The following is a 144,179-nucleotide window of genomic DNA, read 5'->3' on the forward strand; positions in this document are numbered from 1 at the left end:
ATGCACGTATTTTTGTGAAGGTGTGAGCTGACGGCATTGTGTTCCTATTCTTCCCCCCAAATATTTTCTTAGCTAATGCAATGAATCTTATAAAGAAAATTAGGCACCAGGTCAGAGTCACAAACTGCATTTCTTCATGCTTACTTGTGGGTTATCTCTCACAACCAATTCTCAATCCCAGCTGAAGAACAATGGCTTCCAGAGGTGCGGTAAGATGCCGTGATTCTTAGCAATGGAGGGCTGCGTGGATTGGGGAATTAGCTAAAAAGAACCTACTTCTCCTGCCCATAATGCCATAGAGAATAACTCTCTTACTAATGATAGGTCAGGAGATGAATTTATAAATTCATGTTAGGATATTTCTTGTTATTCAAAGTTAACTTTAAAATATATCATTTATTCACACACATGTACATACACTCTTCCATTTGTATACATAAAAACCACTATCAGAAGGTTATAGCTGACAACCTTAAACCACTCCCTTCAGCAAAAATCTGCAAAAAATATTCAGATTCTTTTTGAAGTTTAAAGCAAAATTCATCTTCCATCAAATGCCCCAGGTCTCTTCACCCATTCAGTAAGTTTTGAAGGAAGAGTTCCTTGCCTTGAATATACATTTGTTTGATTTTCTGGAGTGTCCTCTTCCTGCAGAGCCGTTGATGTATAATAAATCCCATTGAATACTGCCAGTGAGCCATTTTAACTTGCACATTTAGTCTGTGTTTCAAGGAATAAATAAGACCCACATAGTGATCTTTCTTATTGAGATCTTCAGCTAGTCAGCTCATTTCTGGAGCCTGATCAACATCAGATAGGGCGTAGTGCCTTCAGTCTTCAATTCACTACAGAAAAGATCAAATAATTATTGATAGAGAGCACATTAAACTTTAGTGATATAATTGGTGTATCACCACCATTTCCATCTCCACCACCGCTATACGACCAAATATGAACTAATTGCTTTAACCTAAGAGATCTGGTGGTTAATTGGTTGACTGACTAATTCCCCATGAGACATGATAGAATCATACTGTGGAAGCATCTAACTTATGTAAATTCAGCTAGTTGTAGAGGGACAAGAGTGAGGAAGAGGGGAAGTGAGAGAGAATTAGAGACTATATCTGCCATTCCATGCAGTGAAGGCATGCATTGGAGTGACCTGGAGACAGGAAACACGAATCAACCCTCCTGCCAGGATGTTTGAGTCCTGTGGGCTTCTCAAGTCTGAACTTCTCCCCTCACTGTGTGATTCCAGTATTTACAATATATATGTATGTATATATGTGTGTATACACACACACACACACACGTTTGTATGTGCATTTTGTTGTTGCTGTTTTTGTCTAAGAACATGACCCTGAATCTCCAGCAAACACCCTTTCTGGTGTTAACTTCTATATGTTTCAATGCTCAAAGACACCACCTTGCTTTTTAGTATTTACTGAGAGATACAGAATTATATTTTGTGGGTAATTAAAGAGATTTGCCTGGATTAATTTTTAAATGCATATGATTTTCCCCCTGAACAGCTACTTTTCTACTCCAATCTCTCACTTGAGTTATAATTCCACTGCATATGGGTGAACCCAGAATTACCACATCATACTACCACTTACGTTCTCAAAGCAGCCAATTGGCCATATTTCATTTTGCAAACATGAGATCTACCAAGTCATAGAAAGAAAAGAAATCTTTAAAACTAAAAGATGTTTAACAATGAATTTACTACAACTAAAGAATTGGCCATAGCAGTCATTCTTTCCAGCACATTCCCTCTGTACGGGCTAGAGTCTCTGCATTCAATACTGGAGTAGTTACAATAAAGAGACAAGCAGTTGATCTCTCCTTCACTCCACTCTGACTACGTTCCCTACAGGGTCAAAACAGCTGATGCCTCACCACCCCAAGGGGACTGGTATCTGGTAAGGGAACAAAAAAAATCAATTGTCTTCCTTTTCCTTGGAAAGTCATGCTTGCTCTTCTGTTCTGGACTCTTCATTTCTTCCCCCACTGAAGTGACTACTTCTCTCACTGCTTCTGAAATGTGGGTATTTCACTTCCTCCTGTAATATTTCTGGGGTTTAATTTCTTTTCTTTATTGGAAGTTTCAGGGCTACTGGCCAAAAAGTGGATAACTTCGCATCAGGGGGACTGACAATTTTAGAAAAATCTATTCAGAATGGCTACATCTCATCTCTCATTACATATATCATTAGCAAAGGGAAGCAAGGCTGCAGGGAGTTCTGCCAAGGGAGATGGACCCACCTGAATTCTTGGACTGATACTCATCACAGCGGGCCTGATTTTCTACCTCAGGCAATGAACAGAAGAGAGTTTCAGAAAACAGGCTTCTGCCCTAGAGGGATTAGACTGGGAAATTCAAAAGCTGCTAGAACAGGAAGTTTTTAATCACTTTTTAAATGATTCATGTAATTACAGACTATGTTTTCTTTTAAGTGATAATTTCATAGAGTATTATGGAAATAAGATTTGAGCCCAGAAGTCTTTTTTTTTCTTTTTTTACAACTTGTCACTTCAGATTCTGTCACCATTAGAAAGTGACTTTGATGGTTTCAACTATCGTTTTGATTGCTGTAGTGGGTCATTATCATTGCTTGATTCAGTCATTATTAGGTAGTTATTGAAGACTCTTGCCCTTAGCAATGCAGGAAATAAAGTGAAATACAAGGAACCATTCCTGCCTTCTTGACATTTACAATCTACCTGGTTTGAGATACAGTCATGGACATTTAAATAAATACAATTTATAATTAAAGTGTTCATCAATGCTACAGAAAACAGGAGTAACAGAAAAACAAGGACAATAGGGAAGATGATGTGTACTGCTTGTAGAAAGAGTTGAAGCAGATACCTGGCTTGTTTTATGGCACAAAGCAAGAAAAGATATCTAAATTTATTCATTCATTTATTCAGTAAGTATTTATATGTTAGGCTTTGAGGATTCAATGCTGAACAAATAACACAGGTCCAGTTCTCAAGAACTAGGAAACAGACAGTAAACAAGTGATTACATAAGTATTAATAGATTGGAATATTTCTCAAGTGGGATAGATGCCAACATTCATGAATGAATGTTCAACAAAGCTGTGAAGGCAGATGGCAGTGGGGGAAGAAAAAACGTACCTTGTAGAGACACCCTTGGATACTGTTGTTCTAGGAGTTTTAGACCAAAGTGCCACCTTGGTTTTTAGTTCTTTATTCTAAAGTGAAAAAAAAAAGATTACATAGGTAGCACATTGATTAGCCACATGCTTAATACTTCTGATCAACCCACCACCTACATCACTCCTTGGCAGTAAGCTTGCTGTTTCAGTCACTCTATTAAAACACAGAATGTAGCCGGTTGAGAGTCACTATTATCTCTGAAATTACAAAAACATCTTGAAGAGTGCATACTTTTCCAAGGGATTAAAATAGAGTATTCTACATTAGCCTCTGAAATTCAACAGCTGAACTATGTTTGATTTTACAGTTTCTTTTATGTAGAAAGAGTTGCAAAGAACTTCACAAAATAACTTTATTAAAGAACCTTGTTAAAGACACCCACAATATTTATTACATGTTTGTCTTTCTTGTGCAATCTCTTGATTATAAGCTCCATGAAAATAAGCACCATCTGTTCTTTACCGTATAGTTCATGGCATTTTTAGCCTCAATTTTCTCACTGAAGCCTCCGTTTCTTGATCTCTATACTAGTGGTAAATAATACATGTCTTGCCTACCATGTTGAAGTCGTTGGAAGAAAAATCTCATATGATCATAATATTTTAAATCTGGAAACGCTCTTATAATTCTGGGAGATAATGCAATGGCTGATAATAAGGAAGGCAACAGTTTCATTTCTCAGGTACAAATCCTAGCACAGCCACTTGATAGCTTTGTGACCTCACTTAGTTTGCCTAACCTCTCTGAGCCCAATGTCCTCATCTGTAAAGTGGAATCATCGTTTTTTTCTTCGCAGGTTCTGAAATGAGATATTCAATATGTACTGTGCCCAGTGTCTGGCACAGATTCTTAAGACAAGATTTTCCAGTCCAAGTACTATTTTTATAACTAAAAACTGAGGTCCAAAGAGCTTAAGTGCCCAACGTCTTGTTCCTGGCAGAACCAGGGTTCAAAGTCATGTCCTTCTGCTGCAGTGCTACTGTCTCCTCTACAGCATAGTCACACCAAGCACATTCATTCGACAGATCTGGAAAATGAGACTTAAAACAGCGAAGCATCATGCTCACGGTTGTCAGTTGGCTTCACTGGCAAGCCAGAGGTGTTTAAAGGATACACCAGTATAGTAGGGTCTGGGACTGAAGGGTGGCTCGGTGGGAGGTTGACAGGGGGTGCTATAGCTTTAAAAGAACAGTACTACACCAGCTCCAATACCTATTAGGAAACTAAGAAGTTAAAGTGTCATATAATTGAAGTTTAAAAGGTATTTCCTAAAAGTCCACCAGACGGTTTGGAGCAAGCCAACACGAAAATGCATGTTTTGGGGAAACATGTTAGAATTTTCATGGAAGCAAGAGGCTTAATAGTTATGCGTGCCTAGCAAATGTCAAGACGTTTTCCAGGTGCTTTCCATATATCTATTCTTTGATAACTTTTATTCTTATGCATATTAAAGAAATAAGGCTGGCAAAACTCAAATTGTTTAGGTAACTTGTTTCTGATAACCCACACATTGTATATGCAGGACTCTGTTCAAATGTGCAAGCTTTATGCAATCCTGTGTGACTCCAAATCCTATGCTCTTTTCCCTGAAAGCTGTTTTCTGTAACCAGAAAAATTAGCTCAGCCTCCTTATATTACAAATAAGTAAATGGTGAGCCCCAGGAAACACAGAGATTCAATGATTTCTGAAGGGATTTCAGGTCTGATAAACATGAAACAGAAGAAAGGAAACCGTCAGGAAATTAATCAATAATTAATCTGCATCCATCCACCTCTTCATCCATCTATCCAATTAGTTTCTGCCATGTCTATGGCACCAACCCATGGGCAGAGGGAATGTGAAGACGCACAAGAAAGCATGGATCTTCCTTTCCAGTATACAGTATACACGGCATGGTGGAAGTGATAAAACAAACATGTAAACATTAAAAAATAAAAAGTTCAGGAGATTCCCGAGGCAGTAGGTAATTAATCACTATGTAAAAGGTATAACAGAAATCAGTGAGCAGAATAATTTATGATATTTTCATACACAAGGAGATTTCAGCTGGACCTTGAAGACAAAATGAAATGGCCTAGGTGGAAAAGAAGGGAGAAAAAGGTTCTTAAAGTGTGATCTTGGGATATCAGCAATATCAGCGTCACCTGAGAACTTACTAGAACTACATACCCTCAATCTCCAGTAAGATCTACTGAGAAACCCAGGGTAGCCAAGGAATGTGTTTTAAGAAGCTCACTTCTTAAAGTTTTAAGTGTTTATGTATTTTAAGATGACTCTGACGTCTGTTCAAGTTTGAGAACCACTGGACTGAAGTGCTGGTTTTCAGTGTTGGTTGTATATTGCAATTATCTGGAGAGATTTAAAAACTAATGAATCTAGAGTCTCATCCCAGAGATTCTGTTTAACTTTGTTGCAGTCTGGGTTCAAGAGTTTTCAAGACTCCATAGATAATTCTAATGTGCTGCTAAGATGAAGAAACTAAGATAAAAACATGGAGGCAAACCATAAGAAACTCTTACACAGAGAACAAACGGAGGGTTGCTGGAGGAGTGGTGGGTGGGGGGATGGGTTAGATGGGGGATGGGCATTAAGGAGGGCGCTTGTTGGGATGAGCACTGGGTGTTATATGTAAGTGATGAATCACTAAATTCTACTCCTGAAATCATTATGCTACATGTTAACTAACTTGGATTTCAATAAAATTTAAAATAACTTTAAAAAAAGATGAAGAACCATTGAAGTAAGGAAAGCTGAGACAAGATGTGGATTTTGCCCCTTCATATCCCTCAGCATCTATATTGCGTAATAACTAAAAAATGGAACAAGTCTTCACACACATTGATCATTCACTGTGACGTTTCAAGAGTTAAGCACTTAACTAAAGTCTCATGTAGGAAATGTACTTCAGATTTAATAAACTGATAATAAAGAGGTAAAGTTAATATACACTCCAAACAAGTGTAAGCACATATCATTGACCAAGTATGTTGCTGAGAAAAACTCCTCTCTATACAATACTCTGCAAGTTAGGAAGCAATTCAAATCACATCATGATGACAACAAATACTAAAATAATCCAGGCTGGACAATTATGTAGAGGCTACTGGGATTTTGTCCAAAACGAATTCCTAGTTTCTCAAGTTGCTAAGTACCAAACAGTACAAAAGCATAGGAGTTATCATATTAGACTGTCTTTATTTTCATTTATCTCAACTTCCATGCTGATTTATTTCATTGACTAGATTTAGATACTTATTTTTGATTCATGGGCTTTCATAGTTTTTCCTTTAATTACAACAGCCATATCTACGAGTTTTATTACATCGTTACTTTACAAAACTACAAATCAATGACCAGAATATGTCTGCTTTTTTATGACTCTATCCAAGGATAGTTTATTGACATGATTTTACAAGAGAGCCTAATTTTTTGCATACTTTCTACCAACACATTCTTGTTAAATTAAATGTTAGGGATGATGTTGGTTATATAAAATAAGATAATCTTCAATGTTTAGAAAATGGTATAATTTCTGAAGACACATTTCCCTATCAGCAGGTCATTAGTGAGGAAGCTAAAAATGCATGAAATGCATGAAACGTGAGAGGAATGTCAGTGCTGAAGATTAAGATGATAAAGATATCATACAAAAGTAGAAAGAAAAATAATTTTGGTAGAGTTAAGCAGAAATTTTCCAGTGATATTAAAAAAAATTTTTTAACCTTAAAGCTTTTTAATATTTATTTATTTATTTTGAGAGAGAGAGAGAGAGCGCAAGCAGAAAGGAGCAGAGAGAGAGAGAGGGAGAGAGAGAATCCCATGCAGGCTCTGTCCTTTAAGCACAGAGCCCAACGAGGGGCACAATCCCATGAACCATGAGATCATGACCTGAGCCGAAATCAAGAGTCTGATGCTTAACTTACTGAGCCACTCAGACACCCCAAAGATTGTTTTTTTAAAGAATAGAGTTATATGAGTGTATATATCTCCCTTGCAGAGAGGGGGGAAAAATACCCTGCTAGAACAGAAAGAATGTCACAGAAAAAAGTATTTGTTACCAAAAAAAGTATTTGTTACCGTGACTCAAAAAACTGGAAAATGGAAAACATTTTAATATAGGAAATGTGACCATGACTAAAATAAATGTAAAAGGTCTGACAAATTTAATGACTTCATTTCTAAACACATAATGTATGTACACACATATATTTCACACATTAATATAAGCACATGCACATACACACCCCCTGAGCACACACTTAATTTAATCACTCAGATAAACAGATTTTGCGGTGGTGATGGGGGGAGGGAACCAGGTGCTTCCAAGGCAAGAAGACTCCAATGCAGCAAAGTGACATTGAATGAGTTTCTTAACTTCTCTGAATCTCAGTTTAATCACTTATGAAATGTAGTAATAACTTTCTCCCAGAGTAGTTTTGAGGATTAAATAAAATGAAGCATGTAAGCATGCCTAAAAAGAGATGAATGCTTTTGGTATGGATGAGAAAACTATTCTGTCTGTGTGGTTTAGACTGGTGATGTGCTTACACAGGTTGTTCAAGCTCAGGTGACCACTTTTTATAAATGGAATCAATTCATCCTGTTATATAATGGATTCTAAAATAGGCAGCGGTCTTAAATTTGCAGTGAAAGCCAGCCTACCCCTGCATATATCATCCCAGTTAAGAACTTCATAATAATCACTGACTAGGACCAGACCAGAAATAGGCTAACCATGGCTCAAGCACTCACTAAATTCAAGTACGTGGTCAAATATCACAGGTCCAGAGATGATTTTCCTGATTCCCATCACTCTCTAGCATATTGTCATATTCTACACTTTTCAGAACACTTATTCTCCCCAATTGTTTATTTACTTGTTTGTGTGTTATTATCTGTATTTTTTTTTTAAACGCTTATTTATTTTTGAGACAGAGAGAGACAGAGCACGAATGGGGGAGGGTCAGAGAGAGGGAGACACAGAATCTGAAGCAGGCTCCAGGCTCCGAGCTGTCAGCACAGAGCCCAACGCAGGGCTCGAACTCACGGACCGCGAGATCGTGACCTGAGCCGAAGTCAGCCGCTCAACCGACTGAGCCACCCAGGCGCCCCGATTATCTGTATTTTCAAATAAAGTATAAGCTAGATGAGGTCAGGGACAGTCTGTTCTGTGCATTACCCATATACTCAACATTTGAAACATTTCCTGGTATATCATAAAGACACATAACTATTTGATGGATAAATTAAATTCATGTGGTTTGGACTTTATAAAGCTGAAGTGGTTACTGTAAAATTCCTTGCTGTGAAGGAAAAGATTTATCTACAGAAGATAATAAATTTTGAGAATATATAAAGACATTCATCCAATAGTGCCATAGTTTGAAGCCTTTTTGTAAAAGAAAACATTAATATATAGTGGCTTGAATCAAGCTATCTACAGAGAATCTGAGACAGTATTGAGAGGTGCTTTCATATCACTGCAAAGAGTCTGTGGCCAACCAAGAAGTTTCCACGAGGGGAACAAATCTGTTGCTTTCTCATATCATACCAAGTGGCTAATCAGCAATTATTTGCTGAATTTTTGAGAAAATAGAAACATAGTACATGGGAAACAAATACGTTGTTCTGATAGTACCACTGATACCTTGATCCTGTGATGACAGCTGGCACTTCATTACGTCTGACCCAGAACCCAGAGCCACAATGCAGTGAAAGCCCAGAGACAGGTAATCTCTCCAATTAAAACATATACCAAAGTGCAGTGAGTAAAGCAAGAGGGCACTGGAGCCAAAACAGGCAGATACACCATTGGAACAGATTTCCAACATGAAAGTTCAGTCTAGGATAAAAGGCATTTCAAATGCATGAAAGAAGCCCAGACTTCTCAGTGAAGTGAGACAACTAAAAAGTTAGATCCCTACCTCACACCAAACTTCATGAATTACATGTAAACTTGGATTTAAATGAGATTCCCAGTCCAAAATGGGAATCTGAGAACATGTGTTTATCATCTCCCCCTTCTTATATTTTATTAAAATAATAACAAATGATTTCTATGTATTAAAATCCCTTAGTAATAGAGAGGGGGGGGAAAAAGACTATCTGCAGAAACCTAGAAGTCAGAGAACACATTATCAAAAACCTTAAAAATGGACATACTCTGAGTTACCAATTCCACTTCTAAAAATTTATCTTAAGGAAGTAAATATATAAATGATTAGTGATCTTTGTATAAAGATGTTGAATTCAGTGTTGTTCACAAAAGCAATACTGAGGGGTGCCTGGGTGGCTCCGTTGGTTAAGCGTCCGACTTCTGCTCAGGTCATGATTTGGCAGTTCATGAGTTCAAGCCCCACATCGGGCTCTGTGCTGACAGTTTGGAACCTGGAGACTGCTTCAGATTCTGTGTCTCCCTCTCTCTCTGCCCCTCCCTGCTCATGCTCTGTCTCTCTCTCTCAAAAATAAATAAACATTAAAAAAATTCAAAACAAAACAAAACAACAACAACAAAAACCCCACAAATGTAATACTGAAAAACAATCTAAGGTCCAACAATAAGGACTGAGCTAATTAAATTATTGTAGATCAATATAGTGGCCATTTAAAGATAATACAAATGAAATCTGTTTCGTAAGCATAGACTTCTTGATATATTGCTATATAGAAAAAAAGACTCCTTGGCATGGTCTCTTCCTACTTTTCCAATGTCATTCCATGCTATTACATACCACTCTTGGATTAGAAGCAATCACAATGGCTCCCTGTCCTTCTGCCTGACCTGCCCTACCACCCAGTTTTCCAGTAAGCTCAGATTAAAACTCATTTTCTTAGAGAGCTTGCTCCCACCCACCAATCTAAATCTTCTATCCAGGTGTTCTCTCTCAGAATATCTTGTTCTTTTCTGGCAGAATGCTTCCAAAATATTGCAAGTTACATGTTCAGTTATGTGTCTGTCTCCCTCTCTAGGCAGTAAAGTCCAGAGTGCAGGGCTCACTTATGTCTATTTTATTCAATATTGTTTTCCCTACCTTAGCATCTACATCATAGTAGCCACTCAATAGGTACTTATAGAATTAACTACAAGATTGATGATGTGAGCAAATGAGTGAAATGAATAAAAGCTTAAAAATACAATGAAATAGGGGCTCCTGGGTGGCTCAGTTGGTTACGTGTACGACTTCAGCTCGGATCATGATCTCACAGTTCATGAGTTGGAGCCCTGCATCAGGCTCTCTGCTGTCAGCACAGAGCCTGCTTCGGATCCTCTGTCCCCGTCTCTCCCCACGCTTCCCTGTCTACCTCTCTCTCTCTCGAAAATAAATAAACATTTAAAATAAATTAAATAAATTAAATAAATTAAAATACAGTGATATAGACATTATGCCATAAATAGTCTATATGTTTAATACCTATGCACACATATGTACCAGCCACATACGAGTCCCATAGAAAAACAGATATACACAACTGTGCTGACTCATGGTTTGCATAATTTTCTTATTATATTTGGCTATCCATATTTCTTAATTTATATAGAAACGAATGACTATATATTAGTTACATACAAATCATAAAAGAAAAAATATTCTCTCAGGTAACATTTGCCAAAATGTTTGCCAAAAGTACACAAAGCTGTGAGGAAATACCCTTAGATACCTTTCTTGGGAGGAAGAGGCTCAAAGGGATATGAATCCCACCATCTGAGGCCCCTTGAAATTGACCGGCCGTTACTGGGCACTGGAGGGGAAACCAGTTTTGAGCCAATTATTCCAGAAAAATCGTTGCATTTTTCAGCTGCACAGAGATGCAAGTATGTTTATCAACCAGTCACGTGTAACCTAAAGAAGGTGAAAATCTAAGAAAAGCCCGAGGCTTCGAGGCCCCAACCTCCAGGACAGAGAGAACAGTGGTCCTCTGGGAAGGTCGACATGGCAAAACACGGCAATGGTTACAAAAGTTAAGATGTAAACATATTTACGGCCTCTTCACGTTATTATGATATGTTTGGGGAAAGCAGAAAGAACACGGTGGTGCGAGAAACGGTGTGGCAGTGTGCTGGGAGTATGGTGGTGCGGCAACTCCCTGGGCTACCCTGTGGGGGGAGAAAAGCCCCCAGAGAGGAGGAGAAATCTAGTGGAAGTCAGAGCATCTCTGTGTTCCTTGGGACAGGAGTGCATGGCAGGAAGTCGAAACACAGAAGAATGAAGTAGAAAAGCTGACCCGTCCAGGCGGCGAATGATGAGTCTCTGACAGAGAAGGAAGCGGTGGCCCTGAGCACCGGCGAGAGCCCAGGTGGACGCAGCTGTGGCATCTTGGGCACTCCAGCCACCCCTGTGTGGGCTTTGCGGCACTCGCTGGGAGGTGGGGCATAGCCGAGCCTGGGTCTGTAGCCGAAAGTCTATAAAGGGCCTCCCTAGTGAAGCGGAGATGAGCGGGCGGGAAGAAAAGCACGTTTCTGATGGTAAATTATGAAGCGCTATGCTAGGCTTCAGGTTTCAAAACACTGAAAAATAAGAAAATTACAACAGGCTTCTTGAAGTGGGTGAGCCCTGATGCAAAGGGCGGAAGCTGCGATCGATGTGAAAGGTAAATGAGGAGGAAAGAGAGGAGCACCTGGGTGGCTCAGTCGGTTAAGCGTCCGACGTTGGCCCAGGTCAAGATCCTGTGGTTTGTGAGTTCGAGCCCCACATCAGGCTTTGCGCTGACAGCCTGGAGCCCGCTTTGGATTCTGCTTCTCCCTCTCTCTGCCCATTGCCTGCTCACACTCTGTTTCTCTCTCTCAAAAGTAAACATTAAAAAATTAAAAAAAAAAAAAAAAAGAGGAGAAAAAAGGACATCTCAGGGCAGGAAAGAGACAAAGATATAAGACAGCAAAGCCAGCTACCTGGCTGGGTCTGAATTCACACAAGGTGGTCTTGACCAGGCTTCTAATTCACATCCACATGTTATTTTGTATCTCCCCAATATAGCAAGCATTCTGGAATATTTGGGTGAGCTTTCCACAGTTACTTAATAGTATTTAATGTTATAAAATAAGGTTTAATACTTTAATGTTATTAAGAGTACCTCTCCCACAAATCTATAATTTCTTATGCATAGAAGACACACATCTACCCACACTCACAAAAAGACGCTCATATATACACACAGACACAAGTACACTCACACAGAGATACTCAGGCACAATGACACACACACCCATGCACACACAGACTCACTGTGTCACAGTGGCACACGAGCACACACGACACATCCACACACAGGCTCATGGAGACACCGAGAATCCCCCCACACACTCACCCGCAATCAATCATACTGAAATATACATCACATTCCCTCCTTACCTGGGCTTCAAGTATGTTAACTTTTTCTTTCAGATTTTCAATCCTTTTATCTTGTTCTTTCAAATTAGTTTTTAATCCTTCCATCTAAGAATTAGGAAACACAATTGGAAGAATCTCGTCAGACAACAGGGAAGTTACTTAAGTCAGAAATTGCACAGGTTTTTAGGGTCAACTGGCGCCCATCAAGTTAAAAAATTAAATCCCAAAGCATTAGTGGGCTCAGCAGGTTGCAGGAAATAGCAGGGCACATTGGCACCTGGGGAGGAGAGCACGTGGGCAGTCCTATTAAACACTGTCATCTTTGGAAAACCTGTTTAAACTGAATCCAGCGGGGCACGCATCCTGTGGGAACCAGCTTTGGCCATCACTCTCTGTCTCCACCGCATAACGTTTTCCTACTGAGGGTACAGAGGTGGGTGGCCGTCACACAAGGCCACCGCCTGGCACGGGGAAGCTCCCCAAAGCAGAGATCTGGTCAGCCTGCGGCATCACAAGCTGAGCCTGCTTTGCTTGGGAAGAAAAGCATCTGCCAAGAAACAATGCGGAACTGGGGAGGTGGGGTATGAAGACCAGAACAGAGCGGGAAGAGAAGAAACCCAGGGGTTCTAAGGCCGATTCCGCCACTGTCATTTCTGTCACTGAACTACTCTGAGCCTCAGTTTTCTCATCTGGAAAATGAGAATCTGGGATACCCTCTAAGTCCCTCCGGGCTCTCAAGTGCCATGACTCAATTCTCTGCGCTTTTGGTGAGGTCCTAGCCAACTGTTTTATTTGTGTCGGGGTGGTATGAGAGGTATTTGGGAGGATTCCTTTTGGAAACAAATATTAGGTAGTAAAAAATGATGGAAGGTCTAATTTTAAGTCTAAAGCAGAGCCCTCAAACCAGATCAATAGATATCTTGAAATAAACTGGATGCGTACACAATCCACCGTCCATCTGGCTGCTACCGCAATTACCTCTTCTCTTTCACCTGCCAGGACGTTTCCAGAGAAGAATGGCCAGTCTACACCCCTGTCCCCACACACCTACTAAGTAAATTTGCTGTTTATGAGGTTATAAAAACAGATCATCGTGTCCTCAGAAAGGGCTGAAGCTTCTAACCTCCAAAATCGTCTAAAAAAACAGTGTACATTCTCCGGCTCAGAACCCCTTTTAAAAAATCATGGAAACAACTAAAGAGCAGTTAAACACAATTTCCCAAATATCTTCATTGAGAACGCTACAGGTGTTGACATAGAGACAAAAGAAGGCATTGAACACAGGGTCATGCTGCCTGGGAATAAAAAGGAAATGTCAGCGGGGAGAAGAATCTCACTGCTTGTAAGGTCCAGACAAGCTGCCTGTATTCGGTCTTCGCACTGTAAACATCCCATCTACCAGAGAAACACACTTGATTAATCTGACCTCCTGGATGACGCTGCGCAGGTTCTGATGTTGGGAATGAATCACAAACTGCAGATGAGAGGTCTGCTCCTGCAGAAGGGCAATCTCCATTTGAAGATCGTGGCAACTGGAAACGCAAAAGGAAAAAGAAAGAGATTTGCTGAAGCATGGAGCAGCTCATTTTTACAGCTAACCTGCCAGGCTGTCCTCACACACGACCCTGTTACTGGGCATCGCGGGGAAAGACGCTGGGGGCCCCATATGCCACACAAGACACTGAAGATAAACAGCCACAAAGCGGTCTCTGATGAGCTCAGACACGAACTTGAATGAGAATATCCATTCATGTCAACAACTCCCTCCTGGCCATCTGTGACTTCCCTCCCTCCAGGAGGTAGTTGAGTCAACCTGTATTGAGCCAGATGAAGCACTCACATATCTAACCTGTCGTGCCTATGAGCACCCACAGTTCTAGAACTCAGTGGGATGCACAGATAATTATGTAAGGATAGCAGGGCTAGAATATGGGGGGCCAGGAATGCAGACTTTATATACAATGAGAAACCAATTTCTAATGATACACAGTTGGTGTGTGTTGTGGATTGACTGTGTTTGTCTTTTATTATTATCATCATCATTATTACTATTATTATTTCGGCTTCCTACTTTGGGTATTCTACCACCTATAAATAGAGCATAAAAAAAAGGAAATTAAATTCCAGCTAATATTTTGAGTCCACATCAACCATTGTGAAAAAAAGATGGATGATGTTTGAATTTAGATTATTCATACTTTTCCAAAACTCCACTTAGGTAACTGGAACTGATTATACAGCTTTTGACTTGCCAATATTTTCTTCTTGCCAATATTATTTTAGTTTTGAGGCAGCATGCATTGTGGCCAGGTCACCAAGCTTGGAAGCATTGTGACAGTCACATAGCAGACGGAATAATCCCTACTTTCATTACTTTACAGGAATATACTTTAAGAGGTTAGTGAATATGCTTTGGGAAAATAAGCTTTTACACAGTAATATATTAATTTTTGTAGCTATTAAGGTTTATAGTTAGTAGCCACCACGAATGAAATTGCAATTCTGATTTTTATAGCCTCTACAAACATTGCAAAGGTCATGGACATTCATGTGACACTACAGAACATATTCTCATTTGAAAAAAAAAAAGAGAGTTTCATTTTGTTTCACATCATGTACTAAAACATTGCTTCTCAAACTTAATATGCATTGGAGGATCTTGTTAAATCATGAGGGAATCTTGTTAAAATGCACATCTGATCCAGCAGGCTGGGGTCGGGCTTGGGATTCTGCTTTTTCAATAGGCTCCAGGTTGTTGCCAATGAGTCTGCCTGCCCATGAACCACTGAGGTTGGCTCGATATCTCCTACTGTATAATATACTCTCTCAAAGCCAAGTAACTTGCAGGCAACTTGTAATATTTAAGACAGTCTTTTAATTGTTCCCCTGTTTTGGTTTTGCATGAGAGAGCTTTAAAAATAGTTTGTTTCACTATAGAAAAAATTAATTTCTATAAAACTACAGAAGTTCTTGCATAAGTACCAATATTATATAATGTTAGCTGTTACTCTTTACTTATCCTATGGAATTAAATAATATATGCTATAAAAATACCATGCAATTACACAAAATATATGTAAAATGTAGTTCATTATTGTTCACAGCATAAAAATTGGAACACTAAGGGGCATCAGGTGGGCTCAGTCAGAAGAGCATGCAACTCTTGATCTTGGGGTTGTGAGTTCGAGCCTCACATTGGGTGTAGAAATTACTTAAAAAATAAAATTGGAACGCTAAATGTTCATCAATAGAAGACTAATAAAACAAATTATGCTAGATCCATGCCATTTTTATTTCACATATACATATATGTTACAGAGATAGACCAATAGACTTGACTTATATCAAAGATGATTCTGCAGGATTTTATAAAAAGGATGGTCTTTTCAACAAATGAAGAGACAACTTCAGTTGTTCTGAGACAACTCTACATTCATATTTAAAAAAAAAAGAAAATTAATCCCGACCTCACCTCATAAGAAAAATAAATTCCATGTAGATTGTAAATAAGCTGGAGACCCCAAAGACCTTTAGAATATAATATAGAAGAACACCTTCATGAATCTGCAATAGGCAAAGGTTTTTTAAAATAGCACTCAAGACAGTATTAGCCACAAAGTTAATTTTGACTAGACGAAAATGAAAATCTTCTAATCATCAAATGAGAGGGTAGAGGATAGCCTCAGAATATTGAACTGAAATGACTAATAAAGGCACTGTACTCGGGATCTATAAGGACCACATCTACCCATAAACAAGACAGATACCCCAGTAGAAAAATTAGAAAGGGACTTGAAGAGGCACTGCCCAAAAAAGAGGAGTTTAGGACATATGGGGCAGAGAAGGCAGACAAAGGTCTGCCCAACAGCTGGTGGTAAGACTCAAAACTGCTCCGGTGAAGAGGCAAAACAGAGAGAAGAAGAAGGAAGGAGGAGTCACTCAGGACTTCCTGGGAAATAGCGAGAAAGAACTCAGGATTCCTTACAGAGGCAGGCTGGCTTTGAATATTTATAAACTGTTCACAAACCCATAAGAAAATTAAAAAATAAAATATAAACTTGTAAAAATATTGAGGACCAGTATTCAAAATGGTCTCATTGTGTCTTTCGATGACCCAGAACTCAGACCAAAGGGGAAAAAACGATGGTTTTAGAAGATGGGACGGGGTGGACCTTACGCTCTTCAAAATATGAAGCTCAGGAAATTTCTCCACCTATTCCACAACGGCGTTACCATAGAAGTCACTGTAGATAAATAAAAATCTGAAAGAGGTCTCAAGGTGGAAGAAAATATTTCTAGCAGCATTCTTGAAAACACAGGGCTTTCATTTCAGGCTTATCTGTATTAATACATAGAACAGGGACTAATATAAATCGGAGAAATTCTCTCTTAGGATTGTCCAATAAATATGAAACCTAGTCACCCACTTAAAGTCTTTAAGTGTGGGAATATACTGAAATCAGCTGCCATTTGAGCTCCCTTTAATCTCCGCTCTTTATCTTTCAGTGAAAGCACTCAACCTTAATAAAGAGGTACTAACGCAAAACAGCAGGAAGAAAACATTACAAAGGCCAGGGCTAGAAAAGGATACCAAGCCCTAACAAATATCTGATTCATGCTCTGCCTCCCAGTGTCTCAATATAAATATAAAGTAAACGCTGAAATTAAAATACCTTTGAAAAACTTACACTGGGAAGATGCAGGTGTATTTTTCCCTACTCTTCCCACTGAGTACAACCAAAAACACAAGACGACTCTGGAAGGTGGAGAAGAAGGCAGATCAGCTCAAGACCTGAGAATCCAAGGAACAACACAATGTTGAGTTCTTTGGGTTTTCTTTTTGCCTCATATATCCCAGACTCGGAGCGGAAAAAATCTGCAGCCTGGAAATGCCAATGGGAGCAGACAAAAAATGCCCCATCTACAAGAGAGGAAAAGCTTGGCCCTATCCTTTTGAGGAAGGGAATTGGGAATCCTCTCTGCATTCAGAGCACCAATCCTATCTTTAACTTGCAGAAATGTAAAAACGAATGGCTTAGCCTTTAGTAATATGGGACCATTATAGCATAAGTACTTGGCGAGAAGCAAACCCTCAATCGCTTTGATGACCAATGTCTGCCAGTCACTTGGCCAAAGGAAATTGAATTAATGGAGAATTGTCTCCAGTGTGTCCATTCATCAGGATACTTTAAAACCTATCTTAGGGTTAACTTACACCATCAGAGGGCAACATTATTCAACCGCATTGCCCTCTACTCCAAACTTACAATGGCTTTGACTGAATTGTTTTCTGACATCATGTTATTCTTTTGTAGAGGATTTTTCTGAGGTACAGCTCCTGTGTTTCTCAAAAGGATAACTCTAAAATGGACCTTTGTGTTTGTTATATCACAAGGCAGAGGGACAGGTTGGAAAACTGCCTTCTGCTCATAGACACACAGGGGAATTAGGAAACCAGTCCAAGGGAAAGTCTCCAGAGGTCTCCAGAAATGAAAGAAGGTCAAATATCCTCTATAGCAAAACGAGAACAGACTGTTCTAAGAATTCTAGAACCCAAGCTCCCTAGAGGCTGTGTAATCGCTTCACCAGTTAGAAACTCTGCTCTCTCCCTAAAAAGCTAAGAATGGATTAAATTAAATAAGGTACCTGGGGTTATTCTATCTGTCAACAGCAAAACATAATACATGCGGTGGTTTATTAGTGATGGTAGTAGAAATATGGACTCAACCTTGTTTTTAATGAGATGCTTCTGCCAAATCTCTTAACTCTCATTAAAAGTAACTGTAAGGGTTAGCATAAGGTATTATAATTATATGTTCATATCCATATACAAAAAAACTGTCACTTTCTCCTGAATTATAAATACCTAAAAGTCATCTTCTTTAGAGATGCTTTAAAAAAATTTTTTTATTAAAAAAAGTTTTTTAACATTTATTCATTTTAGAGAGAGAGAGAGAGAGAGAGCGAGCATAAGTGGGAGAGGGGCAGAGAGAGAGGGAGACACAGAATCTGAAGAAGGCTCCAGGTTCTGAGCTGTCAGCAGATAGCTTGACGCGGGGCTCGAACCCACAAACTGCAAGATCACAACCCGAGCCGAATTGGGACGCTTAACAGACTAAGCTACCCAGGCACCCTGAGATGCTTTTTAATATTAAAAATACCAAGTTAGAACATAATGAATCTTTTCATCAAAATGGCATAAAGTCATGGCACCCGTCAAACCCATCCTGCCTAAGGAAAATTTAATCACCCATACCCCCCTGCTCAGAGGAGCTACCACAGGCTATTTTTGGGGTAAGGGAAGACCACCCGTAGGCCTGGGAGTTGGTGCCTGCCAAAAGGCCATTGGTTAGGGGCACCTGGGTGGCTCAGTTGGTTGAGCTTCCGACTTCCGCTCAGGTCATGATCTCACAGTTTGTGGGTTCAAGCCCTGCATCGGGCTCTGTGCTGACTACTTGCTCAGAGCCTGGAGCCTGCTTCAGATTCTGTGTCTCCTTCTCTCTCTGCCCCTCCCCTGCTCACGCTTTGTCTCACTCTGTTTCTCAAAAATAGATAAATGTAAAAAAATTTTTTTAAAAAGCCATTGGTTAGATGACAACACAGGGGATGGTTAACATGAGCAATCTGCCCAGCAGGAAGTAGTATTAGGCTGGCAGACTCTTTCCTCTGCAATGTGAAAGGAAACTACAGAGAATATAAGCCAGCTGGAGAAAACCACTGAGAAAAGTTAATAAATCATACAGGAAAAACAAAGAGCGAGGAAGAATGAAACTGTAGAACACCCATGACTGAATAGGAGCAACAAAATAATCTGGTTTTTAAAAATGGAGTTGGTGCTGATGTGTGGTCCTCCTGTCTTCCCAAGAGATGCATCTTCTTTATGGCCATATCTATCCAATCTTCACCTAACAGAAATCCTCTTATTTGTGGTAGCTTAACCAAGTCTCTATTGCTTTAACCAAAAGCATCTGACACCTACTGATTTCACTTTCTTGTCATTTAGCAGAGTGAATACCTCTACACACAGACAAAGTAATAAGGAAGATAAATATTTGTGATGCCTACACTCTATGAAAATTGCATAAGCTTGGATGTTCAAACACCTCTCTAGAAACACAAAACATCCATTTCCCTCAAGATATTTCTAAAACCTCCCTAAGAGCTTCCTGAGAATTCCTTATAACAACTGCTCATATATAATAGAACAGAAAGAATAGCTCAGTTTGGTTTTCAAAATGGCTACACTTCGGGCTCAAAGGCTGACAAAAACCCTATTGTCAATAAAAATCATCTTTAAAGAAAAAATATCAAACTCAGGTTGTCTGAACTCTTAATGGAAAGCACACAGTACCAGCCAGCAGTCCTGCTACACGGAAAAACTCTCGCAGAAAAAAAAAAAGATACTCCACAGATTTACTTAGAATTATGAGTATACGTAATTCTGAAGACCTACGGATGTCTTCCACAGTATTTCCTTCATTCTCTACGAGATGCACAGTGCTGTACTTCACTCTCTTAGAAAGTCCCCTGCTGGGGCTCTATGCCTGTACACAAAGAATATGTGTAAATTAATATTAGCGGTATTCCAGTATGTTCTGAATACGTATGTGCAATTGCCAGGGTCAGCCCAGATCTGGACTTCGGCATATGTGGTCCAATACATGGATATGAGCCAGACAGAAGGCAGAAGTTTATGAAAGATGAGAAGAGAAAGACAGTTAATTGGAAAGGAAAGAGAAAGAGAAAAAAAACAACAATAAACCAAAGACCAAGAGAAAGAGAGAGATCTTTGAGTATATATTATTGAATAAATGAGAATAAAACTTTGTACATTCTGAGGTTCATAAAAATTCCTGATATCCTAAGAAGCAACAGTTCCAGATGGGTGAAATAAGACCTTGAAATAGACTTGACTTTGAACCTTATATTAGAACATATAACGACAGTGGCAGGATTAGAATTAGAAGGGAAGGGAGGGGAGGGAGGGGAGGGGAGGGGAGGGAGGGGAGGGGAGGGGAGGGAAGGGAGGGTTGGGGAGGGGAGGGAAGGGAAGGGAAGGGAAGGGAAGGGAAGGGAAAGGAAAAAGTGTGAGGAAATTTTATAGGTAATCAGTTATCATATACATGAGGTTCCAGAGGATTTTTTTAACAGCAGTGAAATAATGCAGCAGCTGGGTGATATCCATGCTCCACGTCACCCCCATACTAAGGGCTGTACCCTGTAACAGCTTGTGAATTATGAGTATTTGTAAGTCAGTCCAAAGAACTGAGAATACCTTCAGAGTAGTTCCTTCATTCTCTACAAAGCTGGGGAGCACCACAAAAGAGTCTTACAATTCCACTTGTAGGCTAGCCTACTTGATGCTGGCTATAGCAGAGACCCACTGACAAAATCAGAAGCATCAGGGGGGATGAAGGCCTCAACAGCAGCCTCTTTAGCACCCAGGGTAAACAGGGAGGGAACAGGCTCTTTCATTCTTCAGAAGGATTAACCCTGCACCAGTCTCCCTGGACCTCCAGGGAACCCTGCTGCTGATTCCCCGGGGGGGGGGGGGGGGGTGTAGGGAGGGGGGCATGTGGCTGTTAATATTAAGCAATCTCCCTTCATCCTGCACTTTCAGTCTTCCTGTCTCCTTAGAAGGTGGGAGCCTTCTGTCCACTGGCCAGTGGACCAGCAGAGAGGAAAGGGATCAGGAACTGCTTTAATAGGAGGCAGATCTGCAAACCTTTTAGCATATGTAGCGTTGGATTGGAGTTGCAGCAGCTTGTTTTCCAAAGACAGTTTTTTTTCTAGCAGTGTTCTCTTTTCCTAGGAGAAAATAAGATACAATTTTATTTCTGTGTGTGTGTGTGTGTGTGTGTGTGTGTGTGTGTTTGTTAAGTCATTCTTGCAAACTGTTCACAAAAGATGCTTCTTATACTATTAGAAATATGTTTTGAGCTACAGAGTCAATTTCAACTGTTACAACCCACCCCAGGGAGACCTGGCCAGACATTTTCCTGTGTGGTTTCCAAGTAGCTCGGTGACAGGTCAAGACAGGTTGTCTTTACGCTCCTCACTTGCCTGGAGACTTTTTGCTTCTCTTCCAGTCCATAATCGAAGTGTACCCAGCTCAGTCAAACTCCTGCCCCCCTCCAGCCCATCCCGAGTGCAAACTGCCAGCTCGTCTCTCTCTTGGCATTGGCTCTCCCTCTGTTCCACCTGTTTCTCCTACATGAGACTGAGTGGTTGGTATCCAAGGACACTAGTGACCTTATCTTCATAGCCCTACCTGCTCACAGGGCATCTGTCAGAAGGTAGAAAAGTAGCAAATGAATTTATAGTGAAGGATCAAGGCCACAAGCGATAAAGTCACTTTCTAGTTAGAATATAAGAGAAATGTTGACATTGAGAAAGAAAAATGTAAAGAAATACCTTAATGCTATTATTAAACCAAACTCTTTCCACTCAAAAGGAATATAACAAGTCCATGAGAAATCAAACTGGGACGGTTGTGTTCTTTTTTATATTGAACGGTAAGAGATTGGTTGACACTTTACAATGCTGTTTAAAACCATCCCGGCTGCAATATTTAGACGGGTAAAATACAAGGCAATGTTGTAGAGCAAAAATGCAAGTATCTTGTTGGACACAGACTGACCTAGTTACACTGTGACTATGTAATTTTTGCCAAGGCTTTAACCTTTCTGGGCCTGGTCTCTGTTAGGAAAAGTTAGCCAAAACTTGGAAATCAAAACAATATATGATTTTAATGTCACATTGGGTCATTGTTTAATAACCTGACCCAATTCTCATGGAGAATTTCCCTGCGTTTATGACTTCATCGTTTATGATTCGGTTAGAGCCCCGACTCTGTGAAGTCGCATGTTCATTTCTAGATTTCTGCCTGGTAGAAAAGATAAGCCCACAGGTTATGGTTTAATTGCCTCAAAGCATATTAACCAGCCTTGTATCTAACCTAGTAATCCGATTCTATATTCCTTTTTTCAAAATGCCTTTTAATAGCCAGTTTCTCAAAATCTTTTAAACCAGCTTTACCATCTTATTGGTTCCTTATTAATGAATAAGTTGAGTAAAACATCTGACATATTCATTTTATATTTGTTTGAGTCATGTTTCTTTTTTTTTTCAGTCATGACTCTTCGAACTTCCCTGAAATTGGGATAATACTACCTATATTGAAATGTTGAGATAATTGGAGATATTATATGTGAAAAGTCCACATGCTTCTCGGACATATATTATGACCTCAGTTTATAATTTGAAGGTGCCAAACACTTAATATCTTATGTGCTATTATTTTTAAAAATTGCATTAACTTTTTTGGATTTTTCCTGTAGCATTCCTGCCACATATGGAAATTTCCCTTGTGTCACCTAGTTGTGTTCAAATTATTTTTGAGGGATCACAAATATGCCTCACAATCTTATTGGGATACTTGGATCATTAAAGAAACACATCACTGATAATATATTTTGATTTTGTAGGGAGGAAAATGGTGTTTCACAAACATCCTAAAGGACTTAACTCTCAATGGATCTTCATAATCAGAGTTCAAGCAGACAAGACAACTGGACAACTAAATGTTCTGCAGTGGCCAATGCTGCAGCATGTAGTTTGGGCTCTTGATGCTTCCTCTCTAACAACACAGAAAATCATACCATACTGGCTAGCACTTTTTCTCAGTGTCCTCTGGAAAAGGAAAGGAGTTCACAGCGCCACCCAGTGGACAATCCACTCTTCTCAAAAAAACGGTACCTCTTGGGAGCTCAAGAGTTCCCTCGTCCTATTGATCAAAGTGGAGTAGACACCAATTTAAATAATTCCCATATGTTAACATCTAAATGATTTAGGAACCGCGTATATCATTTTTATCTGACGCCAGAGAAGACGGGGGCATAATGGGAAGCATTTTGAACTGGTAACTGGAGGACAGTGGAAATCGTTCCTTGCTCCCACTGTCCTCGTTTATAAAATGGTGATGAGGAACTAGGTGGTCTCAAAAGCACCTCTGAGCTCTAAAATTCTAATAGAGCTAAATCAATGACACTGGAAAACAAATATGATGCAACAGAATTGCACTGCTAGCAAAAGGAACATATGCCATATTAAAATGTTCTTATTGGGCGTTTTTGCTGGCTTATCACTATGTTTATGGAATTCATTCTCACTGCATTCCTGATTAAAGTGGGGCAGATGGTGAAGGTTTTAAGTAATGTGTTCATTACCAGCCCTCATACCACTAATGGCTACTTACCGGAGCAGTGGCTTGTTCAAGTGAGTAGAAAATGAATCCTTCTCCAGGGGCCACCCACTACCAGGGCAATATTTATCAACCTTTGTTGGGGGTGTTCATTTTTAATTTTCATTTCCTTTTTCTTTTCGAACTCATGTCTTTTCCCTATTAACACAAAAGTCTAGAGTTCCGTCTCCTCTCATTCTGATACGCCCCCCCCCCCCCCGAGGAACCCTTCATCACAGTCTGTTTTCTCAGTAACCTTACATCAAGAATATGGTGCCAAGCTTTGTTTCTTATAGTTTTATTTATTCGCTTGTTTGTTTTACAAATATAACATGCCTTGAAACTAAAAATATTTTTTAAAAACTCCTGCACATTGCCCTTCTGCTCCATCCCCAACTATCTCTACCTCTCTGAGATTCCAATAGGCTCCACTCTAGGAAATCACTGAACTAGAATATTCTAGAAGGCTACTGCATGACCATGAACCATGGGCATCCTGTCCACTTACTCTGTCACAGAGCACCTAGAGACAGACCACCATTATGGTTCGATATCAAGATAAATGCTAGACTATCAGTTCTCAAAAATGCCTGCCAGTATCTAAGCTGATCAACTTTATTCTGGAGTACATTCCCCTACCTTCAATAGGGGTGTCTGCCTCCCTGGGGACCCCTAGGAGAATGAATGAAGAGAGATGTGGGAAGTTCCTTGAGTCCCACACAACGCAAATGTACTACACTGCAATCTCTACAAAGAGACTATGTCTGGTTCATTCACAAATAGATATCCAGCCTCAAGCTCTGACTGTTACATGTTAAGTCTTCATATGTTTGCTGAATAAACAGTCAAGTGAATATAACCCAGAATTCTGAGATGAACTCACATCCAGTATAGATTTCACAGGGTTTTATGGAATTATATTCTGCTGTTCTTTTGTTAATTTTCTGAGACTGACAGCTGGCCACTACACCTGACCCAGGGTTACTGGGTATGAGGTGATCACAAGTCCAAATTTAAATGAAAGCTGGTTAATCAGCTCTGTTTGCATTCCAGAATTGTCTTCCTTTCCTAAGTGCAAACATTCTTTGTGATTAGTTTGCTGAGCTATTTATTGCAGGATAAATATTCTAACGCTACAAAGTATTCATCCAAATGTTAGTTTGTTCAAAATACCGTAACTATAAGCTGTCACACTGCCTGCAAACCAGCTGCTTGAGGCCATTCTAGCCCAATGTATCCGGCTACGGTAAAACATTCCGTAACCCACCCCACAACACAGATGACCTGCGTATTAGTATTGCCAGATTCAGTTAAATTTGGATTTATTCAATTTTTTGTGATTGCCTCACAGGAACTCACAAGTTCAACCAAACTCAGTGTTATAAATTAAATTCTTGGGAAATACGTAGAAAAATTAATCAAATTTCCTTTGGCCAGACACCTGAATATTGAAATGTGATTCTTTTGAAGTGACATTTCAAAAGTGACATCAACTCAAGCAGACATAAAACAGAACAAGGCTGAGAAGAGAAGAGGCAAACCAGGGAATCATTATAATAAATATAAAACTTCATTGGGCAATATTTACCAGAAGTCAAAGTCTATATTCTTTTTTTTTTTTTTTTTGAGATTTTATTTTTAAATAATCTCTATACCTGGTGTGGGGCTCGAACTTACAACCTCGAGATCAAGAGTTGCACGCCCTACCAACTGAGCCATCCAGGCGCCCCCAAAACCTATATTCTTATCTACCCCAAATTCAGTTTCAGAGAGCACTATTTTCTATTGGTTTGTTTTGCTACTAAAAACCCAGTACTCCTTGGTTTGTATTTTAAATTCTAAGGAATGCATAATTAAGTTTATGTGCTCACCTTTTGTATATATTTAGAGTGCCAGCCACTCACAGGCATAGTGCATAAAATTTTTAATAATTTTTGTTCTGTCACTACTCTTCCCTAAGTTGTCTTTAGGAAGTTTCAATCTCTGCAGAATGTCTTTTCTTTTTTTGAGAGAGAGAGGGAGCATGGGAGAGAGACAGCAGAGAGGGAGACAGAGGATCTGAAGTGGGCTCTGCCTTAGCAGAGACCAAGATGTGGAGCTAGAACTCACGAACCGAACCCGCGAGATCACAACCTCAGTGGAAGTCAGATGCTTAACCGGCTGAGCCAGTCAGGAGCCCCAGAATGTCTTTTCTTAATGTGAATTCTATCTGTCCTAATACAGCCATAGAATTTTACAATCCTAAAGTGAACTCAGATGGCCAAAAAATGGATACTTCACTGAGTCTAATACATAGAATTAGACTATAGCGATCCACTGTATTATTACTAGGAATAGGCAGACTTTGCGATCATTTCCATTGCTCCCATTCACAGCCTTGCCTGCTTCCCCTGTCTAAGCCATACATACACTCAAAAGAGAAAGTAACAGTGATATGAGCAGTATCTGTAGAGGTCAATCCATCACAGTACAGACCATATTAAGTGTGTAAGGGGAAAACCCAACATTATTGGGTACTTTCCAAAGTCTCAGTAGTGGCAAAGCGTACTTTCACCTATGTCTTACTTATTTTGGTGTTATTGTCTTACATTCTCTCCCCAGCCCTGTCAGGAAGAATCCCTTTAATTCTCCATGGGGTTACCTTTTCCATCCTCTGTACAAGGTTCTCCAACTCTGTGATTTGATTATGTTTTTCTTCAAGCTTTTCAGCAACTTGATTCAGATTTTCAACATGCTGTTTCAATTGTTGTTCCTTTTCAAGTTTGTTAACCTTTGGTCAGAAAAACAACTGTCAAATGATTGTTTTTATTTATACAGATATTATCTCCATGTATAATTTTGAGTAGCCCCCCAAATTTAATAATTCACACATGATTCAAATTACTGTTTTGAATTTAGTGTTTTCCTTCCAAATAAACCTGATGGGCTACAACAACACTAAACCAACGTAGACTTAATAATATACTAGAATGTTTACATTTGTTACCATAAAGCATGCTACCAGAACTGGTATAAGAAAGAGAGATACTAATGTAAGAAAAGCGAAATTTTTGACTTTTCCTCAATGAAACTTATCTACAGCAAAAATAAATCTTACAGGGGCATCTGGGTGGCTCAGTCAGTTGAGCGTCCGACTCTTGGTTTTTTGGCTCAGGTCATGATCTCCTAGTTCGTGGGTTCGAGCCCTGTGTCGGGCTCTGTGTCGGGCAATGCAGAGCCTGCTTGGAATTCTCTCTCTCTCCCCTCTCTTTGCCTGTCTCCTGCTCGTGCTCTCTCTCAAAATAAATAAGTAAACTTAAAAAAATCATGTATGTTCAAGTAAAAAATGTTTTATTTTTAATCAGAAAGTGTCATAAAAGCAGAACAGTGATTCCCCACTGTGTTGGGGGTTATTCCCCAGGCTGACAGCAGGGGTTATGTTAGAGATCATAGTTGTGAAGGCTTCATCTGGCTCACTTGCCAGTGTCTCAGCTGACTCCTACAGACATGCACACACACACACACACACACACACACACACACACACACACACAGAGTCACTGTTTATTCCTTTTCCAGTCCTAGAATACATTCTTCACATAAAGGCTCATTGGTCCTAGAATATATACTTCAGATTTAAAAACAAACACATATAAAAGTATGCATGTGTGTGTGTGTGTGGGGGGGGGTCTATGATATATATACACACATATATACACATATACCTATGTATGCTTTTAAAATATTTTAATTTATATAAGCTCTATATTAAAATATGAAATATGTAGTGGTGCCTGGGTGGCTCAGTTGGTTAAGCGTCCAACTTCGGTTGAGGTCATGATCTCATGTTTTGTTAGTTCAAGCCCCACATCGGGATCTATGCTGACAGTGTGGAACCTGCTTGAGATCCTCTCTCTGTCCCTCCCCACTCACATGTGCTCTCTCTCTCTCTGTCAAAATAAACATTAAAATTCTTTTAAAAAGTATGAAATATGTATTTTAAAATATAAATGTACACATACATACATTTTTTGTTTGTTTTTTTTAATTTGAAGAATGTATTCTAGGGTCAAAACCATTTTGAAACCATTGATCTAGCCCAACTCGTTCATTGTGGAGACAAGGAAACTCAACTGCAGAGAGGGAGAATGACTCTTTCTAGGTCATCTAGTTAGTCAAAAGCAGAACCACGAGAGGAGTCACTGGCCAGTGTCACCTGGCACAGCCCTGATTTCCAGGCAGGGTGGCACAGCCTCCTCCCACCTGTGTTCCAGAAGGCTCTGGGCAAGGGTGGCAACATAACAGCTCAACAACATGCAGGTACCAGGCTAAGCAGGGGTGCGGGGAGACCAGCACAGAAGATGGGCATCCTGCCCAAGGCTTGCCAAAGTCATGAGGCCATTGCTTACTTCATGTCTAACCCCCCAAAAAGAGAGGCATAAACACACACACACACACACACACACACACACACACACTGGGGTGTTAATTCTCCAGTGAACCAGCTGCTAACTCAGTACCTTGAGGAAGTGTTTATCATCCTCATGTTTCTTTCTAACTTCTTCCGACTGTGTTTGGTAGATTTCAAATAACCTCTGTGCCACGTTTCTCAGAGCCGCCGCTCCTGCTTCTCTGGAAGCTTCCAGCTAGGAAAAGAGGTCACGGTGTATGTTTTGACATTTACAATAAAAAGGGTTAAAGGCAGAACAGTTTGGCAGGCAATTAAAAACAGAAAGGCTGGGGGCGCCTGGGTGACTCGGTTAAGCATCCGACTTTTGGTTTCGGTTCAGGTCATGATCTCGGGGTCATGAGATCGAGCCCTGAGTTGGGCTCCACACTGAGCATGAAGCCTGCTTAGATTCTCTCTCTCCTCCCTCTCTGCCCCTCCCATGCTCACACATGCTCTCTCTCTCTCTCTCTCTCTCTAAATAAATAAATAAACTTAAAAAAAAAGGTTGTAACTGTACCATTTGCACCCTCATAGACAATGGATAGGAGTAAAGACGCTATTATCTGGTAAGAGGAAAATGTAAAATCAGAAGCAGCCTATTTAGGGAAACTGTCATGCAGAAGGATTTGCACTGGCCAGGCCAAAGCAAAGCTCCACAGCCCATGTCCCGCATTTAGAGACTGCACCCTTCCAAGAGTTCCACGGTGCCTTATCAGCTCATACACTTATTTACAGGCGTTTTATCATCGATGCCCGCAACAGTACTAAAATATGCATTTTCCTAAAATAGCAGTGGGACAAGAAGGAAGTATGAAGGGCAATAAAGCTAAAGTGTCATGCATCTCTCAAGGATTTAACTTAAAGAAATAAACAGGGATGGCCACAAAGATTTACCGTCATTGCAAGGGCTGCATACATAATAAACCAAAACAAACAAACAAGCAAATAAACAAATAAATAAAGCATTCAACAATGGATTAATCAAGTAAAATAGACCTTTGACTCTGAGTGCCCTAATTAATATTTATTAAACATGAAAGCCTTTAGAAATGTATTTAGTACGAACACTTCACATGAGACCTATTTAAGGGTACGACACCATATTAACTACAAGTACAGTATTGTACAGCAGGTCTCTAGAACGGACTCATCTTGCACGGCTGAACTTTACACCCGTTGGATTTTTGTGAGATCTAATTTTCAATAGTAAAAACAGTCTCCAAAATAAACCCATGGGATTTAACTTATGAAATGGAAAAGTGTTTCTCTACATTAGCTGAGCATACTTCTGGATCTACAGATACATAAGGATGTCTGTCTGCTCTCACATCCATGAAACTTACTGTCTCAAAGGCCTAACACTACAAAAATTTAGAAATTTCTCCCAGCAACCACACCTTGATTTTCAAGACTTCATTCTCTTTGTTCATTTCTAAGAGCTTCAGGTCTTTTCCTTTCATCCTTTCCACGAGCAGATGCAAACTGCAGTACGAGGGATCCATTTCAGAACCAGAGCCGCTGTGAATGTTTGGGCAGCGCTGAAATGAATAAACATGAAAATCAGAAACCTCGCTATTTCTTTCCTCTACAAACTCTGACAGCAACAATTGTCGCTCACTATTCCATACGCCAAAAAAAGATCCAGGTTGGCACAAAATAAATCCTTTGACTTTCGAATACCAATGAAGAATTCTAATTGAAGTGGTTGGCCTCTATATTTGCTCAAATTTGATTAGATTCTTAGATTAAAAGGAGGTAGACGTACATCTTTTATACCTTTTATATTTCCTACAGTTTTAAATTCTTTTTTGAAAGTTTATTTATTTATTTTGAGAGAGACGGACAGACAGACAGACAGATAGAGGCAAGGAGGGGCAGAATCCCAAGCCTGCACTGTCAGTGCAGAGCCCGATGTGGGGCTTGAACTCACAAACCGTGAGATCAAGAGCCAGACAACTGACTGAGCCACCCAGGCACCCCATTCCTACTGTTTTAAATATACCATTAAGTCATTTTTTAAGAGCTAAATGGTATCTACAAGGCCGGTTGTCTTTTTTTTCTTTTTTAATCTAAGTTGTAGACATAAATGCATTTTGCTTATATTGTATTACAAACTAACACAATCAGACTTAAGAGTTACAATACATAATATTCAATGTTCAATGATGCCTACTGCAATCACCACATAGTACATTTCCAGAGATGTCGGAACTGAATGTTACTGCCTGTGTGACTCCAAGTAAACTCTAGCCTACTGAAAATACACTTGGAACATAAAATAAATATCATCTGGAATCAAGACATGTGGAAGTGGAAAGGGAATATGAAACCATCTAACTCAATTACATCAATGTTGCAGATATGAAAAATGAGGTACTGAGCCCAAGTTTACATAGTAAGTAAGTGGGAGAGCCCATGATACAGCTTCTTGAGTATCTATCCTATGCTTTCTGCTCTTCTAAATTATTTCAAGATGCACTAAGGAATTATACAATTCTCCATAGCCTACAATTCTATAATTAAAAAATAATAACTTCTATTTTTAGTAAGCATCTATCATGTGCCAGGTAATCTTTTAGATGTTTTGTAAATACCCCTTTGTCTGAATGCTTAAAACGCTAGAAGGCACTACGTCCACTATGTCCAGATGAGAGTTTCACTAAGAAGTCCAAGGTTATACCTAAAATAAATACCAGAACCAGAATGAGAATCCAAGCTTGTTTAACAAAGCCAATATTCTTTCCAATACAAAATATGGGCTACATTAACAGAAATAAAAAAACAAAAAAGAAGGGGGTGGGTACCTGGGTGGCTCAGTTGGTTGAGTGACTCAGTCAGGTGACTCTTGGGTTCTGCTCAGGTCATGATCCCATGGTTTCATGAGTTCAAGCCCCACATCAGGCTCTCTGATGACAGTGAGGAGCCTTCTTGGGATTCTCAGTCTCCCTCTCTTTCTGTTCCCCCCGACCCCACCACTCATGCTATCTCTGTCTCTCTCTAAATAAATAAATCAACAACAACAACAAAAAGAATATAGTGTTTTAACACACACACACAAAGATACAAAACGGAAATATGGTCACCATAATTCTGTCATGGTTTTTTTTCTATTCCAGACCCTACTCTCTACTCCTACTCTCTCTATATAGAGTAGGAGTTATTTTGGTTTTTACTTTGTTAAAGAATACTTGCTGGGAAGACTCTGGTAGAAGGTAGATTGTGGGCAGCAGTAGATTCCTACAAAGGTCATGGATCAGTGCATCTCAAACTTTAATGTGCATATGAATCACCTGGTGAGAGATCTGGTTAAAATGCAGATTCTAATTCAAGAGATCTGGGGTGGAGCTCCAGATGCTGCCTTTCTAAGGAGCTCACCAGGGGCACCTGAGTGGCTCGATCCCTTAAGGTTCCAAGCTCAGGTCATGATCTCATGGTTCGTGAGTTCGAGCCCCATGTCAGGCTCTGTGCTGATAGCTCAGCGTCTGGAGCCTGCTTCAGATTCTGTGTCTCCCTCTCTTTCTGCCTCCTCCCCCCCTTTCTCTCTCTCTCAAAACTAAATAAACATTTTAAAAAATTTCTAAGGAGCTTCCTGATACTGCTGCTGCTGCTGGGACTACAGCCCCCACCTTGAGAGCAACACAGCCCTAGATCATTATGGCTAAATTCCTACAGGGACGCTGTTCAGATATTGCAAGGGGCAGGGGGTGGGGGGGGGGGGCGGCAGGGCAGCAGCTACTTAGATGCTGGTACTTGTCTGCTGACCATCTGAGATTTGACATGACCAGGGCAGACCATTGGCAACACAATTCATGTCCATTCTTAAGAAACTACTCCTATCAAGGTCACCAACAACCTCCCCATTGTTGTATCCAATGGTCAAGGTTCAGGCCTAAATTTACTTAGCTCATAGGCACCATTTGACATAGTGGCCCCTCCCCACTTTCTGAAACCTTTTTTTCACTTGTCTTCAGTGCCTCCACCCTCTCCTGTCTTTTCTTCTAATTCATTAACTTCTTTTCCCAGCCTGATGTGATGCTTCTCCTTCTTTTCTCCTTCTTAAGTGTTGGGTATCTCGGAACTCAGTGGTCAAATTTTCTGTTATTCCTATCTACACTCACATACTTGGTGATCTCCTCCAATGTCAGAACTTTAAATGCCATCCTTATTCCCAAAGTCTCTGCCCTATGGCCTAGACCTTCTAGCCCAGACCTCTACCTTGAAACCCAGAATCAGATACTCAATAGAAACCTCCGCTTAGTGGTCTAATAAACAACTCAATATAACCAAAATGGAATTTTTTATCTGTCCCATCATTCACAAACATTAACCTTTTTTTCCAATTCTGAGCACTTACTTTAAGAAAACATTTGGGGCTGGTTGTGTTAGTTTGGGAGGTGGAGAATGATGAAGGGAACTATGTTTATGCCTCATATCCTATGTTCTGCTTTCTCTGTGGCCATACTACATAGTGAGCAACACTGACATTGACAAGGTGCACTTGGCTCAGATGAGCTCTAACCTGGCATAATCCAAACAAGGCTAATATAGATTGCTTAATGTTAGGCATATAAAGCCAGCCACAAGAGAGAGGGTGCATTTAAGCTTATCAATTGTCTAATCACTCGACCAAATGGCCTAATAGAGTCAACTCTGTGTCCACTGGTGTGACTGAGGTGAACCTAAAAGCTTGTACCTCTATCAGTTTTTTTGGAAATGTTGCTGCCATATATCCTGACTGGGCTGACACCTCCTCATATACTTTAGACAAGTAAGCCCCATTTAGAATATTCAAGAAAGGTCCAATCATTGCAATCTGAGGCTACTAATAACATCTGTGGTTAAATATTTCGTACAAATGCCTATTAACATCTTCAGATACCGACAAAATATTTAACGCTCAACATTCAAAGCTTCAAAGAATAATTTAATAATTATCTTAAAAAGTTATTTAAATTAAGTTTATACTGTTTTATGTTTATTTACTGAAGGAATAAAGTGGTACATGTGAGTAAATTCATTACCTTTGTTTCTAGTTTGTGATTTGTGCTGTTAGGTCCTACTTCGTCTTTAAAAATTTGATTTCGGATCTTTTCCAAAGTAGTTCGGATCTAGGAGAAAAAAAAAATATTCTATTTTTTTTTCAAAGGCATTTAATGCCAAACACTTTTTTCTTTATACCAGCTACAGTATACCTGATTTATCTAGAAAGTAAGACAAAAATAACTACCACCAACCTGACTTGCATTTAGGATAATATTGTTTAGATTGCAGAAAATGAGCATTTGGTCTTTATAATTCTTTCTCAGTCAAACCTAAAATATAGCCTAATTGAATATTATACTATAAAATAATTACTATATAGTAATTAGTATTTAATACTATTTAGTTCTATTTTTCTTATGTAGTAATTTAGTACTAATTTACTGTTTAGTAATTACTAAAAAACAATTACTATTTAGTAATCACTACAAAATAATTACAGCTTAGTAATTATTTTGTAGTAATTACTAGCTAGTAATTACTAGAGAATAATTACTATTTAGTAATTACTACAGAATAATTACTAAGAGAAGATCATACAAATTTATGCATGAAATATAAGTTCCATGTCTTATTGACCTATGGAATTGCAAGACACTCAAAGATGAATTAATTGATCTGAATAAGTTACAAACTGTCTCTTTCCAAATTTTTCCGTCTGTTCTAAGAAACAGTTCATAAAAAATATATAGTTTTGTCAGTCATTATCATTGGATTCTCATAAGATTTCACATTTTTAATGAAGTAACATGCCAACATGTAGTCATTGGGGACAACAACCCTGAGCTGTGAAAAGGAACCAGGTCGGGAGAGACAGAGGCTCAGGAAGACACATAAACATCTACTTGGGAACATAGTATCAGCACTCATGAAACAGCTGAGAAATGATATAAAACAGTAGGAAGTGCAGAGGTGAATAGTGTGGGGCAAATTAAGTGCTGACAGGTATTCTGAACGCTTTTGGCCCATTATTCAATTTTACTCCACATGTGGGAGCAGAGGTTCATATCCTCAAGAGAAGTTTACCAAACGTGTTGAAATTTCAACTATCAAGATTGTCCTTTGCCAAATGTGTCCTCACCTGTTCTATGGAGGGAGAAACAAAGCCCACCAATCCAAATTAGGTTTCATTTAAAAAAAATCATATGCTGATATGATTTCCAGCACCTGCATACCTTTTTCACATATTCAGTCTCTTCAATAATCTGAGCTGATGTGGACTCATACAAGGCAGAATTATCTTCTATTTTACCCCTTGGGGGAACCTCTGTGGTTACGGTTACTGTTGTCATTGTGAATTCTGGCTGTAGGAAAACATAAATCAGTTAGACAAAACTAACTTCTTTGGTGATATGATATAATATGGCTCATAAACTAAAAGAAGTTCTATATTAGCACTGTCATGAAATATAGGACAAAATATTATAAATTATTGATATCTGTATATATCCATAAATCTAGGAATTAATATAAAAACAATACCAGCTGAAGCATTCACTGATTAGAAGCGTAAAAATCAAATTATCTGAGAAGGAAAAATGTAAAGTGTTGTTTTTTTAATTCTACATCATATTGGACTGTATGACCTCATGAGTAGGGACCACATCTTATTCATCTTTATATTCTAGCACATTGTAAGTGCTTAATAAATTACTGTAGAACTAAAATCATATATTATAACAAAATCATATGTATATATCACATATATAAGTGATATGTACATGTATAAATATATGTAAGTGATATTTACATATATACACATATATCTATATTAATGATATATACATCTATATACACATATGTATATAAGTGATATATGTGTATATACATACATACATATGTCACTTATATACAAATATATTTATGTATATATCACTTATATACAATATACATTATACTTTATTTATCTCTCAATAGCTATAAAGGTCATCTGTGGGAGAACTATTTATAATAGAAAATTATTGGGAAAAGCCCAAATACCCACGAAAAGAGGACCGGTTGAATAAACTAGCTACTGCAATGGAGTATTCCCCAGGATGCATTATTCAATAAAAAAGCATGGTTCAGAAAAGGAAATATAAAGGATACATAGCATCATAATTTCTAAAAGAAGGGAGAGGTGGATAGAAAGGGAAAACCTGTGATTTAAGTTTTGACATTGAACAATGTAATTATTCTACCTATTTATAAAATAAAACTAAATTAAAAAGAAGATGAAATCTTTCAAGATAAGAAATAAAACAAATGAATATATCCGTATATCAGGTTGGTGACATATCCACATGAATTATTTGAAGTGACTTTAAAACAAACCCAGGGACTATTTCTCCCAGGTGAGCTATGCCCTAAGAATAGAAAGAATCGCAAAACAATTGGGGTGCCTGGGTGGCTCAGTCAGTTAGGCATCTGACTCTTGGTTTCAGCTCAGGTCATGATCTCATGGTTCATGAGTTCAAGCCCTGCATTGGGCTCTGTTCTGGCAGTGTGGAGCCTGCTTGGGATTCTCTCTCTCTCTCTCTCTCTCTCTCTCTCTGACCCTCCCCTCCTTTCTCAATCTCAAAAAAAGAAAATTGAAAAACAATCTTAAACTACACTCACTAATAATATTGTTAGTGGACATATTGGAGTTGCAATTTTGAAACTAGTATATGTGCATGTACACATAGATGTATAATGTAGAATAAAGCCACAAAGCCATTGTCTTAACATCATTAGGAACCAAGATTTTGAGCATAAGAGAAAAAAGCCCTACAATTATAACAAAAAATGTTCTCTAAAAAACTTACAATCCAAACTGAAATTATGTGTATAAAATAATGATTTATCTTCCTTTAAAAATGTATATTCCAGGTTTGGACACTCCAAAATTTAGAAATACAAGCAATTAATACTCCCAGTGCCCAGACTGTGTTCCCAGTACCATTTTCTACAAAAAGAAACCACAGCTTCTTGAATGGTTAAACTTTGGACAAGAAACATACAAAGTGATTTTGAGATATCTTGCTACACCAGAAGGCAGAAAGTGATCAAATACTACTCAAATAAGACACAAAAATCAAGCTGACAGAGGAATGAATAAAAGATTGGAACATATAAAAAATTTTGAAGGGCCCCTGTGTGGCTCAGTCGGTTAAGCGTCTGACTCTTGGTTTTGGCTCAGGTCATGATCTCACGGTTCATGGGTTCGAGCCCTGTGTTGGGCTCCGAGCTACTGGTGTGGGGCCTGCTTGGGATTCTCTCTCTCTCTCCCTCTCTCTCAAAATAAATAAATAAAAACTTAAAAAAAAAAGAATTTCTACTAATAAATCCAAATGGACTGATGGAATTAGAAGACTACATTTTGCAATCTCTTAGGAGGTAATGGATCTAAACAATAGCTATCAACCAGTCCTAAAATCATTAGGTGAGAGGTTGATGAAGAATGCATTAACCTGGGGAACCACACTAATCAATCTTAACATAAGTAGAAAGAGACAACCAGGTACTTTGTCCTCTAGATGTGGTACAATCATAAGTAGAAAGCATCACCCACAAAGTATGCTTAAAAAAAAAGTGAACTTGGGGCCCCTGGGTGGCTCAGTCTGTTGAGCGTCCAACTTCAGCTCAGGTCAGGATCTCGCGGTCCGTGAGTTCGAGCCCCGCGTCGGGCTCTGGGCTGATGGCTCAGAGCCTGGAGCCTGCTTCCGATTCTGTGTCTCCCTCTCTCTCTGCCCCTCCCCCATTCATGCTCTGTCTCTCTCTGTCTCAAAAATAAATAAACGTTAAAAAAATTAAAAAAAAAGTGAACTTGAATCTGATCAAGCCTCTATATCTAAGGACAGTGAGTATCTGAATAAGAGGAAAATGTTCAATGACTCTACAAGGGTGAAGGTTGCGATCGGCCAAATCCCAATTATGTGAAATTTTACAGGAAAATAACTAGTTCCTTCCACAAATTAATTATATAAAGGAAGATTGGGGAGAAGAGAAGGAAAATTGCCCTAAATTAAGGCTCTTAAGAAACATGTGACCAAATGCAATATCTGGATCTTCTTTGGCTCTTGATTCAAATAAACCAGTTACATAAAGTCATTTTTGAGACGACTGGGGGGATTTTAACACTGACTGGATAATAGATGATGTTAAAGAATCACTAGTTTTGCTAGGTATGATATTAGAGTTATGATAGATCTTTTGAAAGAAATTTTCTGTTAGTCATAGAGACTGAAATATTTGCAGGTAAAATAATATTACATTTGCAATTGCTGTAAAATGCTCTAGTAGAGAAAAAATGTCTGGTGGGGTAAAGATGAAAGAAGTTTGGCAAAATGCAGGGAGTTGTTGAAGCAGGCAAGGGCACACTCCTCTGCCTATTTCTGTTTGAAGTTTTCATAATAAATAGTAAAGAACAAAAAAAATAAAATAAGTAAAACGAAATGCCCTGTGAGGTAGGATTATTCATATCATCTTGCTGATAAGGAAGCCAAGACTCCCGTAGGTGGTAACTTACCCAAGGTCACAGTAAAACTAACAGAGCTGTAACTCAAGCCTTTGTCTTCTGGACACCAAGTTCAAGAGTGTTTCCATCACATTAAGCCTGGCTTCCCTAGTGAGAAAAAAAAAAATATTTAAAATTTATCAATGACCTGTGCTGTTAAAGCACACGAAGAATTTTCATATTTTTTGCTAGCATCATTTTAAAACCAGATAGCTTCTGGGATAACTCAAAGTCCTGTGTTTATCCTTTAATCTTCAATGAAATTGACAGAGTATGCCAAGAATTTTCCATTTTATCATAAATCCTCTTAGCCACAATGGCTTCTATTTGTTTTGCCTGAAATTGATTTGGCAGCTGCAATTCAGCAAGTCTTGTTTGCAGTCTGTGAGTGGAGGTGCCTCTGGTACTTAGTCCTCTGACATCTCTTCTGGGAGGAAGTTCTTGGTCCCAAAACAGCATTTAAATGAAACTTGAAATAAGAGCAACATCTACAGAGACAATAAATAGTGTGTCTATAAACTAGAAGGGCACGGTCAGCAAACCACGTGAGCCCAGTCTGGCTTCCCACCTACTTGCAAAGCCTAGGAACTAACAATGGTTCTTACAGCTTTTAATGGTCCAACACACACACATACACACACACACACACACACACACACACACCCCAAAAATCAAAGCAAGAACAACATTTTGTGACACATGAAAACTATATCAAGTGAGGATTTCGTGTCCACAAATGAAGGTTTACGATAACCACAGCCATTCATTTACATATTGTCTGTGCTTTTGCTTTCGCCCTACAACAGTGGAGTCGAGTGGTTCTGACAGGGAAAATATGTGGCAAACAACGTCTCAAATATTTACGATCTGGTCCTTTACAGCAAAAGTTTGCTGCCCCCTGGGTTAGGGTGTAGCACAATCTGTGGGAAAATATAGGCAAGCAGAATAATCAGTTGGGTCTGAGTTCTGTTTTGTTCTCCAGTTCAGTCCCCCTTGATCTATGGTCCCATTTGATTGATTTGCATTCTTTTTTTCTTTTTAGTGCATTACACACTGTGTACATTAACAAATGGTAAGGGGCATTTCAGAACAGGAATTAACCACTCTTCAGAAAGGGTTCTGATGGATTCTCACAGTCTTTCATAATTTGAAAATCACATTGGGCCTCATGTTATATATCCTAAATACACTCTCTTTCATGCCTTTTATTCTTTTTTTTTAAATTTTTTTTAACGTTTTATTTATTTTTGAGACAGAGAAAGACAGAGCATGAACGGGGGAGGGGCAGAGAGAGAGGGAGACACAGAATCAGAAGCAGCTCCAGGCTCTGAGCCATCAGCCCAGAGCCCGACGTGGGGCTCGAACTCACGGACCGCGAGATCGTGACCTGAGCTGAAGTTGGACGCTCAACAGACTGAGCCACCCAGGCGCCCCTCATGCCTTTTATTCTTAATATCAAGGAATTATGCTCCTTAATCATTGATATTTCTCAAATTATCGTATCTCCTCCACTCACTGGTTCGGCTATCTTAAACAAGTTACATAAAATTTTAGCCTCGACTTACCTGTATCTGTAAAATAGAGGTAAAACACCTACCTTTGTAATTTTTTAAAAGTTTATTTATTTATTTTGAGAGAGTGAGAGCACGAGTGGAGTAGGGGCAGAAAGAGAGGGAGAGAGAATTCCAAGCAGCACAGAGCCTGACACGGGGCTCGAACTCACAAACTATGAGATCATCACCTGAGCAGAGATCAAGAGTCAGTTGCTTAACCAAGTGAGCCACCCAGGCATCCCTCTGAGCATTTTTTTTAAATGTTTTATTTATTTTTGAGAGAGAGAGAGACAGAGTGTGAGCAGGGGAGGGGCAGAGAGAGAGGGAGCCACAGAACCTGAAGCAGGCTCCAGGCTCTGAGCTGTCAGTACAGAGCCGATGCGGGTCTGGAACTCCTGAACTGCAAGATCATGACCTGAACTGAAGTGTCGGTGGCTTAATGACTGAGCCATCCAGGTGCCTCTGAGGGTTTTTTTTTTTTTTTCAATTTGTTGGTTGCACAAGGCATACCAACTGTCCATCCATAATGGACAGTAATGGTTAATATGGTCACTCCTATTATTTTGTATTATTAATAACCACAGAAGACGTGCAGCCTATAACAGAGGGGTCAGTTCATGCTTATCTGGTTGCAAAGTTTATATCCAACTCTATTCAAATGTTCTCTCTTTGATTCAGGAAATTTTTGCGCCCTTGATTTATATAAAGAAGTCCAAGGGGAGCTTAATCCAGCAAAGTCAAAATTGCCATATGGCATTACCATCCTGGGGAAAATCCATCTTAGCATTTGATTTCTGCCAGGAGTAGATTAGGCAGATAAAATTTTCAAAATAAAACACAATCAGTTAATTAAAGCGAGAAAAGAATTTTATTTGTTTTATGCTAGAGTGGATTGAAGAGAGCTTCCAAGTGGCATCGTGCCAAAAGGTGTTAGTTTCTAGATCAGGGCTTTTCGAGCAGGGCTCCCAGGAGGAAGGAGTGGTGCTAAGTAGACAGGGCTTTGCCACCTCCACGTGAACCAAAGCAGTTCTGCTTTGTTCTGTCACACGCTGAATTGTTCTACGAGGCTTTCTGTGAAGAAAGAACATTCTACAACTCGGCACTCAGCAGCTGTGTGACCTTGGGCCAGTTTCTTAACTTCTTTGCGCCTCGGGTTCCTTAGCAGTAAAATTCAGATAAAATTAATAATGAATAATGATAGAAATAATAAACAATATGAGGTTGTTTGTGAGTTAACATTTTCCAAGCACTTAAAACAGCACCTAGCACATAATAAATGATTTGTATGTGTTTGTCCAATGAGTAAATAAAATATGTATCCATTATCCACAATGACTGCTGATAAGCAATCTGAGTAGTAGAGAAGAAGAACCAGGTAATATTTCAAACAGTCTGCAGACTGAGCGGGCTATAAAGGAAAATCTGCTTCTGGGATTTTAAGACTGGCAAATCCACGGTATTGGTTCTTTCTCAATAACACATCAATAATTCATCACCTGATTAAGCTAACATATAATGAATAGTTTACAATGTATAAAGCAATTCATAAGCATTAATTATAATCTGTGTGATCAACCAACACATCCATGGGCGCCCAGGATAATGTAACTAAACCTACTTCTCTATTTAATGACATAAGAATGGCTTATCCATTATACAATAAACACATCAAAGGCCCTGTTACGGAGCTGAATTTTGCTCCCTCCCCATTCCTATGTTGGAGTCTTGACCCCCAGTATCTGAGAATGTAACCTTATTAGGAAATAGGATTATTACCGATGTAATTAGTTAAACGAAGTCACACTGGAGTAGGCTGGGCCCTTCATCCATCATGACTGGTGTTTTTATAAAAATTTGGACACAGGGGTACACAGGAGAATGCCACATAAAGTTGAAGATAGAGAAGAAGGTGATGCTTCTACTTGCCAAAGAATACCTAAAGTGGCAAGCAAACCACCAGAAGCTGGAGGAAAAACATGGAACGACTCTTCCTCACAGCCTTGGAAGACCCTACCCCGACCAACACCTTGACCTTGGACTTCCAGCTTCCACAACAGTGAGACAAGAAATTACTACGTTTAAGCCACTTAGCTTGTGGTACTCTGTCAGAGCAGTCCCAGGAAATGAATACGGGAACTGTTTATACTTTGAGATGCTAACAAAGGTATTTTCTTCCTCTATGTAACCTTTGATCGATTCATTCATATATTAAATATTCATTGGAATACAGCTGTGTCGGGTGCTGTGGCCACAGAAGTGCACCAGACACCCTGCCTTCATGGGACCTTCAGTACGGAGAGGAGACAGACATTGAACAAACCAGTGAATACACAGGGAATGTAGCGAGAGGTGGGTGACAAGAGTGATGGAGAAAAGTAGCGAAGGGCAACAAAATAAAAGGAGGTGCTGTTTTGGGTCAGTGGTGAGGGAAGGCCCATCTGAAGAGGTGGCATTCAAGCAAAAGACTTGACTAAAAAGACTGAATTTGTGTGGCCACCTGGGAGAAGAGGATGCCAGGCAAAGCGGGGAGCAAGAGAAAGGCTGGAAGTTGCTTGGAATAATGTTCTTGGAACAACAAGGTATGCAATGTAGGCTGCCACTTCTTTTTCTTTTCTTTCAATGTAGCAGGGATTTTTTTTTTAATACTGAAACTTGTTAAGACTTCCAGTTGACTAGAGGAGGTGTCTCCTTAGCTACTTCAAACAGGTCTACTCCTGGCCGGTATGGCTCTCTCAAGGTTGAAGGAAAGGCAGGGTGTAGCAAAGTGCGGGAGAAAGTGTGCCACAAGGCATATGCAACTGACTCCAGGTCCGTGCACAGAAGGGACAATAAAATTCAGCTGACTGCACAGCGGTATTCTCAACTCACTTCTATGGGCGTTACCTGAAAGGCACCATGGTGGATACGTGCATGTTCTGACTGTCCAGCACTTGAATCTCCTCCCCAGATTATGTGGAATCACACCTGTATGAGTCTTTGCAGGAAAGGTCCCTCACTTGTTCTTCCTCACTTCCTGGGGCTGGAGAAAGTGAGCCACTTGAGTGCTCCCATCTGGAAACAGCACTCAGGGATTGGCCCTTGGCATGCTGAAGCTGGAGGCAGTGAAAGCCCCATAATTCTCCTGGGAAGGGAAGGAGCCTGGCATAGAGCGGGGCTTTGTGTCCAGATGGCAGCAACACCAGTGGTGGTGTCTAGGGACCAGTGGCGATGCCAGGACTCTATCTTACTCTCGTGACAGACTGATCTTTGATCAAGTACCAGCACACTGGATTCTTCCATTTCCAAACCAGTAAGCTCCTTTTCAACTTAAGTTATCTAGAATCAATTCGCTTAACTGACTGGTTTGCAGCCAGGAGCCCCGACTGGTTTTAGCACAGTTTCTGAGTTGTCAGTTTCTCGGTTCTGAGCTAACAATATTGAATATTGTTTCATCATTCTTGGTCACTATTGTTTGGAGCTTAGATATTAGAAACTGAAAAAGTAAGTTGCAATAAAAGTGAACAAGGGTAATTAGGTTATGTGAGGGAAAAAAGCTAACATATCTCCAAGCCCTTGGCGAGACTGACCGTGTGCTGAATATTAAACAGCACACCTGTTCTGCAACTACGTTACACAGCACAATGGTGACATCCAGTGTCAGCTGGCTAAATCTCAGGTGACTGTGCAGTTTACCTAAACATAACAAACAGTATTTCAAAAGCCATGCATGTTAGCACTGAGCTCAAGTAATAATAACATTGTTTTCAAGTAATAATCTAAGATTTTTTAAGCAGAATTAATTTTATTCATTTGTGACACTCATATGTATACAAACATATCTACATCCTGACCCATGCTATAGAAAGCTCTTAGATATGAAATAAAAGCTATTTCATTTTTTAAAAGGATTGAAACATTGGCACAAATACAATATACAAATAATGGCAATTGACAAACACTGTGCCATTTACTAAAAATCATTTTCCCTATATTGTCAAAATTGATCATTACGATATACTGTGCTATATCTATTATCTGTATATCTGTGGCTACATTTAAATCCACCCATATACATAGGTATAATGCAACCAAGTCACAGAAAAGTGATATAAGTTTTTCAGGGTCATAAACTGACCTCTCCACTTGAGCCCAGGTGAAGTGACCTTAAATCCAGGTATCTTTGTAATGAAATAATCTATCTTCATAGTTCATTGGAATAATTTGAAATTTTGAAAACAGCTGAAGATTTCACCTAGTGCCCAGTATAGCAGCTAAACCACAAAGGGTACAAATCACATGAATCCATTCCAATTTGGGGAAGACTAGGGAAAAGAGACCAGAGCCTGCTGAGTGCCTACTATTTTCAAGCTAGAGTTTGCTGCCTTTAATAATCCTCATAAACACCCTGAGAGGTTGGTGTCATTATTCCCATTTTACAGATGAGGAAATGAGGCTGAACAAGATTAAGCAAAGACAGCTAGTTAATGATGGTCGTGGATCGCAAGCCATAAGTCTGCTGGCTCTTTCCAACTTACTACCTTGCTTTCTGCTGAATTCTGAATGGGTTTCTAAGTCTAATTTCTTAGGCCCAAGTTAGTATAGTAGTCAGGTCACTAAGTAACAGTCAATTTACTCCTGCTGTGAGCTCCCCAGTGTGTCCTTTTGAAACATGAGCAGATGTTTCTGTCTCAGTAGATTTATTCCACGAACCGAAGCAGTATGGCTTCATGGTGTAAAAAACGGTGGGTTTGGACCACAGCTTATTGAGGACATTTCATTACAGGACATCACTTGGAAGTGTCAATGTCTAAGCTCAGCTGTCCCCTCACTATCCACCTTCCACCACCCACCCCCAATCAGTCAACTATTCTTTCTGCTCTGACCTCAGTTAACAACTCAGAAGCCACTTATGACTTATCAGTGAAGAGAAAATGAAAAGCAGCACACATTAATGATATATATCTGAGTCATGGGTAAATTTACAAGGAAGGTGCCCTTTTGGAAAATTTCCGTTGTGGCTTTATAAAATATTTGAAGAGTGGAGGGCTCAGGAATCTACTGCATGTCTTTAGCTTCTGAAACTCATCTGGGAATAGTTTCGCTTCAACATAATTTCCTTCATTGAAAAAATTATCTACTGAGGGGGCAAGACAGAAAATACCAGGTTTGAATGAGGATGTAGAACAACTGGAACTCCTGTCTGTTGCTGACAGGTATGCAAAAGGGGCAGCCATGTTGGAGAGCCCGTAGGCTGTTTCTTATAAAGCTATGCACACACTGTACAACCCAGCAATCCCACTTCTAGGTATCTACCCAAGTTAAATGAAGCTCTATGTTCCATAAAGCACAAATGTTTCTATTTGCCAAACACTGGGAAAAATTCAAATATTCATCCATAGGTTGAATCTCAGTCATCAATAGGGAAGAATGAACTACTAGGGCAACTGGGTGGCTCAGTTGGTTAAGCGTCCAACTCTTGATTTTGGCTCAGGTCATGATCTCACAGTTCGTAGTATTGAGCCCCACGTCAGGCTCTGCGCTGACAGTGTGGAGCCTGCTTGGGATTCTCTCTCTGCCCCTCCCCTGCTTGATTGCTCTCTCTTTCTCTCTCAAAAAAATAAACATTAAAAAGAAAGAATGCGTGCATGTCCCCACCAATTTCAGAGCATATAAAAGTGGGAAGGGCGATGACAGGTTCTTGTAAATGGTATATGACTCTTAGAAGACATTTGGAATGACACTGTCAGTGGAAGTCTAGAAAAATGCACTTCTTCTAGAAGTTTTTGAACCTTACCAAGTTAAAAAAAAAAAAAGACATTACCAGTGGAGACTGATTAATTCATCCAATCACAGATCATCAAAACCACAGTGTTCTCACTGAAGGGATTTCAGCAAGTTGTTCCGGTATTTCAAGCAGAAAGAAGAAGAAGAAGAAGAAAAAAAAAAATGAGTTCTATTCAGCACATTCAGCTTTGGAAAACTACATTATTTAATCTAAACTATCTTGCTTTCAAATTTTAGAATTTTAAAAATAAAATCCTTTGCATTCCAAGTCATCAATAAAATCAACCTTTAAATTATATTAATGCTCTTTTTTCCCCAATAGGAAAGTGTAATGTCAGCAGTCACTTCCACACATGAAGAGACATATTGTCTTCTCTTGAGTCTCACAGAATCTGCCAACTTTGAATAGAAGGGTTTCTACTCAACCGGAGAAATCCTTCTAAGAGGATCTTTAAGCATAAATTGTCAAATGTAACCTAAGAATACATTTGCTGTAGTAGTCCACACAAAGCAGGGTGAGTGGGGGTTCTGACTGAGCTGCTGTTCATGGTTCCTGATTCCTAAGAGAGGGAAACCAAAGGTCAATGCTTTTGCAGTGCTAGAAATTTCTGATATGCTTTATGTTAAGTGTGCCATTAAAATATGTTATTAGGAAGCACTCATATTTTTGAGAGTACTTCAGTTATCACTGTTAAGTAAAACAATCATCAAAATTCGCCCACTCTAAATGCATCATTTGTGAAGAGCAGGTAGCAAAGGAGATGTAGTCTCTTCGCAAATATTAATGTCAAGAGTGAAACATCTTCCGGGCGCCTGCGTGGCTCAAGTTGGTTAAATGTCCGACTTTGCCTCAGGTCATAATCTCACGGTTCATAGGCTGACAGCTTAGAGCCTGGAGCCTGCTTTGGATTCTGTGTCTCCCTCTCTCTCTACCCCTGCCCTGCTCACCCTCTGTCTTTCTTTCTAAAAAAATAAATAAACATTAAAAAAAAAAAAAGAGTGAAATATCTTCCGAGTCCAACCTAGAATACCAAATGACTCATGCTTTCTGTTCCTTGCACAGGGTTGACTATTTACTCTTTTTGTGGGAGCGTCATAGAAAGATCACAGTTATGGCAAACACAGAAACTATTGGTGTATTCCATACCATGAATATATTTTTCATAAGTATAAATAAGAGGTTGGACCCTACAATTATTTCACATTATGCTACCATGAAAGCTGGACCACAGTATCTGTCTTAACACTTAAAGGTAAATGCAGAAATACCTACCCGCTGGTGAACAAAATGTGGGCTAGCTACACCACAGAATGAATATTAATTAGCAATAAAAAGGAACCAACTACTGATACATGCTACACCTCATGTATGAACCTCAAAAACACTGTTCTATGTGAAGGAAACTAGATGCTAAAGACTATATATATTTTGTCATCCCATTTGTGTGAAATGTCCAGAAAGTCAAATCAAAAGAGAGAGAAAATAGATCAGTGGTTGTCTGGGAATGGGGTTGAGGATAGTCATAACAAATAGGCAGGTGGAGTCTGCCTATGAGACTGTTCTAAAATTGGATGGCAGTGATGGATTGGCCTTTGGTCACAATTCCATAAATTTACTAAAAATCACTGGATTACACACTTGGATATATTTTACGGTATGTAAAGTATGTCTCCAATAAGCTGTTAAAAAAAAAAAACAGCAACAACAACAACAACAAGCGAAAATACGTTGGGTAAAATAAGTCTTTTCCTCTGGGGTAAAATATAATTGCAGTCATATTTTTCTAATTTATAGGACAAAATAATCTGATAAGATAGAAGCTTCTCAACTTGAAGTTTTTCATTCATTGATTTATATGCTAAATTACTGGCATCCACAGTGAAAGTTTGGTTTTTATTTAACTGGCATGAAATTGATAGTTAGCTATTTCAGGCTTAATATCTCAATTTTTCTTAATATTAAACCCAGAACACGTGATTTCCAAGTTCTTCCCCAACCTAAGCAAAAGAGAAAAACACTGACCTGAATAAAATATAAGTTCCTTTACACTTTTGAGAGTTGACTATTGAAATCCGTACAGAGTGTGTGATTTGAAGATGATCTAGTTTCAGTTACTGTCAAAATTGATGGATGATCATTGATACGGTTCTTATCTATGAGCTTCAGGTATCCTGGAGGACTCCAGCATTGTGTAAATTCCACGAGGACAGGAATGTGACTTATTTCTTACTTACACAAAGCTGTATCCACCGCCCCCTCCTGACTTGAACTCCGAACACGGTGGCCTACTCAACAGGTGCTCAAGAAATGAGTGAGTGGGCCCACATATGTACCAGTTATTGTCTAACACTGAATGTGCTCACATTCTTGCTTTTGTTTTCTACAAACCCATGTAGATGACTGTTTTCACGCTTCTTAAAACGCAAATTCACTTGAACATGTTATTAAATTGATAATAACATTCTGCCATTATGAACTTTTCTATTGATAAATGGCCTATAATTTTTCTGTAAATATCCCAGTTCAAAAGATTTGAAACCACTCCTTTAAAATACTTTTAGATTCCCTTCAAAACCTTCCGCTCCTTCCTTTTTCAGTCATTATTCCAAACAAATAAATATACACCTAATTTTTCAGCGTCAGTCAGGATTTGGACGGCAACTCAAGCTCGCTGTCCAGCGCATTGTAAATCAATCAGCTAACAAATAACATGACTGTTATTATTAATTCACCAAATCATAAAGGTGAATGATATAACTGAAATAGTGTCGGTATTTATTTCAAAAGTCTCTTTTTAGTTAGTGCAAGTTTATCTACCAAATTTACTTAGCAGATCACAAAGACAGGAACCTTATGAAATTTGCCAAAGTCTCAGGACGTGTAAGCTGTTTTCATTCTTTCTCTAAGTAGCTGAGCAGCCACCAGGGTATTCCCAGCCTTAGGCACAAATTCCTCTGTGTCAGGGACCTTCACTCTCAAACTCTCAGTGTTGGGGAGGGGTGGGGCTGTGAGAGAGGGAGAGGGAGACAGGCCAGTAAAGGAAACAACAGCACCAATTGTGTCTGCCAGGGTACCTGAGACTCTGGCTCAGATCATATTTCTGAAAAACCAGGCTTCTGCAGAACTGAAGATTTAATAGCATTAGGCAAAATCAAAAGGACAGATTATCTTTTCCCTATTGCAAAGGCAAAAGAATTCCCTTTGATGCTTCATTTGGTCTATGGATACCAAGAAAGTAAAGAGAGTTTTGACTCCTAAAATAACAAGGATAGTATAAGGGTAATCAGACACAGCTCAGTCACGTTTGGGGCTAAACGCTTCTTCTGATCTGACATATGTCTATTCCCCCCTCTTCTGAAGAAGGCTGAAAAGCTTACAGCCATGTCTTCACCCAATCCAAAAACTACTTTTGCACTACGCTGCGCTATTCTTCAGTAAGATAATACTGCTGCTTTGCACAACTACCCAGCGCTCTGTAACTTCCAGCTCCACCATCCCACGAGGGTAGCAAACTGTCAACCAGTGGGCAGTTCTCTTTTTGCTACACCGGCGGCTACAGAAGCCAGCACGAATGAACGAAGGGTAAGACAACCACCTTTATTCATTCATCTGTGCTCTTAAACGTTGTGGGCCAAGGTGACCTGTCAAAGCAACCGTGCGGGCGTTCCGAGGCGACAGCAAGTCTTCCGGTCCTCCCAGTCGTGGAGACCTCCTGGCAAAGGAGGTCTAACCTAAAACACTGACCTAAATAAATAACCTGTGTGCACCGGGCTAAGGAGGGTTGTTCTTTCTCCGGGGAGGGGGGGTGGAGGTGGGGGAAGGCAACTCTTTCTCTTCCAGAGCAGAAACTTCTCAGCCAAGGAATCAGAACCCAGGACACAGAGAGGTTTACAGAAAGGAATATCCTCCTCACCAAGACCGGTGTATGCCCGGGGTGCACTGAGCTGCTCCGAGGGCCCTGGGCGCCCACTCACCTGGGGGGGGTGGGGTGGGGAGTGGCCTGGCGCGCGCCACAGGGGCGAGATCGCCGACCGCCGGGGCTCGCCTCCCAGGGAGCGCGCTGAGCCAGTGCGGGGTCCCGGCGCTGCTCTCCCGCCTCCGGCCTGGGTCGGCTCCGTGGGGCGTCGGTGGCTCCTCGGCGTCTAGATTGGGCTCCGCCCCGCAGGGCGCGTCCGGGGCAGAGTTCGGCGCCGGCGAGACTCCGGGGAGGAGCCTGGGCTCCCGCCGCGCCCCGGGGCACCGGCCCTGCTCTGCGCACCCGGGTGTGCGCTCCCCGCAGCCCCCCCCCCCCCCCCCACGGCCGCCCCAGGTCCCGAACCCTGCACGCCTCTCCGTAGAGTGATGTGAAGGGGGTATCGCTACTGCTTTTGAGGGAGGTTCTGTTTGCACTCTCAGTTCGTAAACTTTTGTCTTCGTGGTTTATCATAAAACTTTTGATTGTGGAGTAATTTTAGATTTAAGACAAAGTTGCAGAGCTAGGACAGACTTCCCTAAACCGCTCAGCCCGTGCCCCCTTGATATTCACACCCCACGTGTGTGTATGTTACACGGGTGCAGGGTACCTTTGTCAAAACTATGAAATTAACATTGGCCTGTTGCTATGAACTGAACTCCATCTTACACAGATTTTGCAAGGTTTCCTCTCTGTTTCAGGATCCCCCATCCAGGATTGCACCCCGCATTTAGCGTCTTGTCTTGGTGTGTTAACAGTTTCTGCGTCTTGTTTTTCTTGACGGTTTTAAAGGATTCTGCTAAGCTATATTGTGGATAGCTCTCATTTCGTTTTGTGTGATGTTTTCCTCATGATTAAAGTGTGGCTATGGGTGTGGTGGAGGAAGACCACAGTGGGCAAGTGCCTTTCTCATCACCGCCTTCTGTCAGGATACACCATAGCAAGGTGAGTTAACATTCATCACTTGGTTAAAGTAGTGTCTGAGAGCTCTCTCCACTGCACAGTTACTGTTTTTCTTTTTCCATACTCTTTTCTTTGGATGGGAGTCACTAAGTTCAGCCCATATCAAGAGAGGAGGGTGGGGAAATCAAACTCCACCTAGAGGGTGGGAAAGCGTACCTACATATATTACTGGAATTATTCAGTAAGGAGGATTTATTCCTCCTGTCCCATTTATTAATCTAGTCAATCATATATTTGTATCAGCATGGACTCATGTATGTTGACTTTATGCTTTGTGCTATAATTAAATACTATATTATTTATTATGTTGATCAAAGTGTTCCTGCTTTGAATACTGGGAGCTCTTTGAGGCTGGCTCCCGTGTCCCTTTGAAAGTTCATAAACATTTAGGGCTGGGGATAAAAACCTCACTAGTTATTGGCTCCACCCCTCTCACATTTAACAAATGTAGAAAACTGAAGCCCCAATCCCCTAATATCTAAGGGCTTTTCTGAATCTTCCTGGGAATCCTATGATTACTGGTTTCCAGCCTGGTAAAAGAAAGGCAAAAGAAATGCTTCTTGGTTTGTTTGTTTGTTTGTTTGTTTTCCTAACAGATGAACTTGTAGATTGGGATCCATCCGGAGAAGTTAAAGTTGAGGTTTCTTTAGGTAAATTTTGGTTAACTAATCCTTGTGTTTCTATTAAATAGATATATGTATATTCACAGACAAACCATGTTCCAAAGTTAGCCATGGGTATTTATAACTGCTTTAAACATTGAAGAAATCCAGCTGCCAAAGATCCTTTGTTACATTGCTTTAGATTGCTCATGTTTGCATTTGCAAGCTGGTCCTGTAAACATGACATTTCCTCTTTCTGAGCTGGAATCTCCCTCAGCATTTGATGCTGGCCTGCCTTCTGTGACCCCCACCTCTCTTTCCGCCTTTAACCTTTCTTGGAGAGAGGAATCTACCCCATTAGTCCTGGGTTTGCCAGGGAAGCACAGGATGGATTGGCCAGTGAGTAATCCAGCTCCACTGAGGGAAGAGATTTTCTACTTTTTAAGCATTTTTGACAGAGTTACTAAAAAGAATATACTTAGGTATTTGTCCATTTTGGAAAACTAAAGCTTTTCCATATTGTATATAAGTCCTAGCATAGCCCAGAGAAATTGACAAGATTAGTGGTGAAGGTGAGATATCTGTGCATTTTCCTGGAGAGAGAGGATTTTAACTGAAAGTAGTAATTAAAAAAAAATTTTTTTAATGTTTATTTATTTTTGAGAGACAGACAGAGCGTGAGCAGGGGAGGGGCAGAGAGAGAGAGGTAGACACAGAATGGGAAGCAGGCTCCAGGCTCTGAGCTGTCAGCACAGAGCCTGACGAGGGGCTGGGACTCTTGAACTGCAGGATCATGACCTGAGCAGAATCGGAAGTCGGGCACTTAACCAACTGAGCCACCCAGCCGTCCCTGAAAGTAATAATTCTAATCGGTATCGAGTACTGACTGCATTTCATTGTTCTGCAAATGTACTATTACCTAAGTAATTTTAATAACTCTGTGGGGAGGAGAGCGGGGAACCACTCAGGATTAACGAGAATGTGGAACTATAAAATATTAGTAAACTACATAGTGCTGCTCAAGAGAATCCATAAACCGCCCTTAAATTTAAAACTCTAGTGGTATGTCTTACAGGATGGAAATTGAGGGAAGGGGGCTCAATGTTTATGGATTTCTCTTATAGCTATAGCATTTGATTGCTATTTTTATGACAGAATATACATAAATCATTTTAAGTAACCACATTTTCTGAGTCTGCTTTTCTTCACATTTTACCTACCCTTATCCACATTTAAAAAAACAAAAGTATTGGTATTTTAGTATTATATGTTTTTTGGAAAGCCTTGGATTGGTTTGGCTGGGTAGGGACTAAAGCACCTCAAACCACCCTCACTGAATAAATATTAGGACCCTGTGTAGGGCGTTCACCAAAATGGAAGGATTTAGGAGGAGAAAGAAAGTACCAGATGCCGTCTTGCCTCCCAGAGCACACGACACATTGTTGTCTGGGTTAAAAGAGGGTCTGACTGTAAATCAAGAACCCACATTCAGAGCCTGTGCCTCGTGGCTTTCAGACTGGGGCTCATATTTGGAACCACTGTTGTTTGTTTCTGTTGGGGGTTATTTGCTAAAAGGAAATTTTATATATATTTTATTTTTTTTATTAAAAAATTTTTTTAACGTTTTTTATTTATTTTTGAGACAGGGAGACAGAGCATGAACAGGGGAGGGTCAGAGAGAGAAGACACAGAGAGGGAGACACAGAATCTGAAACAGGCTCCAGGCTCTGAGCTGTCAGCACAGAGCCCGATGAGGGACTTGAACTCACGGACCGTGAGATCATGACCTGAGCTGAAGTCAGCCGCCCAACCGACTGAGCCACCCAGGTGCCCCTATATAATATATTTTAAAATGCAAGCCCTACCATGTCATTTCAGTCCCCCCCCCCCCCACACACACACATTACACACACACACCACCACCATTCATTAGAAAACTTTGTTGTCCCCTCGTGACCTCGGGCTTAGAGCTTAACCCTCCCCAGGGCAGAGAAGTCCTCACTCCATCTTTCCTGCTCCCTCTCTTGCCACATTGCTGCACTGTTTGACAGCGAGGTGCGATGGCTTATGGTGTTCCAAACCCTCTCTTGTTTCTCACTTTATTCCTTTTTGCTCTAGTTACCCCCCCCACACACACACCTTCACCCCACAGACTAAGAATGCCCTTTCCCCTCCTCTTTGCCTGGAAATCCCTGCTCACTTTATTCCGTATGTATAAGAAAATCTTCCCTTGAGATCCCCCCCCCGACTTTGAGCACCCCCCGTAGATCTTCCCACAAAATGCTCCCTGTGTTGCATGTTATTGTATTCATTTCCCATGGCTGTAACAAACGACCACAATCTTGGTTGTGGGCGCCTGGGTGGCTCAGTCAGTTAAGAGTCCGACTTCAACCCAGGTCATGGTCTCCTGGTTCATGAGTTCTTCTTGGGTCTCCCTCTCTTTCTCTGCCCTTCCCCTGCTTGCGCTCTGGCTCTGTCTTTCTCAAAAATAAAAGTAAACACTAAAAAAAAATTTAAATGCGCATTTATTATCCAACAGTCTGTGGGTCAGAAGTCTGACCTGGTGCTCAGTGAGCTAAAATCAGTACATCGGCAGGCTGTGCTCCTTTCGGAGGCTTTAGGGGAGGATCTGTTCTCTTGTGTCTTCCATCCTTTCTAGAGGCTGCCTGCGTGTTTTGGTTTCTGGCCCCTTTCTCCAATTTCAAAACCAGCAACATTTCTCTTTCTGACTCTCCCTCTTTCACTTGCAAAAACCCTTGTGATTTCATTGCATTCAGCTGGATAATCCAGGATAATCTCTCCCATTTTAAGATCTTCATGGTAATCATAGCTGCAAAATCCGTTGTGCTATGGGAGATTACATATGCAGGGATGCAGAGGTCCCAGAGGTCAGGACACGGACTTCTCTGAGGGGCCATCATTCTGCCCGCCACGCTGTGCTGCTAAATCACTTTTATATTTCAAGTTTTGTTATTAAATATTTTATCTTGTATGGCACAAAATCAAAATGCTGGGCAAAATTATGAAGGAGTCATGCCCCCATTCCTTTTTAGTGATGCCCTACTTGCCTTTCTCCTCCTTTCTCTCCCCTTCCCATGGCACCCCCACAATGCCACCCTAAGGGGTGAGTACCTGATGGGCGATTTTCCAAATGCTTTTTTCTCCCCCATACCTATAGCCTTCTTGAGCTTTCTGGGACTTGTTGAGTGGAGAAGAGAACGTAAATGTAGAAATTAAGGCATTTGGTCCTGACAGAATTGAACTCTGTAGGCCACTGGGAGTCTCGCAGACTGAATTCTGACCCAGGGAAAATGCACTGTACCTAAATGTGTCTCACCAGCTTGGGACAGCAATCCATCTACTCTATGCAAGCTGCTGTCCTAAGTGCTGGGGTCAATTTTTATCATTTTAAAAGGTTTTTTTTTTTGTTTTTTTTTGTTTTTTTTTTTTTTATTTATTTTTGGGACAGAGAGAGACAGAGCATGAACGGGGGAGGGGCAGAGAGAGAGGGAGACACAGAATCGGAAACAGGCTCCAGGCTCTGAGCCATCAGCCCAGAGCCTGACGCGGGGCTCGAACTCACGGACCGCAAGATCGTGACCTGGCTGAAGTCGGACGCTTAACCGACTGCGCCACCCAGGCGCCCCGTAAAAGTTTTTTTTTAATGTTTATTTATTTTTGAGGGGGGTGGGGCAGAGAGAGAGGGGAGCAGAGGATATGAAGGCGGCTCTGTGCTGACAGCAGAGAGCCTGACATGGGGCTCGAACTCAAGAATTGTGAGATCATGACCTGAGCCAAAGCCTGATGCTTAACCAACTGAGCCACCCAGGCCCCCCAACTTTTATAATTTTAAATTTCATTGAATTTGTACTTTAAATGGGTAAGTCACATATGCGCATGGAAAATAACTACACATACCATTACATAGAAAATTAAAATATTTCCAAACAACAAACTATCACTGACCAGTAGGAGACCTAACCGGTACTAAAAGACTAAGAGAGAGAGAGAGAGAGTACTGACTTCAGGCAGTGCCCTAGGGAAATCCTCAATAGGAGTAGGATTGGAACTGGGTTGTAAGTATAGGTACCACATTATATGAGAGAGCATGGGAGCCTTTTGAGCTCAGACACAAGCAGCAGCACAAAGAGAGTACATGATCAGGCAGATTTGTGAGCTACTAAGCAGACCAGTCCAGCTGGACCACAAGCGACTAATAGGAGATAAAACAGAGAGGTGGGAGCAAATCATGTGTAAAACACAAAAGGTTCAGGTAATATATTTTTCTTGTCCATCTCTTCTAAGAAAAGAAGGAAAAAAATCACTGTAGGAAATGAAGCTCCGGGTATTGTTATGAGTTCGTAAGTAAAACCCTTCACAAATGTTTATGAACAATAAATCAGCATCTGCTTGTATATACAAGTCTGTCTAAACGGGTAAATCTTTTTCTAAGACTCCTTTCTCATAATGGACACAGAAACCATAACATAACCAAGGGTAATGTTCAAAATATGTGCCGATTGAGGAGTGGCACCAGCCAATCGGAAAAGCCTCCAGCCATAATGAACTGGTAATGGATGAGGCAATGGGGTTCAGCCGAAGGATGTCATTATTTACAATTACTACTGCTGTCTCAGTGTAACTAGATGTTCTTTCATTTCCTTTTAAAAATTCTCTTTCAAAGCACACAGTTGGGTATGTTCCTTTGGACTTAATAAATTCTGATTGTTACATCTTTTTTTTCTGTGATGAGCTTGGTTCTCTCTGCCTCAGCAGTAGCTGGAGTAAGAAGTGTCATTTCCTGTCATAGACTCTGGGCCTGGAGTTCTCTCTTGTCCAGCAAGAGAGTGGACACAGGATTGAACTGCTAGAGAGGCTAATGTCCGGGAGGAGACAAGAGACCCAAGTAAGGGTCCTTGCTGTGTTTTTATTAGGATCGGAAGACTTACAAAGGTGATGGACATGCACAAAGAAACAATGAAACCGTGAACATGAACTCATGGGCGTGAGGGAAAGGGAGTTTTGAAGATATGTGGTTTTAGGGGTTTGGGTTAATACAAAACAACATTCTGGTGCTGGGCAGAAGGTTGTTTACAGCAAACATGAGGCACCACCTATGTTTACTTGAATTGGTCTAGGAGACAAGAAAGACAGAGCATGCTACCTCAGGGTCAACAAGGCACCTTTCTTTTGCTAATTAGCTCCACTCTGGGCAACCCTTCTGCGGTCTATAGCCTTGTTTACCTGTTTACTTATTCTGTTCCTTCCTTCCTATGAAAGCTATTGTACTAAGTTAGGGGGCCTTTCCGCCCTGAATACCTAATCTTGTTTACCTCATTTTGGATGCTTCTGTCCTGAGATTTCCTATTCCTATACCTTTGTCCTCCTATACTGAGGGCCTTTGCCCTGTTTACCTAATCTGTTTTACCTAATCTTGTATGTGTTCATCCTGTGGCTTTCTAATTCTTCATGCCTTGTTAAACCATCCAAGCTCAGGGAATTCCTAAGCTGATTCCCCACAATTTCCTTCTGTTTTGTAAGGATGAGAAAACCACCCAGGTTTCTAGGAAAGACAAGCCAAACTTTGGGACATATTTTTAAATCCTGGGATGATCTAGGTCCCTGCTTTAGAGTCTAATACAAGAACAGATGGCCAGACGTTTCTGGTAATCACCTGCGTTGTGGTTGGTGGATGTACCTTTTCCATATTCTTACATGCTCCCTCAGAGGTTTGAATAGCTGGCCTTGGAACAGAAAGAGCAGGAAATACTAACCTTTCTCCAGCTATAGGCAACATATTCTGGACAGCCTCCTGATCAGCAAAACCATGGCTAAGTTAAAAAAGCTGCATATCCAAGATTGATGCCCTGTGGTCTCACATTGTTTATCCTTGGCCAAAATGGGGGGACTACAAAGAGAAAAGCAGGCCCTGTCAATTAAATGTAGCATGGTCCGATAGCTGGCTATCTCAGCATAACTAGATGTGATGCCGGCTACTGCCAGGAGATGAGCTGGCACTCAGGCAGGGAAAATGTAACAAGACTACCACAAGCGAGGACAGTGACCCGTCAGGGCCTTTCATGATCATGTATGTAAAGCTCTCAAACAAATACATCAAATTGAATCCAGCAAAGCACAAAAAGCATCCCAACCAAGTTGGGCTTCATTCCAGAATTTCAAGATTGGTTGAACTGTTAAAAATTATTCAACATAGGGACACCTGGGTGGCTCAGTCGGTTAAGTGTCTGACTCTTGATTTCGGCTCAGGTCAGGATCTCGTGGCCCGTGAGTTCAAGCCCCACATCAGACTCTTGTGCTGTGTCAGCACGGAGTCTGCTTGGAAGTCTCCCTCTCTCTCTGCCCCTACCCCAAAATGCTCTCGCTCCCTCTCAAAATAAATACATAAACAATTAAAAAATTTTCAACATAAGTCTCAACGTTAAGGAACCAAAGAAGAAAAATAACTGATAATTTTAAAAACAGAGAAAAATAACTTGTTAAAATTCAACACCTGTTCACAATTTTAAAAACAAAACTCTTAGCAGCTAAGAAGAAACCCTTCCTTAATTCAATGGAAGAATATCCACAGAACTTTTATAGAAAACATCACACGTAAGGTGGAAAATTGCAAGCTACTTATGTGAGATCAGATGTGAGGTAAGGGCACGTCCATCCAGTTTTTGTACAATATCATACTGGGGATTCCATCCAGGGAAATAAGGCAAGAAAGGGAAATAAAATATATAAAGATGAGAAAGGAAAAATTACGTCCTTACTTATAGGTACCATGTCTGTATATGTAGAATGTCCACAAGAACTCTTAGAATTAAGAAGTGAATTCATTGTTTTGCTGTACTTATGTGGTCAATACATGAAAAAAATCAATCAGTTCTATTTCAACAGAGGAGCAAATGATAGAAGCTAACCTTTTAGAACGATATCATTTACAATAGCACCAATGAACACAAGACACTAGGGATAAATCAAACAAACAAAAAAATGCAAGTCCTCTGCACAGCAAACAGAAAACACAGACTGAGCCCAACTAAAGCAGGCTTGTAGTATGGGCTATACGTTGTGGACTGTGCTATGTTCATATACTCCAGGAAGCCTTATTTGCAAAGCTGAGGGTGTATCATAAAGATGTCATTGTCCTCATGGTGATCTCTCTAGATTTCATGCAATCACAACCGAAATCACATTTTAAAATTTAAGTTGACAGGTTACAATCTAATAATAATTACCTTGTAAGTGTCCCAAAGATAGACAATAACATAAACTGAATAGAAGTCCAGAGATGCATGACATACTCCAGTCACATAATTTAGGAAGTGAAAAAAAAAATTAAAAAACAGGTTCTTTTCTTTTCTTTTTTTTTTTTTTCAATATATGAGGTTTATTGTCAACTTGGTTTTCATGTAACACCCAGTGCTCATCCCAACAGGTGCCCTCCTCAATACCCATCACCCACCCTCCCCTCCCTCCCACCCCCCATCAACCCTCAGTTTGTTCTCAGTTTTTAAGAGTCTCTTATGCTTTGCCTCTCTCCCACTCTAACCTCCTTTTTTTTTTTTTCCTTCCCCTCCCCCATGGGTTTCTGTTAAGTTTCTCAGGATCCACCTAAGAGTGAAACCATATGGTATCTGTCTTTCTCTGTATGGCTTATTTCACTTAGCATAACACTCTCCAGTTCCATCCATGTTGCTACAAAGGGCCATATTTCATTCTTTCTCATTGCCACGTAGTACTCCATTGTGTATATAAACCAGTTTTTTAATCCATTCATCAGTTGATGGACATTTAGGCTCTTTCCATAATTTGGCTATTGTTGAGAGTGCTGCTATAAACATTGGGGTGCAAGTGCCCCTGTGCATCAGCACTCCTGTATCCCTTGGGTCAATTCCTAGCAGTGCTACTGCTGGGTCATAGGGTAGGTCTATTTTTAATTTTTTGAGGAGCCTCCACACTGTTTTCCAGAGTGGCTGCACCAGTTTGCATTCCCACCAACAGTGCAAGAGGGTTCCCGAAAATCAGGTTCTTTTCAATAACAGTGCCAATAATAAATCTTGTACCCTAATCACATCATATGCATAAAATCAATCCCAGTGAATTATAGATCTAAATTTAAAAGACAAAGTAACAAAGCTTCTAGAAGTTACCATAAGAGAGTACCTTTATAAGTTTGGCATAGGCAAGCTTTCTTAAACAGGACACCCAATCACACACTGTAAAGAATAAGATTAATAGATGTCACTACTTTAAAGTTAACAAAGTCTTTTCATCAAATTATATCATTAAGAGAATGAAAAGCAAGTCATAGACTGGTATACTGTATGGTGTAAATGCTGTGCAGAAAGGAGAATAAATGAATGAATGACAATAAATTCCTCCTGTATACAGTAGTCTGGATAAATCTCACAAACCTTATTGAGAGAAAGAAGTCAATCACAAAAGTGTCCACACCAAATGATTCATTTACATAAAGTTCAAAAACTGGAAAATGACTTGATGTAATCTGAAGTCAACACAGGGCTACCTGGGTTGAATGTCTGACTCTTGATTTCAGCTCAGGTCATGATCCCCGGGTCTTGGGATTGAGCCCTGCATTGATTCTCTCGCCCTCTGCCCCTCTCCCCCGCTCACACACACTCTGTCTCTAAAATAATAATAATAATAATAATAGGAATAGGAATAGGAATAATAATAAAAGAAGCCAACACAGCAATTACTCTTGGGTGCATTGTGCGGGGCTGGGGCACAAGGGCATCTCTTGTGATTTGAATGGTGTTTTCTATTTTCTATTTTCTGATTTGAATGGGGTTCACCTTGTGAAAACAGTTCACAGTCTACACTTAGAATATTTGTGCATTCATATGTTTGTTGTACTTCAAACAACACCCATAATAAAAATAAAACAAAAAAAAACCTCTTGATTCCACTTCCTTTGCCAATTATATTCCATTCCTTTGTACCAACATGTAGCAAAACTCCTAAAAAGAGTTATTATCTCCAGTTTCTCTTCTTACTCTCTCTTAAACAGGTTCTCAATGCTGAACTTCCTCATCAACCTTTAGTCTTGGTTGGAACACCACCTTCTCAGTGACATCTCCCTGGCTACCTCATGGAATGATGCAAGACTCTTTCCCGTGCGCCCTGATCTAATTTCCTTTTTTTATTTTTACAAAGCACTCATTACCCTCTAACACACTGGTGATTTCTTTAGGTATTTTGTTTGCTGCTTATTTTTTTTTTTTCATCTCTCTCTTGTGTTCACAGATGAATCTGAGGCAATATCTGGCATATAAGATGTACTCAATAATATTTGTTGAGTAAACTGATTTGTGAAATCGGGATAATGGAAGAAAGAGCAAATTTTTGAGGGAAAAATTGAGTGATTTTTTTTCCAAAATTTTATGACTAAAATGTCTGTTAGATACCCCGTGGAGGGAGATGACAATTAGGTAGTTGAAAATATGAGTCTAGAATTCAAAACTGGTTATAAATATAGAAAAATAAGTATATATGAATTATTAAAGGCACAGGAAAAATATAAAACTGGCTGAAGTATCAAGGGAGTGAGTCCAGAGAAGAAATACTGATATGACAGAAACAGGAGGGGATTGTAGCAAAGATTGAGGGAAAAAAACAAAAAGCAAAAAACGGCCCAGCTGGGAGAAAAACTGGATTTACATAGCTGTGAAGTGTCAGCTTTCTTTGTAAATTTCATGATGCCATGAAAATGGAAGGGATTCAATCAAAAGTCAACTTCACCTAAGAATCACTATGACTGGTACAGAACCCTTCAAAGCTTATGTACGTATGTTTCCATGATGTGGAACCGTGAAATAAAAAATTAAAATAAGATATTCAGGACAGTTCCAACATGGGAATCAGGATAAATTCCGGAAAAAAAAAATCTAATACGTGTCTTTTTCCTAAAAACAGTGACCAAAGGTCGCAGCTTATCTTTACTGGCGAAGAAATATTCCCTCTGTGTGCACACGATTTGTATGTAGGGTATCAGGTGGTCACAGATGCCTGGGGAGTGGCATTTCAGCCGGCCTCAGTGACTGAAGCAGACAGGCATCCAGGCCTCAGGTGTCCCCGGCTGACAATGAAATTCTCCCTCCAGTACCTCATCTCCTCCTGTCCTGCATCACTGATTCTCCCTGGGCTTGTAGGTCCATTGGCACGCCCACTCTTGGCTCCTAAGGAGACCCTGCTCCCCTAAGACTTTAAAGAGACTCTCAAGGAGTGATGTTTATTTAAAAACCTAGCTTAACCAAACAACTCTTAAATTACTTTGGCAAGAGATTTTTCTGCAAGCTAAAGTAAAATATAGTTCTCACAGATGTGAAGTTCCAGTGTCATGGGTTTTAGGTGTAGCGGGTTGCTCCGTCAGTCCTGGGATCTGTTTCCTAATCATTGTTTCCCATGGTCCTCTCTGGCCATTTCAGAGCAGAGTCAGGGCCTTTCTGCTTGCTTCCCTCTGTCCTCCTAGGGTCCCTCAGGCTGGCTCCAGCGCTTGGTGTGGAAGAAGGAGAAAGAAGATACCTTTGAGTGTTCCCTGGGCTTCTGGCCTTGTGGTAAGTTCTTGCCTCCTTTCCGGGAATGTCCTAGAACGCCTTTCTCATGGGGCCAACCTCCCATCCTGTCTCATCTCTCTGTGTGTCTCTGGGCAATACAGCTGGTCAATGCCACATACACCACTGTCCTCCTCAGGGAAGCAAGGCTCGTCTTTTGTTGTTCTGAGCCCAATCTTTTGATGGTCTGTAAGACCGCCATGTAGCTCAGTCTTCATCGTGAGCTTCTTGATGGACACATCTCTCTCTCTGAACAGAATCCAAGCCCTTCCAGTTTCCAACCTCTGGGCTCTCTTCAGACCCTCCTAGGAAATTATTTTTCCAGGCCGAAAGAAATTCCTTTTTCTTGGTTTCTTTGAAGAATGGAGATTACTGCTAAGTCATTTGACAAAGGAATGAACTCCTTTCTATGGAGTCCCTAAGACTCTAATATGTAAGGAAATGTTTCTTCAGGCTTTGACAATGGCAAAATGACTTAAGTGTGCATTGAGCATGACATTCAGATATTTCCCACTAAAAGCAAAGCAGGAGGAAAGATATTTTTCCACAGTTTTATATTCAGCTTTGTCTTCAACAATGTAGCTTAACATCCTGATGAGTACAATAGTAGAAATATGCTTTTGACATTGAAACAAGAAGAAAAGAATGTATGTATTGATACCTCACATTCTTCCAAAAATAGCTTCAGGTAGAATATCATAAATATTCCCAACTACCTAAACAGTTGGGAGCATATAATATTAACCAGGAACTGAGAATTTAAAGTGAGCTAAATATCTGAGTGAAATTAACTCAGAGAAGGAACTCCAAATATTCAAATATTGATTTTCATTGCAAAGAAATACTGTTTCTTGCCTTACAAAATTAATTAAGCTCTGTGTTAATTAATCACTACGCCTCTATAATGAGAGGCTGCCAATCACCCTGTCAGATTGTTTACAGCTGAAATCTTAGCCGAAAATTCATCTAGTTAATGATTGAAGTTAAATTTAACCCGTGTCTCAGGACCTCAAACATAATTCCAGATCACAGCAGTGATCATGATTTTAGAATCCCCTATGTGCCTCTTTGTTTCTCTATTAATGCAGGCAAGTTTCGGTTCCCACAGAGCCTCAGGCCTACAGTGGAGACTTATTTGGACCTCCTTGGCTATGAAAATAGAAATAATATATAGACAATCTGTACATACTTCTGTCTCATAAAATAAAATGTTTGAAAAATACTTTTTTTGACTTTTAAATGTAAAATTAATAAACTCTTTGACACCTTGATAGCTAAAAGAGTTTCAAATATGAGATAAATATGCCACCAACCCATGAAAAAATATAAATGATGGCTTCAATTATACCCTGTTTATTTTTTACCCAGGAACTTAAGATGTTTGGTCTATTACTTTTTGGTGATTTTTCTTCTCTTTTAATTGAGTTATTTATCTGAAGCCAATTTCCTTGCAAATGAGAGCTATATGATTCAAGCTGTACTAGAAAAATGCTAGTCTCTCTGGCACTTATGATTTTAAAACTAGATTAAACAAGGCCTCAACAGGGCTTCTTGGACTCAGACTTTGGTTAAGCCACCTGTGTGATGGAAAAACCTGTCCAAAGCCAAGGTTCAACGAACTCAGGCAACATTTCAAGCCTTTAACATTACGTTGGATGAGCAACAGGGTCCCTTTAAGCCTAGCTAGTTATTTTTGGCATTGAGATTTCCATTCATGTGGCTTCCCCTTGAGCAAGGGCTCAGGAATAAGGAGGGGAAGGGCAAGGCTAGGAATTCAGGAAAAGGCTAAATCACAGGGTGCAACTGGCCTGAGGACTAGCCCAAGCCTGTGGTCAGAGAATAGTGAGGTGTTTGAACCAGGTGATCAGTCTAAAGTTGGGCCGTGTCCTCAAGTTCAGAGTCAGACAAGAACTCTGAGCCGTACTCTTCAACGGGGCAGCCACTAGCCACATGTGCCTACCGAGCATTTGGGATGTGGCCAGCCTGAACTGAAATGTGATACAAGCATAAAGTATACACCAGATTTCAAAGACTTAGTGTGAAAAAAATCATGTAAATTGGTCTCACTGATAATTGTTTGTAATGGTTACAGATTAAAATGAGATTTGGGGATATATTGAGTTAAATATGTTACTAAAATGAACTCATCTCTTTCTTTAAGTATTTTTACAGAACTCCTAACATTTTAAAACTAATGTCATTGTGTTTCTGTGAGACAGGTTTGGTTTAGAGCTTTATTCTTAGACAGAGATAAGCCAAGCTTCCAACTATCCCTGGAGGAAGGGGTACACATAGGGGCCCTGAAGTACCTGAAGCTCATTATGTCCAGTGAGGAACTTATTTTCTTACCCATGCACTTGACCTGCATATAATCCCCACCTCCATTATAAGGGTTTTGTTTTTTTTTCATGTTCACTATTGCTGATGAAGATAACCATGGTCTCTACTCAGAAGTTTTCTTCCAGTCACTGATTTGTACACATTTAAGACACACATTCAGACAAGTCTAATGCTAGACCAATGGTTCTCAAATGTGGGTCCCAGAGCAACAATTTCACCCAGAAATCTTGTCAGAAATACAAATTCTGGTGCCTCATCCTAGCTCCACTAGCTCAGGAATTTTGAGCATTGGGGCCTAGGACTTTGTGTTGATGAATCCCTTCAAGTGACTCTAATGTTTGAAAACCACTCACTGCTCTGGACTAACATTCGAGAGGGGCTTCCAGATAAAATCAAGGATGCTCAGTGAAATTAGAATTTCAGATCGGCAAAGAACTTTTTCACACTTTCAACACACTCATATGAAAAAATTCTTTGCTGTTGGTCTGAAATTCTAATTTCACGGGGTGTTCTGCATTTCTGTTTGCTACATCTGGTGATTCTACATCAGAATAGTGGGTCTCAACCCAGACTGTAGATCAATTTGATTCATCTGGTGTGGTACCCAAGCACTGGGGATATATATTTTTAAAGTCCCCAAATTATATTAATGTGACGCTGCATAATACTGCATTAAAGTAATGCTTTTCAAACTTCTTTTTTATGTTTATTTTTGAGAGAGAGCGAGAGAGAGAGAGAGAGAGACAGAGAAAGAGAAACAGAGTGTAAGCAAGAGAAGGGCAGAGAGAGAGGGGGACCACAGAATCCAAAGCAGGCTCCAGGCTCTGAGCTGTCAGCACAGAGCTCGAGGCAGGGCTTGAATTCACGAACCATGGGATCATGGCCTGAGCTAAAGGCAGAAGCTTAACTCACTGAGTCACCCAGGTGCCCCTGCTTTTCAAACTTCCATATGCATTCAAATCGTCTTGGGGCACCTGGGTGGCTCAGTCGGTAAAGCAGCCGACTTCAGCTCAGGTCATGATCTTGCGGTCTGTGAGTTCGAGCCCCGCGTCGGGCTCTGTGCTGACAGCTCAGAGCCTGGAGCCTGTTTCAGATTCTGTGTCTCCCTCTCTCTGTGACCCTCCCCTGTTCATGCTTTGTCTCTCTCTGTCTCAAAAATAAATATGTTTAAAAAAAACAACAACAAAAAAAAAACCAAACAAATCGTCTGGAAGTGTTGGTGAAATGAAGATTCTGATTCAGTACTTTGGGGGTGGAGCCAGAGGTTTTGCATTTTTAACAAATTCCCAGGTGATGTCACTGCTTCTGGCTGGGGACCACATTTTGGGGAATAAAGCATAGAGATCGCAGAGATGAGTGCTCTAACATCTGCCCAAATAGGCTACCCACAAGACAATGGAAAGGCAGAGAAGAAGATATTGCAAATCTTAAGTACCATGAGACAGGTTCAAAGTACTGTGAGAACCTCCAAAAAAGGAGAAACTATCTCCGGTACATGAGGAAGTGTTCATGAAGGAGGGGGCATTTAGGGTCATTCTTTTCAATAGTTGTATTCCATTAAAAAATATGTGACGGGCACCTGGATGGCTCAGTCGGTTAAGCATCCGACTTCAGCTCAGGTCACGATCTCACGGTTCGTGAGTTCGAGCCCCGCTTCGGGCTCTGTGCTGACAGCTGGGAGCCTGGAGCCTGTTTCAGATTCTGTGTCTCCCTCTCTCTCTCTGCCCCTCCCCCACTCACACTGTCTGTCTCTCCCTCTCAAAAATAAATACACATTAACAAAAACTAAAAAAAATATGACTGTGATATTTTGCAAGAGACAGAGATTGGTTACACAGGTGTTGCCATAACAGAAAATGAAAACATGTGGCATTGACTTTATGCCCAGACAGCAGGCAGGGGCTAGCAGAGTGGCAAGGTGGCTGTCGGTGGGTTCTGGAAGAACAGTGGGGAAACAGCTGTCGGAAGCTGGCAGGATGCTGCCCAGACCCATGTTTTGTGGCAGTTAAACAGGTGGGCCAACCAGTGCCTGGAAGACAGCTTGGAAGATAAAACATGTGCCTAATGAACTTAGGGCTCTGATGAAGGCGAGGGGAACGATTTCTGTCTCAGTTGTCTGACAAAGTATCCTAACATTTAGTAGGTTAAAATAACAGTGACCGGTTCTCATGATTTGATTCTTTGGGTTGCTCATTAGGCTACAGCTGGAGGCTTGCTGAGGCCTGGGAAAGCTGGCCTCTCTCGTGGTTGGCTTTCACCCTCAAAAATTCTCGACCAGATTTCGTCACATGGTGGCAGCAATGTTCTAAGAGGGCAGGCCCCAGTGTACAAGCAGTTACTCAAGCTTCTGCTTCTGTCATATGTACTAATGTCCCCTTCACCAAAGGAAGTCACAAGATCGAGCCCAGATGCAAGGCGGGAGGGACTCCACAGAGGCATGGATAGCAGGAGGCATGATTCACTCTCAGCCTTTACTATAATGATTTACCCCAGATGATAATTTATTGACAAGAGAGCAGGATGTAAGTAGGGAAACAGTAGGAATTAAAACTGGGGAAGTAGATTGCTGTTATACTTTGGGAGACCTGAAACTCCATGGTGAGGAAGGTACACTTAATTCGCCAGATCGTAGGTGGCCATTGAACGTTCTGACAGTAAGTCCCCATTGTCTTGAGCCAGGATAGTCCCTTAAGCTGGAGAATCAGTCGGTGCTCTCAGCTGGCACACAACAGAACTGTGCCCCAAACAGAGCTAATTAATGAGCTGGAAAGAGATCACAGAATCAAAAGAAAAGCTAAACAAGCAGGTCTTAGGAAGAAGAGAAACCCAGAGAGCTCTACTAGGGAACAAGGAGAAAGACCCAGTAGAAGTCCTTCCAAGGTGCTGACGTTAGTGAGTCATCTACAGATGTTTTGGTTCTCTCCACTCAAGGTTCAAAGTTCCAAGAGGGAGTTTACTCTACATGATCTTTATGTATCAGTGGCCAGTGTTGAGAAGAGCATCTTGGTCAGCAGTCCAATCAAGAATGGGGGGACAGACAGCCCAGTGATAGGCAGAAGCCTCAAGAAGGTGTCTCAGCTTTGAGACTCAACCCCAATCCCAAGTCACACACCAAGTAGCTCAGAGAAAGCCAACCCTCACACTCTTTTTTGCCATTCAGGGCCTTGTTGTTACTGAGACTATATTCAAACACTCTTCTAATCCTATTTCCCTTTATGATTTTTCCCTTCAATCTCACCCTTTGGTATTCACACATAGCACAATTTTCCTAGCTCCCCCTTGACAATAGTATTGTTGTAAAAAAAAACCCAGAATTTGTTGTTGTTGTTGTTGTTGTTAACTTAGCTGATTTAGTCTACATGATTCATTCAACTTGGCTCTGGAACCCCTCTGTGATCCTATTCCCATCACCCTCCCCCTTGCTCACCACCCCACTTTATTAAACCGACTCCTGCCAAGGCCCCACAGATCTTTAAAGTAGGAATTGAACAACCTGAACAGGACTGTACTTTAGGAAGATTAATCTGGCATCAATGTATATTGCAGACTGTATAAGGCAGTGGGCTACATGGGGGGCTTCTGCAGAATGGAGGGGCCTGAACTTGGACTAGACACAAAATGGGGAGGAAGTAGGAGGGATGAAGAGAAGACACGCCATGCAAGAGCGCCACTTGCTGTGGGGATTAGGTTGTCAGGGGAACGATTAGAGAACACTGAAGTCTTGATTCAAGGAGTTAAGGAGTAAGAAGGGTAAAGAAATGGAAGCAGAAAATGTATGACTACTCTTTAAAGAATTTTTTTGGTGAACAAAGTTGTAGTGGAGTCCGACAGGTTTGTTAAAGTGGTATCATCATAAAAAAGGATAGGTAGATTCTTGAAACATTTTACTTTAACTTAAAACGTGAAGTGTAGGGGCGCCTGGGTGGCGCAGTTGGTTAAGCGTCCGACTTCAGCCAGGTCACGATCTCGCGGTCCAGGAGTTCGAGCCCCGCGTCAGGCTCTGGGCTGATGGCTCAGAGCCTGGAGCCTGTTTCCAATTCTGTGTCTCCCTCTCTCTCTGCCCCTCCCCCGTTCATGCTCTGTCTCTCTCTGTCCCAAAAATAAATAAAAAACGTTGAAAAAAAAATTAAAAAAAAAAAAACGTGAAGTGTATATTTTTTCACCATTATTTTGAGGCAAGGCTCAAGTCTTTGTTAAGTGGCTGACCTCTGATGAATCATTTGGGGCACCTTGATTCTAAATAAACACACTCAAATGTACAAGTCTAAAATGTGCAAGTTCGGATCTTTAAAGAAAAGCAAGGACTTAGGGGTGCCTGGGTGGCTCAGTAAGTTCAGCACCCAACTCTTGATCTCAGCTCAGGTCTTGATATCAGGGTTGTGAGTTCAGGCCCTGCACTGGGCTCTGTGCTGGGTGTGGAGCCTACTTACGGGAAAAAAAAAAAAAAAAGAAAAAAGAAAAAAAGAGAGAATTAAGAAAACAAGGACTTAAAAACACTTGTGAAACAATCTCAGTGTAGGCTTTTCTTATTGCTGCTAATCCATTAGTTTTCTTACCTATGACTTTTTTGAGAGCAAAAGTTTTCTTACCTACACCTTTTTTTTATTTAGCAACTCACCTGCGTCTTTTCAAAGCATTCATCTTATTTTTCATAAAAACAACTACTCATCTTTTTTGCACTACATCAGTGTATAAAAGTATTTAAATAAAACCAACATGTAGAATAGAACTAGCATAAATGAGTTCGGAAAAAATATATAATTGATATTTAATAAGCATGCAAGTCACTGGCAGAAGAAGTGTCTGGAGGTTCTAGACAGTTCCCTCACCAGCTGCCAGTATCCAGAGGTGCTGAGCATTACTCATAGTTTACCAATAGAATGGACGCTAGAGGTTTAATTCCATGAGTCGGTCAAGTGGGGATCAGATCAATAGTCTTTTGTAGATTCTGTGCTAACTTGAAGGATACCAACAAATTGGTAGTGCAACAGATTTAATGATTATTTAAAAGGTCGTTAATCAGTAATTAAACAATGTGTGTTTTGTGGGGTTTTTGTTTGTTGGTTGGTTGGCTGGTTGTTTTTTATTTTACTATACAAGTCCTTTATTTAGTAGACTTAAATTCCAGTGTGTACTCTGGGAAAACTTTCTCCTTTTATTTCAGATTTACTAGCCTGCTTTCCCATCAATGCTACATGTATTAATTACACTTGTGTAGTCATTGTCTGTCTTCCTATTAGACTCTACGAGCAATTATGAGGGCAGATATGTCTATTTGGATCACCACTGAATTCCTAGAGCCTGTATAAGGAAGTCAATACTTATTTCCTGATGTCTTGATATTTCATTGTTCATTAAACAATGATATGCTGTGTTCTTGCTAAGGCTAAATTTCCAGCTCTCAGCAATTACAACTTTAAAGAATTCTAAACCATTCATGCATTGCCAGTGTATTCTTTGCCAGGCAAACTGGTAAAACCCTACTCTGCAACACTTGAAAATATTAATATATTACCACAAATGCCTTTTAGTATAATTGGAGGCTTATGCTGGATGACTCTTCCTCAATAATATGTATTGTAATCAATATACCTCCTTTTCCACCATGGGCCACGGCACCATCACTAAAAACAGCAAAAGTAATTTTAAAGCGTTGCTTAAAAATATGAGTTTGAGAATGCTAATTTGATAATAGACCAGAAGTTAATTTCCTTGAGGCTATAGTCAGATAATTAATGACTATTTCAATTAAAAAGAGAAGACTTAGCATAGGTATGGATCAAGAGTATAAGACCATTTTATCCAGGCAGTAGGATTTCAGAAGCAATGCCCACAGGCAACCGTTGCTCAGGAATGCCATTTGTTAATATCAACTATTTTGCATCCATAAAATGCTTTACAGTAAACATAAGTAAGCAATCCAGTGTGTTATGTTACTCTCAAACGATTCTCAGTAATGTATTCAAATATGTATTATATAAAGTAATATAACATTCCATCGGTGCAAATATTTCCTATATTGTCTCCTTATCATGGTTTGGTTGTATAATTTTGTTTCACATATAAACCTAAGTCCTTCTTCAGCATGGAGTTCTTTAGTGCTAATTCTCATCACTGGGAATGTTTTCTCCCTCATTCACAAACTCTCATTTTTGTTCACCCCTCCCTCTCTCATTGATAGCTGCTTCCAAAGCCTCATTTAGGTCAGATTCACCAACTTCTTCCTCCCTCCTTCCTTTCCTGTGCCTCCCCAGCTAAACCCACTATAAAGAAATAGAAGAAGAAAGTAAAATTTGAGCTCATTTTAGAGAGATTACTTTGATATTTGTGGACAATGCCAGCCGGTTTTATCACCCAGTCAATCCCATGTGGTATTTCTGACTTTTTGTGCCTGCATCAGTACTTTGATCTAAGAACATAAAATCTACGAGAAGAACAACTTTTTCCCTTTGTCTCCCTGAGTTTTTAATGTCATGGCAGATAAACAGAAGGGCGTGCAAATGAAATTTTTTGAATCATGGAGACATCCAAATTTGTCATTCTTTGTCAGGCAACCAACAAGTTAGAACGCTTAAAAATCAAATAAATAAGTGTCTAAGAATAGGAAATGGGAAAATCCTAGAGTGTAAGAGTTAACATTGTATTGCTCTTATGAGACAAGGATAACCAATTCAAACATGAATTAAAAATAGGTTCTTTTTAAAACAAGAAGCCACTGTTGGAGCGTTTTTCCTTCAAATAATGACTGTAGCCAGGCCATTTTGGTTTGTGGCAACATAATTCTTAATTATATAAGGTGAATATAATGGTCTCGCAGGATTTCTGTTAGAAATTTATGCAGTGAGGACAGTAAATATGACAACATGTTGCCACCTAGTGGACATTTCATAAAATTTCTAGACATCCAGCTCCCTGATGTAGCATATGTACTTCGGATCAAAGAATGTAGGACTTGTGGGGACCTTCCACCCTGTCCTATAAGCCCTCTTGTCTGACACTATCGGCTTTGACTCTAGATTCATCAGAATTTGAATTGTAAAATCAAGAATCAAAGTCAGAAGATAGAAATGCGTAACGTTTACTGAGCACCTACTTTGTGCAAAGCTTTACCTGATTATCTCTTATAATTCTCACAACAACCCTATGACAATTATAAACATCTTTGTATATATTAAGAAATCAGTGCATAAAATGAGTAAGTGACTCACCCAGGGCACTTGGTCTCAAGCTGTGGAGTTGAGGTTTGAAGGCAGAACCTAGTTCTTCCTATGAACAGAGGGAACTCTAAGTTTATCATGTGCAAATGATCCGGACTGGATCTAAGTTTGTAAAGCATAACATGGGGCGGGGGAGAGGGTGATTTCAAGCTCTTTATTGAATTTATATGATACTTGATGTAGCTTGGCTTTCAAAAAAGAAAGCAAAAGGACCCTAAGCCATGTGTCCCTTGTGCTGGAGCCACACCAGAGTGGGATCTGAGAAGCCCCATCCCTCCCCACTCCCGCCCGATAAAACATTGCCCACTGCCAGAATTCAAATTGGAGTGAATTCAAGTTCACTTTTTAAGGGTTAAAATACTGTTATCTGGAAGGATAACCCAGAAGCTGTGCATATTTGATCTAATTAATCCATTTCTGCCCATTGTTTCTGAGCCCAACCAGCACCTCTTGCTGAGTTAGAAGTAAGGAAGTGTTGAATCTAAGAACTAGTAAATCACGGAATTGTCCGAAACACTGGAGATGGAATCTGCATGGGGAAAAAGGAGAGACAATACTTCCCTCCAGCGCTCCCCAAACAACTTGTTCAGACTAATATTTATAGCATTTGGTTATATTATATTGAATATTACAGTCTATTTGGTAACCCCTTAACTGCCTCCATCACCCCCACCTCTGCCCCATCTGTCTGAGACTCCTAAATGCAAGAAATGGCATTAAAAAAAAATCTCTGGACCCTCGGGTACTTTGCACATTGCCAGTCTCAGTATTTACTCAATAAATGTTTGTTGGATAGATGATATAAATTTCAGTATATCTAAAATTAAGACCCTAAATGTCCAATTTGACAGTGAGCCGTTTTCTTCAACTCTGTTGTTGGTTTGCAGTTGGAATGATATAGGGGATGCTTTGCAAGATTTTGTGGTACTGGTTGGTCATTTGTGTCATCAAAAAAAAATTCATAATTTGGAAATAAATAACAAAATCCATCATGATGAGGAACAATTACACCATATACGCAGAAGTCTTGGTCAATAAAATTGAGATGTAATTTAAAAGACAAACAAAAGTAAACAGATGTTGATAATCACCATCCTTCTAGAACATCAGAAATCTTTGGGTTTCCACGTTCGCTTAAGTAATTTGAGAGGAGAATCTAGTTTTTCCGCCGAATCCAGAAAGTCAGAGCCTAGTTTTACTTGGTACAGGACATCTCTACTTGAATGGCTAGCAGACGGCTCAGCCCAACATTCCAAAATGGAACTAACTCCTTGTCTTTCCTTTAAATAAACCCTGTTCCTCTCACGGTCTTCCCACCTCAAGTAAAGGAAACCCCGCCCTTGTAGTTTCTCAGGCCTAAAGCCTTGCTGTCATCCTGACTCCTCCTCCTCTAATGCACTACATCCCATCCTCCAACAAATCCTTTGGGCCCTACCTTTAATCCACTCCCTTCTTCCCACGCTGTCTGGAGGTACTGTGCCAGGCCGTCACCGGGATTCCTGCGATAGGCTCCTAACTGGTCTCCAGCATTCCCCATGGCATCTGGCCTCGCCCGGCTGACAGCTGAGGAGATTATGAACATCTTCCTGCTCGCGACCCTCCAAGGGCTGCCATTTGCTCCCAAGGCCTTCGCAGCTTTAATAGTGTGGCCTCCTACTACCTCTCTGACATTTTCTTAAGGTTCCCCAACGTCCAGCTTGTTCTTCAGCCACACTGGCCTCTTGCTGCTCCTTATGCAAGAGGCAAGAGCCCAGGTCAGGCCTTTGCTGTAGCAGCTGACTTTGCTCGGACTCTCTTCTTTAGCTCTCCTCCCACCTCATCTGTCTCTCACCCTTAAGTCTCACCTTTTACTGTAACTGCCCCCCAACCCTCCCTGTGGCACTTCCAACACCCCTTACCTTTTCTGTTTTTCTCTCTTTTTCCAATGGCACGTATCCCAGTATCCCCTTTCAGCATATCTTATAAGTCACTTATTATGTCTGTTGATGATTGCACCTTCTGCTCCACAAGAACAGAAGCTCAACAAGTACAGGGAGTTTTTATGTTTTGTCCACTGATGTAGTTCCAATATGCGAAATAGTGTCTGACAGAAAGTGGTCGTTGAGTAAATATTTGTTGTGTAAGTGATTGGATCAGTCCATCTTTTCAAGATATTTTAATAGATACCAATGTCACCATATCTCAGATAGGAATTATAGTACATTTAGGTGATTTGTTTTTATTTCCCTCAAGTTACCTGAAAGCATAGTATAACTTGTGCAGTCTACTTACAAATATACTCATATCTCTTTAAGGTTTTTTTTTTGTTTTTGTTTTTTCTAATTGATGATTTGAGCCCTTAAAAAGACGTTATTTTTGAGCAGGAAGTACAGTATCTCTACCTTTGTCCCTCTCAACTTGCCCCCAAAACTCTCTTATTTTTTAAAAAAAAATTTTAATGTTTATTTATTTTTGAGAGAGAGAGAGACAGGGCGTTATCAGGGAAGGGGCAGAGAGAGGGAGACACAGAATCGAAAGCAGGCTCCAGGCTCTGAGCTGACAGCTCAGAACCCACGAACCGTGAGATCATGACCTGAGCCGAAGTTAGACGCTTAACCGACTGAGCCACCCAGGCGCCCCAAAACCTCTCTCATTTTATCATTCTAAAAGAGGCCAGTTCTGCTTCCCAGTAACAGATAGCAAGGACCCACAAGTCTGAGGAATGGAAGCTGGACAGCCCCAGTTCTGGTGTGTCAAGGGGACTACAAAGAACTACAGCCGAACACTAGTCCCTTGGTCGTAGTGAAGTCCTCTGTATTTGTTACCTATCACCACTGTAATGCTGCATAACACACAGCCTCAAACCTTAGTGGCATAAAACAATGAGCATCTGGGGGCTCACATGTTTGCAGGGTTCGGTTGACATGGGCTAGGCTCAGCTGATCTTGGCTGAGTTTACAACACACAGTTGGAGTTGTGGGTTTAGTTTGCCTTTGGCTGGGCCGATGGGACAGCTCAGCTCTGTTCCCATATCTCAGAGTTCAGCAAGCTCACCCAGGCATGTTCTCATGGCCTCAGCAGAGAAACAAGAGCAGAGCAAGTGGAAATATGCCAGGTCTCCTGAGGCCTAGACTGGGAACTGGTGCACCGTTACCTCTGCTGTGTTTAATTGGCCAAAGCAAGTCACAATGTCAGCCCAATCTTAAGGGGAGGGGAGATAGAGCTCACCTCTTTACTAAAACTACAGAACGGCTGGGCAAAGGGCACAAGTTCAAAAAGGGATGGAAAGTATTTGGGGCCATGAAGACCATCTACCACACCCTTCCTAGCCCATACTCTGCACAGGACCTAATTGTAAGCCATACTCAAGTTCCAAGGTCAATTCCCTGAGCCATCATGTCCCAAATCTCTATACTATTCAGGGAGGTCTAGATTCAATGGGACCTGCAGCTTTAGCCAATTGCTGCATCAGAATCAACTGTGCTCTGAAATTTGATACTACACTAATTTAATAAGGCAACTAACATTTTGATTATGTAAGGAAAATCAAATTTAAAGGATAAGTAGATGAAGAAACAGAAGTTTATAAAGCATCACTCTATGCCCAGATCCATAATGGAGGCTGGGGGAGAGATGCAGACACAGTTACCACTAGACTGTAATTCTCTAATGATCTCAGCATGGGATACACAAATTATGAAGAGGGGAGGAAGGATTTTAAAAGACAGCAAGCAAATGGGGCAGAAGGTGGTAGAGATAAACACAATTAAGATAAAACAAAACAACCAAAAAACCTGGGGTTCATATTTTTCGGCCCATGGCCCCAAAAGTGTGGTATATCTATGCCATAAGAGCATCTCCCATTGCTGTCCTCTCCTCCCATTTTCCCTGGGTTTCTCTTCGATAATTTCCTTTCCTCAGAAACCTGCCTTTGTCATGTACTTTAAGTTGAATTCAATTCTATGAAAAGAGTTTAGAAAGGGCTGACTTTCTAAAAGAGTAAATCTAAAGAGTATGATTTGCTTTGGTGTTGAACCATGGAATCACTGAGTCTAGACACAGAAATGTAGAGTAGAGGCGCCTGGATAACTCAGTTACGCATCTGACTCTTGATTTTGGCTTAGATCATGATCTCATGGTCGTGGTATGGAGCCCCTCAGCCCCTCATTGGGCTGTGTGCTGAGTGTGGAGCCTGCTTGGGATTCTCTCTCTCTCTCTCTCTCTCTCTCTCTCTCTGCTCCATCCCCACAGTCTTTAAATAAATAAATATTAAAAAAAGAAATGTAGAATAGAGGCCAAGCTCTCAAAGAACTTACAACATAGTTGGACTAGCATGCATGAGTCCACAGTAAACAGGACAAGATAGACTGGATTTGGAGCTAAATCCAATGGTGTAGACAAGGAGCTCTGGGGGGAAAAAGCACTATTAAGAAGACACAGTTCCTGCCCTGAAAATTAGCCACTTCCCCAATGGACTTTGGAATTAAAATGCTAATAAGTCATGTCTGAGACCCAGATGAAACCACCACTTCTTCAGGAAGCCTTGACTTGTTTCTCCAACCTCAGAAATTACTGTACATCAAATTCTAAGAACACTCAGAATCTGTACCACGTAATTGAACACCTAATTGTATTTTTTTTGAGTAATGCTTGCTGTTTTTTCAGGATGGTTAGTCTTCCCCTCCTCCCAGATTGCAAATCCGCTAAGGTCTGGGAGCATATGTGTCTGCATAGAATTGAATGAGACCTTCGAGATCATTCTGTATAATCTTTTCATCTCTACAGCTGGGAAAATCAAGGACTGACAAGTTGTGACTTGCCCAAACTTATTCAGCAATAGTGTTTAGGAGACTCCTTAAAATTCTATTTGTTTTTATCTCCCCTTGATTGGTAAGGAAAAGATATTGGGTGGATTATTCCAGGAAATTTATCATACAGTGTATTATTTTGTTTAGGATTTTCTCACCTTGAGATCTAGGAGTAGTAAAAAGCATAACCCTATACTTTGGGTGTACAAGTAATTCTTGAAATCAGGTGGTGTTAGTTCTCCAAATTTGCTCTTCCTTTTCAAAATTGTTTTAAGTATTCTAGACCCTTTGCATTTCCGTTTTTCAAAATTGACTTGCCCGTTCCTCCTAAAAAACATTGCTGGGATTTTGGTTGGCATTGCACTGAATCTTTGGATGAAGTTAGGGTGAGTTGCAATCTTAACATTGTTGCATCTCCCGACCAATGAACATGATATATTTCTCCATTTTTTTAGGTCTTCTTAAATTTCTCATAAAAAGATATGGTAATGCTATTTTAATCTCAATTTTTGCTTTTTCATTACTAGCATATCAAAATAGAATTAACTCTTATATTGGTTTTGTGCCCTGCCTTCTTACAGAACCTACTTACTAGTTTTAATGTCTTTTGTTTCATAAATTCCGTAGAATTTTATACATAGATGCACATGTTATTCTGCATATAAGGTTGTCTTTCAAATCTGGATAGTTTTTGTTTTTCTTGTTGTATTGTGCTGGCTAGAACCTTTAAAACAATGTTGAAGTAGTGAAAGTGGACATCCTTGTGTTTTACTTGAAAGAAGGTTCTAGTCTTCCATCTCTAAACACAGTATTACCTATAGTGCTGCTATAGATGTGCTTCATCAGTGTGAGGAAGATTATCACTTTGAGCAAGCAAGCATTTATCCAATGCTCTGTGAATCATAAGATTTCTTTTCTGTCTGGTTGATGGAAACAGGTCCTATTCCTGACCTTGAGTGGGTTCTCAGCACTGTCCTATTAAACTTGTATAGCCTAGGGGGCATGTGAGTGGCTCAGTTGGTGTGGCATGCGACTCTCGATATAGGGGTTGTGAGTTCAAGACCCACAATGGGTGTAGAGATTATTTAAACAACAACAACAACAACAAGAACAACAACAACAACAATGGGGGGCCTGGGTGGCTCAGTCAACCGACTGAGCATCCAACTTCGACTCAGGTCATGATCTCGCAGTTTGTGAGTTCGAGCCCCGCGTCAGGCTCTGTGCTGACAGCTCAGAGCCTGAAGCCTGCGTCGGATTCTGTGTCTCCCTCCTTCTCTGCCCCTCCCCTGCTTGCTTTCTGCTTGCTCCCTGTCTCTCTCTCTCTCTCAAAATAAACATTAAAAAACAAACAAAAACACGTGTAGCCCAATATCAAGTTGAGGAAACACCATTCTATCTCTAGATTGCAGAGTTCTTGTGAGTAAATTTTGTCTAATGCTTTTTTGTAATCTCTTGTTGCGATCATGTGGTTTTTCTTGTTTGGTGTGATAATGCGGTAGATTACATTGATTAATTTTTGATGTATTCTTCTTATGAAAAGAAAGTGGCACGATTGTTAGGAAAAGATCCTGAAACCTTGTTCAGGCTCAGAAGGCAACAAGGGGACAACTGATGAATGAACGTGAACTGGGTACAGGAAATGGACTGGCTGTTCATGTGCCATGAAGTTGCCATTTTGTCCTTCAGTGGTGATGTATTCACTAAGTGGGGATGCTTTCACCAGTTTTCTTGCAGTCAACTTTGCTGGTCCCTTTTGCTTATGAAATTCTTACAAATGATGACCTGAGAGTAGCTTCTGAGCCCTCAGTGCTGTTCAAATTGAATTTCATTACATTTTAAGTTATTAAAAATAATTTACCTTCTTGTCTGTAAAAAAAAGAAAAAAAAAAAAAAAGAATCTGATAGACAAACACCAGGCCACTAAATATATTGAAGACCAGAGCTCCCATTTCTTCCGGATACATTTATCCTTTTTTTTTTTTTCTCAGTTTGGACCCCATGGAGTATGATTGATCTGGAGAAATGTGTTTTCTTTTGAAAGTGTAGAGTGTTAACAAGATATTGGCATAGGGATCATTCCTGCCTATATCACCCATTCATTTCTAATCCCACATGCCATTCCTTATGTCCCTTGCAGAGAAACCCATGAATGTGGAGAGATGTGTTCTTGGTATCTGTAATGGAATTCAGAATGAATTTCTTATTATCATTGGTGACTAGGTGTCATTAAACTATTGCTTCAAGTGCTTTGTACTGTTGTATTACTGTTTACATTATTTTAAACTTTTCTTGGTATCTCCCTTTTAATGCTACCATTATTTCACTGGGGAGATGTGTGACATACTTCAAGCGATTAATAAAAGGATTTTTACAATTTAACCCATTTGGAAGTTGGATACAGTCTGAATATGGTCCTAATAATTTATACTAAGACTAATCTATATATGCCCCATGTGCATTGAACAATAAGTGTGAAAGCATTTGAGAAGGCAATGAAAAAAGAAACTTAGTTTTCTTGTGCAACAAAACAAAAATTGTAGGGGAAAAAATCTGACTGCTACTGAACTCTTTGAGACAGCTCAAGTTGAAATTGATTCTGGCAAGGCCATTACGGGGGTAATCGTCCAAGAGAATGTTTTCTTACACAGGAAATTAGAGACAGGGAAAACATTATTAAAAGTAAAAATTTGTAGATTTTTGAGTCTGCCAGAATGTGTAACAGCTATTGTATCCCCTTATGGGATTAACAACTAAATTGAATTTTACGTAGACTCAGCGTTTGAGCTGAGTTCCAAGTTGAAGAACCTTTGAGAAGGAGGGAAAAAAAGGCAGAGAGATTCAAGATGTTTTTTGATACAGTGAAACCCACCCCCACCCCCAATCACATGTTTTACAAAGTTACAAAAAAAGGTAAAATGAGGGGTTTTATTGCTTATATTAAATGAAAGATCAAAATGTTTTGATTGATGCCTTAGAAAAAAATCTGGTCATGATTCTGCACCAAAATTCACCATATGTACATGATTCTACAAGTTAGATATGACAAGATATGAAAAATATCTGTCACTAGATCTTATGATTAAACTGTATAGCAAAATGGAAAATTGATTGACTGATCCAGGAATTGGATGTGTGTTTATGAGCACGTGTATGTGTTTGTTGTGTGTGTTTGTTGTGTATGTGCTGTGCGGGCGTACGCATTTTGAAGGGGAAGGCAGTGGTAAGATGAAAAATGTTATTTAAAAAAAAGTTCTTGAATATCTGAATTACAGTAATTAACCATATTAATTATATAAATTGATATAAAAAGTAATCGGTTTACTTTTTTGGCTGACATACCTGCAGTCCTTTGGATTTTCATTTACAAACGCAGCTTTATTGATACCATAGCTTCTACCTCTCGGCAACAATTTAAAGGAATAGTGATTACATTCTGTCATGTAGATAGACGTTTTTGGACTAGACATGATGTGCATTCATTAACAGCTCATTTATTTACCATTATAAGTTTTTGCATAAGTGAGTTTTCCAGAAAACCAAAATTAAACCCACAAAGTTTTAATTTTAACCATTTTAATGGAAAGGTCTCAACTTTCCTCATCCCTTAAATGATGAAGATTCTGAGTGAGTGCCAGATAATTGTGAGAAAGGAATTTTGTTACTTGGTGAGCGTGAATTAGAATATAATGTGCAATTTAAGTGACACTTTTGCGTGACATTTCATGGTATGGAAAATGCTCCCTCTATAATGTTGAATGGCAAAAGAAAGACGTAAAGTCATACGCTGTATTATCCCAATAATGATCTACAGTTAGAGTGTATATAGAGAAAAGCATATCTTTTGATCCACTTTTTAAATATGATTTACATGTAGAGTAGTCACAGGAAAATATGAAATACCTCAAATTGACAGCACGGTTCTCTTTGAATGGAGAATTAAAGAAGATTAAAAATTGTTTTCTTCTTTTCCTTTTTTCAGATTTTCTAGGACGAATATTTTTTATAATCAGGTTTTTTTAAAGGTTGTTGACAATTTTTAAATTGTATTATAGATATCCTATTTATTTCCCATTTAACAGTGATTATTACATATTAATAATGAATACATATTTTTATATAATAGGTGCTCAGAGAACATTAAAATTTTCATTCATTTTGGCATAAAAATATTCCTTCAAAAGTTCAGAGGGCATTTGCATACACAAGCTGCTCTTGAACTATTTAACTCAAGAGAAAGCTTTTTTGTGGTTTTCTTGGATGGACTAAAAATTTTGGTAAATATGTATTCATTTATCACAGAAGCTAAGGGGTTCACTAGAAGATGGAAGATGGGTAATTGATCTTTCATCTACATTCTATGAAGCAAAGTGAGGACATATGCTATTTACAGATTTCAGTCAGAGTAAACCCTTGAGGATGTGCTGTTCCAGCCCCAAATTTCTGCCCAAAGCTAGAAGTTGCCCGATTTGCTGCTGAAGTTAATCATGAGAATAGAAAATTCAGCAATTATTTCAGTGCACCATATAATATATATGTTCTCTACTAACAGTTAAATCTCCACTTCAATTCTCTGTAGATAATCAAAAGGTAGCAAGAAAGCAAAGGAAGTTGCCTTGGCTAATGCTGGATAGTGGTTTCTGAAGTAGTTACGCTTAACCTTGACTATCATAGAAGAATGGGTGATTAACAATGGCACTGTTGTTATTTTTTTGGTTATAGCTAGGTAAAACATATTTGAATGGCCATTTTGACTGTGGTGCCATTCACACCTGGAATCATACGTCCTAGTGTATGGGAGGCAACACAGAGCCATGGTTATAGGAGTGGGGTTGGAGGTAGAGCACTTGGGTTCCTTTTAATGGGAGATCTTGAGCAAGATTCTTAACCTCTCTGTTCCTCAGTTTCCTCATCTATAAAATGCAACTAGTATTAGGATCAATCTCCTAGGGCCATAGAGCAAATTAAATGAGATAATTCATATACTATGCTTAACACAGTGCCTAAGACATATTAAGTGTTCAAGAAATGTCTTCATCACCATCATCATCATCATCGTGAGCTTTTACTTATAGCTAAAAATTAACATAACTGGGGCACCTGGGTGGCTCAGTTGGTTAAGTGTGTTACTCTTGATTTCGGCTCAAGTCATGATTTCACCATAACGGGATCGGGGCTGTGAGCATGGAGCTTGCTTAGCATTCTCTCTCTCCCCCTCTCTCTCTCTGCTCCTCACTTGCTCATGCTCTCTCTCTCTCTTGCTCTCCTTCTCTCTCTCTCAAAATAAACATTTAAAAAATTTTTTACAAAATAATTAATGTAACCATGCATGTAAATACTTACAAAATTTTAATGTACCAAAAGTGTTAGGGGATAACAGCGAGATGATAGCCTAGAATGGGGTGTGGTAAACTGTGACCACCCCCAGACTAAATCTGACCTGCTGCCTCCTTTCATAAATAAAACTTTATTGGACCATACCTACACTCATTTGCTTAAATATTGTCCATGGTGCTTTTGTACCGCAGTGGACAAATTGAGTATTTACTACAGAGACCGCATAGCCAGAAAAGCCTGAAATATACACGATCTGGTCCCATACTGAAGAAGTTTGCCATCCTCTCATCCAGACCATAAAGAGAAGACTGGAGAATCGAGAAAGAATATGTAGGAGCTATCGGACATGCAATACTTCTTGCTACAGGAAGAGACTGTCTCAGAACTACCCGGATTCACTGGTAGCAAGCAAAATAGTAGTAGTAACTGCTGTAGAAGCAAGTGATCACCTAAAGAGAACAACATCAAAGAATGAACTGTAGTTGGCTTATTTGTGGCCAAGAGGAAAGATCCCATTGAAAGGAAAGGGAAAGGGAAGAGCAAATAAACATAAAATTTCATATTATCAACGAAGGTAAGCAAGTAATGCCACCTTCATGCTTTACAGGTCTGTATTCCAAGGCAATAACAAAATATAGAAATTAATCAGGAGAGTTGCGTACTATTATTAAAAAATGTACATGTGTGCACACACCAAAGATGTTGACACTAACTGTAAGACAACTCAGGCAGAGGAAATCGAGCCTAAAGAAGCCAGCAAAATCTAGTCCTCTGATTAGCTGAAAGTAGATGTCAGCCTCTTGGGAATTATATGCAGATACACAATAACACCCAGCCTACCCAGAGATAAACATTGGAAAATGTTCTGCCCTGGGTGGCAAAGCCTTTGGGAAGATGAAGGCCACAGCACCTTCCCAAGACAAAAAGTCCTAGGAAACATCAGGCCAGAACTATTTTCATGAGGAAGAAATTCCTGACTCTGTGGGATAAAGTTGCCAAAGCTACAAAATCTCCTATCATTTCCTCTGCATAGGCTTGGCCACCCATGTATGGAGGCACCAAATGCTAACCTCTGAACAAGCATGCATAATTTGTTGGAGTCTATCATGTGTAAGTCTGTAAACCACATCGGTTATAATTAACATAAAATCTCCTCCATTCTCAAATTTAGAGTAACTTCTCTCATGCCTCAACTGGAGACGACAGAGTAAGGATCAGGCTATTGAGTGACTGTCAGAACTCAGTGTCTGAGGTTTCCGGACTCCACATTCACGCAGCCACACAGCACAAACTTAACGTGGGAGCAAAGCACACAGTACACATTCACATGCAAAGGCTGCTCCTGCAGATCCTGAACTTCCCACAGGATGATCGACACTGCCCTTCATTTGGATGACACGGACTGTTCTCTCATCAATCTCTGGTAAAAGACTAAGTAGTGCAGAGAGCAACTTACACTTTAAATGAAGCTAATGGAATCAAAACAGACATATTAGCGGCTACTATCTCCAGGGAAGAAAATTCTTACCCATGTATTATGTGCTAATTTTGGAACCAATGGATACCCACTGAGACATTCAGTTCATCAGATTTATTCTGCACTGACACTCTGAATTGTGCAATTTCTTCATTGATGCTGCTTTCATGGTTCCGTCATCATTACAATGCACTTGGGAGAGAGACTAGGGAAACGGGATGGAAGCTCTGCTCCAATGCACATATGGTTGGATACATCAAAAGCAGGGAGGGATGCAAGGTTGAAATTAACTCAGTTCAGACTAAAACATCATTTCTATTGGAACCGAAGCAAGATGCATGAGCTACAGTTCCTGAAGCATTTTGTTGCTTCTTTTCAATCTGGGAGAAAACAATAATGATATTCCAAATATCTATGGAACTCTGGATAGTGTAACAGTTTGCAAAAATGTTGGTTTAAACCCATTGGTAGGTATGGGGAGAAAAAAAGACTGGAAGGAAGGGAATTCACTAAAATGGTAAGATTTGTTTACTTCGTGTGATGAAAATATTGACTTTTCTCCTCTATTTTTCTTTATTCAAAGTTTTTCTAATATGTTTAGGTATTCTTATGTCGTGAAGAAAATATATAATAAATTACATTATATTACATTCACTTATCTAATTTCTTTTGGCATATTTGGGGAAAAAAGAAAGAAAGAGAGCAAATTAGCTTATTTCTTGATGTGACAAATGGATGTCTGGGAACTAGGTTTTTTAAATGGTTTTAATAAATAAGAGTAGGCAAAATAATAACATTTTTCTGGCATTTAAGTTTAATATAAATGAGTAAAAAAGGCACAGTCTTACCTTGATGAAATACATCTGCCAAAAATCATTCATTTTTATTTTTCATATGGATAAATAATGTTATTCTCCCAACTCCCTCTATTAATTCTATTTCTATTTCCTTCCTGCCATTTTACCTCCTTTTTTTCTGTCTCCCTATCTCTCCCTTTATTTATTATCATATCAAACAACAAGTGCAATTGTTCAAATACATAAAATAAAGGCATTTGTCTTTTGAGTTAAGAGACCTACCATTTTGTACTTTTATTTTCCATCGTGCTTCCTACTCAGAAATTACATATGTGTGAATTGTTCTATATTGGTCATTAAGATGAGGTAGATATTGTTCTAATTTAAGAAATAGGTAATAACTAGGACATATTTGCAATTAATGAGAATTTTTTTGATATGTCTATATTACAACTCAACATTTAAAAACACATTTCTCAGCACGTATACGCTAAAATGTGTATTTTAGGCTGTGATAAGTACTATAAGTACAAAAATTGCTTGTGCCTAAAACAATTTGTACTTTTGCATTTGCAATCTTCTTGGACTATTATAAACAAACGCACATTGTGTAGAGCACATTTAAATGCATTATTTCCGTGCTTAAAAATGTACTCTTTAAAAAAGAGCATTAAAAGAAATGTTAATGTCGCCATTTTACTAATTTCACACAGGCGAAGGGTGAACCAGTTGAAGGTCGGGAATTCAAATAAAATATCCTGTGTTGACAAGATATGTGATCCCGTGTTTTCAGTACAGCAGTGAATCAATTAAGCTCTGCCTGATACTCCATAAGACAAGTACTATGAGACCAAGAAGACATTCTGCTATAGATGGCATTGTACGCTTCCAAATCTGAGAAATCTGTGTGCAAGTTCTACCATTTATTTCTATGGTCTTGGGGATGTTTTCACTTACTCTGAGACTTAGTTTCCTCATCTGTTAAGTGGGTATCCCCCCAAAATACTACCAATCTCATAGGGCTTTGGTAAAAGAAACAATTCACATGAAACATTTCACATAATGACTCTCCTATGGAAGTGCTCAACTAAGAGCATCTGGCCGCGGTGTTGACTTTGGCTCAGCCCCACTCATTTATCCCACAAAGCAGAGCCCGGCTGTCTCCAGTCCAGAACCTGTTTAGTGGCTTATCCACAATACCAGTTTCCTTGATTTTCTGAGATGGTTCCAGTCCAGCAGCATGCACCAATATAGCTCTCACTGTATGCACAGTGCCATGACAGGCAGAGCCCCTGAAGGAAAGAAATGGACTGGGGTGAAAAATAAATACAGCAAAGCCTTTAAAATTAAGAATGTTGGGGCACCTGGGTGGCTCGGTTGATTAAGCGTCCAACTTCGGCTCAGGTCATGAACTCCTGGTCTGTGAGTTTGAGCCCTGCATTGGACTCTGTGCTAACAGCTCAGAGCCTGAAGCCTGCTTTAGATTTTGTGTCTCCCTCTCTCTCTCTGCCCCTCCCCAGCTTGCACTCTGTTTCTCTCTCTCTCTTTCAAAATATAAATAAACTTAAACAAAATTTAAACTAATAATCTTAATGCTAAAATTCTTCCGTACACACTGGGCTTCTAATTCTTACCCCTCTATTTCTTACCTTGTCTGCAAATTCCCAATTTGGCCTTTTCCATGGGAAATTTAATCAGCTTACATGAAAGTTCAATTCAAAACAACAACAACAACAACAACAACAACAACACACACAATCTGCCAGACATTGAAAATTAGTAAAATACTATTCAGAATGTTCAATGTTAACTCTCTAAAAACAGCACAACTTGACCACATTATTATTACCTGGATTTGCCCTTAGCCCAACTGGTCTCTTCCTCTCCTGCAGAGGTAGCACCCTAGAGGTATGAAACCAATCCTATATTTAGTAGGGTGTATTTAGTAGGGTGAAGAAAGAGCCAAACCCCAAGACACACGGAAGAGGCTGCCAGTAGACCCTTCTGCATAGCCGTGGGGCTGCTGTGCTCTCTGAGAGCCATCTCTGGTGGGAGACGTTTTCGTGAGTCTGGGTGCATGCTTCAGGACCCTGCCCAGTACCCATCCCAAGGCGAGGATCGTGGCTTATTCCTACCAGTGACCCAGGGATGGAGGCCCGTGTTGAGTCCCCTCTGGGGTTACTTTCAAACTTCCTTACCTTGACACAGAGACTACCCTTCTGGATGTCTCTGTGGCACCTCTTCCCCAATTTCTGGGATGCTGGTACCCACCAGTTGACTTTCCTCGGCTGTCGCCCACTTCTCGCCATTCTACTCTGTGCACACCAAACTGCCCCAAGCATCACCTGAATCTGCGGGTCACCTCAATCACCATATCCCCACCCCCAACAGTGCGTCCCTTCCCTGTGTCTCAGAACCCCTTGGCCTCTTCCCGGCGCCTACTGGCTTCTGGCTCCTTCCCTGACACAGAGGATCCAAGAACGGGCTCGCAGTTACGGTTTTTGAGTCTGGAAGCGTCGCGGTTGGGAAACAGGTAGAAGTCTGATGGCTTTCGTTGTAAAGACTTCAAATTATATGGATTTTTTTCCCCTCCATTAATTTAGTTCTGAATCCGTAAATGCCATCTGGGATTCTTTAAAAGTTTTCTCAATCAGTGTTTGTTGTTTGAAAAATACTTCGACTTGCCTTATTGCTGGCTGTTGAGAGAATTGATGCCCTGCTCTTTGTTCCACTGTGCACCACCTCACAAGCACTTGTCTGCGTATTAATGCACTGAGAGTGGCATTTTTAACAGATGAGAGGATTGGGAAAGTAGCCCCGAAACAGACCCAAATCAAACAGAAAAAGGATAATATTAAGGCTGCTAGAGATGGAGGTCCTGAGAAATGTTCGTATTCCTTCAATACGAATTATATTTGTATATATGACCAGGAAATATATATGTGCATATATCTGCCAGGAATTGTAAGCCAGCCGCCTCTACCTTCCCATAAGAAAGGGAGCTGGAGCCTCAGCAGGGGTAAATGAGCTTCCTGCAGGTTTAAGAAGCTGTTTCCTGATCCAAACCGGGGTGCTTGAACAGTTCCGATAATGAAATGAAATGAATTTTCGACTGCTATAGAAACGCTGTTCAACCAACCCAGGCAAGCGTCGCCACTGGTGCTGACACACAAAAAAACGCATTTATCACAGATGCTCCATCTCTTAAAAGTGTTCTTCCGTTTTATTTTAAGCAACTCACTCTCCGACTGGGTCCTTTGCAAAGTTATCCATCAGAACACCAGAAAGAGCGCCTTACCTGCCCGGAACATTTCCTCAAAGTGATCGCAACAAATGTATTTTAAAGCTGGCCACCAGGCTCCGGTCCTTAGAGGACACAGGAGCCTGGCTGAGCCAGCCCCAGCGAGCTGCCACCTGTATACACAAACAGAGGCACTCCCAGGTCCAAACTATTTTAGGAATGTCCCGATTAGAAAGATTTATTTACTTATGCACTCACATTTGTGGTTCTTTCCAAGTCCCTGAGATTGGAACACATTAAACGTCTGCCACTAAAAATGACCATAAGAAAGCCAAATATCAAACTGAGAAAAATATTTGCAATAAGTGACAGACAAAGATTTGTTATTTTTTTTTTTACAGAAATAGACCCCACCAACCCAGTAAGAAACAAATAAAACCTTCCATTCTCCTCCCCACCGAACTACAGAAAGGGCAGGACCAGTCAGTTTGTGAAAGAAAATATATAATTGGCCAATCAGCACATGAAAAAAATTTTAAATCTCCAGTAATCCAAGAAATGTTTTCTAAAAATTAAAGAGGTATCAACTTTTATTTTTTCAATGAAATTAAATGGAATATTTAGCCTTGTAGATTTAAGAATAGTAAATCTTCTTTAACACTGCACATGGAAGTATGAATTTTGTTTTCTTGGTTTAGAAGTCAGTTTATTTAGACTATATGTTGATTGATCCAACTGGTGAAGAACGGTAAATAATATGATAAAATGTTCACTTTATTATGTTAATTATTCCAGGCTCTTAAAAACATATAACATATTTGCTCCTAAAATATACAGTGTTAATAAATTTATAAGAGAAAGACTAAAAAAAATAATAGATTAAAACACTGGTCATGTAAAAATTGTAGACTTTTGGGTCTCTTCATTTTCCCTTTTTGCTTTCCTATATTTCTAAACCTTCTAAAATGATAATTATTTTTAATATTTCCGAGAAAAAAATTATAAAACATGGCATACATGTGTTTAGAAATATACTTACCTACCAGAGTTTTCTTGCTAAGAAGTTGAATGTCTAGTTCTCTGGACAGTTTACAACCCTTGTGTATTTAAACAGTGCATAGGCAAGAAAGATTTCTGGCAACAGAAAGTTACATCTATGTGTATAAGTTATGGAGAATGAGAGCCACATGTGGCCTATCAGCCTCATTACTCTGTAATTATATGTAACGTTGTAAATCCTAGCTTTCAGTTTTCCCCTGGTTTGTGTTTTGTTTAAAAAAGAAATCACTAACACATCTCAATATACAAGACACTGTCAGTGTACCTTTTTAGAAAATAAACTGAATTTAGAAACGTGGCTTTTGTTTTAATTTTGTGGCCCTGGTTGAACTTCCCTGCAAGGCCCAAGTGTAGAATTCCAAGCAGGGGCTTTGCTTGTCCTCGAATTATACAGAAAGCTTCGATCTACAGTGCACTGTGTAACTCCAGGATTGAGGAGTGCAGCTGGCCCAGGGGAGAGGTCCCAGCATGATGCATCCTAACGAATGCAGAAAACTCCTGTGCGTATGAGGGTGGACTCAGGGAGGGCCTGCAGTGTTTCCAGAAGGTCCGATTTGACCTTCATTTAACCAAACCTTATTACCTACACACGTGACCGCTGCAGCAGCTCTGAGGACCCGCAAACAGTACTCTGTCGATCTTGGAGAAAGTAATTTTTGCCATGCATCTTGACTGCAATGAAGTTCTGTATCACTTTGCAACTAAAATAAAATAACCATAGTGCTCACCCAAGAGACTACCTAACCTAGTTTTGGTATCAATGCAAATCTTTGATTTCATTATGTTAATATGGTGGCCATTCAGTTTTGTGTACATTTCATGTGTGTGTGTGTGTACGTGCGTGCGTGCACACGCATATGTATGTGGTTGAATATTTTATGACATTATTTTTGTTAATTCTTTGAGCAGTCTCTGAATTGATAACTATCCCATTACATTAAAAGAGGAAACTGAGTCTTAAAAGGGGTTAAATAATTGTACACTACCACAAAGCTAGTAGAGATTAAGTGTACAAGCCTCAGAGACCTACGAAATCCTAATCCCAAATCCACCATTGACTAGCCATCTGACATTAAGAACACCTAATCTCTCTCTTTCCCTTCATGACCTTTTCTCCAAAAAGCTACCTGAACTCTCTATATGGTAAGGGCTTACAAGAGACAAAGATGAACACTGTAGGACCTCTTAGGTTCTCAGTCCAGTACTAGACAATTGTCACTTCTGCTACATTCTATTAGTCAAAGCAAGTTACAAGACCAACCCAGGTTTAAGGAGAATGAAAACAGTCTAGCTCTTGATTGGAGAAGTACATGGACATAGAGGAATGCGAAGGATCAGTGACGGTCATCTTCACCAACAATCCGCTTACCTCTTGCTAATTGTCCCTATATTACTGTAAGGATAAACATCTCTGTGAGCCCTCCTGTTGGGCATAGACTATGAGAAACATAGATGAGTACTCTTCAGGCTCCTTCCATGATAGATCTGTACAGGATCTAATAGTGGTTGTGACTCTTTTCTTAATTCTTAAATGTTTATAAAAATGTAATCTCTGCTACTACTTTTGAGGGGGATGAGGCCCACACGTGGGGTGAGGTGAAATAGAGAAGCCAGCCTTCAAATCCATTGAGCTGACAAGCTGGCTCATGAGCAGGGGTTCAGTGTAAGATTAGAGATGGGGCCAGAAACCAGCGAGTAGCCAAGATTGTAAGATTGTGGAGAAAAATGGAGTAATGGACGTGGAAGAAGGGTTTTCAGTATTCCCTGGGAGCTTCCAGAAATACTGAGTAAAAGACTAGCTCTCGAGCTATCAAATAGGGTAAGGGTTTATTGTGATTCAGATTCTAGAAGAACATTTACCCTTACTGGTTATGGAATTCTGGGAAAAACATGCCACAGATTTAAAAGTTCCTGACATAGTGTCTGGCTCAAATTAAGTACTCAAAAAATGGTAAAAGCCAAAAGTGGGTGTGGGAATTACAAGGTTGAACTGAAACATGGGTCCATTAAAGTCCATACTGTTAACCTTTGTGATATTGAGTGGTTATGATTACAATAACTTTGGGTGGCTTTGAAGTATTCATGGGTATGAATTCACCATTTTAGTTATTTGAGGTTCACACACTTTACTCATGAAATGAGTCCTTTGCAGGGATGCCCACAAGAATGAAAAAGAGGTATAAGAAAAAAGTTACAAAGCCAACTTCCCATTTGCTCCCAGGTGGACAATAAAATTAAGAGGAACACAGAGAAATATTCACACAGTGGGAAGCTGTGTGGCTTGGAACAGCCATGGGTAATTTGTGAGAAGGCCCAGGCCCCAAACTATCTCTCATAATCTTTCTGCAAATTAGATTTAATACTTAGTGACCAGCAATCTTTGAACATGTAAGTAACCCCAAGCAGTTTCATTTGTATCTTAATATAAATCAATTTAGCCTAACAGCTTGTTTATGGATTGAGAATTTTCAGTTAAAGAGAAATTGTAAAAGATGGGATCCAGACCTGGATGTGAGGGGACTTTGACCAGCCTGAGGCTGTGGAGGCCAAGCAGGAGATGGTTGAGGGATTCAGACCCGAGAGGGTGCCATAAGGACCACGTCTAACCCATATACGTCTAGCCCATATATTGATTAAGTGGATTTCCCAAGTTTATTAGTTTCATAGAAAATTACTGGATAACAGGTCTATCTTTTCCCAGACTCCTCAGAAGTTCCCTACTTTCACTCCTAGGGTCTTTCCTTGCACTCTTGGGAATACAAATCAAGTTCATTCATCACTGAGATATGTATCTCAGTTATATATATATGATGGGTGTTCTTAACTGGATGTCAGTTATATTTCAATAAAAATAACTTAAGGGGGCACCTGGGTGGCCCAGTCGGTTGATCTCAGGGTCACGAGTTCAAGCCCTGTATTGGGCTCTGTGCTGGGTACTTAAAAAAATAATAACAACTTAAGGAAAAGTCAGCTTTTGACATTCAAAGTGTGATTTTTCTGAGTCTCCATTAAAAAATAGTTTTGAGGGTGAAATAGGTGATAGGGATTAAGGGTACTCTTTTCATGATGAGCACTGAGTAATGTATAGAATTGTTGAATCGTTGTATTGTATGCCTGGAACTAATATCACATTGTATGTTAATTTTACTGGAACTTAAATTATTTTTAAAAAGAAAATAGTCTTGAAATGTAGTCTTGGCTTAAGTAGATGATGGTTTTTGTATTCCCCGAGCTCTGAAGGAGGCCTGTTGACCTAAAGAGTGAAGTTCTTTTTTTTTTTTTCTTTTTTTTTTTTTTTAAATTTTTTTTTTCAACATTTATTTATTTTTGGGACAGAGAGAGACAGAGCATGAACGGGGGAGGGGCAGAGAGAGAGGGAGACACAGAATCGGAAACAGGCTCCAGGCTCTGAGCCATCAGCCCAGAGCCTGACGCGGGGCTCGAACTCCCGGACCGCGAGATCGTGACCTGGCTGAAGTCGGACGCTTATCCGACTGCGCCACCCAGGCGCCCCAAGAGTGAAGTTCTACTGTAAGGCAGAGGTGGGAGTGATGTGGTGGGTGTGATCAAATGACTTAGGGTACTGGAGAAGGGAAAATAATAGGTAGGCTGACTGGAATCCTGAAAGCAGGGATCTTTGGAAGAGATCTTCAAATTAGGTTTGAAGGATTTCACATAGTGGCCAAAGAAAGTAGTTTGATAGATAAGTCTGAGGAATGTTCTTGGCCCCTAGTGAACTAAGAATTAAACCTGCTTGAGAGAGGCCCAGAAAGTTCCCTGTGCCTGTTATCAAGACTTACAAGGACTTATAAAGATAGTGGGCCAACATGAGTCTGGGTCAGGACAAGAAGCCTTTGTGTGCAAGGATCTGGCAATTGGGAGAAAAGGCAGGAATCAGAAGCTAGAACAATGGGTGCCATCATGATGCTTCAAGAGACCAGATAAAAGTAGGGTACCCAAATAGAAACTAGTCCAAGGTGCAGACCAGATGGTCACCTATATAGATCTGAGAACATCTACAGATACTACATGACTATGGAAAGGGTGTAGAAATCTAATGACCAAGCATTTACTCAAGAGGCCAAACTATCTAATAATGATGGTCTGATCCTAAAGATGCCAAGACACGGTTAATTGCAGATATAAAGTTAAATTTTTTCTCTTGATAGACATGGAGGGATTTAAGAAAATTATGAAATCGGTTACATAAACCAAAGACTATATCATGTTTGAATTGCAATGAATATAAATTTTTAAACAGCTTTATGGGTCATTTAGATTTTTCACCCTTTCTATAGCTGCACAGTGTACCATCTGCACAGAGGCCAGATTTATGGTCTTTTTCAGAGTCACCAGGCAGCAGCTGGGCAGCCCTCATGAATGTTGCAGTTGTAGCAACCCTCAGAAACTCACTTCACTCCCTCTGACTCTAGAACCCTAGGAAGTTTGGGGCAGTTAGCCAGTTCTACATCACCTAGTCGTAGTTCAAGATATAGACTCCCATGTGGCTCCCACGGGGCTTCTAGGCTTCCAATCCTGTGGACGTGAGTCACATAGAAGTGGTGTTGCAGGCACTACAGATGGCTCACTCATTCTTCTTTCTCAATCTCTTTCTGTCATATCTTCCTGTGCTCTGGCGATTAGCATCCTAAAAATTTGCTCTCCGCCTTTCTTGCAGTTAGACATAGCCTTCTAACATGGTTCTGGACCAGAAAATGCCTTGCGAGCATGCTTAAAGAAAGAGAAACTGAGAAAAATAAAAGACAAAGCCTCCATCAAAGAGAAAAAGTCCTTTGTAGTTTCATCTTTCCCCCTCATTCCATTGCCCTATCCCCCTTTTCCCTACCCAAACCACAGATGTGATATTTATACCTGCAAGGTCATCCTGTGACCATGAGATGACATTAGTGACAAAGATTACATACTCAGGATGGCAAACAGAAACGTGGAATGACCTGGGTCCTTGCTGGCACTGGACAGCCCTGGACTTTGTGAAACAACAAAAAATCCCTGTAGGTTTTCTTTGCTGTTAAGTTTTCCGTTGTGATAGCCCAGCCTATTCCAGCTAATGAAAAAGGAAGTCCTTGTCATCTGAATACATACACCAATTCATTTTGCTCTACTCATACCATTCCCTTTTACTTTTATTCATTAATCCATTTGTTCAACAAATATTTACTTATTATCTGTTACATGGCAGGAACTCTTCCGGATGCTTGGGTGACAGTGATGAACCAGACAAACTCTCTGAACTCCTGAGGATAATATTCCACCTCCTGGAAACTCAGGCTTTGAGTAGACTCTTCCAGCTGAGTCTACAGTTTATTTAAGATGCACGTCTTTGCGAACTCCACTGATTCACAACACATAGGAGAACTTAAGTAGGGGGTCCATTTGGAGTGATTGTCTTATTTCATCAACTAAATTGTAAGCTTCTTCAGGTAAAAGGCTATAATTTGTGCTTCTTTTATGTCTCAGGATTTTGCACTTGATAGTTTTATAATAAAGTCCTTGGATTGTCTAATTTATTGGCCAAAAGGGAGAAATTGTGAATTTTGCCAAAAAAGTACCTTTCCAGCAGACTCTACCTCACTTTCATCCACCACACGTCCTTCAACACAGTTCAGAAGACAGGATGAGGTCACTTTCATTTATAGTCACTCTCTGCTGCCCCTCTGGTTTATATATCCTATACGGGTTACGTTTGTTTATGTTGTTCTTGGTTGAAATTTAGTTCATACCACCTTTCATTTTGGTAGAGTCCTGTAAATTTTCTCATGCTTAATGCCATTCCTTTAAGCTATATGTCAGCACAGAGCTTTCTTTGTTCACAAAAATTTCAATAGTGTCTCAACACAAGCAAACACAACTTATGCAGGAAAGTCCATCACTTTTCAGGGAGGTACATGCATGGTTTCCAAAGCACTGTGGCACAATGTAAATGTAGAGAAAAGTTTGTATTAAGAATATTTTAGTTTCCTAATGCCAAGACAGCTGTAAGCCTGAGTCAGAAAACAAAAAAATATCGAGAGGAATGTGCTTGCTTCAAGCAGGCAAAGTATACTGTTCAACATTGATTGGCTATTAACATATTATCGCTTAACCTCATATTGCAAAGATCCTTCATGTAAATGGTTTGGAAAAATACGTAGGCAATTATTGTTAATATCAAGTAATTTACTGCATGCAGGGATCTCAAAGCCTGTTACAGAGTAGTAAACAGCTTCCTTCCAAGTTCACCATCACGAATGAGAAGCACAGAGAGATTAAGTGGCTTGACAAAGGGCCCACAGCCCATCATAGACATAGTGAGGTTTCCAGAGGCTAGGAGTCAACGGAACCCAAACGGGAAGCACCATGTTCCCCTAAATCCCTTGCATCACAGCAATCCCATCAAATCTGATACTCTCTACTCTCCTTCATTCCACATCACCCATTCATCAGATTCTTGTCTGCAGTCTATTAACATTCCAAGAGTTGAGCAGACATAGTCAAGGCATCACCTTTTTCGAAAGAAGTATCAAGTTGTATAGAATGTTAATAATTTACCAGGGTGAGAAATAAGGTTAAATAGGAGTCCTTATATCATGAGATGTCTCAGAGCCTTTACTTGATTAGAGTGCATTGTGAATCCTTGTGACAAGCATATTTTCTGTTAACATTTCCCAAATACAAAGAAAAATGGGACTCATGTTCTCAAAATACATGTAGGACTGGGGTTCCAACAAAATAGAAATCGGCTCATCTATGAGGTTTATAAGAGATTGGATCCATCCTTCAAAGAAATGTGCAGAACGCGACTCAAGTTCTTTGTCAATGTGAACATCTTTAAAACGTATGTGTAAGTAGAAATTTGCAATAACTTTCAGTTCCACATTGACTAAAAAGTCTTCATTCTTGGGGTGCCTGGGTGGATCAGTCTGTTAAGTGCTCGACTTCACTCACATCATTATCTCACGGTTCGTGGGTTCGGCCCCGTGTCGGGCTCTGTGCTGATGGCTTGGAGCCTGGAGCCTGCTTCGGATTCTGTGTCTCCTTCTCTCTGTCCGTCACCCACTTACTCTCTCTCTCTCTCTCTCTCTCAAAAGTAAATAAATATTAAAAAGAATTTTTTAAATCCTTAATCTTATTACAAATTGGTACATGACTTTGCTTTTCTCTAAACACACTCAAACCATCACTCTGATCTGACTCTATACAGCAGAGTATGAACAGCACATTTTCTTACCATCTGGGTTTCCAGAGTATTTACCCATAGTAGCCTGTATCTACCATTCTTGTGATAATGATCAAAGATTAGTTACATTAATACACCTGATATGAAAAGAACACATTTAGGCACTAAGGTCTAGGCCTTACATATCACACTCAAACACAGAATGTTTCTGAATAAGTGTTGACAGCAAACAGAAAATCCTGGTGGCCTCTCTAGGGAGAGTTCTTTGTTTTCATGTTTTGTGCTGCTTTTGTTTCCACCTTGATCTTCATCTGCGTAAGTCCCTACTTTTTGTTGAAGAATTAACATCAAAGCAAAATATCTGGCAGGATTCTTGCTTTTAACAAATTTCTTAATGAAACTCAAAAGTCCCCTTTCTTTCTCAAGTTGAAGATTTATGTGCTCACCCGAAGGTACCAGATGCCCCTGAGTGTTAGGATTCTCAACACCACATGCTCTGATCCTTATTATTTTAAAAACTGAATACACCCCCACCTGAAATAACTACAAAGGCTCGCTCCCCATCGTGGTCACCAATCAGACCACACCGGGTCCAACCCACCACTCGTTGATCACACCCTGTGTACACAGGGGAAGGCACACACTGCTGCAGAGTTCTCTAATGACTTCCAGAACTTGACTCTTCACAACATCATGAATCAAGGCGAGCATGTGCTTAGGTTGTAATTGGGAAGTTGCGTCTCTTAATCTTTATTTCTTTTTCATAAGGACTCTGCAGAAAGAAATATATCCAGAGATTTTTGCCACTCAAAGCACGGCCCTCAGACCAGCAGCATCAGCATCTTGTGTGATCTTGTTAGAAATGAAAACCTTAGACTCTGGCCAAACCAACTGAGCTGGAAGCTCCATTTCAACAAGACCCTCAGATGACTTCTGTGCACAGTAAAGTTTGAGAAGCACTGAAAGCTGGTCACATTTCCCTCTCTAGGCTTGAAACCCACTCATTGTACAACTAATGATGTTTTCCTCTCTTACAGAAATCAAACCTAATCAACAAACTGTAGTATTGTAGAAAGTGACACTAAAAAAATTCGAGAGTTTTCCCAAAGACAAATATTGGATGTTGTAACAAACAAAGCGCATGATGATTGCAAAGGTCCTTTAGAAGTATTTCTTATCCAACATTATGCTCATTTACTTTGGGTTGTAGAAGGGCCTGTTGACCTTATGTTATATAATGTAATGGGTTTCTGGATTTCACAAAAGTCAATCATTTCTGCTTTAGGGAGGTAATAAAAAGGGTCAGAAAAACACCTTTATCTAAAGAAGCTTGCTTTGGGGGCGCCTGGGTGGCCCAGTCGGTTAAGCGTCCAACTTTGGCTCAGGTCACTGTCTCATGGTTTGTGAGTTCGAGCCCCATATCAGGCTCTATGTGGACAGCTCAGAGCCTGGAGCCTGCTTTGAATTATATGTCTCCCTTTTTATCTGCCCTTTCTCACTCACACACACACACATACACACACACACACTCTCTCTCTCTCTCTCAAAAATAAATAAACATTAAAAAAAATTTTAAAGCAGTTTGCTTTATGTCTACCTCCCCATTCCCATCAAATTGCTTGGATTTTGGGGAAAAGATTATTTTAAGCCAGAGACTTGAACAAGTTTGGATAGTACCTAGGTGGTGTTTAGCCCTCTAGAGATAGAGACTTACAGCAGAGTAGGAAAGCTCTCTGATCTCCATCTCCTGGTGTGACATTTTTGCTTTGCTAATTATTTTTAAAAATGCCCAAATTAGGTTTAGCTCAGAGAAGAGAGTCATCCACTGATTTGAAAAAGCGAAGGGCTAAAGAAAATGAAACACAGCTTTAAACAAGCTTTCAATTTTTTAACAAACTTCAGATTTTGTATATTCAGTTTTGTTTGACCCCTTTCAAATTAGGCACTTTAGTAAATTAGACACACGTTTATTCCTGTGGTGTTGTCATTGCCAGAAACATATTTTTCTAACTTATCTTTGAAAACTGCCCTCAAAGAAATCTTTTGAGCATCACAGGAAAATGGCATGATTTTGTTCTCATTGGTTATTTTTAGTTTTAAATATTGCTATCCAGCCTGATTTCCCATCTTATTTCCCAAAGTTATTCCCCAGTGGTCTCAAATCATTCTTCTAAAATTGAGAAGCCAACTCTAAAATGCATCTTGCCCCATTTGATTTTTAAAACTTTGTGCCTGGCCACACGGAATTTCAAAGCAGTTTGGGCCCACAGCAAAATGAGGACATCAGCAACTGCCTTGGTTTCTCTCTGTGAAGATAGAAAATACTCAGAGGAAGATGCGATACTCAAGTGTCTATAGGAATTCTGGTAGGTTTTTGCAAATTCAGGCTACAGGCATGCCTCATCATGTACTGTCGCCAACAAATTTTGTATAGGTGACTTATGCGCCTGGTAAGCTCTCTTAAGATTTCTCCGTCCCTCAGAAACCCTCCCTCCCAACTCCTCTGCCCTAGCTCCCTACAGAGTCAGCCAGGAATGGAGGCTATGAAATGTCACAGAGGGAGGAGCCTACTATGTGAATAAGTGTGTGTGTGTGTGTGTGTGTGTGTGTAGAGTCAAGGCCAGGGCAGCAATGGTGATGTGCAGCAATGCAGGGCACCATGTACTAGAGGGCTGGGTTGTTCCAGTGTGTTGTGGAAAGTATAGCCCTGCTCCGGGGATGCCCAGCACCACCTCCCAGTTCCCCGAAGGCGAAAAGTTGGGTGAAGATCAAGTGGGAGATCCCAGTGTTTGGAGTCTGTCAGAGGTTAGAGTCATTCCTGAGATCTCATAGACGAATTGTCCATTCCAAGCATTAGCAGAGACAAAACTCTTGAGAGTCCTTGGAGTTATCTGTGTATACTTTTCAGGTGTCTGCATGGTCTGGAGGAGAGAGAAGGGACTACCTCCAGGAAGCCTGGAGTCAGACGACCTGGATTCAGATTCTAGCCCTGCCGTTTTCAAACCACATGATCTTATAAACACCACTCATTCTACACAAGGAATGCTGAATATTGTTACCACTTCTCCAACAAACATTTAAGTCTCAGAGGACATAGCAGTGAAGAAAATTCCTATCTTTGATAATTTTACTAGAGTGATGACAGTATGCATTCACTAGGATCTTATCTATACCTGGATCTATTAACACACTACACATACATCACACATCTTAATTAATTCTCATAAGAGTTCTATGAAACAGGTATTCATTTTATCTACTTTACATTTGAGGAAATTGGAGCTTAAAAGGTTAAACTACTAAAATTTACAACACTAGCGAGTATCAGAGACGGAGTTTCAACCAGATTGTTTTTGTTTGCAAAGCCTGAATCCTACTGAAGCACTGACACCATTCAATAGGTAATAGGGAAAAGCAAGGTTCAAGTAACTACTGAGCATGATAAAATCTTGAAAGCCTTTTAAAGCTACAAATACATCCTAAAAGGGTCAGAAATCACCCAAGTGCCTGAGAAGGAAGAAGTGCATCCATATTTAACTGAAGAAGTTATCCTGAAGTTATCCTGAAGAATGAGATGGCAGGGATGGATTGGAAGAGCTTTCTAGATTAAATATATATAAATATAATATAATAATTTAAATATTATATATAAAATATAATAATAAATATTATATATATATACATATATATATATATATATATATATATATATATATAATGATGATCTTCCCTGCAGGAATTTATAGGAAATTGCTTATACTTTTCTCCACAGAGCTCAAATAATTGCCCCAGCTTTATTCTAATTAGCTTTCTCCCTTGTGAGGAAAGGAATAGGGTACTAATTTTGGTCTCTCATTTGCAAAAAAGGAAAATGACACTTAGTTTAAATAAATTTTCTAGATCCTATAGAACACCAATAAAACAAAACAACAACCACAGGTTTGGATCTGGGACTCCATTTTAGTCCAACTGTCTGTGAACATAATCAGCCTCTTATTTAAGCACAGGACTAAGTGTGGCCTGTGTTGTGCCCTTTGCAAATACATTGCAAAGTCATGCACGTCTTTCCTGTTCCTTTTTAGAAATGTAGAGCTTTCTCAGGAGGACTGTGGGGTCATGTTCAATTTTTGAAAATGAGGTGGAAAATTCACTGCTCCACAGTTGCCTCAGTAAAATGAGGATCACAGTATATGGTTGCAAAAGTATTTGGGGTTATTGCATTGGTTCATCTCATCTAGAACCTTACTGCAAGTGACTGATGTCTACAAGTATGCAGGGAAGTGACCACACGGTAAGGGTCACTTAGCTTCACTGAGCCATTTGGCCACTCAGCCAAGACAAAAAAAAGTTGTAACAGGAGTGTGAAAATGACCATAGTTTTCATCCATTTTCTTACCACCCAGGATGTGGGCCAGTCTGTCAAAAAAAAAAAATGCATGGGCTGGTGTCCATAAATGATTATTTATGAAGTTATATGGCAGTCAGGGCCAATTGTCTTCTCCACCTTCTTCAGTACAGAAATACTTTATCTGATTATATAGCCACCCGGGGGGAACAAAGAAAGATAAAGACTTGGGGCACCTGGGTGGCTCAGTCCGTTAAGTATACGACTCTTGACTTTCGCTCAGGTTATGATCTCACAGTCTGTAAGTTTGAGTCCCCCATCAGGCTCTGTGCTGGCACTGTGGAGCCTACTTGGGATTCTCTCTCTCTCTCTCTCTCTCTCTCTCTCTCAAAAATAAATAAACATTAAAAAATTGTTTAAAAAAATACAAAGACTCTATTTCCCAGCCTCTCTTGCAATCAGTTGAGTCAGGCAGCTAAGTTCTGGCCAATATGATAGAGGCAGAAACTGAATGTTCACCTTCCAGGGAGCATCCTTAAAGGTAGGAAGCAGATCCCCTTCTCTCCTTGCCTCTCTTTGCCTTCCTAATGGCTGGAATGTGAGCATCATAGCCAGAGATCCAGCAGCCACTTTAAGCCATAAGAATCACTGCAGTATAAAAGTCACAGATAGAACAAGATAGAAGATAACTTGATACTATGTCCTGCCCTACCAGCCCTGGACCTCATGACTTCTTTCAGTCATATTACTTCTTCTATTACTCATGGCTGAACATTGCAGAAGCTGGAACAATGTCTTGGGCACTACAGTGTACTTCTCAAGCAGGCAGAATAAAATGTCTTTCTCCTGGTTTCTCTAAAGAGTTGCTACTGTAGTCATTATTAGCTAAACTGCTTAATTGGCAATTAATCAAGAACTATCTTTTGACATTTTCTGTTGTCATTGTTTTAAACTCATATTTAGAGCATCGATTACAATTCAACTTGTGTACTCCATGTATTAAACCTGTTTTTTCTTCTCAACTAAATTGAAAGCTGCCTCATTGCTGAGTTTCACTCATGAATTCCAGATATTCAAGTCTCAGTGATAACTTGGGGATACATTTACCATCTGTGTCAGAATTTGAAACACACTTTTTGTTTTCAGAGATGGTCTGTATACAGAGTGTTACTGCAAAGCAAGGTAGCATGGGGTTTAAGAAATTGTTTTAAATCCCAGACATATTAGTAGGTGAGTAACTTAGCCTCACTGTGCCTCAGTTTACTTGTCTAGAAGATGAAAATAATAGCTGACAATAACATAGATAAAAAATAATCATATAAAATACGATCTGAGGAAGTGGGTGCTACAGTTAGTTTCGTTTACAGGAAAGAAACTAAGATTCAGAGAAAGCAAACTGCTTAAGGTCACAGAAGTAAGCCAGGAGTGGCAGTAAAGGTCCCATCCCGGCATCCTGTTCTTTTCAGCAAGTACTGCTTCCATGAAGATGCTGCAATAGCAACACTGATGTTTCTGCCCCAAACCAACTCTTCTGGAATTTTCTGTTCATGCCTATTACTTCTATTATTCATTTTTCACTGCCTTGCAATTTCATTCTGGGGGAAGAATTCCATATAACATACCTTTGTCACCCAAGCCCCTTTCAAACAGTCAAGCGACAGTTTTGTTATTGATGATGTCCTTGTGTTGGAGAGCATTGCAAACTATGGATAACAAAAGGAGGCGTCAATTGTGGTGGTATTTTCTACCACAGTCCAGGCCTCCTTATAAAAACAAGAATATGGCACAAGTAACACGTTGACCAATGTAATTTGCCATGGACATTTTAAATATTAAAACAGTCACATAATCATTAAGACATTGATATTTTATTCATTATCTCTGCTCCAGTTTTAACAAGTAGAGGCTCATTTTATATGTTAAATGAATTATGTTTCCCTTGTCTAGATTGGAAGGAAATTTTTTTTTTATTATTTTTTTTAACGTTTATTTTTGAGACAGAGAGCGACAGAGCATGAACGGGGGAGGGTCAGAGAGAGGGAGACACATCTGAAACAGGCTCCAGGCTCTGGGCTGTCAGCACAGAGCCCGACGCGGGGCTCGAACTCACGGACCATGAGATCATGACCTGAGCCGAAGTCGGACGCTTAACCGACCAAGCCACCCAGGCGCCCCGGAAGGAAATTTTTTTAAGGGAATGATCAAGAAATAAATTCCCAATCTGAGCCACAGATTTATCTAAAAATTACCTTGGGACTCCTTACATATCATGTTTTAGTGACCTCAACAAGTAGTATGTAACTATTTATTAATCACTATTTAAATGGCAAGAGTGTAGTCTCAGCCTCTAGCAAAATCAGTTTGAGTAGCAAGAAAATCAATATTTAATAATATGATTGTTAGGATCTATCAGTGACTACTAAAAATGTGTACAATTTTGGAAGCAAAATAGTCAATGTGAAAAATTTAAATTAGAGAAAAATGAATTAGTAACAGGTAATTTATATTTATAAAACAGCCTTCACTATTCAAAGGCCTATCATAGATTCATTCTATAAAAATATGCACTTTAAGGGCCTATTTATTTGCATCTGCAAACTTTCTACAAGATGGAAATTGCATTCAGGTTAGTTCCTTTTTTAACCAGAGACCAGAATAGAATAATCCCAACAGGGTCTTGCAGTTACATAGCATCTTATAGTTTATAAATGACTTTGGCCTCTATTATTTTATTTAATTCTCAAATGAATTCCAAAGTAGTAGTATTATTATCCATCCCCATTTTACAAAATAAAAAAAACCAAGGACCAGAGAAGTAAAGTCTCCTTTCCAAGCTTCCATAAACAATGAGTGGCTGGCCTGTTTATTCTGGGTCCAAATATAATGGTCTCCCTAATAAAATATGCTTCATAATCCTAGCATAGACCAACTTTCAAGTCCAACATCTGATTTTCCTTTCCAGGAAAGGTCAAGTGAGGAATACCATAATTGGTACATTGTACGAATATTTTAAGATACAACCCATTTGTCTCCAGTCTACCAAAAAATAAATAAATAAATAAATAAATAAATAAATAAATAAAAGAATGCACATCCACCAACTCTACTCTGGAGGCATGTATATTCCTTATGGGTAGGCACAAGTCTACCTTTACCTCAGGAGGGACAAGGAGAAATAATCTGAGTTTATCTGGAAAATACAGAGTCAAGGACCTTGATATTTTGCACCAATCAAAAGAACAATCCAGAATGGGCAAGTTCTCCCTTCCGCAGACACTGAGGTGCACATTCCCTTTCATCAACACTCCCACTAGTGTCTTCTCTAAAATTAAATCCTGAGTGTGCAGCCTGTGGACATCTAGTGACTGGGCAGGCACATGGGGAGCTGTCCCAGATGATCTGGGCCCAGGTGCAGAATAAACTAATGCTTTTCCTAATGCGTTCTCCTTTTTAATAATAATAAAAAGTTACAATTACTTTTTGAATAATTTTTTCCCCATTTGGATAAGTGCAGTTCATGAATGTGGATCTCCCTGGTCCAAAGCACACCATTCACACCTGTTAATGACCGACCCCCGTAGTTTAGTAATCACAAACTAATCCCACCTTGGTGGATGAATATTGACAATCATCTCACTTATAAAGACTATTTACTATCAGTTTTTCAAATTAGCAGTTGATTGGCATTAAGCATAACTTCTTTTAAGGGGCAGTGTCTTTGTATACAACTAATTAAACTAGGGAACTCATCTGTTCAAAAATTGCAAGAATTAGAATTGTGAAAAAATAACACTTTTTGTCTCAAAATTGCTATACTCATATGAACAAAGTTTCTATATAATGTGATGAAATAATTATTGTAATTAGCATCTTAATTTGAATTTAGATGCAATTTGTTTTTTTTCTTTTTAGAAATCTAAATTAATTCCCTGGGAAACTGATGAGAATTTTTCAAAGTAGAAATAAATGCCTATAATAAATCAAGAGATAAGGGAACAGGCAGAGATTATTCTGCAATTAAAGTTTACTAAATTAATTCCACTTAAACTCCTTGGAGTTTAATGTGAAAGAACTCGGAAGGATGTATCTTCTAGGATTAAAAATTCACAGACTGAAAATTTAAAGGCAAAGAAGGGAAAAGAACCACATAATCAATATTTCCCTAAACACTAATCAGAAAATAAATGTTAATATTCCTCTCACAGTTTGATATTAAAAATATAAATAAAAGACACCAAACTTGAGTAAATTAAATGGAAACATGGACAGGTGATTGGAAGTTGAATGTGAATATTTGTTTTACCCAAATGAATGTAAATTTCATTAGTTGATAATTAAAAGGAAATTATACAGACATTACAATTACTGGCAATGGCATAAATTATGAAGCTGTATGGCAAAACAATTTAGGAACCCACATTGCTGTTACTATTGTCAAACTGGTTACCAGAGAAACCTAGAATAAATAATATATTCTGTGACTATGGAAATGAGGCCTTGATGTGTTGCTAGGCTGTTAAAGCTAATGTCATTGTATAAAACAATAATGTTAAACATTATTAGTTTTTTAATTATGTCAGTTAATTAGAATTGTTCCTGTTAATTGCCTATGATTCATCTCCAGATGAAAAATGTTCAAGTAAGAGCTTTGGCTTTTTCTCTCCTAACACACCATCTAAAACATGGCCTGAGTTTCGTACGCTGGGTTTTACAAATACCATTAGCCTGGGCAACAACAGTAATTATGGTCAAAGTCACCTCTGATAAAGGTACTTTAATAAAAATATATTATTAAGGCAGGTACTCAACAATAAAGAGCCATCATTTTATTGCTATGGACAAATGTTGGTTTTATGTCTAAGATTTTCACCAACCAATTAAAAGCAAACGTAATAAGGATAAATTAAAGACTTTCTGACATTTGTCTAGCCTACAAATAGCAAAATGTTGAACTTTAATGAATCCTCAACTTCTTCCCTTATTTTTCATGACTTCAGGAAATATTTATATTTTCCTAATTTTACTCATCCAATATTCATTGAGCACTTTAGTGTATGATAAAGACCACAATCGGATGTCCAACTGTGAAAATGTTCTGAGCCTGCCCTTGTGGAGCTTAGAGTTTAAGGCCACAAAGGCATCAATATACCCTTTGCAATTGTAGAGACCATCAAAACTTTTCAGTCATATCATAGAATCATGGCCAGAATATCAACAAACTAACTCTGACCTCCTCAGGTTTCCTCTTATGGAATAAGAACAGGAAACTTCTTCATGAAGTTTCGTCCATTACTGCATTCTTAGTGCCTAAACAATGGTTCATGATAGATAGGTGTTCACTTAATATTTGTTGAATGGGTGAATTATCCATTGCTGAACATGAAAGCAAGATAAAATAAGCATCTCAAGACAGACTTTGTTCCCTGATTTTAAATGTTCTCAGATTTAAAATTTTCTCAGTATTACACTAAGAGAATTTGTTAGTGTTCTCAATATCACACTTTTGGAGAGTTTGCACCAAAAAAAAAAAAAAAAACATTTAAAAATAGGTTAATTAATTTTTCAGTGACCATAGTTTAGAATTAGGTGCAAGAAAACGTTACAGAATTTGTGTTTGTATTTTGATGAGAAGTCCATGCTTTTAAAACATCTAAAGTTTTTAGTGTGAGAAGAGATTTCAGAAAGCAATTTTCCACACTGCAATGACATGGCATCCGTGATATGATTGCTCCCTCTTCCTGCAATATGTAGTAGCAAGGGAGACTCATTTCATCAATGAGCAGAATAATCAGGACAGGCCTTTCTACTCCACCAGCCACCTGCAAGGTACACCCGTCAAGGAGCTTCCAAAAGTGTTCACCACGCATCTGTGGGGTAGCTTGATTTATAGGAGACTGTGGTTCACCAATCCTCGCCTAGTTTTGAACAAAGCTAGTGTCCCAGCTGTTACATTTCTATTGGGCTTTAATGAGAAGAAGAATCTTCTGTTCCTAATCCACTTACTTGAATTGGTTACAGTGATTTCAATTCAGTGGCAGGAGGGTCTGACTAGGACAATGAAAAGATGCTGTAACACCTGCAAGTTTCTGGAAACCTTCACGTGTCATGTGCTTTATCTGGAATCTGAACTGATGGGTAGGGATGGATTCTTGCGGAAACCCACTAATCCTGCATCACAAAGGAAGCATTAAGACGGTTTGTTTAAGGATAAAGAAAGGACTAGACAATATTAACACACAGAATACTGGACCCTATACACATTTGTACCTTTCTAGACAACTTTCCAGTTTGTTTCACATGCTATTCTGTAGTCAGCCTGCCAAACAGACTTTCTGTCCCTCCAAAGATGGCCTCGTTCCTTAAAGTTTCAGTTTTCGTAATTTGGCTGATTGGAGAACTTGGCTGAGCAAAGCATCATCAGAGATGATTTCTCTTGTTGTGAATTCAAAAGGCTGTAGCGCACTGCACAAATGATCCATTAGCGTCCATTGTCTAGAGTTCAGGAAAATACCTTCTGCAGCATTGTGCACTAATGTGTGTGGCTTTTTTCTTTCTCTTTCTTCTCCTTTGATGGGAAAGCACGCTGCCCGACATACACAATGGCCAGCTTTTCAACACGTGAACACTTTATTATGATTAACTAAAGTTGTGGGAAAACTGTCACACTTCAAAAATGCTCAGAGAATTCTGGCAATGGCAAGAACAAGCTCCAAAAAGACTGGGAAAAACTGCAGTGTTTCTAAGTTTATTGGGATAACATAAATCAGATAAAATCACAAGAGAAAAGAGAACCAACTAAGAATTTGGTGTGCATGGTAACTTATTTCCAGGTAGGTGAGATAGAATAAAACATTGCCAACTCTGTAAGCTTACAGTTCTGTCGTAAAAACAAAAACTTAGGGGCGCCTGGGTGGCGCAGTCGGTTAAGCGTCCGACTTCAGCCAGGTCACGATCTCGCGGTCCGGGAGTTCGAGCCCTGCGTCAGGCTCTGGGCTGATGGCTCAGAGCCTGGAGCCTGTTTCCGATTCTGTGTCTCCCTCTCTCTCTGCCCCTCCCCCGTTCATGCTCTGTCTCTCTCTGTCCCAAAAAAATAATAAATAAACGTTCAAAAAAAATATTAAAAAAAAACTTAAAACAATACATTAAAAAGCAGTAAACCAAAACAGCTTCGAAAAAGAACAAAATTGGACGATGAGTACTATATAATAATTTCAAGACTTATCATAAAGCCATAGTAATCAAGACAATGTGGCAATTGGTATAGAGATAAATAGATTGATGGAACAGAATACTGAGCCCACAAGTAGGCTAATAGTTATATGATATGTGGACAATTGTTTTTCCACAAAGATGTAAAAGCAGTCGGTGGAGAAAGAATAGTCATTGCAACAAATGGTTAAAAAAAAAAAAGGATTTCCAAGATGCAAACAAAACAAAAAAAAACCCAAAACCCTTCATTTCAATCTTTACCTAGTACCAATATAAATATTAATTCAAAATGTATGATAAGCCTAAATGTAAGACCTGATCGGGGGGGCACCTGGGTAGCTCAGTAGGTTAAGCGTCCGACTTCAGCTCAGGTCATGATCTCACAGTTCCTGGGTTTGAGCCCCATATCAGGCTTTGTGCTGACAGCTTGGAGCCTGGAGCCTGCTTTGGATTCTGTGTCTCCCTCTCTCTCTGTCCCTCCTCTGCTCGCACTCTGTTTCTCTCTTTCAAAAAGAATAAACATTTAAAAAATAAATAAAAGAAAACATAGGAAGAAATCTTTGTGACCTTGGGTTAGGCAAAGATATAATAGATTTGACACCTAAAGCATGGATCATAAAAGAACAAATTGATAAGTCAGACTGTCAAAATTGAAGATTTCTGCTTTTCATTAACAAATGAAAAGACAAATCACAGAGTAGGAGAAAATATTTGCAAATCATATATTTGCTAAAAGACTCATATCTAGAATATATAAAGAATTCTCAAAATTGAATAAAAAGAAAACAACCTATTTTTTAATTAAAAATTTTTTTAGAGACAGAGAGAGTGTAAGTGGGGGAGAGGGGCAGAGGCAGAGAGAGAGAGAGCGAGAGAGAGAGAGAAAATCCCAAGCATGCTGTGCATGGAGCCTGCAGCTTTGTGAAAGAAGGAAGACAAAAAAGAGAATGTACTTATGATTCCATTTATATAAAGTTTTAGTGAATATAAACTGATATGTAGTGACAAAAAAAAGCTGTAGTTGTTTGGGAAAGGGGATACAAAGAGAGGCAAAGGGACACAAAGAAACTTTTGGAAGTTATGGATGACATACTCATTATGTTGATTGTGGTAATGGTTTCCAGGGCATACAAATATGTCAAAACTTACCAAATGGTACACTTTCAATATGTACAGACTACTGTATGTCAGTTATACTTTATTAAAGCAGTTAAAACAAAACAACAACAACAACAAAAAACAATGTATGATGAACTTTGAAGATGATGATCTGGGGACTCTGCATTGTAGGAATTCTAGCTGGATCAACATACAACACGGTCAACATGAAAGGTTTTCCAGAGGATCTGGCACCGACCTGAATGCATGAGAATTAATCACAGTACAGATCAGTTCATCGAGTAGTTTTTGAGCACCAGCTATGTGCAAGACTCTGTGATAGGCATGGTTTCAAGGAGCCTGTTGTTTAATGGGGTAGACAGAGACATAAATACTAAACTTCAAGATTAGTTGGAGTAAGAGCTGGATAGGAGTTTGTACAGAATGTTCTGTACATGCAGGAAGAAGGTTAGCCTTACCTGGAGGTTCAGGGAAGTCTTCATTTAAAAAACCTTTTTTTTTTTTTTAAAGTTTATTTATTTTTGAGACAGAGAGAGACAGAGCATGAACAGGGGAGGGGCAGAGAGAGAGGGAGACACAGAATCTGAAACAGGCTGCAGGCTCTGAGCGGTCAGCACAGAGCCCGACGCAGGGCTCGAACTCACGGGCCGTGAGATCATGACCTGAGCCGAAGTCGGACGCTCAACCGACCAAGCCACCCAGGCGCCCCTAAAAAACCTTTTGATCTAAGTCTTGTAGATGAGAATGATTAGCTAGGAAGAGAGAGAGAGGCAGAGTCAATGTTCCAAGAAGAGGGAACTGTATGAGCAAAGATTTGAAGGTGACGACAGTATGGTGCATTCTGAGAACAAATCAGCCAATATCAATAGAAAATAAAAACAGGTGCAGAGTGATACTCATGCATTTATTCACTCAGTTTGTTATTCAACAAATACTTATTGAGTGGTTTCTATGAATCAGGCTACATCAGATCATAAAACAGGTGAAGTTCTAGACTTTATAAAGCTTCCATTGTGAAAAGGTGACTCATTCTGGAAGGTGCCCTTGATAAACCCAGAAAGGCCAATGAAGGACATATTATGAAGAGCCTTTAATACCATTCCAAAGTGCTTAGGCTTTCTTCTGGAAGCAAAGGAGAGCCATGAAAAATTTTAAACAGAAGAATACCACGGTCAGTTTTGTATTCTGAAGCTCATGCAGATTTAGAGGGGTGGGTGCATATGATGAAGACAAGACCAGAAAAGGGAAAACCTGTCAGCTCACTGTTGTAAGAACCAAGATTGGAAACAGGAGAGTAAAACATCTGAGGGCTCAAACAATGTTGAGTTCAGGTAGAGACACGTTGGCTTTGGGGAAACCAGGAAGCAGAAGGATGTATTTGTCTGGGGCTCACTGGAAAGGTGAGACTCTAGAGACAGACACATCTGCTGAGAACCTCATTCTGGAGAACTGAAGACAGAAGAGACAAATCCCTGCCCCCCACCTTGGTATATCTGTTAGCCACTGGATGCTCACCTAATTTTTTTTTTTAATTTTTTTTTCAACGTTTATTTATTTTTGGGACAGAGAGAGACAGAGCATGAACGGGGGAGGGGCAGAGAGAGAGGGAGACACAGAATCGGAAACAGGCTCCGGGCTCTGAGCCATCAGCCCAGAGCCCGACGCGGGGCTCGAACTCATGGACCGCGAGATCGTGACCTGGTTGAAGTCGGACGCTTAACCGACTGCGCCACCCAGGCGCCCCTCACCTAATTTTTGCATAAAGCATCCCTGTCCTTGCTGTTACCCACTCTTATTTACTATTCTTATATAGCTACCCTCAGTGTAGTGTTCTGCCCCTAGGACATGCCAGTCTAAGGCAGTAGGCCCAAGGTTATCAAATCAAGAAATATTGGACTCAGGAATTTTAGAGATAATCACACCCACTTTCTTCCATTTACAAGACTGTAGCTTCAAAACTTTTATTTTGGTAATCTACCTAATCTTTTAACATACAACTATTGGTACAAATATCCCACTGCATATTTAATAGTCTGCCTTAACAATAACAACAACAACAATAACAAGCAGACATCTAAAAAGAATGAAACGTTATTTATATGTGAATCTCTGAGTATGAGAAAGGGTATTAGCTTCATCATGGTGAATTGGAATCTAAAAAATTTAGACTAATGATGGTGTCACTTGTCCCAAAGTTCTTTAAAATGCCCAGAGATGTAAGTAGTCACTTATTCCTCCCATAAACATCAGAATTGAACTGCCTATCAAAGCCATATCTTACATGTACCTTCTTGCTGAAGCAAGAAACATACTCAAGTGATCATATATGAGACTTGAAACATTGACACGGAGCTAGAGTTCTTGATATGTCAGTAAGCCAGGCTTAGTAGTATCCTGGCCACTAACATGGACAGAGAAACTTCTGGCTGGACCTTTTCATGATCTCATTTCTTTCCTTTTGACAAAAGGAACTTCAGGTTTCCCGGGTGTCAAATGTGCCTCTAATTTCTGTCCTTTGCTGAGCATGGCCTAAAAAATCTCCACTGGCGCAAACTTAAAATTTAATCAATAAATTTAGCAGTTATACATTTCATACTGACTGAGTGTTGGGATGGGACAGAAGATTTCTGTGTTTGTGGAAACTGTAGAAACCTAAAGGAGCCCAAGAAAAGACAGTCATGTCCATGTCTTCTATCTCCGGTGAAGGAAATTCCAGCACCCTTGATAGAAAATGGCTTTAAGAACACCCTACTAACGAATGAGTGGGTCAACCAGGCAATTAGAGAAGAAATTAAAAAATATATGGAAACAAATGAAAATGAAAATACAACAATCCAAACGCTTTGGGACGCAGCAAAGGCAGTCCTGAGAGGAAAATACATTGCAATCCAGGCCTATCTCAAGAAACAAGAAAAATCCCAAATACAAAATCTAACAGCACACCTAAAGGAACTAGAAGCAGAACAGCAAAGGCAGCCTAAGCCCAGCAGAAGAAGAGAAATAATAAAGATCAGGGCAGAAATAAACAATATAGAAACTAAAAAAACTGTAGAGCAGATCAACGAAACCAAGAGTTGGTTTTTTGAAAAAATAAACAAAATTGACAAACCTCTAGCCAGGCTTCTCAAAAAGAAAAGGGAGATGACCCAAATAGATAAAATCATGAATGAAAATGGAATTATTACAACCAATCCCTCAGAGATACAAACAATTATCAGGGAATACTATGAAAAATTATATGCCAACAAACTGGACAACCTGGAAGAAATGGACAAATTCCTGAACAACCACACTCTTCCAAAACTCAATCAGGAGGAAATAGAAAGCTTGAACAGACCCATAACCAGCGAAGAAATTGAATCGGTTATCAAAAATCTCCCAACAAATAAGAGTCCAGGACCAGATGGCTTCCCAGGGGAGTTCTACCAGACGTTTAAAGCAGAGATAATACCTATCCTTCTCAAGCTATTCCAAGAAATAGAAAGGGAAGGAAAACTTCCAGACTCATTCTATGAAGCCAGTATTACTTTGATTCCTAAACCAGACAGAGACCCAGTAAAAAAAGAGAACTACAGGCCAATATCCCTGATGAATATGGATGCAAAAATTCTCAATAAGGTACTAGCAAATCGAATTCAACGGCATATAAAAAGAATTATTCACCATGATCAAGTGGGATTCATTCCTGGGATGCAGGGCTGGTTCAACATTCGCAAATCAATCAACGTGATACATCACATTAACAAAAAAAAAGAGAAGAACCATATGATCCTGTCAATCGATGCAGAAAAGGCCTTCGACAAAATCCAGCACCCTTTCTTAATAAAAACCCTTGAGAAAGTCGGGATAGAAGGAACATACTTAAAGATCATAAAAGCCATTTATGAAAAGCCCACAGCTAACATCATCCTCAACGGGGAAAAACTGAGAGCTTTTTCCCTGAGATCAGGAACACGACAAGGATGCCCACTCTCACCGCTGCTGTTTAACATAGTGCTGGAAGTTCTAGCATCAGCAATCAGACAACAAAAGGAAATCAAAGGCATCAAAATTGGCAAAGATGAAGTCAAGCTTTCGCTTTTTGCAGATGACATGATATTATACATGGAAAATCCGATAGACTCCACCAAAAGTCTGCTAGAACTGATACAGGAATTCAGCAAAGTTGCAGGATACAAAATCAATGTACAGAAATCAGTTGCATTCTTATACACTAACAATGAAGCAACAGAAAGACAAATAAAGAAACTGATCCCATTCACAATTGCACCAAGAAGCATAAAATACCTAGGAATAAATCTAACCAAAGATGTAAAGGATCTGTATGCTGAAAATTATAGAAAGCTTATGAAGGAAATTGAAGAAGATTTAAAGAAATGGAAAGACATTCCCTGCTCATGGATTGGAAAAATAAATATTGTCAAAATGTCAATACTACCCAAAGCTATCTACACATTCAATGCAATCCCAATCAAAATTGCACCAGCATTCTTCTCGAAACTAGAACAAGCAATCCTAAAATTCATATGGAACCACAAAAGGCCCCGAATAGCCAAAGGAATTTTGAAGAAGAAGACCAAAGCAGGAGGCATCACAATCCCAGACTTTAGCCTCTACTACAAAGCTGTCATCATCAAGACAGCATGGTATTGGCACCAAAACAGACACATAGACCAATGGAATAGAATAGAAACCCCAGAACTAGACCCACAAACGTATGGCCAACTCATCTTTGACAAAGCAGGAAAGAACATCCAATGGAAAAAAGACAGCCTCTTTAACAAATGGTGCTGGGAGAACTGGACAGCAACATGCAGAAGGTTGAAACTAGACCACTTTCTCACACCATTCACAAAAATAAACTCAAAATGGATAAAGGACCTAAATGTGAGACAGGAAACCATCAAAACCTTAGAGGAGAAAGCAGGAAAAGACCTCTCTGACCTCAGCCGTAGCAATCTCTTACTGGACACATCCCCAAAGGCAAGGGAATTAAAAGCAAAAGTGAATTACTGGGACCTTATGAAGATAAAAAGCTTCTGCACAGCCAAGGAAACAACCAACAAAACTAAAAGGCAACCAACGGAATGGGAAAAGATATTCGCAAATGACATATCGGACAAAGGGCTAGTATCCAAAATCTATAAAGAGCTCACCAAACTCCACACCCGAAAAACAAATAACCCAGTGAAGAAATGGGCAGAAAACATGAATAGACACTTCTCTAAAGAAGACATCCGGATGGCCAACAGGCACATGAAAAGATGTTCAGCGTCGCTCCTTATCAGGGAAATACAAATCAAAACCACACTCAGGTATCACCTCACGCCAGTCAGAGTGGCCAAAATGAACAAATCCGGAGACTATAGATGCTGGAGAGGATGTGGAGAAACGGGAACCCTCTTGCACTGTTGGTGGGAATGCAAATTGGTGCAGCCGCTCTGGAAAGCAGTGTGGAGGTTCCTCAGAAAATTAAAAATAGACCTACCCTATGACCCAGCAATAGCACTGCTAGGAATTTATCCAAGGGATACAGGAGCGCTGATGCATAGGGCCACGTGTACCCCAATGTTCATAGCAGCACTCTCAACAATAGCCAAATTATGGAAAGAGCCTAAATGTCCATCAACTGATGAATGGATAAAGAAATTGTGGTTTATATACACAATGGAATATTACGTGGCAATGAGAAAAAATGAAATATGGCCTTTCGTAGCAACGTGGATGGAACTGGAGAGTGTGATGCTAAGTGAAATAAGCCATACAGAGAAAGACAGATACCATATGGTTTCACTCTTATGTGGATCCTGAGAAACTTCACAGGAACCCATGGGGGAGGGGAAGGAAAAAAAAAAAAAAAGAGGTTAGAATGGGAGAGAGCCAAAGCATAAGAGACTTAAAAACTGAGAACAAACTGAGGGTTGATGGGGGGTGGGAGGGAGGAGAGGGTGGGTGATGGGTATTGAGGAGGGCACCTTTTGGGATGAGCACTGGGTGTTGTATGGAAACCAATTTGTCAATAAATTTCATAAAAAAAAAAAAAAAAAAAAAAAAAAAAAAAAAAAGAAAATGGCTTTAAAAAAAACAACAGGGAAAACAAACAAAAAAATCACTCACAGCCCCGCCCCAACTTTCTGAGTTGCAGTTGTGGTTGTTTTGATTGTTACTGTTTGGTAGTGATAGTGGTACTTCTCCATCTCCTCCCCCCTCCTCCTCCCCCTCCTCCTCCTCCTCCCTCTCTTCCTCTTCCACCTCCTCCTCCTCTTCCTCATATGTCTCCAAATGCCTCTCTCATTTAAGTGAAAACAAGGGGATGTTATTCAACCTACATTTCAGGGACCCTATGTAACTCTCAATGCGAAAAGCAACCCCAAAACAATGTAAATATCATTTTGTTTCCCTCTCACACAGTCAATTTTATTTTTCTGGACATGCATTGATATACTAGGTGATACTTTTGATTCTCAATACCCTTCTGATGGCAAGGAGGTTTAGGATGTCTTATGGGATGCCCAACACAACAGCTTACACACAAAGCTCTCACTGACTGATAATGTGAAGGCTCCAGGTCAGAAGGTTGCTACCTGAAGTCATAGTTTTTGCTAATGTGTGGAACCCCTTCCATCCTGTACTCTAGTACTAATGTAAGAACAAGAGTCTGGCGTTCCTCTTCACTCCTGTAAGTGGCTTTCTTAACTATAATATTTTCTAACCTCTTCTGTTGAATACTTTACAAATATAATTTATGTCAGGTTTGTTTTCTTTATTTTTGAAAGAGAGAGAGCACAAGGTAGGGAGAGGCGGAGAGAGAGAGGGAGACACAGAATCCAAAGTAGGCTCCAGGCTCTGAGCTGTCAGTGCAGAACCCTATGCAGGGCTCAAACCCACGAACCCTTGGGATCCTGACCTGAGCTGAAGGCGGACACTTAACCAACTGAGTCACCCAGGTGCCCCAAATTTGTGTCAGGTTTAGATGAGCCAAAGCATATTCACTTTTTACATTTGTCAGAAGTCTTTGACAAAATACTCACAATTCATTTCTTAGCTCAGAGCTTCATAGCAGAGAATGTTTCTAGGTACTAAAATATTGCTTTTGAACTGCCTTTAACTAGGGAGTCAGGGGAATTGTTATAGCATTTGAATCCAGAAATTATAGGTAGCAGTTCTTCTCACAGTGTATATCCTTTCTAAATGAAGTAATCTTAGGAAATACCTTCAGCTTATACAAAAATTCAATCACTGGGGCGCCTGGGTGGCGCAGTCGGTTAAGCGTCCGACTTCAGCCAGGTCACGATCTCGCGGTCTGGGAGTTCGAGCCCCGCGTCAGGCTCTGGGCTGATGGCTCAGAGCCTGGAGCCTGTTTCCGATTCTGTGTCTCCCTCTCTCTCTGCCCCTCCCCCGTTCATGCTCTGTCTCTCTCTGTCGCAAAAATAAATAAACATTGAAAAAAAAAATTTAAAAAAAACAAAAACAAAAACAAAAATTCAATCACCATTTTGGAAAGAGAGTCTGAAAAACTTCACAAGTACCAGTGCTGATGCCCTTTTTGGAATTACAAGGATCAGAAAGCATCCATCCACTCCAGTAAGCATATATGCTAGCTTTATTCAGCATGGCAAGGGAAACACAGCACCTCTCATGTAAGCTTATTCAATGACCGAAGTCCAGGATCTGGGTCTACGGTCCATATCAGTGAAGCCATTATACATTTCTAACATCTTCTACAGTCAGACATAAAAGGAAATGGCCTTTCATTGTTTCTCACTGATAGTTCCCGAACACAACCCAGGCAATTGAGGAAGATGAAAGATTAAATAACCAAATGCCAAATTACAATTTCCATACTTCGATCTTGACGCTCTTCTATGGGATTGGGCTCTTTAATATTCTCCAATGCCTGTGACAACTACTCTCTGAGTGTTGGAGACGCAATTTCGATCTCTTTTTCTCTGAGTCTTTGTACCTTTTAGTCTAACAACAAAGAGGAACAAAGATCCTAATTATACCCATAATCATTATTATCTGAAGAAGTTCCTAGTAATTAAATTTTAAAGAAAATTTATTTAATGAGCTTTCTACAGTCACATCCAAGCAATACACATTCAAGTAGATAGTGATTAGTATGAAATAGCACTAATTTGAATGACTTGTTAAAAGCTCCTACTTCACTACTATGTTTTTAATAATTGTGTAATTACATAGAGAATTATTCCTGTAAATATCGCTTGTTTTATATAGCATGGAGGACATGAAGATGTGTTCTATCTGGAGCAAATTTCCAATATTTTGAAGCTGTGTCTTCTTGTGTCAGCTAAAAAGTTAATATGTACGTCTTAATTACACAAACACACACATACTCTCTTGCATGGAATATACACCTTTCATTTGCATGAGTTCAGAATAAGTGCTTAGCTTAGAAGCAGAGATGGAGGGAAAATAAATCTCTGAAGGAGTGCATGGTCATTACCAGTGAATGGAAATGAAAAGCATATTTCAGTGAACATCTCCTAATTATCCCATAAGAGAGGCGCGATAATTGGCGTAGACGATATCGATGTTGTCGCGTCTATATCATTTCCAGTGATTCATGGAGCTTTAGAAATGTTATCATGTAATATTGTACATTTGTTCTTTTTATTTCAGGGCAAAATAAAGTGCTGATCTTAAATACAACTGTAGAAAGGGGAACTGCAGCTCAAAGCGGACCTCATTCATTTGAATACTTTCTCATATCATGGGACTCAGGTAGTAAAGGATCCCGTGTATACTCAAATAACCAATACAGGAGACGATGGGACCAAAGGGACATATACTGTTCAAGGACTTGGAGATTAGGTTCAAATTCCTGCTTTGCCTCTAATTAGATGGTGTGATCTTTAGCAAATTACTTGCCCTCCTTTGGCCTCAGTTTCTTCATCTATAAAATGAGAAGATTAGAGATCCAATTTCTAAAGACACTTCCAACTCTCAACTGCATTTTCCCCAATATGGCTCTATAATACCTCCCACTAGATTTTATAAATAGGAAGAACTTACTAGATATATTCCCCTCTTCCTAAAGTTCAAAATAAAAGGAAGTGTTTATTACCTTCAAGAGGAAACATTTGAACATAAAGTATCTAATGCAACTCAAGGTACCCAATATATTAATATTTTATTCAATATATCAATGATATGATGTTATATTAACTTGATAAATGGGCAATAACAGGTTACAACAAGGTTAGAATGGAAAACTAAATAAATGTGACATAAAGTTTTGATGTCATATAACTAAAATTAAAATGACCGTGATTTCCTAACTCTTACCAAACTTCCTTTCCGACCTTACACAATTTTATTCTTGGGAGAAAAAACCTGAAATCGAAAGAAAAGAGAGAAAAACTTCCAATGTAATTGGAACTCAGCTCCTTATTGGCTGGCACTCCATCAGCAATATGCTATTGGCCATCATTGGTGCAATCTATAGCCTGCCAAGAGATACGAATCGTTTCAGCCATCTTGGAGTGGGACGAGGAGAAGTTGAATAACTAATAGCAATGCCCTGGGACTCAATCCCTGAAGCAAAACTACTGTGGTTCTGGCTGGTGTGACTGTCACAGGATCTCTTGGTGGAAGTGTAGCTGATCTTAATCTGGCTACGTGCGATTATGCATTGCTGAAATTCCTCCTGTGGTCAACATAAATATCCTCATCCCTGCTGATACCAACACGACACAAAGGAAGAGTTTACATCTCCTGGAAAGTCCGTGGTTTTCCAGAGCTGAAATGTGGGTTTGGGAAGAGGGGTTTTATCACCCATTTATCTAGAGAAGTAAATTTGAGTACAGAGCATCTTAACTCAAGTGTGTAATTCACTTAGACTTTCAGGAATCCAGGGGTGGGTCTTTCGCATAGGAAATAACTCCGGGTTAACTTCACTAGCAGCACAAATCCAAACTCCTGTTGGGTATTTACCTAAGTTTAGAAGAATTAAGGACCTTGTCTCAGGCACTGTCACTTTGTCCTATTTTTTATGATTCTCACTGAATAAAAAAATTTTTTTAACCCTGTAATATAAAAAACCAAATCAGCAGCCATTTTAGGATTCTGGAGATATGCATCATTCAAGCCAGTCTTCTGAACGAAAGTAGGGCAAATGGTCTAGTGAAAAGAAGACCATTAAATCATTCCCCTACACCCAGAGTCCATGGAAAAAGGCTGTCCTCCTACGTAAGCTCCCCGGTTTGGTGTGATCCTTTTGTGGAAGCTTTTTCAAGATGTGTAGAGAATCAAAACGTTGCTAGATAAAAAGACAAAAATAGAACTTCAAAAATTACAGATACTAAGAATTCTGTAGAGTATCTGCCACTTAAGGTTTTCTGCTTCAAGTTCGTTTTCAAATTTATAGTTGAAAAAGATATTAACGACTTTCAATCAAAATGATATTTACAGTTGCTTTAGGTTCAGCAACTGCGACGTTTCACATCACAGCGTTCTAGTCCATGCACTAATCTTCATTTTTAAAGTGTTTTGTGAGTCCTCAAGATGCAAAAATAAATAAATAAATAAATAAATAAATAACATCATGAAAAGGGCAATTCAGTTGAGGATGAAATTTGGATAGGAGAATTTTCTTTAGTAAAGACATTATTTGAGCAGGCAAGATTCAGGATGAATCACCCTCAGGTTTTCCTGTTTAATTTCAAAAAATAAAGCAGGCAAATTTAAAAACAAGAAGGAACCTGAAAATGAGAGAAGTTTGACAGCAACTCATTGGCGCTGTGGCAGAGTTGCCGTTTTCCCGGCTGATTTTCTTTTCTATGCCCATGATGTGTGAGAAAAATGCCAGCGCAGAAAAAAAAAAAAAATCAAAAGCTGAAAAAATGGATTTTGATTAGTAAGGAAATGGTACTGATTGTGAATTTGCAGTTCATCTCATTCTTCTGGCTTTCCTTTCAAAAGCCTTTTCTTCCATGTTTTATGCTCCCGGAGCTGTTAATGTACCCTCATTTGTTGGTTCTGTTTTTAACTCCGGCATTCACTACCTATACCTGTACTTCTCCAGCTCTTTTATTACTCGACATCTTTTGATGCTCGCAGTTCTCTGGATATGCTTTTTATCAAGTCCCCAAGATTCCCTGAAAGGACGCCTTTCTTCCAGCTCATCCGCATATCTAATAGCACATTTAGCTTCATTCAGTTCAGTTCCACAGGCCTTCGCTGAGCAACCTACTATGTGCTGGGCAGCCGGGCAGCAAAGCGGGGAAGCACGATGTCAGTACACGGACGGGTTGTCCTTACTGCCACTTTCTGCTGTTCTCATTCTGACACTTCGTTTCTCTTAATCGCAGCAGGGACCTCACATTTTGGAGAAATGGCAGCTTAGGTCATTTAGCAACAAACTATGTTTCACAGTGAACGGGAGGCTGGACTTCATACGGTGAAGCATACCCGATGACCAGAACAGTCCATTGCCAGCATTTCCGTGTCTGAATTCAGTGAAGCCGTCAGTTGGCACTTAATTAGTTAATAAACAGACCGTTTCATGGAGAGCGCGCATTAGCATCTGACACCGGCTGGCAGACGAGCCTTCTTGATTGATTAAAATATACATTTAAATATATTCCCTTAATTTATATCAGTTGCAAAGTGAGGCAGTTATCTTTATAACTGAGAGCATTAGCGTAAATTATTTAGTATCTTCATTCTAATTTGCACCATATTATAATATCTATCTTGATCTCAGAACTAAATAAATCATCCGTCCCAAATTCTAAGCACACTGCGAGTCCTGTGATTTTTATATGGCTCTCCTATCTCTGCCTCACAATTCTTCCAAAGGAAACTGGAACTCCAAGGAATGGCAGATTACTTGAGTGGAGAAAATAAACTTTAAAAATATGCTGTGGTCATTTTCAGAAGAGTGAGGAGCTTAGATTCTGGTTTACACTTATTTAAATATTTTATCATGAATTGAAAATAAAGACTACTCTGAGCTTTCTCAAGATGTTGGGGTTTTGGTGTGGGTTTTGTTGTTGTTGCTGCTGCTGCTGCTGTTTTTCGTTTGTTCGTTTCTAATATGAATAGAAAATTCTTCTATCATTTATAGTCAAGGCTTAGTTGAAGTGGAGAAGTTGAGCAAAAGGCAAGACACTAAGACAGATGTCAGAAGACAGAGTAAAGAGAATGAGGTGTTCAAAGTCTTGTTGATCAACTAGGCTAGTGGAGCATAATTACCATGACAAGAGAAAAGACTTTCATAAAGGAGGTGAGACTATCAAATGCTTCAAAAGTGTTGGAAGGGATATGGACAAAGATTACTAGATCCATGGGACAAGAGAACACTGGGGACTTCCGGAAACCATTTCAGTGAAGTTTGGGACCAGATACCAGATTGATCGTGGTGGTCATGGGCACTATAGATACTTGTTACTAGATGGAAACGAAGAAACAAGATCACAGTTCAAGAAAGTGGTAGAGAAGTGGTTTCAACAAAAGAGTGAAAGAGACAAGAGAAGGAGGATGATGAAGACGCTAGCCAGAGAGGAGATAATTTGATGGGGAAAGTCCCCAAGAAGAAGGAACAATGATGGAACATGGAGTAAACATACAAGAGCTCCTTTAGAAGGGAGGAAATTTGTCCTGAGAGAAGGGAGAGGTGAAAAAGAGGACAGAAAAGAAAGATAAATGGAAATTAAAAGATGCTAGAGAGGGGGTGCCTGGGTGGCGCAGTCGGTTAAGCGTCCGACTTCAGCCAGGTCACGATCTCGCGGTCCGTGAGTTCGAGCCCCGCGTCAGGCTCTGGGCTGATGGCTCGGAGCCTGGAGCCTGTTTCCGATTCTGTGTCTCCCTCTCTCTCTGCCCCTCCCCCGTTCATGCTCTGTCTCTCTCTGTCCCAAAAAAAATAAATAAAAAACGTTGAAAAGATGCTAGAGATTGTATGGTGATGGGTAGAAAAATGGGGAAGATGAGGGATTTCAGGACCAAAAGCCATGATGTCAATAATCAAACGAAAGGAGAGAGTGAAAATAAAGTCTCAAGTGACTTTTAAAAATTTGAATTGTGACAATGCATTAACAAAGGAAAAACAATGAAAACAAAGTGGCAGAATATCATCTTCTGAAAACAGAGAGTAAAAATTAATTTAAAATTCCCAAAATGGACTTTGTTACTTTGTTCTCTGAATACTTCAGACTTGTTCAAAGTATTGCATATAACTTGAAAAAAGATACAAGCCATTCTATTCCTAGTTGATAAACATCTCTGAGGAACAAATATTTACATTATCACAGTTGTATTTACTTGTTGGATCATTTCATTAATGTCTGTCTCCATCCAGTAAAGGCAAACTCGAAGGCAGAATCAAAGTATATTTTTTCTCACCATCAAACTCTGATTCCAGCTAAATTCCTTAGTTAGCACCAGGATTTTGTTAAATGTTTGCTCAATGATTGATCTGTGCATCTTAACACATTCTTGCACCTTATCAGTCTTTTTTGAAAAGCCAAGGACAGTACCTTCCCATATGATAGGCTACAGTCAAATCAGATTAAACCAGCAAATGGACCACTTTTCATATATACATACATGTACTCAAAATGGCAGGAGGTGCAGAGAATTGCTGTAGACACTGCCCTTAAGAAGCTTCTAATCCATCTAGGAGAAATGCCCAACATACATGAAAAATTACATAACAATATAAGACTTCAATAAGCTTCAAGACTAAAATATGAGCCTGATGAAGTACTGAATGATTACTTGTCAAAGATTTTTCTAGTCCAGAAATTTAAAATTTGTTTATATGCTTGATAAATTTTTGAATTGTGCATCTCCTTAGACATTTAAATATACATACACAAGTTTTATTGTATATTTATAGCTCCAAAACTGTGTTTTGCTGTATATTACATATACTGTAAGTGTTTTGAATATACTTTTATCAGTATATTTTGACCTGTCAAAATATATTGAATTGCAAATTTAGCTCACTTAATTTGTGGAAAATTGTCACATAACCACGTGAGCTGAGTCAGTCCTCATTCTCAAAGAAATCAAACTTATTCTATGCTAGAAAAATAAAATCTGACTTTATTTTTTTTTAATTCGAACGAACATGCTAGTGAATGTCCTCATGGCAATCTTTTCGTTTCTGAATTCTATTTTTAATTATATCTATATGGGTAGATAAATGATAGATAAATGATTGATAGAATAGATGATAGATAGATGATAGATAGATAGATAGATAGATAGATAATGAGAAGGCATAATGTTTTGCTCTGAGTTTTTCACCTTGAGGGCATAAGGTACAGCATCCTTCAAGATTTCTTACAGTAGTTTTTTTTTTCTTTCTTTCTTTCTTTCTTTCTTTCTTTCTTTTTTTGGCTTGGATCTCAAAGAACTGTCCCTTAGGAGTGAGTCGTTTCCTAAGGAACTCTTTGTTTTATGTGACAAGTGTTTTTATATCCTTTGCAATGATTTTTATGCCCTTGAGGATTTTACATTGTGGGGCAAGAATGATGAAAGGTGTGATTTCTTTGGTAAAATGGAACAATTTTTAAAGAGGAGGCCGGGACGGAGCATTGACCCACCACAGACCTCAGGCAGATTTATTGCAGGGGAAAATATGACTGAAGTTCATAATTGGGAAAACAATTCCCTTAAAGCTATCCATGCCTGGGCACCCTCTGGAAAGTCTTTGTGTATCCCCCAAATTGAAGACTGTTGTTTAGATAAGGGATCAGCAAGCCTATGGACCAAAATCTGTCCTGCTGCCTGCTTTTGTAAATAAAATTTTGTTGGAATACAGCCACGTTCATTGGCTAACATATTGTCTACGACTGCATTTACACGATAACGGCAGGACTGAGTAGTTATAACAGATTGTATGGTGCTCAAATTTTAAAATATTGACTATCTGGACCTTTACCGAAAAGTTGGCTCATTCCCATTCTAGATATTATAAAACTGCTGTAAATAGTCATATTAGAGACAGACAGACAGACAGAGTGCACACATGCTCTAAGTTTGGGCAGTCAGCCTAAAATACGCTATTTAGCTGGAAAAGGTTTAGAAAAGTGAAGACAATGAAAATTGGCAGAAAGCATGCTATCACTGTATCTAAGATAAGAGTGGGGGGTCCATCTCGTCAATAAGCAGACCCATGTTAAATTTCATAGCCAAGAGAATTATACGTGAAGGAGAAAAGCCCACGAATGATGCCTTAGTCAAACAGAATGGGCCATTACAAACACATGCTATCATCCAAACTAATATAAGGGTAGATTGCTCTCAATCACGTGGGCATCTCCCTTGGAAGTCTGAAAGTAGCAGTTGGCAGTGAATGAGATCCTTAAGCAGGTTTTAATAATGGTGGATGTCTTCACTAATGCAACTAATTGATTCAGATATGAAATCCAAGCTCAGTAATGTAATTTAAGTGGTATTTAGTTTTCTAATGTGACTCTGATTTCTCAGAAGAGGCTAGAGTGTGGAGGTGACTCCCACTAGTTTTCTTCTGTGTGTTATTTCACCAACATTTAAAAAATATTTAATCATGCAATGCATTCGTAAAATCACCATATAAGCACTGTTAAGAATAGCATCCGCAACAACAAAGGTAACGGGCACTCCACTAATTTGAACTAGTTAACTAAGACTGAGTTATTTTTAGAGATACTGGAAATTTGACTTCTGTATAGATGTAGTAAATCCAGCTGGGAAGGCTGGGTGTATCTTAGAAGAAGATATTAGGGAAACTCTTTTAAGAAACTGAAAGATTTAGTTGAATTCACCCCATCAGTTATAGCATAATCAACATTTAATAAGGGCCTACCATGTGGAAAATGGTGTATATATCTGAGTACAGAATGATACTTTACAATTTTTATCTTTGCAGATGTGATCAAGCTATTCATTTGTAATAGTGAGAAGGAACTTTTGTTAAGGGGATTTCTGAGTTATCCCCCATCTGAATTCAAAATGGAGAATGTATAAATTCATATTTTTTCTATTGTTCCTGTACTGGCGTAAGTGTAAGCAGAGGCTGCGTCCAAAGTCAGTATTTAAAATTTAGTATAATTAACATGAAATGTCAAATGTAGAGATAGATACCTCTACAGACTTCACTGTATTCTGACATTGAATCCAATGTTCCAAAATAAACAATTTTCCTTTCACCTTTGTTCATTTAGCACTTGATGTATCAGTGGAGGCCCCCTCAAGAAACAAAAGCCACATAGTAACTTGAACAGATTATATAGATGATAATAGAAAGAACAATTAACTTAGGGCTGGAGTAACAAGTACTGGGTTAGTTAAAGAAAACAACACAAAAATATAGAATAGCAGATATGAGGAGCAGCCTCTAGGCCTCGGACCGAAATAGAACACCAGAGAGAGATCTTCCTCCCTAAACAGAGCTGAGATATAGACTTCATTAAAAAAGGCAGGACTGTAGCTCACTGGACAGCAAGAAGCAGCTGAGGGGTCATGCAGTCAGGACATGCTGGAGATCTGTCCTCTGGGATGCTGGGGAAAGCCATCCACAGGCAGGTGCTGTGCCTCAGAACTCACTGCCAGGTCACCCAGGAGAGGAGTGGGAGAGCGTATTCATGGGCCCGTGCCTTTCTGGCAGCACTCCACTCTGAAGCCTTCCTAGGAGGTTCCGGGGAAGCTGCCGGCTGCTGTCGATCCCATTGAGCTTTCGGAACTGGGACCTACAACAGCCTTCCGAGACGGGAGCAGGTAGGTACCAGAGAAATTGTGCTCTGTAGGAACCTGGCGGGTGAAGCACACCAGAACACGGAAGAGAAATCCGTATCTCCTCCAGTGTCCCTCCAACACCCTCTAGAACGACAACATTTAATACTGTGCCAGTTGGCAAAGAAGAAGTATTCACAAAGGCTGCCTCCATTATTACAGAGCAGCAGGCTAAGACGGGCATATTTTGAGCTAAGAGGTAACACATCAGCACTAGCACACTCGGTGTTTGTGAGTATGCCTTCAGTGTGCTGTGGCTCTTCATCACGGTTGCAAATTTCATAATTGTCCATTTCTCCATACAACACCATAAATCTACCTGGAAGCCTTTTTGTAACCATTCATTCAACAAGTACTTACCGAGTGCCCTTGGTGAGTGCTGTGTTCTCAAAAATCAGGAGGAAAAGACAAAAAAATTATAATCCAAGCCATAAAAGATCGTACACTTGAAGAGTAAATGAATCAGGGGTTGGATGCAACGGGCTGAGCACTCTACCAGAGATATAGATGCCCGATGACCAAGCAGCACAGAGGAGAAGCTAAGTGTGCCCTGGAGAAGAGAGGATTGAGGGTGGTTACGGTTCTGAAGAGAAGGTGGCATCTTATTTGCATCTTGAAAGATGACTGGGAGTTTTCCAGGAAGACAGGAAGTGAAAGGTCCTCCCTCTGAGGGTACAGAATGTGCAAAGGGTCAAGGTCCTAAAAATAATGACTTACTGACTGAAGGGCCAGTGTTTCCAGGATGCTGGAAACTGCCAAGGTAGCTAGAAGCCAGATGGAAGGCCTTTTGATAAAAAAAAAAAAAATTAAAACTTGACTTTAAAGGTTATCCTTTCTCCATTTCCTGAAACGGTTTTGTTGTTTAGAGAAATTACTATTTTCATTTGTCTTCGTGGGGAATTGAAGATGGTAAAATTAAATCCTTTAGATCTGTACTTCCTGAAAGAAGCAGACTGAATGCAAAAAAGAACAAACACTACTTAAAAAGAAGTGACTTGCTCTGTTTTGTGTGTGTGGTTTTTTTAAATTCAAATGTGACTCTGGAGTGCAACCAACATAATATATTGGAGGATCAGAACATCTGAGCCACATCACTGATTAGCTTCTTTTCACCCAAACTGAAGGGGAAAAAAATATTGATGAATTAAATAAATGACTCATTGAAAATGACTGAGCATGCAACATTTTGGTAAATGTGGCATGGCAACTGTTCTGAGCCATATTTTAATTTTGCACCACAGCAGAGGGCAATACAATTCCCTGGTTTTCAGTTTAGGATTTTAGAAAAGCTAATAAAGGTTTAGTGCTATATTATGGAGATCTGAGTTGCTGCCCAGCACAGAAGAAGAGGGAAGTCTCCAGATTGATTTTGATTGCTGGGGAAGATCCTGTTTTCTTGTCTTCTTGACTGCAGGAAACATGTGTGGTCTGAGCATAGTGAGACTGAGGGAGAGGTTCTTGCATCCAAAACTCTCATTTATAACTTTAAAGAGAGGTCCTGTAGCAAATCCTGTTCTAAGTCAGGTTAAAAATCCGGTGTTAGCTCTAACACTTGTACATGGCCCTTGAGAGACCCATCAAACTAGCTATAAAAGCTGATTAAGGTTCAAGGCTAGTTTGACCCACGGGTAGAGCAGGTAATCACTTATATAACCCTCTCTGCACAAAGAATTCCCCCAAAGCCTTGCATTCCCTGCTCTGTTGCCTAGCCTTTTACCATATTACATAATGTATTTTATAATATCGATTAAGTGATTGGGTTAACCTATTACCATTTCCGGGAATCCCCTGCAAACAGTATGTACCTCTATGATAGATGGTAATATCTAGCATTTATTTGGTACTTACTATTTCTTCCTATGTCTACATTATTAAAAACAATATACTCGTTTAGTCTTTTACTTTGGAATAGGTTTTTTCAGTAACTCTGTTTTCCAGATGAGTAAACTGAAGCACAGAGAGATTAAGTAATTTGTCAAAAGTCATACAGCTAGTACACGTTGAAGCTGATACCTGAAGGCAGCAGCTTTCACTATGCCAAGACCTTATATTGACCCAACACTTGCCACTAGAACCTTAATTAGGATTACATCATAGAGGAATGAGTGCTTTTATGAACTAATCACTGTTTTAAACATTTTAGATACATTATTTCACGTTCTCTTTAAATGTAATACTCCTCAAAGATGGGTAAATGTTCTATTTTGTAAAAGAGGAAACTGAGGTACAGTAAGATAAAGAGATGATCCCAAGATCACACAATTATTAAGGACAAGAGCCAGATTTAGGACCAAGGTCAGCCCGATTCCCAGTCCTGCAGCTCAAGCCAATTTCTCGGTTCTCCCAATCATTACCCACTCATTAACCCTCCCCCAATATATACTTTGGCCATACATATTCTTACTTTTACAGATTTTAGTAGGATTCTTAGAGTTATAGTTGGCAATATAAATGGAAGGGGGGGTGCTAAGAATTTTTCTTAAAGTCGTATTTGTATAGCAAACCCATTGTGTTTGGCTGAGCTGGAGGTGATTATGAAGGGTGGAGGTTAAGTGATCTGTTAGTGACACTATTTCCAGAATCTCTTTGCTTATCCTTTCTTTCCAGCTGAGGGCATTTTTCCCATGAAGCAATTTCGATCTCTCTACTCTTCCTCCTCCTCCACCATTTTGATAGCTATCATGTATGCAAAAAAAGAAGAAAGAGGGGCACCTGGGTGGCTCGGTTGAGTGTCGGACTTCGGCTCAGGTCATGGGGCTCAAGGTTTGTGTGTTCGAGCCCCACGTCAGACTTGCTGCTGTCAGCACAGCGCCTGCTTGGGATTCTCTCTCTCCCTCTCTCTGCCCCTCCCCTGCTTTGCTTGCACTTGCTCTCTCTCTCTCTCTCTCTCTCTCTCTCAAAAATAAAATAAACATTTAAAACAGAGGAGAAAGAACCATTATTTTAAAATCACTAAGTTTTGGTGACAGCACTGTACTCTATAGATCTGTATCTCATGGATTCTGAAACATACAATATTATTCACATATTAATGCCCCCCAAATTGGGATGCTCCTCACAATTCACTGTGTCTGATCATCACTGCTGACCAGCCAGCAGTCATGACACAATTATCATTGTTCAGTTATTATTCTTTTGTTAATATGTTTTATTTCTTTATTTTTGAGAGAGGAGAGAACATAAGCAGGAGAGGGGCAGAGAGAGAGAGAGGGAGACACAGAGTCTGAAGCAGACTCCAGGCTCTGAGCTATAAGCATAGAGCCTGATGCGGGGCTGGAACTCACAGACAGTGAGATCATGTCCTGAGCCGAAGTCGGTTGCTTAACCAACTGAGCCACCCAGGAGCCCCTTGAAGGAATGACTAGACAACTCCAACCCTTTGTTGACACTTTAGTCAGCAAAACACTTAAGGACCATTTGAACATGGATGACCATTTCAGCTGGTGTTTGAAAACCTGATGCCCAGCGTCTAAGCTTGCTGTTGAGTGAGAGCATCACGGCTGAAATCCCAGATGCAAGAGTCATTCGCTCTTATAGGACATAGGCTGCATCAGCATTGCTCCTGCAGGTCCGGAGAAGGATATTGTAGGAAAACCATAGATATCAAGATCTCTGATTCCGAGTACCACTGAATCAACCTCTTAGTGCCTCTGTATTTCCAGAATCTCTCTGCTTGTCCTCGACTACGGAAGGTCAGATGTGAAGAAGTCTAGAAATATGTAGCTCATTTATTTGTCTCATATTTCCCCTTTCATGTATGCCCAAGAGTCATATTTGATTTTTAACATTTATTTATTTATTTTGAGAGAGAGAGAGAGTTGAAGCAGGGGAGGGGCAGAGAGAGAGAGAGAGAGAGAGAATCCCAAGTAAGCTCCGTGCTGTCAGCGCAGAGCCCAATGTGGGGCTCGATCCCACAAACCGCAAGATCATGACCTGAGCCAAAATCCAGAGTCAGACGCTTAACCGACTGAGCCATGCAGGCGCCCCCGTGTTTGATTTTTAAAAAGAAAGCCTATATCTAAATAAGTTTAAAAGAGCTCTTTGAATAAAAAAATAAATAAATAAGTAAACAAATAAATAAATATTCTAAGTAATAAGGAAGATTGTAGATTAATTGGCAATATTTTTCTCTTTCTTAGTGAAACATTAAATAATATTGCCATTTACAGTAAGTTATATCTTAGATTTGGGGAAATAACAATGCCCCTCCCCGATGTCTCACACTAAGCCTATGAAGTAGTTTTATTGTTCTCATTGTTCTCTTTTAGAAGCAGCAGAGACTGCTCAGCTGGAAGAAATTAGACCCCATAGTCTTGCCTTTTCATTATCCCAAGTGGTCTTTATGGGGTTTGGGGTCTGCCACTTAGCAGTCTTGGACAAATCATGTAGCTTGCACAGGTTTCTGTTTCTACTTCTGTAAAAACACCAGCTATTTCACCAACTTGCCAGGAGGATTAAATGTGGCCAGACTTCACAAGCTTCCAAATCTGTAGACATGGCAGGCATCCTCCTTGCCGTGAATTAGCCTCTTCCCCATGGCAGTTCTCGAAATGCCTGCCTTTTGTCAGAGCACAGCCGGAGATGTTTTCCGGGTTTCTGTGCACGTACGATGGCAACTAGATGGTCAGCATTTTGAGGACAGGGATTTGTCGTTGGGAACTATTTGAACATTTGTAGCATCCCGTGCACATAGCTGGCACTGAGTGGATATTTGTCTAAAGGAATAAAAAAGCATTTGAAAAGTTGTGAAGTGTTCAATGCTACTGATGTTACTCCCTGTGAACCTGTTGAAACAGAGGATAGGCTGGGAACAGCATATGTTGGTGACGATTTGGCTGCAAAAAGTGTGAGACTTTTTAATAAAACTGCACTAGACCACATTCTCTCCCATGATGATGTTTATGACATTTTAGGTAGCAGGAGAAGAAGACTCTGGAGAGAGGAAATATCGGCACATGAGACAGAACAAAGAGTTGGAAGCGCCGATTTTTTTTTTTTTACAGAATGCGAGGCCGTGAAAGAGTCCCACTTGCTGTGTGATACACGCCTTTTCATTGTGTACTAAGTCATATGAGACCCTGTAGAAGGAGCTTCTGTCCTTAGAAAGCAATTTCCAGTCAAGTTCCAAAATAATGTCAAATAAGTATCTTCTTAAATACATGTTTATGTATTGTAATTAACTTTAGAATCGGCGTTTCTAATCCCCAGTGCCTAAGAAATTCTCTGGTAGTAAGTTAGTTATTTAGGGAGGGGCATTCATTCTGGGCCTGTAAATTTTATTTAAAATTGAGCCGTCTTCCTGCTGTTTGCTTAACAGTCCCTGTGTTGTTTGCGGGAAAGCAATACATCTCCCTAAATGCACCTAACTCTGTACCAGCGAGTGAGTCGGACACAGGGGCCTCGATGTATGATACCGAGAAGAAATTTGTGCACACGAAACATATGCCGACATTGCAGATTTTTTTTTATAGCCAAGATGTATGTGCTTTTTCCTGCTAGAGCCCCTCAACCCAGCTTAACACCCATTCCACAGAGAGGGTGCTTTGAAGTCTGGGTGAAGGGACAAGGATGCTGAACACCCCAGAGACTCCCCAATGGTTCCCACGTGTGGAACGCTTTGACTCAAACTCATGCATACAGAGGCAGGGAGTAAAGATTTGTTTCGTAATTCTGATGAATTGCACGTCTGGGGCCCCATGTGAAAGAGGGGAGCTGGGCATGAAATGTGATTTGGGGGATGCCCCCAAGTCCTGGGACCCCAAATCCTCTCTCTATGCTCTTGCCATGGCTTCCAAATCTCCTGCCAGGAATGTTATGCCTTTATATAACGTCCTCTCGCCAAACACAAGGGACACAAAGGGCTGAGTGAAGATTTTATCAGTTAGTGTTAGTCCCCAGTTATCCTGAATCCGCTTCCTCCATAGTATCCCACAGGGCTCTTTGAATCCCATACATTTTTACACCAAAGTTTAAAATTAAAAATGATGCGGGATCAGGGGGCCATGCTCAAGGAGACCAACCCAGTTGGGGACAGCATCCCACCCTGGCCGCACATCCAGCTTCTCTGTGCCCAGGTGTGCAAGGGTGGGGGGTGGGGTGGGGAGTACAACAAGAGGAAGAAAGTCAAAACAACAAAGACAATTCTATCTCTTTAACCACCGTAGCTGGCTCAGGGGGGTTCGCCTTTTAGAAAGAACGATACACCCTTTGGAGGACTGACCCATCGTATCTTAATTTGAACGGTGCTGCAACGTACAGTGAAGCGATGGGAATTCACATCACATGGGAGTAGGAGGGTCAGCCGTGACAGCAAATAACAGCCACACACAGCCCAGCCTACCTTCCCGGGTTGCAAAGCACACTGGCAAAACCAATTACGGCGGGCGGCGCCGCATTACAGAATTCAAAAGCTATAACCAATTGTTATAAAAAGAAAATTGAGCCACATGCTACGGGTTGCTGGTCCCCCCCCCCCCCTTCCATTAAATCATAACAGAGTATCTTTGGCCTAATGTCCCCTGTGAGACGGGTTGGGGTGATTTGTGTAGAAATTCTCACTTGACAAGCAGCTGTGAAAGCAAGCTCGCCGGGTTGACAGGCAGAGCAGAGCATCATCCACCCAATAACTCAGGAACAAAAAGCAAATCAATAGACATAATATTGCAAAACACTGCAGCAGGATAAACACAGCTCTCACATCTATTTGATTTTTCTCCCTCATCTGTCAACACAATTGAGAAGTCGCGCTTGCTAATTGTCTTCAATTGGCAGACTCCGCCGACTTTGACGGGACTGCGACACTTGGATGTCACAGTCGTTGCCGCCCGTGGTCGCCAGCCTGGCAGCCTTGCAAGCGGCCTCCATTTTGGGCGGGCTGCGTTCATCTGCACGACTTCTCTCTGTCTGGATGAGGCGCGCTCTCCATTATGCAGTTCTCATCATTAGCACCGACTGAAGAATCTGTGCCATGTTCTCTGTATCCAAAATATTTGAGGGAGGCAAAGAATCCCAGGAAGTCAATGAAAATGCGCTTCTATTGCCAGCTAGCATTTGCAACTGCCAGACTTCCTTGCATTCAAATTAGATTACCCAGCCGAGGAAGGACGGAGAGGGACCGGTTTCAAACCAGGCTTTCTTTTGTGACTAATTGGCTACGTTTGAAACGAGTACATGATTTGCGCCCTGAGAGGTCATGCCCATCGGCTTCTTTGCTCACTCCATGCAGGACGGTAAGGTCACCAGCAAACTTTTAAAGTCCCCAGAGACAGGGACGGTGATGACTGCGTCCCTCCGCACACACCCAACACGGTGCTCCGCAGACAATTGAGGGCTGGCAGATCCTGGCCATACTGACCAAGGGGTGCTGGCACTACAGAGGACAAAGGAAACTGTCCCAGGAGCTGGTGGGCCTGCGACTTTCTAGGAGGAGGGCGTCCTCCGGGCTCCAACGCTCCAGATAGTGTCTGCGGAATGAATTCATCCGGTCTGCTTGGCAGCGATTGTCCAAGCTGTCTTTGCCAAGTCCCAGGCAGGAGATCCCTGAAGTGGACAGTCAAGGTATGCCAACCTTACAGGTGAACCGGAGTGGGCAGTGCTGGCCGCCCTGGTGAGTAGAGCGGCTGTACTCCATTCCACCCTTCAAAGACCTTCTCGGAGATTGCCAGGGGCAGTGCCAGGAGCTTCCCCTGTTCCCGCGCCTGCCTCCTTCGCATCCCTGGGGTCACCAAGCAAGAACCGAATCTCCTCCGGTTTGCAAATTGATGCCTTGAAACAAGGTGTCCTCTCTTGGCTACTCCACTGCTCTCTCCCAGGCACCTTTACCTTGCCTTATAATCTCAATCTCTCTCTTTCTATCTCGACCTACATATACGCATACACACAACAGATGTGCACACACGCACACACACACACACACGCACACCTCTTTATTATGGACAATTTCAAATATACCAAGTAGACAGGGTGTATCATTGAGCTCCATGTACTCCAACACAGCTTCAGGTAATATCAACTCAGGGCCAACTTACTCCATCCATTTTCCCTCTCACACCTCTCACACCATTGCGAAGCAAGACCCAGATGTCATGTCATATTATCTATAAATAATTCGGGGACATATCTTTAAAAGGAAACCAAGTAGCATCTCTGAGAAACCTCACAGCCCACCGCACACGGCTTTGGACTCCCTCCTTTGTGCTTCCATGATATTTTGCTCACTCTCGACTAGAATAAAATTGTTGTCTAGTCTGTTTCCAGATTGTCTCTTTTGCTGGATCGTGGAAGCCTGAGATCCTGGCCTCGCAGACAGAAGCTAGCTGAATTGTACTGTGTTGAATAGATCGGCACCCCTTCTGCCCACCACTGGCTACCCTCCCAACCCCTAGACCATGTAGGCACAGAGGGGAGGGAGCAAAACAGCCCCCTTGTTATTTCCCTTTGAGATAAACCATCAAGATATGTGAGGAGACAAATGACAGTGTGGTTTTTAGACTAGTTCTTAAGGGTTTTTTTTTTTTTTTCTTTTTCCTAAACTAGCCATCGTTTTGGTGCCTGGCCTCAAAGGCTGTGGGAATCACCAGCTTCATTTCCCCACTTCCTGCAGAGGACCTCATGTTTTCACACTTCTGATCCAGGCACTGAATTTTCCTGCCAGAAAACACAGCTTTAGGTTATAAAATCACAGCCACTGAAACAAACTGCTGCCCATTTCCATCTAGATTTCTCAGCTGCAAAAATCATTGTTTTTTTCAGACAGTGTTTGTACATTTCATCAGTAAGTAGCCACCCTCTGCTTTCATTTTTGATGGTAAAATAATAGAGAGGAGGAAAAATGGTTTTTATGAGAGTTTTCAAAGTTGTACATCGCAAGTCTGATTTCTAATTGTAATTTCCCTGGTCATAACCCTCCTTAAGTTTTAATACACGGTCAAATTACTTGGCTATAAAATCACAGAGTGAAGAACAATTTTGATACTCCATGTTAAAATAATCATTTTACAGAAGAAGCAGGAGAGCCAAAAGTGGATTTTATCTTAAGATCTTTAATAGTGTCATTTTGTGGAATAGAAAAAGTTGTCATCAGACCTGAGACACCTGGAAAAAGAAAGAAAAATATTTTTATTTTTTAAAAAATCACTGATTAAAGATGTTTGCCCATAGGGCAATTACGTAGAGCAATGTGTCATAGAATGGAAATCATTTGATTTTGTGAGACCCAGGTTCTAGTGTTGAATGTGCCACAAAAGTAGCTCTGTGACCTTGAACTTACCACCTGAATGCCCTGGGTCTAGGGTTGCCAGACAAAATATAGGACAACTTCAATTTGAATTTCAGAAAACAATAAATACTTTTTCGGGATAAAAGTGTCCCGACTATTGCATTGGAAAACCTAACCTAAAAAAATATTTGTTGCTTATCTGAAATTCAGAGTCAGCTGAGATTTTCTATATTTTGATTTGTTCAATCTTGCGCTCAGCCTGGGTCGCATTATCTTCAGAGGCCCACGATTCCTGTCTTAGCTTTTCCTTTCTGCCCTCCTTTATCAATTCATGAGAAAAGATTTTTGCTAATTTGCATTTCACTGATCTTTGAGTTATTAATCTTTAAATTGTTAAAGAAATATTATTTCTATTCCTTTATTAATTTTCCAAAGGTGTTTTGAATGTATCATATTTCCTATGCATATGTCATCATTTTTGGATGCAATCTCAGAATATTAGAATCTTTGCAGTTCAAAACAAATGCTCTCAGGTTATTTCAAGCTTTGTCAAACTGAAATCAAAGAAAGACCTAAACTCTGCCTGTCATTTTATAACCATTTTCCCTTTGGTAAACGTGGCAAGACTGCCATCCATCTTCCTGCATGCCTGTGAACAGAAAGGAGAGTCAAGCCCAACAGTTACTTGTAAACATCATGTTACTAAGAGAACGTAAGATCCATGGCCAGAGTCTTGAAAAACCAGCCTGGCACAGCATCAACTGTTCTTTTATTTTTTTAATTTTTTATGTTTATTTATTTTTGAGAGAGAGAGAGAGAGAGAGAGAAAGAGCACGAGTGGGGAAAGGGCAGAAAGAGAGGGAGACACAGAACACAAAGCAGCTCCAGGCTCTGAGCTGTCAGCACAGAGACCGCTGTGGACTCGAACTTACAGGCCATGAGGTCATGACCTGAGCCGAAGTCGGATGCTTAACCGACTGAGCCACCCGGGCGCCCCAAATGTTCTTTATTTGCTATTGAAATCCAGAAGTTAATTGCTCCATGTTTTCTAAGTCAGTTTTACCTGAAAAACAGGTTAGTTGACATTAAAAAATACAAAAATTGCATTGACTTTGAACAAGTGAGTTTACATCTCACAGGTTATATATTCCATTCTTGGCAGCCTGCATTAGTCAATACTTGAGAGCGAGGTATAAATATATAACATCCTCAGAAAGAATAAGTAGGAAAACATTTCCTCAAGACCTGATTTGGGTTTCCCCCATGATGGTATATTCCTTGTGATACTCTTGGTCAAAACATATCTTTAGTGTTTGTGCTTTTAATAAATTATAGAACACATTTTTTTTCTCTTTGAAATCTCTGTTTCTCACAAAGCTAATGAAAACAATATGGTATGGCTCTAATTATAATAACAAAATAAAATGTTTGGGATTCGTTTGGTCTTATTGAAGAGAATGTTATTGAGACATCCTTGATCTTGTATTGTAAAGATTCAAATGGAAATCCGAGCCTCATCAGGACAGGTGGCAACTAACGGAGTCTTTCCTGAATTCTTAGTTTTAATGATATTTTAAATTCTGCCGGTACCCCGGGCAGAGAAGGATAAAAAACAAGCTCAGTACTGATGGTGTATGAGTTAATGGCAGGGTAACTGATAAAATTAAACCTTTGCAACCTGCTGAGCTAACCTAAACTTGCTAAGCTATGAGAACATTAATGAGTAAGAGATCTTAATTAAATTGTTTGTAATTAACTCTCCCAAGAGTAAAAAGTGTAAAAGTAGCTCAAACTAAATACCTGTGGTACATACTTGCAATAGACAAAGCAATTTCAACACAAATGATATGCATAAATACATGTGAAATATGTGTATTCCCCACGTATGTCAATGCCATACAAACGACAGTGATTTCTTTTCTCTTGCAATTCCCCTGAGCTACCGTTTTAGAATATTTATATTAATATCTACCTGCTACTTGATGGAAATAATACATTCTGTCTTACCAGAGATAACTCTGAGTCCTAAGACGAACTAAGGATTTCTAATTAAAGGTATACCATTTTCTATCTAAATTTAACGAGAGGTAGATCGTCTGAAGACTGTAAGACAAATTTACACACTAAAAGACCTGGTTAGGAAGGGCCCAATGAGCAGTGATGTTTACAAAAGTATCAACATCATCTCAGGCTTTTCCACGGGATCAAGACAGCCATTCATGTGACAGTTGTACAGTCCCACTCTGGGGTGTCCTGGCGTGACAGTCAGCCAGGTGGACTATAACCCACTGAGCCAACCAAACTTAGTACACACCCTGTGTCATGAATGGCTTATTCATGAGCCCAGGCATTGCATTAGGTGCTGAGATGCCAAAGTGCAAAAGACATGGCCCCTGGCTTAAGCATATTGCAACGCAGTGGAGTGATGGCACAGAGAGGTAAAAGTTTTGACCAACTGAATTCAATTCCATTTTTGTGGTTTTTCACATGTTCTTTCAGAAACTACATTGCTTATTACATGAAAACTTATAAATGATGAAAAGCGAAAAAAACCAAAAGTGTACATGGGTATGTTTTAGGAGCTGTAAGAGTCTAATGCACGTATTAATATTATGCCAGTGTAACCCAACTTATTCACACTGTCTTTGACCTTGACTCTGGCCGTGACACTGCCGTAGGCCAATGGCCCCCAAACTTGTGTAAGCCTAGTAGTGCCTTAAGAAATAGAATAGCAGACTGGGCAAACTGAGCCGACATGGACCCCACTGTGCGCTGCCTTTGCCAGAGTAAACTTCAAATGGCCACCATCCCCACTGTTCAATGGGTCCTTCATTACCTTGAGGCTGCTGAGATGGCCAAATCTGTCCTTCCAAAGACTTGAGGGCCAATTGTGGCCCTGAGGAGTCACATCTGCTCCATTTATGTCATCATTACTCTTGATCTTGGAGCTGTCTCTGCATTACCTGCTGGCAGCAGTGATGTTAGGCTGAAAGAAAGAGTCCTCTGCAGAATACAAGGCACTATTGCACTAATCCAGGGACTGGCTGACTCAGATAGCAAAGGATGTTCGGCCAGCAGCCTCATTGCCCCTCTCTTCCCTCCACTTCCAGAGGTGAACCGTTTTCCTAATGCATTACATCCATCACAGGTGCAACTTTTCTCAGCTCCTGTTTTCTCTTAGCAGAGGAAGCTCCAAGGTAGGCTCCCTGCTGCAAAGTCACCTGACATTCTATTTACTTATGCTTGTTCTCAACTTCCAAGAGACTTGCTTCTCTGGACACCTGCGCCCTCAAGTTGCCTTAAGCTTTCCTCCATTCCCAATTCTCAGATTCCAAAATCTGGTCGAAAGCCTGTGTTCACCCATGGCTTTATATTCCTGAATCATCTCACCTGTGAGCCTATGGTTTCTGAGCTCAAGTTTCAGATTTCTTTTTCTGTGCTTAGTTTATCTTTCTAAGAAACTCTGCCCCTTCGAACATTCAAACTTTGGCCAAGTTCATTAATACCTCTAACCCTGAATTCCTCATCCCTGACATTGGAAAAAATTCTATTTCCGACTCTGTTGACTTGCCATGAATTTGAATGGCATCAAATGTGCACGAGGGTTGCAATGGCATCTGCCATATCGGCTATTCATATCCCCCATTCATATCTTTTGCTCGTTTATATTTAGACATAGCTGTGATGATTAATATTATGTGTCAACTTGACTGGGCCTTGGGGTGCCCAAATGTTTAGTTAGACATTATTTCTGAGTATGTCTATGAGGGTGTTTCTGGATGAGATTGAATCAGTTGTCTGGGTAGAGCAGATTGCCCTTCCTGATGTGGATGGGACTCATCCTGTTCATCGAAGCCAGAGTAGAAGAAAAGGCCAAGTAGCAAGAATTCCTTCTCTCTGCTTCACTTTCTTTGGGGTGGGACATCTGTCTTCCACCTTTAGCCTCAGACTCAGACTGGAACCATAACATCAGCTCTCCTCGATCTGAACTTAGCCCCCAAAATCACATGATCCAATTCCTTATCACTGTAAATGTATTTTCAAGACTGGTGCTTCACTTTTGATCTCATTAATCCTGTGTTTGGACTTAGTAAGTTAAACATTTTTGTGTAGCTACCTATTTCTCAAGACTTCCTCTTAGCCTTAGTGGAACTGAATGAAGCAATTCTACTTTAATAATGATGTCTCTAGTACACCTTCCTATAATTAGCTTCTAAAAGAGAACTTTGCCCAAAGATCTGCCCTCTGACTTGTTTTCTTTTTACAAATTTTATCTCAGTATAGCATATATACACATTTGAATCGTAAGTGTTCAGCTCAAAATATGTTAAAGTGAACACACTTACGGAGCAAGCACCTAGATCAAGAAATGAAAGAAAACCCAGGATGCCAGAAGCCCCTTGTGTCCCCATTCCAAAGGCAACCACTTTGCTGACTTCTAACAGTACACGCAACCTGGCCTGCCTTTGGCCTAAATAATCACACAAGGATGCACTTCTTTGAGTCTGATCTCATTTCTCAGTGTTACCCCAGCGAGATTCAGCCATGCTGTTTGGAGTTATCGCCTACTAATGCTGTCCGCCTACTAGTATCCTCTTGAACAATAAGCCATGATTCATTAATCTGTCCACCATTGGTCAACTCTTGGGTTGCTTCCACTTCTCACTGTCATGTATGGGCCTGTTAAAAACAATCTTATAGACATCTTCTGTGAGCATACATGTCCATCGTGGTCAGGTAACTCTAGCAGCGGAATTGCGGGCTTGTACAATGCTTCTGCATTTGTGTACCCTATTTCAATATATTTTGCTTTATTTTATTAACACTTATGTATTGGATTATCCTCTAAACATGGGTAACTTGCAGTTTTGTATCCTCACCTTTCTGCTCTCTTATGCACCAGCAGAATTATACATTGGTCATAAAAAAGTCCAGGTTCAAGTCTTTGACTACCATCCTTCCCCCTGCCATTGTGGATTGACCCTCCCATGGCCTCCCCAGGCAAAGGGGCATTATGTACAGCTGGAAGTTTGAACTCAGACACCCACCTAGCCTCCCACCTCTGGACCATATGTCAAATATAAAGATTAATTTTGTCCATTTATTTAAGGCCTGGGAGGGGAAAAAAAGCCAGGGTGAGACTCCCCCCACCTTCCCCACTTTCTGGAAGGCCCTGCCCTGGTTCCTCTCTGGGTTTCTAAAGTGGGAAGGGTTTAAAGATAGAATGGAATGCCTCCATAGCAGGGAAAGTTCCAACGCCTGCCTCACCACACCAGCTGCATGAGAGACAGTTCCAAGACAGAGACGATTCAAAGAGGAAACGGTCCTTGCATGCAGAAGAGAGAGCACTAACCACCTCACTCCTCCCTTAGCATGCTTACGCCAAATGCCTGAGTCTGCTTATGATTTTGACCATATCCGGGCTCCTCCTTGGATACAGAAGGAGGGGAGGGAAGCTCAAGTTTCGTGTGTTCCACCAACCCAGAGTCCACGTGTAATAGTTCTTATCCGGAACACCTTTAATCTAACATATGCAAAAACAAACCCTTATCTTTTCCCCCAAACCAAATTCCCTTTCAGACTTCTCAGTTTCTGTCAGCTGTAATATCATAATCATGATGCTCAAAACCTTAGAAACCATCTCAGATTCTTTTCCTTTACCTAGTCAGTCAACATATATTTTTTTCTTCTTCATTAAAACTGTCCATTCTTCCTCAAAACGCCTTTTGTGTCCACTTGATATTGGCTGTTGCACCTCCCAACTGAATTATTACCAAGGCCTCCTGACTATTTTCCCAGCTCAGTCTACTACCCCACCCAGCTTTGCCACCACCTTGACATCCATCTTCCTAAAACGATGATGTCCTGACGTTACTTAGCTGACTACCCTGGAGTAATGGGCCTTTCAACTGAAAATGAGCAGCTATAATTTACATAATCAAATAGTTTTTTTTTTTAAAAAAATATAGATGGGGTGCTGTTGAATGATGGAGTCTAGAAGAATCAAAACTAGGAAAACTTATCCCATTTTCGACTTCCAATTGATCAGTGCACTTTAGAGAACAGTCACAGTAGAACATTGCAGCTGAAGGCCCAGGCAGATGGCGGTGAGGTGAGAGAACAGAGATACCTTGTGGACAGCTGGAATGCAGGCTTGTGAGGACACGTGGCTGGTGAGTTTTGAATAATGCAGAAAAAACAAAATTTTCCCCCATGGGAAGCCCAAAATGGACAGTCTCTCCCTGCATCTCCCTAAATAGCACATGAGCCTGAGCACCTAATAAATCTCTCCATGCTGGAAATGGTCAGTTGAACTCATTCCCCTTCCTGTTCCTATAACTTATGGCCAAAGCTCACATAGGCGACCTAACCCCCAACCCACTCATCTCTGGTCAGTCTCTTTATAGTTCAAGATTCCCAGCTTCAACTTCTGTCTTTTTCACTCCTGTGCCATATTCCACCATATGTACACAAGCATATTCACAGGACTCTACTAGGAATCCTGCAAGGGATGTAAAATTCAGGCTGGCTTGACCAATCCTTCACTTCCTTCTTCTGTTTTCCTACAAATATGAGGTGAGGACCTACTTTCTGCCACATTACTATGAATTTTTGTGAAGGCAAAATTAAGTGTCATATAGTTCCTATCTTCAAGGAACTGACCTGCTAGGTGATGACTTAAGACTCTCTCTCTCTCTCTCTCTTTCTTCCTTTCTTTCTCTCACTCATGCTCACAGGAGCATATGCACACACACACACGCACACACACAATTATGATATTGGGGTTAAGTAACAATTGCTTGTGATCTGTTTGTCTACTGTACCTTGTATTATAGGGTTAAGTGGCAGAATGCTTTGGGTATAACAGGCCTCATTAAACTTAAGCTTCTGCAAGTAGAGTCACTTTCACAGGTAATCCACACAGCCTGGGGACTAAGCAAGGTGGAGGAGGTTAGGAGAAGAGAGAGATGGGAATAGCAAATGGAAGGGCCAAAAGAGCAAACAGAAAATACAGCTCCCTTTTCTCATGCATTTTGTTCATAGAGCTGATGCTTTAGGAGAAGTGTGCTCTGAAGGGCTCCAATTCTTCCAGAATTTTTGTTCTTCCAGACTACTCAGCCTGTCATTGAGTCTCATGTAGGCAGCAAATACAGCAGGAGAGGGCTTCCTTCAGGGCTGCCTTTAGGAGATACTGAAGGTGAGCATCTTTGGGAGGCTGCTAATTGCTGAAGCATGAAGATGACGGCTAAGACAAAAAACATCTGCCAGCTTGCTGACTTGTAAAGGGGTCCTGTCGACCCTTTCTCATCTCCATTTAGGCCTCCTGAGAGGTTCCTGGCATGGAGCTGGACACTGCATGGGCCAGGACTTTGATCTCTATGAACGTGGTTTCAACCTTAGAACAGGAAAATAGGAGGTTGTGAGTGTTTCTCAGGGGATACCTCACACCTGCCATCTCTGTCTGAGCCCTAGAAACACAGGAGTAGAGGGTGGCAAAAAGTTGAGATTTTCCTTATTTTCTCTATCACTCAAGAGGCGGAAAGGTAGAGTGTTAGTTGCTGGTTTTTTGGCCACACGTTATTGATTAACCTCATGTCAAGAGCTGAGGTCTTTGAAGCCTCCCCTGGAATCTAGGTAGACCTCTGTGGTTGCTTTGACCATTTGGACTATGATGGAAATGATACTTTCAAGGTCATGTCCTAAAAGACCGTGAAACTTCTACCTCATTCTCATGGGACATTTATTCTGAGGGAAGCCAGTGTCCATGCAAGTCTGAGTAACAGGCAACCATCGTGCTGCAGATGCTACACGAAAGGACTTCAACTATCACTCCCAGCTGAGCCCCACTTTCCAGTCAAGCCACCAAAACGCCAGATACATATGGTTGTTCTGGTTCCTTCAGACCAGCCCTTCTGCCAGCGAGAACCACTTATGGACCTTGGTAAATGCCAAAAGGAACAAAAGAATCCCTCAGGTAAGCCCTGCCTGAATTCCTGAACTATAGAATCCAGGAGATATAATACAATGCATGTTGTATTAAGCTTCTGTGTTTGGGGATAGTTTGCTACACAGTGATTGTAACCAGCACAGAAACGTATGCAGTCTGGGGATAAGTGCCAAAAGTGGGGTTAAGGGTGCTCTGGGAGTAGGGAGGGAAGATTGTGTATAAGTTGATGTTGCTGAGTACCATGATCTCTGCCTCCATCCTCACATGGCATCCCCCTCACATGCATGTCTATGTCCAAATTTCTCCTTTCTGTATGGACACTAGGCATATTGAATTGAGACCCCTTCCAATAACCTCATCTTTTTAAAAAAATTTTTTAAAATGTTTACCTTTATTTTTGAGACAGAGAGAGACAGAGCATGAGCAGGGGAGAGGCAGAGAGAGGGAGACACAGAATCTAAAGCAGGCTCCAGGCTCTGAACTGTCAGCACAGAGCCCAACGCAGGGCTCGAACTCATCAACTGCAAGATCATGACCTGAGCTGAAGTCGGACGCTCAACCGACTGAGCCACCCAGGCACCCCTAATAACCTCATCTTAACTAATCACATCTACAATGACTTTATTGCCAAGTAAAGTCACATTCTGAGGTACTACATGATAGAACTTCAACATACGAATTTGGGGGATAGGCACACAACTCAAGCCACAGCTGTACTATATAATCTTGACTATAATGGAAAGTACTAATGCCTTGACTACCCCTCCAAAGAGATGCTGTAAGATTTAAATAAAGTAGGCAAACTCGAAGGACTATGTGCTGGGTGTCAATGCCTCAGTCTTCCTGCTCTTGTCCTGAGCAAGGCAGTTTGTGAGGTGTGCAGTGTGATGTCCCACATGCCAGGTGCTCAGCTGCTGTGCCTGTGTGAGGGTGTGGGCTGAATGGGAGTCTCGGTGGCATTTTGTGAGGGGATTTTTTTGGCTGGTGTTTCTGTGCTGCGTGGGCTGGAGCGCATTTGTGTTATTTTCACTTCCTACATTAGCAAAGGCAGGTGCACAATTATGGAGAACTTCATCCCTCCTTGTCTGCATAGGGGGTTTGTGTGTGGTCAAGTTGTTATGATTAAAAGCAGCACGCTGAACACAAGGGGGCACAAAGCAGCAAAGAATTCAACCCAGGCTACTTCCCTTGCCCTATTCAGCTGGGGCTTGGCAAGTCATGATGAGAAATGAGCAGCCACTTCTACACAGAGGCCCTAAGGCAGGGGTCTCAGTACCCAGAAGGCAGAGATGCCTGCCCAAATTCGTCATCTACAGCCTCGTCCGTCCTTCTCCCCTCACGCCCAGTGGACGCTTGACCCAGTGTCTCACAGAGTCCCAACATCTGCATTGTGTCCATGGCTGCCAGTGGGGAAATATCTTGGGAAGCCTTCTCAGAGGGGCCTGAGTTTACAGAAAAAGCCCAGTTTTCCAGAAAATAGAGACATACATGACTTACTCATTTTGCAAAGGCCAGGTCGATTCTGAACCAGTGTCTACTGAAAGCCCGAGTAGAGGTCCGGACTGTGTTGAAAATCATTTCTCTTTAAGCATTTGTGCTTCTACATCTGAAAGCTAAATCTGACCATAGGAACAAACTCAGCCTTAGTGAGGGCATCTCAAGTGGCCTGGGATGGGATTATGCCAGGAAGCCCATAGAACTCTGAACACTGGGACCAGAACTCCCTCGGGATTCATTGGAATTAGTTGAGGATTAGTTGAGGAATTAGTTGAGGATTATTCAAGGAATAATGTATTGAGTGACGTTCTCTGGGGCTACTATCTCAAAGCCCAATGAAGTAAAGGCCCATGATCCTGCTTCCAAAAAAGTCTTCTCACTAGTGACAAGCAAATGTACATTTCAGTTGCAGACTATACACTTGATTCAACCCCCACCCCCATGTCGATAGACATCCTCCCACAGCTCTATCCTACCCCTCCCCATGCCTTTTCTATTCTCCTCTAAGATCGTGTCCTCTCTATTCACATGAGGCCAAGAAAATCCCTGATATGGGAGCTAGGTTTACCAAAGTATGTTCTGAGGTCGCCTTATATCAGAATTACCTTTCCAGGTGGGAAAGGAAATCAAAAGGCAGAGATCTCAGCTCTATCTTAAACTCATGGAAACAGAGTCTTTGGACGTGGGGTTCTGTTTAGGTCCTAGGTACTTAAAGGATGGTCCAAGGACCAGGAGCACCAACAGCACCTAGCGCCTTGTTAGAAAGTCAGACTCTCTGGCTATACTCAGGACCAACTAAATTAGCAATTTCATTTTATCAAGACTCCCCAGGGTGAATCACAGACACATTTATGCACATTAATGCTCAGAGGCCTATTCATTGATCTGACTCTTCATAGCCAGATTTGGGTTTCCTGCCTGCCTTTTGGTATTAGTAGCAGGACAATAATTCAAGAAGAAGCACTTTAGCCAGTTGCCCTTAATTTCCATCTCCCTCTTATTTTATCTGGATAAAATAATCAGAGACTACAATAAAGGTTCTCTAGCCCCTAAAGAGTCAGTATCATATCTCCCCTCCCTGCATCCTGAAATTGCCTTTGGTCTTCACATTTTCTGACTTTCAAAGCACAAAACACCTTTTATTAAAGCACGAATAGAATTGTCACCTAGAGCAAGGCACCGAGCTTCACGTACTGACATACTATCCGGCACCTCCTTTTGAATGCAGCCAGTGTTGTTTCTTGGTGCCTCATGCTAACCTTCCGTTGCAACACTTACATACGGATAAAATATCTGTATGAAATGATACAAAACCGATGATTCCCTCCAGGGAAGGAGGGAGGAAGTGGGTGGCTTTGGAAACAGGGGTGAGTGGCGTCTCCCTGTATTCCCATTTGTAACTGTTAGGGTATGAAGCTTTACAAAGAAAAGAAAAGAAAATTCAAAGTAAACATGAAACTGAAAATTCATCCTGTCCTTTAATTATCCTGTGCAAAAGCTACATAGTTGTGACCGTTTCTGGTGGCTCACATGCCAATCAGCCAAACG

The 144,179-nt window shown here is 40.2% G+C and overlaps 1 protein-coding gene across 3 annotated transcripts; it reads right to left on the reverse strand.

Moving 5' to 3' along the window:
• Window positions 1-376: 376 nt before the first annotated feature.
• On the reverse strand, window positions 377-49,173 carry CCDC68 (coiled-coil domain containing 68). 3 transcript variants are annotated; one of them, XM_047828082.1, is made up of 13 exons: window positions 48,996-49,173; window positions 45,058-45,113; window positions 37,717-37,812; window positions 34,403-34,531; window positions 33,209-33,295; window positions 29,585-29,725; window positions 28,258-28,383; window positions 26,400-26,528; window positions 21,242-21,324; window positions 13,943-14,048; window positions 12,538-12,621; window positions 3,148-3,224; window positions 377-845 (listed from the first exon to the last, which is right to left on the reverse strand). In XM_047828082.1, the coding sequence occupies exons 4-13, from the start codon at window positions 34,517-34,519 to the stop codon at window positions 788-790; spliced, it is 1,008 nt and encodes a 335-aa protein (XP_047684038.1). In that variant the 5' UTR covers window positions 34,520-34,531; window positions 37,717-37,812; window positions 45,058-45,113; window positions 48,996-49,173; the 3' UTR covers window positions 377-787. The 3 variants fall into 3 exon arrangements, with proteins under 3 accessions (XP_047684038.1, XP_047684039.1, XP_047684040.1); XM_047828083.1 differs by lacking the exon at window positions 48,996-49,173 and adding an exon at window positions 48,935-48,951; XM_047828084.1 differs by lacking the exon at window positions 48,996-49,173 and adding an exon at window positions 48,617-48,834.
• Between the last annotated feature and the right edge of the window lie 95,006 nt (window positions 49,174-144,179).

This window comes from Prionailurus viverrinus, chromosome D3 (assembly GCF_022837055.1).
Source record: "Prionailurus viverrinus isolate Anna chromosome D3, UM_Priviv_1.0, whole genome shotgun sequence".
Classification (NCBI taxonomy): Eukaryota; Metazoa; Chordata; class Mammalia; order Carnivora; family Felidae; genus Prionailurus; species Prionailurus viverrinus.

Bases quoted from the DNA above. Each gene is read 5' to 3' on its own strand.
- CCDC68 (XM_047828082.1), bottom strand. From the start codon at position 34,519: ATGACAACAGTAACCGTAACCACAGAGGTTCCCCCAAGGGGTAAAATA. The intron at 12,622-13,942 runs GTCAGATTAATC...CCTAATTCTTAG, and splicing joins TGCGCAGCGTCATCCAGGAG to ATGGAAGGATTAAAAACTAA. The intron at 3,225-12,537 runs GTAAGGAGGGAA...TTTTCACTTTAG, and splicing joins TTAACATACTTGAAGCCCAG to AATAAAGAACTAAAAACCAA.